Source organism: Cyprinus carpio, chromosome A18 (genome assembly GCF_018340385.1).
Source record: "Cyprinus carpio isolate SPL01 chromosome A18, ASM1834038v1, whole genome shotgun sequence".
NCBI classification, from domain to species: Eukaryota; Metazoa; Chordata; class Actinopteri; order Cypriniformes; family Cyprinidae; genus Cyprinus; species Cyprinus carpio.
This window is the reverse complement of record NC_056589.1, coordinates 15,908,540-16,052,718: the sequence shown is the minus strand read 5'-3', so window position 1 is coordinate 16,052,718 and position 144,179 is coordinate 15,908,540. Positions and strand designations below refer to the sequence as shown.

General features: G+C 36.2%; 1 protein-coding gene across 1 annotated transcript; it reads left to right on the top strand.

Moving 5' to 3' along the window:
• The first annotated feature begins 30,687 nt into the window (after positions 1–30,687).
• LOC109110545 (leucine zipper protein 2-like) lies at positions 30,688–140,891 on the top strand. The gene is made up of 12 exons (XM_042775139.1): positions 30,688–31,120; positions 103,144–103,255; positions 108,359–108,429; positions 113,062–113,143; positions 121,099–121,161; positions 124,272–124,334; positions 125,279–125,341; positions 128,581–128,655; positions 128,889–129,056; positions 134,480–134,584; positions 138,545–138,616; positions 140,117–140,891. Exons 1-12 carry the CDS (start codon positions 31,059–31,061, stop codon positions 140,219–140,221), a joined length of 1,041 nt encoding a protein of 346 aa, XP_042631073.1. The 5' UTR covers positions 30,688–31,058; the 3' UTR covers positions 140,222–140,891.
• Positions 140,892–144,179: the final 3,288 nt, after the last annotated feature.

Genomic DNA, 144,179 nt, shown 5'->3' with positions numbered 1-144,179 from the left:
TGTTACGTTGAATGCATGAGAGTTGGCAGCACTGATGTAAATCAGTATTTACATAGCATAACAGTAGTAAATGTACCTGTCTCACACGTGTCCCGCATTGTCCCTCAAAATCACATCTACTGTCCCGCAACAGATCCATTGCCAGGTGGTCACCCTATGTTCAAGTTCAAAAAGTTGAGCTTTATTGTCATTCCACATGTGTGGACATACAGTGGAGTGGAATGTAATGTCGTGCCTCAGGACCACGGTGCTTAATTAATGAAGTAAAATAATGAAGTAAAACAGTATAAACCTATACACAACTAACCTACTGACAGATTTTAACTATAAATATGCTATATATAAAAGTTTACCTATACATAAGCTAAAAAATAGAGACTATATGAATGCTTCACATAATACTATACCTATACACAACTAACCTACTGACAGATTTTGAATATGAATATACTATATATAAATGTTTACCTATACATAGACTGAAAAATAAAAATATATAGACTATACGAATGCGTCACATAATACTATAAAACATCGTCAAGCAGCAGGCGGGGAAACAGTGCAAGATGATCTGTATACGAATGCGTCAGCATGCGAAAAGTGTCTATACTGTACATTTGTCACAAAGAGAAAAAAACATTTGAGTTCAGGGCTCATGCTCAAGCAGCAGGCTGGGTGGGACGCGGTGTTGGATCTGAATCCGTGTTGGTGGACATTTTTGTTCTTTGACAATGTTGATGAGGTGTCATATTGTTTGAATATTTGGTTGAGGTGGATTTTGGAGACACACACACACACAGACAGACACACACACACACACACACACCCACACACAGACGGAGCATTTTTGTTGTGGCGCCCAGGGGGAGATTTTTTTTTGTTGAGCAAAGGGAGAAATTGGGTTTGGTGAATTGATAAGGTGTTGCGCAGTGTGTGGAGCGGTGAAAAGTGTCTAGTGTGCATAGAGGATAATTTGCACACTCACAAAAAAAATATGTTTCAGACAGTATTTTTCTGTGTTCATAATCATATTATTAAAATACTGTGGTAAGATTTTTTTTGTATCCTGAAACTCTCCCGGGTTTTTGGCTGTTAAGGTCGGGGGTGGAGTTAATTTGACATCAGAATGAATACGGCTCCAGGTGATTTACGAACATTTTTTTCAGGAGGCCACCTCAGTAAAGGGGTAAAAAATTTGTGTGTATATAAACATTTATATAAAAATGTATATTCATATAAGAAAGAAATCTCAAACTCGCTTGTCAGTCCAGCTCAAAATCTGTCAGTAGCTAATGTAAGAATTTGTAATCATTTTGTGATATGTTATGATATTGATAAGTTTTGATAATATTTGTGTGGCTATTTTAACATTTGGGCTTGGTTTTTGGGTTTTAATTGTTGTTAGGTTATGGAGGATGATCAAATTTTGGTTAAGAAACTACCATTAGGCCTAGGTTAAACAAAATAACAAGTGACCATCAAATATTTCCCGATTTTCATGACTAGTCACTACACACAGTTCTGGCATTCCCGATTTTCACTACACATAGTGCACTTAGCCAGCTACAGTGTGGAGTTAATAGCCGAGCTTAAGTGGAAACATGACTGGAAACGTTCCTTACTGTTCTTAGAAATGTTTGGCTCAATGGTGGAAAAGCAGCTATATTTTCTTTCTCTTTGTATTTTATGTCAGCATGGCAAAATATTCCTATTCAAAACACACACACACATACAGTATAGAGAGAGAGAGAGTCATATTTGCTTAGAGTGATGAAAGGTTGCAAAGGAAATGTTGCATGGAAAGCCCTTATATGGAGATGGTTTTGGCGTGTTTTATGCAAATTACTAACCTCCTGCACTGAGGCACTCATTAAGAGTACTCCAAATTCATTAACATTACATTGAGGTTGCATTCATGTGCATATACAAGAGTTGTGAATTAGGTTATATTTTTTATTTTTTTCACAAGAAGTTCTCCTCTGCATATAAATTTGAATAATTCATACAATTAGCCTATAAGTTAATGAGACCCATTGTGGACATAAAAACACTGCGACATACATACAGGTTCGTAATGACATGGAATTTTCTTTCTTTCTTTCTTTTTCTTTCTTTCTTTCTTTCTTTCTTTCTTTCTTTCTTTGTTTTTTTCTTTGTTTTTTTTTTTTTTTTGGTTTTATGTTTATTTAGTAGTATGTTGTACAATGTTATTTATTTTCTTTTATTTACTTACATAAACAAAAATCAGATAACATACTGTAACTATCCGGGCACAATGCCACTCAACAGAAGTACAGCACTACACCAGCCTATTTACACAGATTGCTGAGGGATCCAGGGTTAATAGCAGTGTCAAGTGCAATTTTAATGAAATGTTACATAGCCAGTGATCAATATGTGATTACCCTCAACTTAACAAGGCATAAAATAGACCCCCAAACACTCATGAACCCCTGGATGAAAAATAGTTTAGTGTTTTTAAATTACTCATACATACCAAGTGTTTAAAATCAATAATAGAACTGGAAGTAACAACGAACACAGGAAAACAAAGTATATACCTAACAATATTTTATGAGTCAACAATATATTACAAGTCAAACAGCTGAAGAGTTAGAAAGGTTTCTTTGTTTTGTGAGACACTACATTATTCTTTAGAAAGAAGAATGCATTTCTTTGAGATAAAATCACCCAAAAATGAAAATTGTCATCATTCACTCATCATCATGATGTTCCAAACCTTAAAGGGGTCATCGGATGCTACATGCACTTTTACAAGTTGTTTGAACTGAATGCCTACTACCTAAATGCATCTATGTTCGTGCGAATCATTCGTGGTCCAGCTTCACCAACAGAAGTGAGTATTAGGTTTGTTTAATAAAGCTTTGCAAATTGCCTTTCCTAATAATGTGCTAATTAACAAGTTTCCAGATGAATGCGGCTAAAGTAAACATTCCCTCAGAGAGCAGCTCCGAAGAGAGAGGTGGGGTCAGCAGAGTTCATTTGCATTTAAAGGAAAATGCTACAAAACTGAAAAGAGCTATTTTTGACAGGGTAAAAAAGGTGTTTTTTAAACTACTACTGAGAAATTTAAACCAACCTATGTTGCAGACTTTTCATTAAGACCCTAAAGAATCATATCAACCTGTGGAAAATGGCCATCCGATGACCCCTTTAATGAATTACTTTCTTATGCAGAACATAAAAGAAGATATATCGGAGAATGTTTTAAATGTTTTTGTACATACAATAAGAGTCATGGGGTCCAAAACAAGACTGAACCACAGTGAGTTTTATTTTTTGAAATATATTCTTTTGTGTGTATGTGTGTGTGTGTGTGTTTTCCTGGGTGAGCTATCCTTATATCATTACTCAGGCATTTGACTCTGTTTTCTTCTGTTTAACAGGACTTAATAGGACATTATCATTCTGTATTTCTAGTAGATTTGGGTATTTGTAGAATTAAAAACATGCCTAAAGGTTTTTTTTTTTTTTTTTTTTTTTTTTTTTTGCATCTCTAACAAAGCAAGTAATCCCAAATTGTATTTTTCTGCCAACCAAATGAATAAGAAGGTTTAAAGAAGACAGCTGTGAATATAAGCCATTCAGAGACAAGGTAAAAGGGACACCTGCAGAATCGCTCATGTAAATGTGTAGCAGATCTTATTTTATTTAGCAAATTTAATTAACAAGATGACAATACTGTATTTGATCAGTGTTGTTGGTTTTATATATATATATATATATATATATATAATATATATATATATATATATATATATATATATATATATATATATATATATATATGCATTATGTTGACAATATAACACCAAAGGTAACAAACATAATGCTCAGTGGCTACAGTTTAGTGTTCTAATGTATTTCAATATTAAAAAAACGATTTTGTGTCATTTACATTCTCATATATTATTTATTCATTGCCTAAAGTGCCTCACTTTGAAACTGTCACATGCTGTTAGCTATAGCAAGACCCATGTTTATTTGTAAAAATCAAGGCTTTTATCAAGACGCGCTACAAATGGTTGTGAATTACATCTTATGTGATTAAACTAAGACTGTCAAGGTTGCATCCTGACCTATCCAGCATGCTTTCTCATACCATTATAGATCCACTCTATGTTCAACATATAGAACGAAAATTAGGGTTTGTAAGTGAACTGTTGGTGGTTCATCAGTTTAATAAAAAGCTACTAAATTATGAAATCATTAAAATGTAAAATTAAAATAAAGAAATGTAGTTTGAGTGATGAATGGAGCTCAAGTGTAGTTTAAACAGACCACGGCGTGACAGCCAGCATCAGCTGATGCTTAGCTGATGTGAACTCCACCCACTACAATTAAATAAGATATGAGTGCATCTGGACTCACACTTACCTAAGTCTGTTGCACAGACATGCACAGACCCTCCTTCATCCCCAGCTCCTCCTTATACAGGCATGATCACTTAGCGTCTTATCCACAGGAATCATTTATCAGCTAATCGTTGCTTAATCTTGTCCAGTCTAATTTAAAGACATGTATGACTTCTGCATAGAATTTGATATCTGTTGCAAATAAAAATTCTGGTAATTGAATTAGGTTTCTAACCTCAGTGAGGTTTGCTTGTGGACAGCTCAGAATCTGAACCATTCATAGCAAAGCCTGCTGCCAAAATAATGTTTAGGACCTCTACAATAATCTTAATCAAACAGAGTGGTCCTTTTTCACATTTCCGGGTTTCTCAGCAGCGGAAGTCGTCATAGTGGGGTTAACTTGAAGAGCAGTAAATGGGAGAGTACCACTATATTTTTTTGCATTCCCATTTGCTCAAATAGCAAAAGAAAAACTCCACGATAGTGTTTTCATGACTTTCAATAAAAGGAAAACAATTGAGAGAGACTGATAATGGCAGTCAGAAGAGAGAACGATGTCAAATTTACCATCCCTCCCATAGACGCTGCTTTAGAAACACCCTCGCATTAGCATACTGTTTTTTGTAATTTGATGCAAAGGTGATATAATACAAATAATAGTGTTATAAATGTACATACATGTTTTTAAAAATTACAAATATGAAAAACTTTTGAGGATTTACAGTGCTGATGACCGTTAAATGCATCATCAGAGTCTTGTGAAAAGAGTCCATCGGAAGTTATGGGTCTTTGTATGTTGCCGTGGATACAAGTGATTTCTGAATGGCAGCCCAGCCGTAAATGTCAGTTTTGTGAAGCTCAGTGTTCAGTTTTTGTTGTGATTGTGTCACAGAGGACCTTTTTTAAATCTGTGGTCATTTTTGAGGCTGTGCTTTTGTGGCACTTAGCAACCAGGCTGTGAAGTGACAGTCTGTACTGATGAGCTTTGGATAGCTACTGCTGATGCCTTTCACCACTGCTGTTTCTCCATGTTTGGCTCTCTCACTGGAGGCATTAGGGGATGATTTTCTCTAAAGCTGCTTTGAAACAATATGTATTACAAAAGGCTCTATACAAATAAAATGGATTTGGCTGGAATATGATGTCATTATTCATGAAACTGCTCTATTTATCACAGAAATAACTGGCATTACAAGAACAAGCTTGTTTGTCCTCTTTGGAAGTTGTTTTAGTTGTCTCATGAGGATTGGAAAACTTGCATATCAAAATGCTAATTGTCACTAATTGTTTAAATAGCTGTCACATACTGCTAATTTACAAATGAACCTGAAGTAATTGTGACTCATCTCTGCAGCTGCATTTGTAATTGTGATATAATTATTTCAAAGTGAATCTGTTGTGTTTCTGTTATTCTGTGCACCTTCTGAATGTACTGTATACTATACACAATGTTTTCTCAGTTGCCCACTGAACACTAAATTATCTTATATTAGATAGAAAACTTAGAAAATATACAGTAACTAGCATGTAGGTTTATTTTTGTATTTCTGTGTTGTTTGCTGTTGGATTTGCTTTATATGATCATTATTAACGGTTGTTATTGTAGAAATTACTATAAGCTACATTTGACTGATTCTACCCTCATTTTTAGAAGCTTACAGCAGGTCATCTTTATGTGTTGTCTTGTAGAAATTCTACACTGTTATTATGTTGCTATTATGACACAGTGATTGTACTGTATGAGAAGGCAATACCATACTTTGATACATACTACAGTTCAAAAGTTTGGGATCTGTAATTTTTTTTTAATGCTTTTGAAAGAAGAGTCTTAGGCTCACCAAAGCTGCATTTATTTGATTAAAAATACAGTAAAAACAGTGATCTTGTGAAATATTATTACAATTTAAAGTAACTGTTCCATTTAAACTGTAAAATGTTTTCAGTGTGACATAATCCTTTAGAAATCATTGTAATATGCTAAAGTATAATTTCTTATCAATGTTAAAAACAGTTGTTGCATTAATATTTTTGTGGAAACCGTGATTTTTTTTTTCTTCAAGAGTTCTTGAAGTTCAAAGAACAGCATTTATTTAAAATAATCTAAAAATTATAAATTTGTAACATTTGAAATGTTTTTTTTTTCCTGTCACTTTTAATCAATTAAATGCATCCTTGCTGAATAAAAGTATTCATTAAAAAATAAATAAATAAAAATCTTACTGACACTGCAGTTTTGAACAATAGTGCATATCAAGATTAGAAATGGTATTTTATGGTACTCTTTTATTAGTAAAATTTGTTATCTGAATTTTGTGAATAAGATGAATTTTATAATGAGCCTAATTTGCAAAAGAGTCATGTTTAATCTAAAAAAGTAATGGGAAAAGTAAAAATTCTGTGAGTTATTTAAATTTTATTTATATCATTATGCTTATTATTATTATGAATTTTGTTTCAAAAATTCAGATTTTTACTTAATTTCATTTTAAATAGTTTTTCTTATATATGTTAAATGCTTCACATTTATTCTGAATTCAAAATGTGTTCAACATTTAAAGATTACACACTGAACTTAATAGAATTAATTAATGGAGCTTTAATTGCATTTTAGTGTTCACGGTCCCATGCTATTTCAGTCCATTTAGCACTCAGTTAAACAGGATTGCATGCGGTTAGTGAATAACATTGTATTTGCACTGAAATCTTGCGCAACTGTTTAGTGAATTTGCCTCTGAGATATTATCCAAAATTTGATTGGACATTTAGAAGGAATTGCTTTCCTTCTTTAATATCACATAATTCCTGCAGCACTTCAGCTGCATTTTACTGCCTTTATAACAAAAACTTGTAATGCTTGACTCTTCATTCTGCAACACCAGCTGTCTGGTCTCCCTCTCAGGGACGTTCTTCACTTCCTCCTCTGCATGCCCTCATGCAACACTTAACATTCTGCTGTCTATGCTGTCCCTGCATCCCTGACACTCTTGTGCAGTTTAGAAGAAGAAAGATTTCTGCAAGGTTATAAATTTGCCTAATGATTCATTAGTCATCATTGCAGTCATCACAGTATTTGGGACATCACATGCTTGCTGATAAACGATCAAAGCACATTTGCACCATGGAATAAAAAAAAAAAAAAAAAAATAAAAAAAGAAGAAGAAAGGTAATTTTGCACTTACTCTTTTTATTTTATTATTCTGTGGCAGAAACAGGCTTTTATAATAAAGACACACTGGCATTGTGCTCTGTACTCCAGTCTCAGGGCAGGACCTCTCTCACTTCTTGCTTGCTTTCTTTAGGGACCTTTCTTCTTACCACAACCTTGCTCAGATTGAACCGTTCTTTTCCCACTGATCAAAAGACTGCCATGTTGAAAAATGGTCATTGTAAGAAAAATGCATCTCTATTGGTTGTGCTCAAAGGTTCTATACCTGACTGAAAACTAGTATTGTGCTTCAGAAAATCCAGGGAAGCATCATTTCATAGTTAGAGATTAAAGACTATTGTGGAGCTCATAAACCTTTATGGTTTATTCATACCAATCACAAATATTCATTGCAAATACGATTTTGAATAGCTCTAGGCAGTGGATTTTCACTGTGCAAAAAATGCTAGACATTTTGATAAATAAAGATTGGAGAAATAGTACAACCTGCTAATTGTTTAACTTTAAGTTACCTTACCATATAGGGAAAACAAATTATAAATGATTTAACATTGATGTATTTGTAATTTCACTGTGTTTCTAGAAGTAAAAAAATTACCATATCATTTACAGTTTAAATCTAGATAATACTTTACAGTAAATGGTTATATTTTTACTGAAGTTTGACGATAAATTGGTAAAATGGTTTTTAAGTAAAATTCAGTTCTTTAGTTAATTATAAATTATATTATAAATTGATACATTTTAAAATTATAATTCACAGCAAAACAGTAAAATGATGTTCCCAGAAGTGTGTGATGCATCATATGTGATTATATGATTTAAAAACGTTATTGTTACATTAAATGTTAATGTTAATGTACAAAACCATCTTTTTTTAACTTAAAATTTACTGATGTTCATAATAATACAGATGGTAAAATATAAAGCCTCGTGATGAATAAGAGTCCATTATAAATTGCTACATGTAATGCAATGTTTAACCATACAGTTTGCACAATACATGTCTGGAGAACTTACAGTTAACTTAATTAACATGTTTTTACTGTTATTTATTTATTTATTTTCTTATTTTTTTTTTAGCATTTAAAATTTTTTGTAAAGATTACAAAAAAAATGTACAGTGTAGATTTCAATGTGATTTTATTTGTGTTCACATTGACAGCCCTAAAAACTTTCTTTTTTTTTTCTTCCAGTTTTTACATGGCATTTCTTTATAAGAGTATGTAAATGCTATAGTTTCTCAGATTTTAAATACCAAATCATGTGCCTCCAAACACATACCACTGTATATTTACCGCTGTCACTAGATATATAGTCTTGATCTTGCTTGCTTGTCTTGTGTCATATAGTTCTCTGAGACTGTTTAACTGTTGCCTTCGAGGAGGCGGGTTATAATCATCATCTTGAGAGCCGGGTGGCAGACCAGCTGAAAGGTGTTGTTGTACTGTTCTCCATTTGCTTTTTGTTTAGACCAACAAATATTTGTTTTGCTCTTGGTGTGAATAGACCATTTGGCAGCAATTTGTTTCACTTTTTAGTCTTGCATTTGGTGTGAAAGGGTCTTTATGCATAAATCAGGATATTTTTGCTATTTGAGAGCCTGCACTACTGTGTAATTTGTTTATGCAGACATCTGCCTGCTTGTCACAGCTGATTATAGTCCTCAGCAGTTTGCTTTATTTAGATTCCTATATATATTTCACATTCCGCTGTCACTGGACATTTTATGACATTTCGGTTTCAAAGTGAAAACATATCTCTGGTAAATTAGACCTGTTTTTAAAAGCACCATTGACTCATTTCATCCTCTTTCCAGCTCTGTATCCTAGACCTCATTTTCATTCAACAGTACCAGTCATAAAGAAACATAAACATTCAGTTTTCTTCAACCTTTATTATGTGATAACTTGAGGCAACTGAAAATTGAGTATTTTTCTCTTTGTTTAATACTGGATTTCCATCCACATAAAAAACTATCAATCAAATGTCACTCATGGAAGGATTTCTCTAACAATGAAATGACTGTGTATGAAACGAACCTGTCATTTGACGTTTTAATAGCTTCCTGCTGTCTGTGATTAAATGTCTTTTACCGTGTGCTTTGCTGCTAGGAAACGGGCATTCTCTGTGTTGTTAATATAGTGATAGGCAGTTACAGCCTTCCTCTGCCCATAAAAGGTGTTGGTGATATGGTTAGGGTTGCACGCGGGCTTGTTGCGACCGAAAGGCTTTTATGCACTGGGGTTCGGAACACAAAATTACCGCCCCCCTCTTTCCTGATTTTTCAACTTGCAATTAGCTGTAATTTGTCTGTTCTTTTTCTCCGCGGCTGTATCATGACTGACTGACGGCAACATCCTGATATTTGTCTATTGTCTTACACGAAAGGCCTGCAGCGTGATGAAACAAACATTTCATACTTTGTTCTGACACGGATGACATCTACTTTGTCTGCTTTGTGTGCTGCAGTAGATTTTGATGGAATGGATTATTTTCATTTGTATGGCTGCCTGGTTGTGTTGATGTATCTGTTAGAGCGAAATCTGTCACATACTTCAGTATTAGGCTGCAGCAGATGGATTCAGAAATAGAAAGCCTACAACAAGGCAGCGCTGTCTTGTTTAGCACACAAATAGTAGAGTTTATCGTTCTCAGACAGTGCAGAACTGACTTAAATAATCCCCCTTTGTCTCAATAAACTATCTTGACAGGAATCTCCCCTTGTGAAAAAGAAGAGTGCTTAATTGTATTGAATGTGCACTTATTGTTACTTAAAATCTTAAGCATATTTTTAGCAAAATGTATTGCAGATATTCATTTTAATGAAATAAAATAAATGTTATTAAAATGAGTACACTTTAATGACTGTTTCTTAACACACTTAAAGGGATACTCCACCCCAAAATGAAAATTTTGTCAGTAATCACTTACCCCCATGTCGTTCCAAACCTGTAAAAGCTTAATTCGTCTTCGCAACACAATTTATGATATTTTGGATGAAAACCGGGAGGCCTGTAACTGCCTATAGACTGCCAAGTAAATAACAGTGTCAAGGTCCATAAAAGGTATAAAAGTTGTCATCAGAATACTCCATCTGCCATCAGAATGCCATGCAATCTGGGTTATATGAAGTGACGAGAATCATCCGCGCCACAAGGATACTCTGTTTCTACGTGTATTTAGCTTTGATTTGAAAGAAAACAGCGCATTCTTGTGGCGCGGATGATTCCTGTCGCTTCATATAACCCAGATTGCACGTCTGATGTCACAGGCCTCCCGGTTTTCATCCAAAATATCTTAAATTGTGTTCCGAAGACGAACAAAGCTTTTACGGGTTTGGAACGACATGGGGGTAAGTGATTAATGACAAAACTGTCATTTTGGGGTGGAGTATCCCTTTAAGTGCATTTTGTAATGTTGAATGTGTAATTTAAAATATATTTAAATACATGACATACATGTTTCAATATAAATTATATAGTTTAGTTTACCATTAATTGTTTTAATTTAATTTTTTTTGTTTGTTCACCTTAAAGGGGTCATGACATATTTTCAACACTCATTCTGGCCTTCTGTCTGATATGAACGGGTTTAGGGGAGTGTCGGTTCTTTTGATGTTTTATATACACATTTTTTTCTTTTTTGTGATTTGTAGGTGTGGGAATTTGTGTGTTGGTGTTAATTGGTTCTTGGTTAAATAAATGCTCTTTTTTTGCACCGAGGAGGACATTTAAGCTATAAAACTTGCAGGATGTTTTAAATTGTTCAAAGACCCTTATAGAGGTCTAAGATCAAGAAAAAAATCTAATTCTTGTGTGAAGAAATCATGAACCCTTTAACCATATTTCAAAGATAATAGTGATGAAGTGAGAGTGTATGAAGTCACAGAGAGACCTCCTCCTCAGGGCGCAGATGGCCGTGGCAGTCAGATTCAAGGTCACATTTCTCAGGGCAAATATACAGGTTAATGTATTGCTCTGTGGGGCTTTCTCCATTGGCTTGTTGAGTTTGGGAGAAATGGAAGGTCAGAAGGTTTTAGTGTGAAAATAAGATTATTGAGCTGTTTTGCTTGCTGCATCCCAAGATGCTCTTTTCACTGACATTAAATCCATAATTAATTTGCATTATTTTTTTTATGTGTCATTCATTGTGCACCCTAATATCTTGGTTGTTTTAATTGCACATGAGTTCAGAGACTCCATCTCACAAAGAACATTTGAGGTTTTTTTCTGTCTGCTCTTGTCATGTAGTTGCAGAAAGCTGCAGTCAAGTGAAAAGGGCAAAGGAATAAACTGCGAGCATGACTTTTAATTTAAATTCCAGCTTATTCAAGCATTAGGAGGTGGCCTATTCCTTTTTTCTAGAGCCCTTACTGAGCGACAGACCCACTTACATTTGACAGAGATCCTGGGATACCCTGCCTTCCTGACATCTTCTTCACAGAAGTTTTGTTTGTTTTATTTTGAGAACATTCTTTCATTCGTCAGCTATGGGATGACACGTTACCATTTTCAGAGCTGTTTAATTCTCCCGCAAGGATTAGTGTTCTTTTCATCCGATGTCATTTTGTTGCACGGATCTCCCTAAATGCCAGATAACCTCTTTGATTGGACTGTGTCTGATAATGCCAGATTTAACACAATCAACCCACCATCTTCTATTGCTGTCATAATCACTGTATTTCATGCCCATCTTAAACCTCTTACACCCAGAAGGAGTGGGTGAGCAGAGCATCTGAGCAAGGGGGGCACAGCACTTGTTTTCTGCAGGTAGAATGGATGACTTCTGTCTTCCACCATCTCTGAGGGTTGTGAGGGAAATATGAGTAATTGCGGAGGGAAGAGGCTGACCCGTGTTGGGCACACTTCCTGAAAGAATGAGGTGCTATTGGCTCTGCTTGCAACCCTGCGGCTTATTACAGTTCTTGCAATCTATAGATAGTTAAACCACAAGTGGCTGTGTATTTCAGGGTCAGTGATGCGATGCTCTATTATTTCATTCAAAAATACATTCAAAATACAATGTTTTTCTAAAATTCAGGATGATACAACTGTCAGCTGATATCATGATGAAAAAAAGAACTCATTAAAAGAAATTCCTATTAATGCTTATGCTTTCTTATGCTTATTATTGTATGTCTTTAAATAAATACCATCCATAATTGGACCTGTTTTGAATGAATTTTTAATTCATGATATATATAGAAAACCGGGAGGCCTTCTTTCACCCTGAGCACATGATTTCTTGAAACCAACATGAATACAAAAATGTATTTTTTTAAGAGTTTGGCATATTTTAAGCTATATTTATTATTATTATTATAAATGCAGTTACATATAGGAATCTGAATTAAAATTACATTTTATAATTTTTGTGGACACAAAGTCAAAAATATCATGGTGATACTACTGTCCTGATATCATAAAAAAAGAAAAAGAGAAAAAAATCATTAAAAGAATAAAAATCTTATTAATGTTTTGTTGTAATATTGTGAAATATTATTATGATGTAAAATAATGTTTTTCTATTTTAATATACATTAAAATCTAATTTATTCCTTTGATGCAAAGCTGAATTTTTAGCATCATTACTCCAGACTTCAGGGGCACATGATCCTTCAAAAATCATTCTAATATGCTGATTTATTATCAGTGCTGGAAATTGTTGTGTTGCTTACTTTTTTCAGGATTTTTTGATGAATAAAAAGTTAAAAAGAAGAGCATTTATTTAAAATAGAAATCTTTTCAATATACAATCAATTCAATATACAGTTCAAAAGTTTGGGGTCAGTAAATTTTTCTTCTTTTTTTTTTGAAAGAAATTAAAACTTTTATTCAGCAAGGATGTGTTAAATTGTTAAGAAGTGATAGCAAAGATTTATATTGTTAGAAAAGATTTTGAATGTTCGATTGTCTGATGTTTTGATTAAATGCTTTTCTTTTTTAACTTTTTATTCATCAAAGAATCCTGAAAAAAGTATTGCAGTTTCCAAAAAAATATTTGGCAGCACAACTGTTGCCAACATCGATAATTCTAATAATAAATCAGCATATTAGAATGATTTTTTTAAGGATCATGTGACACTTTGTACTGGAGTAATGGCTGATGGAAATTCCGCATTGCATCAGAAAAATAAATACTATTTTAAATTATATTAAAATAAAAAACATTATTTTATATTGTAATATTTTGCAAGATTACTGTTTTTCTTTCTTTCTGTATCCACCATAAAATAAATGAAGAATTGATGTTTTTAATTTAAATTTTTTTTATTACATTTGTTTTAAGTTTTAATGTTGTTAAAATTTTTTCTGGTTGTTTGTAATGATGTGTTCATACAATGCAAACATTATTGTTCTTAATATGCAATATAAATATTTTGTTAGCTTGTAAGTTAAAGGTAAGTATTTCCATTGCAGTAACGTCGATGAACGTTAATGGAGGAAAAAAAAATACAACTCTTGAATGACAAATTTAAAACTATTTGCTCAGGCCGCCCGAGCTGGAGTCAGGTGGTTGCTGGGGGTTACTTCATCTATCAGTCTACAGTGTGATTCCTGTTTGTCAATGGCACACATAGTGCGTGTTTCTACCTCGGTAAGTTTGGGTTATTGGCTCAGACACACATAGTTATTTAGGTCATTAGTTAAATAAAGGGTACAGCACCCAGGTTCACATTGTTAAGCCACTAGTTAATTTATCTTGGCTTCATTAGCCCAGAAACACATTTAACTCAGGTCACTAGTTTAAGCTATCTGGTCAACCGATCAGGTAGACACAGCAATAGTCTACAAGTGTTAAGTCATTCAGCAAATCCGGCCCAGGCTCACATAGATGGCAAACACATGGTCTCATGGCTCTCTGGAGCAGCAGCAATACATATGTCTTGGCAATAGATCTGCTTGTTCTGGGGGGTTTTATCTTTTATAGTCCTTCTAATGGCACAGATTTTAAGCATATTATTGTATAGCAGCAGCATACATATTTAATTGTTTTGTTTCTTCTTCCAGCTTTGTTGGGGAGTTATTTTATATGCTATTTGTGCAGCAGCAGTATGTGTTAAATACTCACAGCACCGTATCGCCATATGCATTGGCAGTAGCAAGTTCTTGTACTTGCCTGCAGCAGGCAGCAGCAGAGTAAACTACAACTATAGCAATAACCAACAGCAGCAGTAATTCAACAACAGCGTAGCAGACCTGTTCAGCCAAGACCAAATACATTAACATTGTCATATCCATCACCATGCTAAAATGTTCAGAGAGTTGTCATGATTGAAATATATAGTTCAGTCAAGAAACTCTCGATGGTGCTGGCTGACGGGGTGTAAATGTAACTGATGATATTCAGAGAGTTAAACGATTTGGCACAAGCTGATTGGTTCATGCTGCATATGCAGCCAATGATCTTACTGCCTTGCATTTAAATGGCTGGCTAGCATTCACTTGAGATCTCTGCAGCACGCTTTCAGAGTTCTCTGAAACCCTCCACCTTCCCCAGCTCCACCTGTATAGATCTGCTACGGGGTTGATTTATATGCTATTTGTGCAGCAGCAGTCTTAAATACTCACGGCACCGTATTGCCATATGCATTGACAGTAGCTCCTGTACTTGCTTGCAGCAGCAGCAATAATCTACAACTACAGCAATAACCAACAGCAGCAGCAATTCAACAGCAGCGTAGCAGATTTGTTCCATCAAGACCAAATACATTAACATCGTCATATCCATCACCATGCTAAAATGTTCAGAGGGTTGTCATGATTGAACTAGTTACGTTACTTTTTCCTCCATGAAATTTATGAAATCCCAGCATACACACTCCTGATAAATGTTATTAAAGCATCAACATTCACAGAACACTGTTATTTTTAACTAAAGCAAGCGACTGCTGTGTTCATGGTTTGGCATTGCAGAATGCCAGCAAAGAGCACTGCATTTATAATCTCTAAAAGACATCTCAGTTCATAGAAATCTCACAAATCTCTATTATAACACAATAAATATATGCATAATGAATCTTTCAGAATGTCTACAATTCGTGTAGCATAATGAGAGGATTCGTGAGCATGCAAATTTCAGCACTGCATTGCTCAAGGCTGCAAACGTATTATAGCCTAAATAGAGCCTATATGCATACGCTCGCACCTGTTAATCATTTATATTTTATATTAGTTCATGTTGCTTTTGTGCAATAGATGAATAACAATTTATTTGTTTTAGATATTTTATGCTTAGGTATTTCTATTTTGCAGGAGTCCTGTGAATCATTTTATTCTCCCGCATCGCACACACACACACACACACACACACACACACACACACGAGTCTCTGCACTTGCCAATCAAGTCTTGTCCTGCGCTGCACTCTGTTGCGTCCTTTTTACAATCTTTTTACAATCCTTTTTACAATCTCTATAGATTATAAAACATTGCATTCTGTCAGCAATGTAACGTGGCAGTAACGTATAGAGACCTCGGCTTGTTACTATACTCTAATTACTCTTCTGAAAATTAAAACATGTTAAATTACTCCTTTACTAAAAAAAGTAATCAAATTACAGTAACACGTTACTAAGTAATGCGTTACTGCCCAACACTGCTTGTCACTGACCCAATATTATGGTTGTTTTCAATACCCATACTTAATAAGTGATCATATTGTGGAAGGGATATGTGGGAAGCATACAGGCAGTATACTGTAACTCTCAACAAAGGTTGTAGTAACACTATTGCCAGCAGGTGTGGAGGTAGTCATATTCTTTAATGGTCATTTGAATTCCCTCTGCAAGGATCATTGACTCTTTCTTTCCAGTCAATTATTAATTCTCCCGTGGACAAGGATGGATGTAATTTTACTGCCTAATAGCAAGCAATAAAAATATAATTTGAAATTGAGCAGCCAAAGGAGTAATTGGCCTGTGATTGGTGCTTGTTCTTGGTAATTAATATGAAGGGGATCTGGAACAGTTAAATAACATATGTTTATTTATTTCCTGCTTATCTCTTTTGGATTGTTTCTACATATTGGCATTTTTCCCTTCTTAGATTTGTTTTGACAGCCTTCACAGTTCCTCTGTTACAAGCTTTTGTGGCCGCGCAGCTTTCAGCTGTCCTCTTACTCATGTCTTAGTCATGCTGCTTTCCTCTCCCTCGGGGCATGTCCAGTTTTGGATGTGCCATGTGCCAGTTATTTTGGGGGGTTTGACTGAGGTGACCCGTGTTTAATGATCTGTGACACTTGCAGGTCTGAAGATGCAGAAAATGCAGTAAGGGAGCCACTTTACACACCTTTAGAGTTTATGGTAGTTGCTGACATTCGGAAAGGTAACCAGGTGAGAAGAGAATAAGCAGAGATGTGTAGATGATTTAACCTTTCTGCGCTGACTATGGAAGGACCCCAGCTAACATTCTCAGAATTGTGGCAAACATTCTGGCAAGGTTCTCTTAAAGTTAGGAACTTCTGTTGACATGGAAAGTTTGTTCAAAGTTATCAGGTCTTTAATAATGTTCTGCAAACATCATCACAAAAAAGTTACACATGGAATGATTTTTCCTGAACCCCCAGCTAACGGAATGTTTTCAGAACTTTGGCTAATGTTGTGAAAAGGTTCTCTCAAATTTATAAACAAACATTCGTTCAGCAAGTTATCTGATCTTTAATAATTTTCTCAGAATGTAAGTACAAAACATTTACACATGATTCATGGAACAAACTTTTTTTTTTTTCGTAAACATTTAAAAGGACATTTGTCTATCATTTATGTAACTACTTGTTTTAGAATGTTCAAAGATCATTCAAAATTAACGATCCCATAATGTTTGCAAAAATAATAAAATAAAACATTTCCTTACCGTTAATGCATAACCAAGAAAAAACATTTAAAAGTTGTGGAAAAACGTCTAAGGTTACGTATGTAACCCTGGTTCCTCGAAGGAACGAGACGCTGCGTCGATGACAACGCCTCCAGTGTGACGTCTCTGAATAACGTGTGTAATCAGTCCAATGGATGGGTGAGACGTCATAGGCGGGAGACGTCAGAGATCAGGAAGCATAAAAGCACGAGCGGTGAAGCCGGTATCCAGCCTCAAAGGATGAAGCAAGCGCCGGCCAGAGATGCCGGAAGTGTGGCACTGCGATGCAGCGTCTCGTTCCTTTGAGGAACCAGGGTTACATACGTAACCTTAGACGTTCCTCTTCAGGAACTCGAGCTGCGTCGATGATGCTTTGGGGAACGAGAATGCCCACGCCGCCAGACTTACAAATCTCTGCCTAGTGTGGGAAACTGCACAGCTATGGGGAGAGAACAGAAGAGCCTGGAGTGGCTTGCATGTCAAGGCCGTAAAACCTCACAAAGGTCAAGGGCGTGGACCAACCCATAGAGCATAGAGACACCTGCTAGGAAGGCCTTGGAGGCCGCCACACACACCCCTAGTGGAGTGAGCCTTGACCCCCAAGGGGGAGGGGAGGCCAGAGGACTCATAAGCCAAGGCAATGGCATCTACTAACCACCGACTGAGGGTCTGTTTAGTAGCTGGAAGACCTCTCTTAGGGGGACTATAGCAAACAAACAACTGGTCCGCCCTTCTCCACAGGGCAGCTCTGTGGACGTATGTGTCCAGTGCTCGCACTGGACACATACAATTAAGCTTCTGCTGGTCTGGCTCCCTAAAGGGAGGAGGACTGAAGGCCTGGAGTACGACAGGCCGTGGTGTAGAGGAGGGGACCTTGGGAACATACCCCACTCGAGGGTAAAGAAAAGCTTTGGCCAGACCGGGCGCAAAATCAATGTAGGACGGGGCCACGGAAAGGGCCTGTAGGTCCCCAGCTCTCTTGAGAGAAGATATCGCTAGCAAGAAAACAGTCTTTATAGTAAGAAGGCGATCAGAAATCTCCTCAATTGGCTTGAATGGAGAATTACAGAGAGCCTCTAACACCACAGCCAGGTCCCATGTGGGGACACGAGAACGTACTGGAGGCCTCAGCGCACCGTGGAGGAAACGTGTAACCAGGGGGTGTCTGCCCACTGACTGGCCACCGAGAGGGGCGTGGTAGGCCGCAATGGCCGCCACGTAGACCTTCAAGGTGGAGTGGGTCAACCCTACGGAGAATCGGGCCTGCAGGAACTCCAGCACTGTACCAATCGGGCAGTTAACTGGGTCGAGCTGGCGGTCTCCGCACCAAGATGTGAAGAGCTTCCACTTCAAGGCATACAGTTTCCTTGTTGAGGGAGCTCTGGATTGGAGGATGGTCTCAACAACCTCGGTTGAGAGACCAGAAGCTACGAGTTGTGCCCCCTCAGAGGCCATACCCATAACTTCCACAGCTCCGGGCGGGGATGGACTATAGTGCCCTCCGCCTGTGAGAGGAGATCCCTCCTGACGGGAATCTCCCTTGGAGAGCCGTCGAGGAGGGAAATCAGGTCCGAGAACCATACTCGGCCCGGCCAGAATGGGGCTACCAGTAGCAGCCGGACCCCATCCCGGTGCACTCTCTCCAGAACTCCCGGGAGCAGAGCAATCAGGGGAAAGGCGTACAGACGAAGCCTCGGCCACGTCTGTACCATGGCATCCAGCCCCAGTGGAGCTGGATGAGTCAGAGAGAACCAGAGGGGACAGTGCGATTTCTGACGAGTTGCAAACAGGTCCACCTCAGCCTGGCCAAAAACTCTCCAAATCTGCTTCACCACCTCGGTGTGAAGCCGCCATTCCCCGGGCCTCGGCCCCTGCCTCGACAGGATGTCTGCTCCCATATTGAGATGCCTAGGAATGTGAACTGCTCTCAGTGAGAGAAGTTCGTCCTGGGACCACACAAGGATCTGGTACGCTAGTTTGTAAAAATGGCGTGAGCGCAGACCTCCTTGGTGGTTGATGTAAGAGACCACCGCTGTGTTGTCGGTGCGCACCAACACATGGTGACCTCTTAGGTCTGGGAGAAAATGTTGTAGTGCTCGAAGCACGGCCAGCATCTCCAGGCAGTTTATGTGCCATGTCAGATGGCGACCACTCCACTCCCAGCCAGTGAGGGATGCATCCGTCGCTAGCGTCACGCTCCGCGGCGACATGGAGCTCCCAGCACCGGGCCCTGAGACAAGAACCAAGGTTTCCTCCACATGTCCAAGGCACGTAGGCAGCGCCGCGTGACCTTGATCATGCGAAGTGGGTTCCCCCTCGGGGAGAACCCCTTGGTCTTGAGCCACCACTGTAGGGGTCTCATGTACAGCAGGCCAATAGGTATCACGTTGGACGCAGCTGCCATCAGACCCAGCAGTTTTTGAAACTGCTTGACAGTGAGTGACCGGCCTTCTCTCACTCTCGCGACTGCGGTGAGGATCGACTCGATCCGAGCAGGTGACATACGTGCCTGCATCGTGGTCGAATCCCACACCAAGCCCAGATAAGTGGTCCTCTGTAATGGAAAAAGCACACTTTTCTTGGCGTTTAGTCTTAACCCCAGCTCTTTCATATGGGCGAGAACGACATCTCGATGCCGAACCGCCTCCTGCTCTGACTGAGCTAAAATCAACCAATCGTCGATATAGTTTAGTATGCGGATGCCCTGGAGTCGCAACGGAGCCAGAGCTGCATCCACACACTTCGTGAAAGTGCGGGGTGAGAGTGCAAGGCCAAAGGGAAGAACCCGATATTGGTATGCTTTTCCCCCAAAAGCGAACCTCAGGAACTTCCTGTGATTGGGAAGGATGGAGACATGGAAGTATGCGTCTTTTAGATCTATCGTGACAAACCAGTCCTCTGACCTGATCTGAGACACGACCTGTTTGAGAGTGAGCATCCTGAACTTCAACTGCTTGACTGAGCGGTTCAACAGACGCAGATCTAAAATGGGACGCAACCCTCCATCCTTCTTTGGAACTATGAAGTACCGGCTGTAGAACCCGGACCCTCTGTCGTGAGGAGGGACCATCTCGATGGCCTCCTTCCTCAGGAGAGTGAGCACTTCCTGTTCCATAACCAGAGCCTGCTCGGGGCCCACCAGGGTGGGAGTAATCCCGTTGAACCGAGGCGGAGGAGAACCAAACTGGATTCTGTAGCCTCTTTCTACAGGGTGCAGGACCCATTGAGACACATTTGGCAGTAGTTTCCATGCTGCTAAATGATCTACTAAGGGAATCAGTCTCTCAAGACTGACCTCTGGTGTAATCAGAACAGCTAGTTCGGTGCCCTGTAACGGCGGACCGGCAGGAGACGGCCGAACTAGCTGTTCTCGAACTTTCCGCGGGGGTGGCGAGCCTCTCAGCACTGCTACGTTTCCGGGCGGTAACTGAGAGTGGTGCTCGCGGGAGACTGCTGTGCCCTGTAACTCTGGCAGGGTTGGCAGACCAATCTCCTGAGGGCACTGAGGCGAGACGGACACCGTGTAATGCGGTGTGACCCGCTGCACCACAGAGGGGACTGCCCTCATAAGCCCCGGGCCAGTGGCGTCAGGGCTTATTGGCCGAGGACCTCTTAGCCTTAAGTATGGTCCGCAGATCCGGCTTAGACTTAGAAGCCCCCGACCCAGAGCTGGGGGAGCACGTGAGGCGACGCTCTGTTTCTGAGCCTCCCTGTATGAGGAGCTGGTACTCGGTGGAGGCTGCCCCCGCCCGGCAGCCTCCAGATTTAGAGAGCGACGCGGGAGGTACCGCTGGAACGCCGCCGCCTGCTTACGCGCCTCCTGGTACCTGTCGACGACAGAATTAACAGCGTCGCCGAACAGGCCCGAGGAAACAAGCGGGGCGTCCATGAGACAGACCCTGTCCTTGTCTCTCATGTCGGACAGGGTGAGCCACAAATGTCTCTCTGCTGCCACCATTGCTGCCATAGACCACCCAATAGCACGAGCGGTCTCCTTGGTAGCGCGGAGAGACAAATCAGTGGTCCACCTGAACTCTGTGATATCCTCAGATCTCACGTGCTCTTGGACATCTAAATCTTTCAGCAGATCGGCTTGGTACACCTGTAACACCGCCATGGTGTGCAGACACGCACCAGCCTGACCTGCTGCCGAGTACCCCTTGCCCACCAGCGCTGATGTTGTGCGCAGCAGCTTGTAGGGCAGCGCCGGAGCCTTTAATGATGATGCCACGCTGGGAGACAGATAGCTCGCGAGCGTCTGTTCAACCCGGGGCATCGCCTTATAACCAGCACTCATTCATCCCCGCTACTTTGCCGTAGTGATCAGAAATGGGGACGAAGAGGCGGGCCGAGAATGGTTTTTCCCACGATTTACACACCTCGGCGTGTAAATCGGGAAAAAATGGGGACGAAGGCTTCGGCGGGAGGTGGCGGCTTAGTTCGCAGAAAACGTTCATCCAGTTTGCTTTTCTGCGGTTCAGCCTTTTCCTTGGCGGGCCAATCGATGTTTAACTTGGCCACGGCACGAATAACCACCTCCAAAAGCTCCTCATACTGGGGCGATTGAGGGGGCGAATCCTCAGCGACGTTCACCACATCAACCTCCTCGGAGGAAGATAGATGAAGCGCCGAGCCCGCTCCCCGGGGAGAAGTAGCGCCGGAGCAGGCTTCCGATCCCTGAGAGCGGGCGCTGGATCTGGCAGGTGAGGAAGAAGATATGGACTCGCCCGTCTCCATTCCCTCTGCCAAATCCAACTGCGAACCCCACGAGCGAGATCGCCGCTCCGCCTCGTCGGAATTGGGTCTGGCGAATCGAGGTGCGATAGCGAAGACTCCTTCGGAGAAGAGAGCCTTCCGGGAGCGGAGAACATGCAGGGCAAGCCGCTCGCAATGCGGGCAGTCGGCCCCCTCGAGAGCCGACTCTGCATGCTCCGCTCCCAGGCAAACAACGCACAAACTGTGTGTATCCTCGGCTGAGATGTAGCGAGGACAGGGAGGAACACACAGTCTGAAACGCTGCTTGCATTCGCCCGTTTTGTGTTTGGTCTTGGAGGGTGCTTTTGACATACTGCTTTTGGATGACAAACAACACTAAATAAGACTCACAAACGTAAATGCTTTGACAGTACACACACAGAGCGCTTGCTGAAGACAGAAGGCTGGATACCGGCTTCGCCGCTCGTGCTTTTATGCTTCCTGGTCTATGACGTCACCCGCCTATGCCGTCTCGCCCATCCATTGGACTGATTACACACGTGATTCAGAGACGTCACGCTAGAGGCGTTCCCCAAAGCGTCATCGATGCAGCTCGAGTTCCTGAAGAGGTGAATAGATGTTAAAATAAAACATTTCCTTACCGTTAATGCATAACCAAGAAAAAACATTTAAATTAACTTTCCACTTTGTTGAAATATGGTTTGAATTTTCACCATATTTGTGATACATTTGTACTTTTTTGTGAAAAACCCATTATACATGTCACGCAACATGTAGAGGAAAGGCACACAAAGATGAAGGGCATCTTCACAAGAGTTTAATAGAATCCAAAAAGATGATAATCCATGAAGGCAAAGGGAACCCGCAGCAAAACAACATCAACAGCTACTGTACATTTAATACTGGACAACCTAAGGAACAGAACAGGGAGTACTTACACTAACTCAGATAAGTCCATGGTGGTGACAATGCATAGTCATTATTATTTTTTCCCCCTGTATAGCTTCTTGTGTCTTTGTTTTCTGAAATACTATTCATTTCTAGATTTGTTCATTTGGATGTTAGCAGCAAATCCCTCAGTCACAGAAACACTTCTTTCTATATAGTCATCTGCTTCATAAGGCTTAAGGAAATGTGTACAGCTAGATTTAAAAACTTAATCACTACACCTGTATTACAAATTCCTGTTTGTACATTCACTGACATATTATACACATCATCTTCACATGTTTTGGCAGCCAGAAACCTAACACACAAAGATAAAGCATATGTCAATAAGAAAACAATTCATTACACAGTTCATCCAAAATGTTTAATAATAAAACAGACCAAATAATTCTGAATTGCTTTTTATGGTAAACACAGAGAAAGAGAAAGCTCAATATAGTGTGTAAAATGGATTTAGTCATTACCGTATTTGTTTTTCTCCATTTTTCAACACTAAATCAGCAGGCAACTCAAGAGAACATCTTCTATCGTTGAACAGCAGAAAACTGTGTGAATCATGATCCCCTTTGATTTGGCCTATATTCACCATACTTTGTGCTTTACTTTGTACAGTAATAAGATGCTATATAATATGCACTACAACATTATTTGTGCACATTGCTAAAACAATTTTCTTAATCTGCATTTTTGTCTTTTTTTTTTTTTTTAGTAAAAATATATAAATATCCGTAAAACAAGATAGATTTAAGAATTGTGTAATAAAGAGTAATTTTTAGAAAAGGTATCTTAATTTTCTTTTCTCATTGGCATGTTACCCTTGATTTGATCTTAATGGCTGAGGAAGGGTCAATAGTAAGATTTCTGCTAAAACAAAAAATACAATTATTTCAGTATTTATTTGCGACAACCAGTCATATTCTCTTATACAATTTTATTTTCTCAAGTATTTAACCTTCTGAAATATTTAACCTTTTGATGCATGGTGACCACTACAGATGTGTAACTCTCTCAGAATAAATCATTTGGAATTATTTAGGGTGACCAGTCAAAGCAATGCAAATTACGCGTACATATAAGGTGTGTTCGACTTGAAGGGGCACTGCACAGACCGATGAATATATGACATCAAAGTACAGTAAGAGCGATTCGAAAGCATAAGGAGCCTTCTGCTCTCTATAGCTCTCACGGTACTTTTAATGTCATACACTGATCGTTCTGTGCAGTGCAACAAAGCCAAAACCTAGATATTTTAGGCATACAAATCCTGGCCAGGACATGTCTGGGAGAAATGGCACATATGGTCAACCTAAATTATTAATATATATATATATTTTTAGGCATACAAATCCTGGCCAGGACATGTCTGGGAGAAATGGCACATATGGTCAACCTAAATTATTAATATATATATATATACACACACACACACAAATACACACACACAGTATATAAAGCATTAAGGTATTTTATATAAGATATAAAAATAAAAACTAATTCTAGTTATACTACTAATACTAGTTTATTTACTAGTTTATAGTATTTATTAACACTGATCATTTTTATTTTTATTTTTTTATATAGTTAATGGAAAACAAGACAAAAATACAGACTGATTGATTTTTATTATTATAATTTTTTGTAGTGCAAAGCCATCTAAACAATTCGGAGCTTCCTTTTTTCCCTGCTCAGTGTTCACCTGAAAGCACTCTTCATTTCTCTTAAATCTGACAGGAGACATGTTTTCCCTCACCTTGTCTAATGTGACACAGACTGCTGAAGGTGTGACGAAGACAAATAATACCAGATTACTAAAAATACTTGTTGCAGTCCCAAGGGCTTGGCCTCAGTGATCTGTGAACACTCCCTGAGTGCCTATGCAACCCATGATGCTCTAATTAGACGCAAATCAAATAGGTGCGGAATTAGGAGCAGGGAGTAGAACTAAGGGACAATAGACTCTAAACTCCATTAGTGGTGTAATGGAAACCATTCATCATTCTTTTATAACACGACCTCTACCGCCGACACATCTTTCCTCTATTTCCACTGTTCTGATCATAGAACTTGAATCAGTCAGCCTTCCATGGCTAAAAGCAACGGCTATCCCTAAATCTTTTATTCCCTTTGAAGACAAAAATAGTGTGAGAGAGACAGGTAAAAGAGGGATGGATACTATCAACAGACCCTCTATTTTTTCAGTTTCCTAATGAGCTTTGGTTGTTTTTATAATGCACTGGCCCTCATATTAAAGCATTTTGTTTCAAAAAGTTGCCTTTCTTGTGAGTATTTCACAACATTTCAGAAGAAACATTATGAAGTATTAATATAAAAGGGGCAGTTCGCCTTAAAAAGAACACGAAAGGTGAAATTTTGAAAGCTCTTTCTCCATGCAATTACTAAAAACGAGTGCTGAAGCTTTCAAGCTTAAAAATGATGCAAAGGCACCATAAAAGCATTATTTTAAGAGTTATTTGTTCTATTCCAAGTGTTGTGAAGCCATTGGATAGCTTGGAGTATGAAACAAACAAAAACTTATTCACTGAAAATCTTGACATCCGCCCTAACTCTCCTTGGTGTATTCATAAGTTCAGTTTTATAATGTCCAGTTTAATGTCAAATGATTTTTTTTGAGTCAGATCTCTTGACGTTAATTCATAATTGGTTAATGAATTGGTTGATCCAGTTTACAGAAATGATCTGAATAACTGGTTTGCCAAATCAAATTGAAAAATTCAATTTTGGTCCTATCGAGCAGTTAACCACTCACATGAGGAGATTATCAGTTAATACTGATTTCAGTTTCTGTCTATTTCTTACATAATACTTGTGGAATATAGTACATAAGTTATAGACTACTTCTATGACTACTTCTATGATAATTCTATGGAGCTTTAGCCTCCTTTTGCGAATTTTGAAAGCTTCCATTCACATTCATTTTTTGACACTGTTTTTAATGTGATTCTGCTGCCGTTTACACAAAAGAAAGAAGATGACATTGTAATATGACTTCATAACAATGTGAGGGTGACTGAGTAAATTATGACAGAATTTGTGTCACTAGTTATGAAGTGCAATTGTGAAAATAATTGTTCCCTTTCAGTCAGTAACATTCGACATTATGTCAACACTGATGTTAGGGGTCTCACTTGGGAGCTCTCTTTCCACTATCAGAGAAACTACATTATGAGATTTACAGTCTGCAGGAGATTCTTGGCTGCATTCAGATGGTGCATTCAACGCTGTATTCACCCTATTTTGCACAGATAAGTGCCGTGTACCACCCCCGGGCGCTCCAGCCTAAAAGATCAATTTCCTACAGCTTGCATGGTTGAGAGTGTCTTTTTAAGTTATCTCTCCAACTGTGTGCTTCTGGGTGCGGAAGTGTCCATACTTATGATGACGGACACAATCTCACAGGTCTGGGCCACAAGCATGCTGAGATGGCTTTCGTGGATGGTTCACATATCCATAGCTACCTTCAAGCTCTACCCAGTCCGGTACCTCTTTGTGTAAAGATCTCGGGGCCATATTAGTTAGGGACAAGGCAGACCTGAGGATCACTGTCAGAAATGTTCTGCTGGGCCTGAGGATTATGATGTGGTGTTTTTCGCAGCGTAGCGGATGATGCTGCCAGTCCATACCGTGGAAGACCCAGTGTCTCATTTGGGGTTCCTGTGGAGGATGTCAATCGCAACATCAAAGGAGGGGCTATCATCTTCTGATGCTTAAGGCTTCGGTGTCTGCACAGTCGGAGTCTGAAGCAGAGTTGACGGCCATGCTCCTCCGCATCAGGCTGGAGGTGAATTTGCCTCCTTCCCCCGAACGCTTGCGGCTGGATGATTGGTATGTGGGCTCCGAATGTGATTCTCAGCCATGCTCTGCCCCAGTGCCTTTCTTTCCGGAGGTTCATGAAGAGCTCACTAAAACGTGGAAGGCTCCCTACACTGCCTGGTCATGTTTTAGCTCTTCCCTCCTTACTACCCTCGATGGTGGGGCTGCCAGGTGGTATGTTGACGTTCCCCAGGTGGAGTGTGCGTAGCTGCCAACAGGACTGGTTTGCAGTGATAGACCTAAAGGATGCATACTTCCTCCCCTTTGGGCTGTCCCTGTCTCCCTGTGTCTTTAATGACTGGCTCAATGACTGGCTTATATTAACTCACTCACAAGATCTGTTGTGCGAGCACAGGGATATGGTGCTTCAGCATCTCAGTCTCCTGGAGCTTCAGGTTCACTGGGAAAAGAGGGTCAACTGTGCAAATCATCCCTTTTCTCGTTATGGAGAATGACTCGGTCAACATGACAGCACGTCTTACAAACAAGTGTGCTTAGTCAGTGCTGAACTGCCTGAATTCCATTAGGGTGAAAATGGTGGTTCCTCTAAAGCAATTTCAGAGGCTCCTGGGGTGTATGGCATCTGCAGCTGCAGTTACTCTGCTCAGGTTGTTACATATGAGACTGCTTCAGCACTGACTGCACAGCTGAGTCCCGAGATGGGCATGGCACTGCGGCACTCAGGGTCGGAGTTACCCTGGCTTTTCTGTGCTTTTTCAGCCTGTGGTCAGACCTTGCTTTTCTACGGGCAGGTGTGCCCTTGGACCAAGTGTTGAGGCACGTTGTTGTCACAACAGATGCCTCCAGGATGGGCTGGGGCACTGTATGCAATGGGCATGCATCTTCGGGCTCCTGGATGGAAACTTGACTGTAGTGGCATATCAATTACCTTGAGTTGCTGGCAGTACTGCTTGCTCTTCACCTGATTCGTCTATTGTTGCAAGACAAGCATGTGCTCATCCACATGGACAACACTGTGACGGTTGCGTACATCAACCATCATGAGGGGATACACTTTTGTCACATGTTGCACTCTCCTCCTCTGGAGTCAGACACTGCTCAAATCACTGTGTGCTATTTATGTTCCATGGGAGCTCAATCATGCAGCCGATGTGCTCTCATGACAGCTTACCCTTCCTGGAGAATGGAGACTCCATCCCCAGGTAGTCCAGTTGACTTGGAGTCGATTCAGGAAAGCCCAGATGGACCTGTTCGCTTTCCAGGAATGATCCCACTGCCAGCTGCTACTCCCTGAACAAGGCCCCCCTCGGCACTGATGCACTGGCACACAGCTGGCCCCAGGGTCTGCACAAGTATCCCCCAGTTAGCCTCCTTGCACAGATGAGGGAGGACGAGGAGCAGGTCCTGCTGGTTGTGCCATATTGGCCCACCCGGACCTGGTTTTCTGATCTCATGCTCCTCATTACAGCCCCTCCCTGGAGAATCCCCCTGAGGAAGGACCTTCTTTCTCAGGAGCAGGGCACTATTTAGCACCCACATCCCGATCTGTGGAACCTGAATGTCTTCTGGACGGGACACGGCGGACCTCACTGGCCTCTCACGGGCTGTGATAGATACTATAACTAAGGCTAGGGCCCCCTCTACCAGGCAGGCCTATGCTCTGAAGTGGGGTCTGTTCGTTGACTGGTGTTGCTCTCGCTGAGAGAACCCCTAAAGATGCCTGTTCAGCATTGTGCTTTCCTTCCTGCAAGAGAAGTTGGACCAGGGGCTGTCCCCCTCCACTTTAAAAAATGTATACCACTGCTATTGCGACGCATCACGGTGTAGTGGATGGAAGATCCTTGGGAAAGCCAAGGACCTCGTCCTCACTTATCTTGCACAGAGTCTGTGCAAGGAGGCTCACTGGGGAATGCTTGCGCAGATCCCCGGGGCCAGCTGCCGAGGGGGGCCTCGGTCAGGATGATCATCAGGTTCCCGAGAGGCGTGAGGAGATTAAATCCCCCCAGACCACACCTCATTCCCTCTTGGAATCTCTCAGTGGTCCTGGTACATCTGTCCTGACATGATTGTTTGTCAGCACTTGCACCTTAAAGGGATACTCCATCCCAAAATGAAAATTTTGTCATTATTCACTTACCCCCATGTGGTTCCAAACTCGTAAAAGCTTTGTTCGTCTTCGGAACACAATTGAAGATATTTTGGATGAAAACAGGGAGGCTTGAGACTGCCCCATAGACTGCCAAATAAATAACAGTGTCAAGGTCCAGAAAAGTATGAAAAGCATCATCAGAATGGTCCATCTGCCATCAGTGATTCAACCGTAACGTTATGATGCAACAAGAATACTTTTTGTATATGAAGAAAACAAAAATAATGACTCTTCTGTGTCAGCCACGCCACAAGGGTACATTTTTTACTTGTATTTACGCTTTGGTTTGAAAGCAAACAGCGCATCGGCGCTACGCTGATTTGGAGAGACACAGAGGAGAGGAATTGTTGAATAAAGTCGTTATTTTTGTTTTCTTTGCATACAAAAAGTATTTTCATCGATTCATAACGTTACGGTTGAATCACTGATGGCAGATGGACTATTCTGACTATGCTTTTCATACTTTCCTGGACCTTGACACTGTTATTTATTTGGAAGCCTATGGGACAGTCTCCCGATTTTCATCCAAAATATAAAAATTTTCATTTTACAGTGGAGTAACCCTTTAAATTTCATAACACAGTTCTGGTTGTGGTGCTTTCCAAAGGGACCCCTAACGTCAGTGTCGACATAACGTTGAACGTGACTGACTGAAAGCGTGAACTGCGCTGAATGCCAGGATGATTTCCACTTGTCATTGGCCATTTCTTGTAATGCTCAGAGGTGATTGGAGTTCCCAAGTGAGACCCCTAACATCAGTGTTGATCATGTTGGTCAGGAATCTAAAACAAAGCACAGTTTGTTTGTTTTTTTTGGTGAAACCAGCCATAATTATAGATTTTTAGATAAAACATAAGGATTATAAAGTCGCAATGTAATGGAAGCAGTTACAGATATTTTCAGATAGATTGATTTTTGACATACCTGTACATCCAAGTTAAATGCATTATTAAAAAAAAAGTAAGGTGAGACTTAAGTTTCTATCCATCAGTTGTTGATTGGATTGCCGATCTGAAAAGATTGCTGTATAAGTTGTAAGAAAGGGATGGGGTTTTAAGATTGGAGAAGTTAAAAATATAGAAGAAAAAAGGGAAATGTAAGAGTTAAAAAAAAAAGCCTACATGGATAGTGAAACGTTTACAATACGATCCATAACATACATTTAGAAAATATATTGTGTGAATTTTCATTTCAATCAATGGTAGATTTTAACCATTCAATGTTGATGTTCAATGTTGATGTTGTTATTTTCACTACACCTTTGATGTTTTGTTACCTTGTGTCTAGAAACTGAACACTGGTTTTGAGAAAGCGGATGGAGACATTAAATGCGGTGGAACAGCGGAAAGGTAAAAGAAGCGACTGCATGACTATTAAATTTATCATGATCGGTTTACCCTCTTAATCTCACAATATGAGATGGTGAGCAGGGAAATGTCTCATCAATTACTTTGACAGACAACAGAGAATATAATGTCAAACTAATGAACCCTGCCATCAAAGTGTAATCTCCACGACAATTGATTAATTTAGTCTTTGTGGAGTAACCCTGCATGCCACAAGACCAGATAATTGCCCTGCCCTGTCCCAAGGCTTTTGGTAATAACACAGACAGATGGATATCATGTGGGACACACCAGCAGGTATTCATCTTGCCGTGGAATGCAGAAGAGAAAGACAGGGAGCCACTGGCTGTCTTGATGCTGACATCACTTCACCACCTCAAATCATTCTCCAGTCTTCCTCCCCGGATCCCGGATCCCCCCCGCCCCTGCACCCTGGTTTCTGGCCATTAATAAAACCATCCGTCTCCCCATTCCTGCTATTTGAAGCCGAAGAGCCCACACTTTCAGATACACAGACCGCTCGCAGTGTTGCATCTGTCTGCCGTGGCGTGTGTGATTGCGTTAACGCGCGTGTGCACCACTAAAAGAGAGAGAGAACGGGTGAGCGAGCCAGCGAGGAGAGGGAGAGAGAACGGGAGAAGGGATAAGCGAGCGATCGAGAGAAAAAGGGTGAAAGAGACGCTGAGTGCATGAGATCAAGACAAAGCAATGAAATTCATCGGAGCCATTTACCTCCTGTTCCTTCTCCCTGCTTTAAGCTTCAACAGCAGGTAAGAGCAGATTTACATCTCCGGCTTTATCCATCAACCCCATCATTCTGTCTGTTGTGGACACAATAGCTGATTATATAGATCTGTGATGTGGGCTACTGTTAAAGCCTCCATCTATGTCAAAAAAATTCTAAAGAGAGAAGCAGAGTGATTGAGACGGCACCGAGAAAGATGTTAAACAGCTCAACTTTTTCCTGCTTCTGCTCTGGGCTTGGCTAGCCTGCAGAAAAACAGAGACGTTTGCTTTCTGGCACAAAGAGTGAGTGAAATGTGACAGGGGTTTGTGTCTTATGGGAAGGAGCAAGTTTTGTGGCAGTCAGAGCTTTGGGATGCCTGTGCAATTGCAGAATGTGTTTGTGTGTGTGTGTGTGTGTGTGCGTGCGTGTGTGTGTGTGTATTATGCAGCGAGGGGAAGAATCTGAGATGAGGAATAAAGAGAGAAGAACGGCTAAGCCAGAACGAGTCTTGCAGAGTCAGGGAGTTTTCAAGGATTGATCATTAATTTAACTACTGATAAAGCTATACCTCTTCCTCTCTGAACCCAGAGCACAGGAAAGGTCAGTGAGCACTCAGCCACGAGCATTGACTTTATCATCTATGGGGTGTTCTTTATGCTCTTTTTGGGTAAATTAAAAAGCTTGTTAATAGTGAATTTGTTCGGCAAATACTTCTGCCCTTTAGACTTGTCCAGGGAGTGGCCCTAGACCACACATGCTTGTAATACAAACACTGATACAGTTATTTTTAACACTTGTGCTAAACATTGAAAAAATGTAAAAAATATGTGTAATTTTTGTATTCTTTTATTGTTATATTTCTTATAGTTGAAAGGCATCTTACAGTTAACTGGTTTTAATATTTAAAGATTTTTTTCTCAGTGAAAACTGGTGAGATTTGTGTATTCGTTTTAAAAGAGATATGTAGCATATATGATAGTTAATTAATAAGACTTAAAGGGATAGTTCACCCAAAAATGAAAAATTTGTGTTTATCTGCTTACCCCAGGGCATCCAAGATGTAGCTGACTTTGTTTTTCAGTAGATCACAAACTTCAAACCAAGATTTTTAACACAAACCGTTGCAGTCTGTCAGTCTTATAATGGAAGAGGATTGGAATCATGGCTAAAACATACAATAAAACTAAAAAAATTATAATGGAAGAGGATTGTCCAAATTAAACCCTGCAGCTCGTGATGATACATTGATGTATAAAGACAAAACGATCATTCTGTGCAAGAAACTGAACAGTATTTATATATATATATTTTTTTTACCTTTGAGGTGTCTTCTTCTTACTTATAAGTGCATTACTGCCATCTATCTGTCAAGTGCACCATTTTCACTCAATCTACAATCTCAATTAGGAGTGCCTATGGTCCACTTGAGAGATAGGTGGCGGTAATGCACTTATAAGTCTGCGATCTGCCATAAAGCAAGAAGAAGAAGATGCCTCACATGCCTGCTGCTGAGGACGTGCTCAGGAGAGTTCTAACAGTTCAGACATTACGTGAATCAGAGGTAAAATGTACCAATGTATAGTCACGAGCCACAGGGTTTAAATTGGTTTTGTTTGTGTATGTTTTTTTTTTAGTTTTATTGTATGTTTTAGCCGTGATTCCCATCCACTTCCATTATAAGACTGACAGACTGTAACAGTTTGTGTTAAAAATCTTCATTTGTGTTCTACTGAAGAAACAAAGTCACCTACATCTTGGATGCCTTGGGGGTAAGCAGATAAACATCAAATTTTCATTTTTGGGTGAACTGTCCCTTTAACCATTATATTATCAATTCAATGGCATGGCTTGAATAAAGTGTATGTCAATGTGGTCATCTTATAACATGAAGAGAATTTAATCTCAATTGCTTTTTCTTAATGCAAGACATTTATCAAGGCCAGTCTCTGTGAGTCACATCTCCAGATTCTCATTAGACCAGTGTCAAACACACATTTGAACTTCCTTTTCAAATTCTAAGTTGAAATGTTCCATATAAACCCTTAAAAAAAATAAAAAAAAAAAAATTAATTTATGTAGAGAGTATTTTTTTTTTAAAAATATTTTTTAATTATTATTTTTTTTTCTTTTGTGTATACTTGTGTTTACATTGTGTTAATGCATTTGATAGATGCTTTTATCCAAAGCAACTTGAATTGAATTCAATATATACATTTTATCAGTTAATGCTTTCCCTGGGAAACAAATCCATGACCTTGCATTGCTATTTTGAGTGATTCTATAGATCATTTGGTTTTAGTTGTTATTGACAAGAAAAACTTTTTTTATGTTAACTTTTCAAAAAGGTATTATTCTATTTGTCTGTTATTAATAAAGTCATTCAAAAGACATTTTTTTTTTCTGGCCAGACATTTGGCACAAGGTCATATTTTTAACTGAGAAACATTGCAGTGGAGCATAAAAGCAACAACCTACAGTGGCGTAAAAAACAGCACTTGCCCTAATTTCTCTGGGATTTCCCCCCAAACTGAGCATCGCTACGACTCTTGTATGTTTTAGTCATCACAACAGTCATACCTTTTCTTGTCTTCAGTGATACTCATCTACTATTCTATGTTGTTATTTTTGTGTTTCTATAATTTGAACATCATATTCAGTTCTGTTGCGAAACATAATCTAGCATTATATTTAGTTGTATAAGATGTATAAGTAAGTGGCATAAGATGAAAATGAGCCCGCCACTCTTGCCAGTTTTACCTTTCCAAAGATCATGCACTCTGAGAGAAATGGTCTATAAAATAATACTGTATATCAAGAACTGGATGAGTTTTGTAGTGCATAAAACACCATGTTACAGCGGACAGTTGCATAGTGCTCATAATATCAAAAATCATAGAAACTTCTATGAGATAGAATTTTAGTTTTTAAATTTTTAGAGTGTAGCACTACTTTTTGATGTTTCCTTCAATTTTTAAATTACTTCCTTCAGATTCGTGGGTTAAAAACATGGTCATAAAATATTGTGTGGCTCTCATTTAGATATCCAGAATCCCAGCTCAGCAGTAAACCGCTCTCATGCCAAGAGTAAAAACGCTTTCTCACAATCTACACCAACATTTCATCAATTCTGCTTACTGGTCTGAAAAGCTCAACAGACAAGTGTATTGAACTACATATGTATAAATCAGCAAGCTGTACTATTCAGCATTTTATACAGAGATGATTACATTATGCTGCATAAGCATTTGATGTTTGGGGAAACCTACTCCAAACAGAACTGTACTGAACGATTTCATCAGGGCCCATAAGTAGCACAAAAAAAAAATGGCTAGATTATGTGAGATGTGGCTTATTTGAGTAATTTAATTCTTCCACAGCCACATGTTCATGGCATGCCTTTGCGCTTGGTGATTAATAGTTCAGGCTATGGCTGATGAATAAATTGGGAGCTTCCTTTGAAAGGGCAACCATGACCTTGCCACACACACATAAAACATAGTAAATCTTGGACAAAAAAAGAAAATTACCATTCCTGCATGCACTGTATAAATTTTCACCCCTGTAGGTTTGCATAAGCATTGTGATGTGTGCATGTTACGCTCTATACATCATTGCTTTGGTAATGCATCACTGTGTGTTTCAGAATATTTTATGCATTCATACAAGGACATACACTTCTCATGGAATTTCCGTACCTTGTATTTTTTTTTTTTTTTTTGTTAAAGAAGATTTTATATATTCTTAAACAGCTTATTTCATTTCTTATTTCATTTCTTTCATTCTTTAAAATTAAGACTATACGACAGGAAAAAAAATCTATTTCAAATAATTTTTTTATTTTTTTTTTAAACTTTCTAATCATCAAAGAATCATAAAAAAAAGTATCAAGGTTTCTTCAAAAATATTAAGCATCACAGTTTTCAACATTGATAATAATAAGAAATGTTTCTTGAGCACCAAATCAGAATATTAGACTTATTTTTTAAGAATCTTGTGATACTGAAAACAGGAGATGGCTGTTGAAAATTAATCTTTGCCATCACAGTACATTAAAACATATTGCAAATATATTAAGAGTTAGAGTAAATTTAAACTACAATATTTCATAATATTACTGTTTTTACTGTATTTTCAAATAAATGCAGCCTTTGAGAGGATAAGAAACTTTTTGGATAAAAATTGTATTTAATATTAAATACATTAGTTCACCTAAAAATTAACATTTACTCAGACAAGAGTATTGCGATGGTTTTTGTACATTTAACAAAAGTCATTGGGTTCCAAAACCCCACTAACTTCAAAAAACTTTTAAAATATCTTTTTGTGTTTCACACATTTAGATATTTGATGACAGAATTGTGATTTTGTTATGAACAACCCCTTTAACACTTTCAATAGAATGCTTTATTTGAGTGATCAGTTCCAGAAAGTGTTTCTGTAAAATGTTTTCACATCTGCTCACGTTGTTAAGTGTTAAACTAAGTTGTTAAACGTCTCTTTATCACATCCTCTATATTGTGGCTCTGGGTTTTGGTTCCCCGGCTCAAATGGCTTAGTTCACTGTTACAACTGTCAGTGCTTTTCAGTTCCGCTCGCATGCCTGCAGCGTCTCCCTCAGGATTGCAGTCTCTCTCTCTGATGACTCAAACTTTGATGTAGGAAACCGTGGCAGCCTCTTCTGCCAAAACTTTGCCTCCAGTGAAGTGAGTGAAATGTCAAAAAAGAGCATGTGGAAAGGTATAAATGTAAGATGAAAGGTGGGGAACTCCCATTTTAAACCTAGATCAAGAATGGCGGATCGGTCATGCAATTGCTCATGTGCGTTTTTCCCTCCTGCAGAAGCCTACATCTTTTGTTTTTATCAGGCAAAGCCTCGGAGGCAGCAGTGTCATGTCGGAAAATGACTGGGAAGACAAACTCATTGCGGTGTGGATCGATGACACAGTGGCTGGTGGGAGGGGGTCATATGTCTCATAGCCGTGCTCTATGAGCCCGATCATTACCCATAAATCTCATGTTTTAATGGCTTGAACATTCTCGCTGATATCCTTGCGCTCTGGCTACTCGAATGCAAAAAAATATTCCATTCTTGCTTTGTGTGAATAATGACCTTGAATGATGCTTTATGGTTACCATGGCAACCGTGATTGTTCCCTTGATAGGAATCGCTCCAGTCTGTGAGTGTACTAGCAGAATTTGCTGGGAACACACTGATGAGTGCTGGTCATCCACTTTTCTTTCTTTCTTTCTTTTGTGTGTTTTGTTTAGTAGTGCGAATGAGACGCCGTTTTGTGCTTCATTCCTTTGGCAAACTTAGAAAATACAGTTTCTAATTCAGATTAACCCAGTTGTGTGCGATTGAAAGTTTTTCAAAAGACTGTGGTTTGAGGAATGTTTCTTTTGCTCCTTTTTTTTTTTTCCCATCTTGTGTTTTTCTCGGCAGCATCCTGGGGGTTAAACCTCTGAAATCGGAAAATGTTCTCAAAATATCCAGCCTGACACAATCGCTTTAATCTGACAGCCTCTCCCTGTATGTGTCACTGATAGATTCTAAAGAATAAGGAACTGCTGTGGCTATATCTCAAGCTTGGGTTGTGAGTGGAGAGGAGCATGTGCCAGGCTGGAGAATAGAACAGATTTGTTGGCAGATCCAGAGGTGCCCAGGCGTAACCGCACCCAGAGTGCTTGGCATCGTGAGTAGTAAATGGAAAAGGTCCAACATTATTCTGTGCTCACCTCCGCGATGCATGGCTTCCACCTTACAGACCCCTTTCTCTCCTCGGGTTGCATCTTTAATGTGCACTAGGAGATTTCTATTAGAAATTGTGATTACTTTATTCTTTATTTATGATTCGAGATTCCTTTAATTCATATTTAACCCGGCTGAAGGAGCATGATTCATTGTATATTAAAGAAATATTATGAGTTCAATCCAAGTTAAGCTCGATTGACAGTATTTTGTTGCTTAGCATTAAAATGAATTTCAACTCGTCTCTTCTTTTTTATTTTAAGTAAATCTGTGTTACAGCTTACAGTGGAAGTGAATAAGGCCAGTTAAGGCCATTAAAATACTCTGTGTTCCAATTGTATAGCCACAAGACCCAAGTATTCATTTCATTATATAAAGATTACTAAATAAAACCTAAAGCAGCTGTAAAAATTTGCTTTAAGATTTAAATAATACATGATGATTTAACAGAAATAAAAAATTTAAAAATTATACGCTTCACATTTATGGTGTAAATCCTCAAAAAATTGGCAACATTCACTGCTATAAATGCTTCACTATAAACTCTCTATCTTATGAAAAACTTTTCCATCACAGGATTAAATAAATAAATAAATAAGGCAATTGCAACTTTTTTTTTCTCAGAAATGCGAAAAATAAACAGGCAATTACAAGTTTTAAAGTCAGAATTGTGAGTTATAAAGTCCAATTCTGAGGAATTTATATTTCACAATTCTGACATTATATCTATCTGTCCGTCTGTCCGTACACACACACACACACACACACACACACACACACACACACACACACACACACACACACACACACACACACACACACACAAATTCCTTTTTTAAGAAAGGAAACAAGTCAAAATGACTTTTATGGTTAATAGGTATTAACATCATACCAAATGCTGTTGGTTAAGCTTGACTTGAATTTATAATATTCCTTTAATATGCAGAGTAAAAAATGGCATTTAAAAGTGATTATTTTATCTTGACCCACATACTGTAGTATGCATTAATAAAGAATGGATTGTTTTAGCCCTAACTGTTCTGAGGCCAGATCAGCTGTATTCTTCATGCAAGTGTGATATTTGTGGGACTCTGGCTTTAATGGAATATGCCTATCAGAAAAGAAGATTCTCCAGGGATGATCTGAATGCACAGACAGTGTCATGAGTGTGAGGATATACATGTAAATAGGGGTAGATTGGAGGTTAGTGGGGAGAGGCTGTTGTCCTGTGCTCTTGCCTTAACAGAGAGTGAAAATTGAAATTCGAGAGGCATACTGTAATCAGAATGCCATGGCAACCAAGCAGGCTGTGAAATAGTCAGAATAGTCAAGTAAATTATATAGTCAAATAGTAAAGTAAATTAACAATAAACAAAACCTTGCTTTGCCACAGCAAATATAAAACTAGTTAAGGCACCTGGTGATCTACGAGGATGATTACCACCTGGACCGTTTAAGAGAAAAGTCAACATCACAATTGCTTCCTTCCTTTTTGGGCCGTTGGTGTCACGGGTGTTTTCTCCAAGGCGGTACATAAGCTGGTTCACAAATCAAATAAGCCAAACAAGCTAACAAACCACCTATTGGATATCACTATTTTTGGCCCATTTAATCATAATAAACTTAAAATGACTTTTGAAAACATAATGTGATTGTGAGCTCCTTAAATTAAAACAATATCTCCAGGCCTGCGACCTTCATGACACCTGGTGTTTACCGAGAACATGATGACTAATGGCCTGAAAAGAAGATGAAGAGTTAGTATAATCTATTAAAGATACATGTAACATGCTTTTATTGTTGAAGCAATTAAAATTATTTCTGAAACACATGACACTTTGTGATTTGAATGTAAACATACAAACATAGGGTAACACTTTACAATAAGGCCCCATTAGTTAATGCATTAACTAACCATGAGCAATACATTTGTTACAGTATTTAATCATCTTTGTTAACATTAATTAATTAAAATACAGCAGTATTTTATATACGTAATGTATATACATAATGTAACTAGGATTTTAAATTCATGTTCTGTGCTGGCTTCAGTTTTATGGCATTCGTGCTAACTTGAAATTGTGGAAAAAATAGCAGACAAACAGAGCATCTTTACATATGTTTGAATATAATTTTATGCTTTTTTGATATGTAAATAGTATCTGAACTCAAGATGGGGTTTTGCTGTAGCATTTGCTCATTTCCATATTGCATATTATTGTAATGTCAACAATTATGATTATAAACTACATGTGCAAAATGATTTAAATAACTTCAACAGTATATTCAGTGTTTTTTTCTTCTTCTTTCTTTACAGTTGTGGTTGCCATCATTCTTTCTGATAAACTCAGAAGCTCAAGTGAGCTAGTGACATTTTTTATTTATACATCATCTTTATATATTGCACCGTGAAGGTTTGTTGGATTTGAAGTAAGCTTTTGAGTACAAAGAGTCCCGGGTTCAAAATCGTGTGCGATATAAAACAAATTTGTACATAGGAGTAAATGGAACTGTCAAAAATGTAGTTTAAGACAGCTCAAAAACCTCATGAACCCTCTAACTTGCTCTGCAAAAGAATCTGGGAACTGACAACATGCAGAAGCAGTTATTAGAAGAAGTTATTCGATTTGTATTCATTCAAAACTTTAGACAGTTGATCATATAAAGTGATCATGTCTCTTCAGAAGACTTGAGCCGCTTTTCCACTGTCGGGGGATAAACCATTCTCATTGCTTAACCATTCCATTCTGTGCTGATCCGGTCCAAGCCCGTGTTATGAAGGATTAAATATTTGTTTTAATTTTACTATTAACTTGTGATAACCTCACTCAAATAGCTTGCTTGGCCAACTGGAACTGCTCCTTACCATTCTTAGAACCATTTGGCCCGTAAGTAGAAAAGCACCTTTAGATTAAACCACTCCATTCATATGGATTTATTTTAGGATTTAGGATTTTTATTTTTTTAATTATTAAAAAATCTTCATTCTTGTCATGAAGATGAACAAGTTTTAAGAGTTTGGGTTGACATGAGGGAGATTAAAAGGCAGAATTTTTATTTTGGGGTGAACTAGGTATATAATCAACATTAATGTTTATAAAAGTATCTCAGTAATACTGTATACAAGAAAATACAAATGTAATTTTTTCCCGCAATTATGTGCTCTTTAATGTGTAACTATGAGAACTTACAAAGCAGGTTAGTTGTAGAAGTATCTGGGGTAATCATGGAAGTAAAACATGTAGGCCTCAGATGGGTGTACATTGAGAACACTGGACCAAAAAGGGGCAGTCCTCTACAAAATGAGACTTGACGCTGATTGGACTATATATCCAGAGGCAGAACAAACAGTATAGAACAGTGACAGCTAACATAACACTGTGGTTGAATGTGAAAGAAAAAAATCCCTTCCTTTCACACTTTGGTGGTGCATCGCCCTATCGCCCGATTGAAGAAACCACCCCAGCATTCACACACAATTATTTTTTGATAATTTTATCGTTCTTGTATTGACGTAATCAGTCTTTGTCCAGTAGTAAAAAATACAAGCAGTCTCTCTGCTTCGTTTCCCAGCTTCAGCAAATTTGTCGCCAATTAACCTAAACGAAACAACACCAGCATGCACAAATTCAAAGCATTGCTTGTTGCGCATGCTCTAACCTTATCTATTCTGTGATTTTTTTTGCAATTTAACAACATATTAGTGCACTGCTACCTCTCACTAATGTATTAATGTCATTGGTTCCTTTGTGGCTACTTGATTATTTCAAGTAAGCGTCACTCAAAGCAGTAAGTTGTTTTATTTGCCTAGAAATTAACTGTAACTTAATAAAACCTAGTAAGTATAATAACTAAGTAAAGACAACTAATGATATCTAAGTAAGATAAACTATTGGATTTTACAGTGCAGATGTTGTTTGTTTGGATCATGCATCTGCTGGTCCAGACACAATACTCCGTTGACTCAATCAATGCAGCATGACCAGTGTAGTCCACTTGCAGAACAAATGACTCCTATGAACCATTTTTTGTTATTCAATAAAAACAGCACAAATGATGTAGTCCGATTCCCAAACAAATACTTTTTTTTTTTTTTTTTTTTTTTTTTATGAATCAGAAACACACAGCAAACAAATAACTCTGAATTGGTTCATTTCCATCTTTCAACATAAACAAAACTAATCAGTCAGTGTAGTTACACATTATATCTGGAGTCTAAGGGTATTTTTGGGGCCTGGAGAAGTTTTGTCATGCCCTGACATTTGTGCTTTTTTCAGTTTCTTATAAATATCTAAATGGCTAAAGTCTAATCTCACTGTAATCAGCACAAACTAGGCTATAATAATATGTGAGCAGCATGTATGTACATGATTGTGTTTTTGAGAAAAAAAATGTTATGCGTGGTTAGTGAAAAACTAAAAATGTTAAATCACTTGAAAAAGGTAATAATGTGTTTTACAGAAAATTGGTTCCAGGAATTTTTGAGAACTGGAGCTTGTAGCCTAGAATTTTTTTTTTTCTAAATGATGTGAAAATCATCTTGTTTACTCACTTACAGAAAACAATATATTGATTTAAATTTTCTAAGACACTTTTTGTTGGTAAAAGTCATATGCGAGTAGGCGTCAACTATCATGAATTCCACACCTGAGAAGACAAAGACCTGCATAATGAGCTGCATAATGAGCCATTCAGACAGCTGTGTCACTGAGAGGGATGAGTTACAAGAAAGAATGTGAGGGTCAAAATAAATCTATTTAATTTTATGTTTGTAGTTTATTTAGAATATATTTAATTATCCAACAACATAATTTAATATTCACTTGTGAGTGCAGTTAAACAGTTTATTAGGAACAATCAAAGCTGACTTTCAAACTGAATTTTTTGAAAAATTACTCCAGTCACACAATCCTTCAGAAATCCTTTTAACAATCTTATTTTCTACAAAAAAACATTTATTGTTATTATTATCATTATTATTATTATTATTATTATTATTATTAATGTTGAAAAGAGCTGAGAATATTTTTTTTTTTAGGTTTTTTTAGGGGGGATAAATTGAAAGAACAGCAATGATTGTTACATTTGTTACAGTTACCTTTATTGGTACATTTATATTATTTACATCAAGCTTTTGAATGGTATAGTAGTGTATATTGTTATTGGAAACTTCATAATATTTCACTTGATTATACATTTAGTCAGGAAATTATAGTTTGGAAAAAGTCTTTGGAAAAAGTCTAACTAGTAAAATGTTTACACGTTATGTGAAAACTAGTACAAGTATATAAATCAATAAAAAGAGACTTACTAATGTTTATGATCTCTGCTGAATAAAGTGCTTCATTCTTTTTTTTCTGAGGAAATCCAAATCTCAAATCCTCAACCACATCACATCTTTTTTTGGGGTGAATTACGTCTTATTCCTCTCATCGCGAAGCAAACAGTAAAATAATAAAAACTTGAAGAACAGTCTTGCTGCGTTGTCTTCTGTTGTGTGGGCGTATTCAAAAGCCGCGCGCTTCAGTGAAACATTTGAATCTCAAAAGCGCGCTCGGCGCGGGGGGCGTGGTCGCATTAGAAGATAATGAATGGAGACGTGAAAAAACGGACATCGCGTTGTTTTCATATGGATTACTTTATCACAGAATATTTGTTTTCAGCAGCACTTGTTTAGTTTAAAAGTAGACATGTCAGGCTTTCTATAGATATCTCTCTCATGTCTCTGTGTTGAGTATTCACTGAGTTACAGTTCATTTTAATGACGCATTTGTATCTGAAGATCAGCGCAGACAAAGGCTGCAGACAGCACTCATTGTTTGTTATCTTTATTTTATAAGTGCACAAAGTTTTGTTGTTATTATGTCTGTATACAAAAAAAAGTAGACACTTTACAGATTCGATTGATGTATTACACTTATCTGTACGATCAAAACTGAAAGTGTAATTTAAGTTCTTTTCGGGGTTATCAGGAGAAAATACCCCAAAACGCGTATACGCGTTAATCGACTCCAGAGGGTTAAGGGTTTGGGATGACATGAGGGAGATTAAATGGCAGAATTTTTTTTGGGGTGAACTAGGTATATAATCAACATTAATGTTTATAAAAGTATCTCAGTAATACTGTATACAAGAAAATACAAATGTAATTTTCCCGCAATTATGTGCTCTTTAATGTGTAACTATGAGAACTTACAAAGCAGGTTAGTTGTAGAAGTATCTGGGGTAATCATGAAGTAAAACATGTAGGCCTCAGATGGGTGTACATTGAGAACACTGGACCAAAAAGGGGCAGTCCTCTACAAAATGAGACTTGACGCTGATTGGACTATATATCCAGAGGCAGAACAAACAGTATAGAACAGTGACAGCTAACATACACTGTGGTTGAATGTGAAAGAAAAAAATCCCTTCCCTTTCACACTTTGGTGGTGCATCGCCCTATCGCCCGATTGAAGAAAACCACCCCAGCATTCACACACAATTATTTTTTGATAATTTTATCGTTCTTGTATTGACGTAATCAGTCTTTTGTCCAGTAGTAAAAAATACAAGCAGTCTCTCTGCTTCGTTTCCCAGCTTCAGCAAAATTTGTTTCGAAATGAAAACTGTCACAACAACACCAGCATGCACAAATTCAAAAGCGCTGCTTGTTGCGCATGTTTCTAACCTTATCTATTCTGTGATTTTTTTTGCAATTTAATAACATATTAGTGCACTGCTACCTCTCACTAATGTATTAATGTCATTGGTTCCTTTGTGGCTACTTGATTATTTCAAGTAAGCGTCACTCAAAGCAGTAAGTAAGTTGTTTTATTTGCCTAGAAATTAACTGTAACTTAATAAAACCTAGTAAGTATAATAACTAAGTAAAGACAACTAATGATATCTAAGTAAGATAAACTATTGGATTTTACACTGCAGATGTTGTTTGTTTGGATCATGCATCTGCTGGTTCAGACACAATACTACATTGACTCAATCAATGCAGCATGACCAGTGTAGTCCACTTGCAGAACAAATGACTCCTATGAACCATTTTTTGTTATTCAGTAAAAACAGCACAAGTGATGTAGTCCGATTCCCAAAGAAATACTTTTTTTTTTTTTTTTTTTTGTTTTTATGAATCAGAAACACACAGCAAACAAATAACTCTGAATTGGTTCATTTCCATCTTTCAACATAAACAAAACTAATCAGTCAGTGTAGTTACACATTATATGTTTTTTCAGAAACACTTTTCTACTTGTTTAATCGTATGTTCTAAAAATATAAATTAGTGAAATCTTTTCATATGTTGTTTAGTACTGTTGTTTAAAATAAGACGAATAGCATTTATGCAGCCTCTAAAAAGACTGAATTAAGTCTATTTACTGCATGTAATTTTTGTAAGTAACAGTACAGTAAAGTATGTCAGTGGATATATATCGGCTTAGGGAATGGGAGCTTTGGAATGGTGCTGATTTGAGAGAACATAACCACAAGCTCAGCGAACACACATGAATGCATTCAAACACACGCTAACAGCATGAAAACTTGTGTTTCCTCCTTAGATATAATACCCCTGCTGGAGGCTATTTTTCCTCTTTTCAACAGAAATGCTTTCATAAGAAGATGTGGACAAAATTGGCCGAGGCAAATATGGACTTCTCATTTTAGATATCCATCATTGATCAGTATATATACAGGCATGCAAATGAGGTCATTCAGTAGTTTTATTGTATAGATCAGGGGTGTCAAACTCAATTTCTGGAGGGCCGGAGCCCTGCAGAGTTTTGTTCCAACTCTGTTCCAACACACATACTATGTAGTTTTCAAATAATGGATTGGATCAGGAGTGTTTAATTAGGGTTGAATCTAAACTCTGCAGGTCTCCGGCCTTCCAGGAATTGAGTTTGACACCCCTGGTATAGACAGAGCAGCAGTGTTATCATTAATATATTATTATAATTTTTATTAATAATCTGAATTAGTTTTTAATTTAATTTCCCTGTTTTTTTTTTTTTATTATTTTTATTTTTTAATCTGGTTAAAATTGCAGTAAATTTGTTTAGTTGTTTAGTTTTTTATTTTTAATTCATTTAACCTTTTGTTTTTTTTTTTTTTTTTTTTTTTTAAATGTTTTTTTTAATGTTTTTGTTTTATTTATTTATTTATTTATTTATTTTTATGTTTATATAAAGTACGTTAACTTAAACTAAATGAAATTTAGAAATTTTGCCTTGGCAACTACAGATGGTACACAACCAGAATGAGCTTTTACCGCTGCAAGTACCGCCTCATCTACAAAATGCATTTTCGGCTTTTGACTGCTTGGTGCTTTAGCCACAGACTTTGACAAGCTATCATGCTAACTTATCAAAGTGCATTTTCGCAAGTAGCAGTCAACTTTTGCCTTGCCATTGGGCTACGTTTGATGGTTGAAGTCAGTTGCATAATCTAAGAAAAACACTAGTTACATTTTTTTTTCATTTTATTTCATTTTAAATTAACATTCATTTTATTTTAAGTAACAAAACAGTTTTTTTTTATGGTTTTCGTTTAGTTTTAGTTAACAATAATAACCCTGCTTCAGTCAGCTTCTAAATATGATAATGACTTGTGTGCCACTAAAAGAGACATGAATGAATATGCAAAACCTCTTGCCTGACTTAGCAGAATTATAGAAGGAATCATAAAGCCATGTCTTATAAACACTCTAATAGGATTGTAAGGGACATAAGCAGCGAGAACTGTTTCAGAACAGGAGGGAGATCAAGTGTCCGCAAGGGATTTTTCATACAAATAGAGTGGTGATGTATTTCTTACCCAGTAATAGAAGTTTGGAGCCCTATATCAGCTGGACTTCCACTGATGGAGTGGGTGAGGGTGGTTAACGGTTGAGCTGTTTAAATAGAGGGACGGAGAACTCCACACACTGTGCTTTTGCTTAAAATTAATACCCAGAAGTGAGTGGTGTGAATTATTGCACTGTGTGCTCTGCCTATTATGTTACGCAGACATTGAAGCATGTCTGGTTCTTGTCGCCATAGGAGTAAATTGAAATGAAAAAATGTAAAAAAAACAAAAAAAACAAATGTGAATAATGTACAGTTTAAGACAACTGACAAACCTCACAAACCCTCTAACTTGCCCTGAAAAGAATGTGGGAACCGAGAAAATTCAGAAGCAGTTATTCAGAAGCAGTTCCATTTTGGAACTGAAATGTTGTTTGTTTGGATCATGCATCTGCCGGTCCAGACAGAATACTCAGATGACTCAATCAGTGCACCACGAGCAGTGTAGTCCAATTGCAGAACCATTGACTCCTATGAAGAAATGACTGTTTATTTCTTCTTCCCTTTTTTATGAATCAAAAACATACAGTGTGAGCAGTGTAGTCCAATTCCCAAACAAATAGCTCTGAATTGGTTTGTTTTCGTCTGTCAACATAAACAACTAATCAATCAGTGTAGTTACACATTATATGTTTTTTTCAAAAGTACTTTACAAGTTTTTTAATAGTATTTTCTAAAAACATAAATGAGTGAAATCTGTTAATAAGTTGTTTAATATTGTCATTTAATATATGAGGCCAGTTATTGAATAACTTTTTTGTGGCCTCTAAAAATACTGAATTATTAAGTCTATGTACTGTATGCACACCTTTGACAAGAATTGTTTAAATATGATATTTAGCATCATTTAGAAATTAAAGGTCCCAGCGCTGACCCCATACGTCATCCTCCCGGAGCTGCCTCCGTGTACAACAGTGAGCACAAGCTACAATAAAGTGATTATTACATTTTGAATATGGATATTTTCTTACAAAAATGCATTAATTCACTACAGAAGGCCTTTGTTCACCCACCGGAGTCGTGTGAGACACTTTTTTTTTTTTTATGGATGGGCACTTTTTATTTAACTTCTTTTGGACTGATGCATGCAACAACCGCTGAGTGCCATGAAACAGCTTGAAAGATCAAAGACACTTTTTAATATAACTCCGACTGGATTCGTCGGAAAGAAGAAAGTCATATACACCTAAGATGACTTGAGGGTGAGTAATTTATTGGCTAATTTATTTTTTATTTTAATTTTTTTCCAAATACTTGTTCATTAAAATGAACAGGAATCAGAACTGAAACTATTCAGTTCTTTGTTTCTGATCCCTGTTGAGAAACACTTTGCTACTACTACTAGACACCTCCATTTCTAATCAAAGCAGAGTGGATTGAGGTTTATCTGAAAATGGGACACAGCAAAGCTTGGCCTTGGTTCAGTCTGCTGTTTTTTTTTTGTTTTTTTTTTTAAATAATAGAGTTATTAAAGATGGAAGGAATGGTGCGGCAATTCATTCTTAAGTCTCCTTTCTCATCCTCTCAGGGTCATATCTTCTCACGTCCCTCCTTGTCATTTTTTTTCTCTTTTTTTTTTTTTTCTCCAGTAATTTTTGGGTACTGGGATGATTTTGATTTTTAGATGAACTGAAAGTTCATGGACAGATAGAGACAGAGAGACGTTAGCTAGCAGAATAACCTTGGGACAAAATGCATTTAGTTTTTTCCTGTTTTCTCTGGAGTGCGTCTCACTCAGTTGCTACATTTATACCAGTTCTGTTTCTCAGAAGTTTTTTTTTTTTATGGATTTGAGGGAATTGCATTGGCAGATAATAATGGTCACAATATATGTATGAATCATTCTGCCTCTAAAGCTTTAAACTCATGGATTTTTCATGAAATATGCATCATTTATATAACATTAGAATAACATTATTTATTTAACAATAATTGAACCATTAAAACAATATGAATTGATTTTCTAAAAGCCATTTACAATTACTAAATTTTTTTTCATCATCTCAAAAGGTCTGTAACATGAACAGTCCACTAAAATTTATTTGTAGCATAAAGATCATGATTCTAAGTATCAGTAAGTAAATTATGATCTAGAATTATTGTTGCTTACTGATTCTTAAACCATTCTATTTATATATGTAAAAATGTATTTGTGTGTGTGTGTGTGTAATAGATAAATGGCTATTTACTGCATATTCCTGTTTTTCTGAGATTTAGATGTAGAGAAAACTTAAGAAAAATAGGAATTTAAATATCTATTACTATTATACAACATTCACAGATATTACTCTTTTGAAATTGACAAAAAAAAAAATAATTTATAATCTTTTGAAATTGACAAAAACTTTCATCCTGAATAATAATGAATAACATTATACAGGCTCTGTTGAGTTGCATAATTTTTTTGCTGTGCTTATCACAACCATATGCCAATTCGGTCACACAAATTAAGAAATGATTTTGCATTTTAAATAGCTTCTATGGTTGGACACAAAAACAAAATGGCTATTGGATTTATTACATGTGTGGTGTGCAAAATACGGCAATTTTCTGTGGTGACAGTTCAATAGATGGAGCTTAAAATCAGTTTGATTGTCTAAATTGATCAGTTTGTGGTCTAAATTAATTCAATATTTGCAGGGATTTTGGCAATAGTTTTTGATGAATCAAGCAGTGTTGACCCATAGTTATAGGCGAGGAAAAACACATTTTATGAGACAATGGAAACAGCAGAGATTGCACCTAAACACAGGTGAATACCTCAGAACATGCTGAATAGAAAAAATCCTTGACACATAAACTTTTTTTTTTTCCACTGTTGTTGCCTGTTTTGTCCCAGAACTCAAGATGCTGTGAATCCAAAGTTGCTGTTTCTCAGAAAAAAAAAAAACAACAACTTTTAGATAAAGCAGTTTAGCATACCGTATTCCCTGCCTTGTTCTTTTTGATCCTAAGCTTTGATTATAAAGTCCTGATTATAAAGTCACATTTCCCTGTAGGACCCTGTCTTCTTTTTATTTTGAACTTCGTGCATGATGCAGAGGAAAAGGAAAGTAACCTTGACACCCCTTGAGAGAAAAATGGCTACCTGTCAGTCAAACTTGAATCTCCCAGCAGCTTTGCGACCTGAGGTGTGTCAGGACAAGGCCGGAGGGGAAAGTGTGTGTGTGTTTATGTATGTGCATGTATTGCCGTGTAGGGGTCTAGGGTGTATGAGAGTCCAAAAGTGTCCGGTCGTTTGTGAATTTTATTCAGCCATCAATCTTGTCACCAAGGCTGATCAGAGTCCAGGAAGCTTTTTTCTCCAGTATGGAGGGTGACAACACTGCAAGGCAATGCCATGAGCGGTTTGCAAGGATGCCACATGGTTTGACTTGAAAAGGACAAAGTGGACATTCAGAATGACTGACCAACTGATGCTGAAAGGATCCTCTGAATTATTTAAGCTGGAAATTCTTTAGCCCTTTCAAATGACATCCTCTAGCATCCGCAAAGTTGTTTGCATTTCTTTGTTGCACATCAAGCCAAGATGTTTGAAAGCATTAGCTGATTGAGAAGACAAACTGTGAAGTCAAAGATATATGGACTTGAATTTATTAGAGGTTTCCGTTGAGGACGCAGCACACTGATGTTTTTCACAGACTCTCGGGGTAAATTACTCTGAAACAAATGATGTCTGTAAGTAAATAAAAAAAAAAAAAAAAAAAAACACTGTGCTTTTGAATCTAGCCTTCAGTAGAACTAATGCTCGTTAATTCTCCACTTGCATTAGTTCCAGCATTAGGCTGATCAAACGGAGAGCGAAATAATGAGAGATTTTCAAATCTTCATAACCTGAGCTATTTTCCTAAGAAGACAGCAGAAATTTGTTTTCCGGCTCTCTAGCCGTCTCTCAGGAACGATCTCGTAGGGTGTGGTGTAATGGCTTGGCTCTGATGCCTCTATTTATGTTACCAATTTTTAGTGGAGCAGCATGAATAATTTAAGAGGGAAAAGATGGTAGAAGCAACAACAAACTATATCCGGGTGTTTATGTCAAGCAGCCATCGCACCATGAAACCTTCTTATAAATCACTATTGCATCTCTGTCTTTGTTTTGTCTCTCTCACTTAATAGCCTGTAATTGGTCCTCCATGGAACTGAAAAGAAAGAGCAGAGATGCGTAACTCACTAGTGATTACTCAGATTAAAGCATGCAGGAAAGACTTGGTTAGGCATGTACAAAAGAGAACTTCATGAATAAAACATGCTACAAATCTATGGCTCTGATCATGAAAGAAGGATGGCCCAGGGCCGGAGGGAGGCTCTATTTGTGTTGAATGATAGAGGGGCCCACAACCAGATAAGCCAAACCAGCATCTTGCCTTGGGAAGAGAATCACCTGGGTTTTACTAAGAAAAACAGGAAAAGTTTACAGATAACTTAGAGTGGGAACCATACAAAACTTAACAATTCCGGTTCTGATTCTTCTTAGCAATAATTTTTTTTTCTTTAGAAATTATAAGAAATATTTTGAAAAAATAAAAGCAGCATAAACATAGTCCAACATGATCGTTGGAGTCATTTGTTCATGAATCATTTTACATTGGTTTCTTTGTATGTTTCTGATTCACTAAAAACCAGCTTTGAGTCATTCGCTCGGGAATCTGACTTCACTTGTTTTGCTGTATATGTTTGAGTGACTAATCAGAAGCGGCTCAGTAGAGTCATTCATTCAGGAATCGGACATAAATTATTAATTTTATTTTTATTTATTTTTTTGTATGTTTTTGATTCACTAAAAAGAACTGGTCCATTAGAGTCATTTATTAAGGAATCAGACTTCACTGCTTGTGTTGTATATTTTTGATACACTAAAAAAGACTGGTTTATTTGCATCATTCTTACAGGAATCGGACTTCAGATGGTTTTTGTTTTTTTGAAATTTTTTATTTCATTAAAAAGAGACGTCTTATAGGAGTCATTCATTTAGGAATTGGAGTGAATTGTTTTACTGTATGTGCTTGACTCACTAAAAAGAACTAGCTCATTAGAATCATTCATTTAGGAATTGGACTTGACTTGTTTTACTGTAAGTTGTTGATTTTCCAATAAGTACCGGCTTATAAGAGTCTTTCATTTTGGAATCACATTATGCTGTTCGTATTGTAGAATCAGTGGCGATGTTGTGGTGCTGCTGAATAAGGTTTTGAATTTAACTCTGTGAGTTTATTTTGGTTGTTTTTTAGTTTATTGTTGGGTTAAGACTGGGGTGTGTTATTACTTTGTAATTTGATTTTTGTTTTTTTTATGTTTTAGGCTTTTACAATGTATTTGTATTTAATATTAATATGTGTAGTTTATTTGATAAATCATATAATTCATTTAAAAAACATTTTTGATAGTCCTAGTAACAGAGCAAGTGTTTCGAAAAATACAGAATATGGAAAAATACCGAAGCTGTTGAGTAGAATCTGGCACAGAGACCTTTCTCTTTTCATGATGGCTGCAAAGAAATGCGACAGAAAAATTGATTTTGAAGTCATACATTGTATAACAGCCAGTGTAGCACCCTTATGTGGCTATCTTTTGTTCCCGGGCTTATGTTAACCCCCAATGCCTCAACTTTTAAATCAGCCTCTTTTCTCTGTTTTATTTCATTTCCAAAATGTCATATTAGCTCCTTTTGCTCCCTCCCTACATAAATCTGAATCCCTTATCAGGATACCCGATACACCCCGGACGACACAGGGATGGATCCCGTTATTTTTATCTAATCTCCTTCACCAAGCATATTCTGTGTCTGCCTCCATCTCCTCTGACAGGAAAGCTGCTTGCATTAGTGCTGTATCTAGCTGCTGCGGTGCAGTGTTTTGCCCTGACACCTCTCTCTGATAAGCACCCCCCCCCCCCCCCCCCGCCTGTGCATCAGTGAAGAGGGAGTATTTTGCCACCGATGTCTCTCAAGCAAAAACTGATAAAATACCCAGCCAGTAATGCCGCAGTGGTACATTATCTGTTGGGCCAATATTTCATTTCTCTGGTTTTGTTTTTTCTTTCTCAGGGTGGACCCATAAGGTCTATTTCCGCCACACCAGGCTCTGTGCTGACTTCCTTTGTTTATTCTCTGTAAATAAAATGCTGTTTCGAGCGACAAAATTGCATTGAGCAGAGCAGCAAATCTAAGCAGTTGTTTATGGAATTGTATGCGCACACACAGCGTGAGAGCAGTGCTCGGCTGGTGTTAAGTGTTAAGATATGAACTGAAATGTTAAATCAAACGCCTCATTTGGTTCAAAACTTTTCTGAGAAATGATGTTTTTGCGGTTCTGCTCAACAGGAATTTTGCTGTGAAGAGTGGCTCTTTGAAGGCATGTTATTGGCAGTGCCCTGATGTGCCACCAACTCATTTTTGTATTTTGTGTTGAATTTAAACAGTGAATTACTACAGGGCTTGGTAATGGAAAAGCACTCAGGTGTGTCTGGCTTTGGCAATGGCTTTATCATTGGATTTGCCAGTGCCACAGCGCGTGTTTGTGTATTTACATCTCTCTAGCCATGTTTGTGCCAACAATTTTTTTCACAGTGGTTTAAACAGTGGTCCCAAAAAGTATTTGGACACATATACTGCTGGTCAACATTTTTGGGGTCAGTAAGATTGTGTTTGTTGTTGTTGTTTTTATTCAGAAACGATGAATTAAATTGATCAAAAGTTACAATGAAGATATTTATAATGTTATAACAGATTTATATTTCTAACTTTCTGTTCATTAGAATTTTGAAAAGTTTGTATCACGGTTTCCACAAAAACATTAAGCAGAACAACTGTTTAAAAATAATTGTAAGTGTTTCTTGAGCCCAAAATTACCATATCTGAATTATTTCTGAAGCATCATGGGACACAGGAGTAATGACATCTGAAAATTTAGCTTTGCTATTACAGGATAAAAAATATATTTTGTATTTTATTATATTTTAATATGTAATTTAAATTGTAATAATAGTTCACAATATTACTGTATTTTTAATAAAAAAATAAACTTCCTTCAAAAACATAAAAAAAATATGTCCACCCCAAACTTCAATTGTTTTGTAAGTCACAATTAAAATTGTATAACTTTTGTGGCAGTGGATGAAAAAAAACCCAATAAGTAGTGAATCAGTTTTTGTGACTTTATTTATTTACTTATTTTTTCGGCATTTTATTATTATTTTTTATTTCCTTTCAAAAACAAACAGACATAGATACTTAACATCAAACACAACATAAACAAAAATGGGGGATACATATAACAAATATACATCATGGAGGGTAAAAATAACATTTTTCAAATAACATTTTATTATACATTTTATACATGTTTTTATACATTTCTTGTTCCTAGTGATTGAACTCAATGAGTCATAAAATATTTTAAGCTCTTTACAGAAAAACTTCCCAGGGAGAATGAAGTAATGATGCTTTATGTACATGGAACTTCCCAAGAAGAATTATCACCTTCAAAGTGTTATCAGCTACATCTGATCCAGTATAACAATTCAAAAAAGGATCATAGATTCATCTATTTTAATTATTTTATAAAATATATCAAAAACCAGCATAGATACCTGCTTCCAAACGTATTCAGAATATTTACAGTTACAAAATAAATGTGTAAGTGTTTTATTTTCTAAATTACAAAAAAAGAACATTTTGGTGAGACATCTTTTCTAAACTTGTTAATAAATGTATTACAAGGATATTACCTATGCAGCATCTTAAAATGTATTTCCTTTGCCTTATTTGGCAGTAAAAATGTATTAGTTGCCGACCATATTTTCTCAGTGGAAGGTATGAAGAAGAATTGTTTCCACTTTATGAGTGCTTTTGGGTAACAGCTGACATCACGAGCAAGACATTTTCTAATATGTAAGTTATTACACTTAATATCCATGATATTAATACCTCCAATAACAAGATTTGGAATTTGCCGGACAACTGTATAATAACTGAGATGTATTTTCACAGGGTAAAGCAATTTAGGGGAAATGCTTTTCAGGTTGTGTTACTTTATGCTCTCTGAAAAATATAAAAAATACATTTTAATGTAAAAATATAGAAGAGGTGTTTTCAATAGATAATAAGTTCAAGTAAGAGTGTCAAGTTTGTTTATGCCATACAGTATACATTTTATTTTTATTTTTTATGAATGCATTTTGGTTTGATTTTATTGCATAAAGCAAAGACATTCATTGTTAAGTGTTACTGAAGTGTCCAACCACTTTCTGGGGCCAGTTTATGTGGCTGTATGGCTGTTTGTATGGGCTTTTGTGCCATTGTTTGACAGTGTGAGCCCTGGGGGTGGTGGGAACTGTTGGTTTCTGTGGTGAAGGTTGACATGGTGCTGGATGCTGGTCAGCAGGGCTTTTGGTGAAAGGCCATTGTTATGTTGCTAAAGTCCACAACTCCTATTTGCCCGGTCTGTCTGTCTGTCTTTCTGGGAGCTTTCCTGGCTGGGTCAGCGCCTGTGACGATGCTGACAGGATGACAGCAGGGGCGCACAGGGGTGAATGTCAATGTGGGCGAGAACAGTTTCCGCATGATCGGCAGCACATACAAACAAACACACACTCACACTCACACATGTATTAAGGTTTCTCAAAGGAGTGCGACAACATCTGGTGATACAGAGTGAGAAAACACTTACATGCTCGCATTTTAACAGAGAATTCAATTGGAAATTTTAATTAAGAATTCATAAGGCCTTCTCGCAAAATCAATAAGATATTATGTGTTATTGAGTTGTTAGAGTTTGAGACAAATATATTCAGCATTTTAATAGATCTTGAAACAATACAAGACAATATATAAACACCCCTCCTACACCTGAATGGCTGAAGGCAGGTGCGTTGGACTTGAGAAATATTACAAAGACTGTAATAAAAATCCCTAAACACAGATGTAACATCTTCAGTATTTATTGAAACGGCAGGGTTTCAGTTTTGCGACCTTAGTCTGCCATTTAAAAGGTGAGAATGATGAACCAACAACTTCAACATCAAATTAGTGTTTTTAACAATTAGTTGGCTATAATAACAATATTGAAAAGGTGTTATAAAGTGCGACATTCTTTTCCAGAAATAAAATTCCCATTCATTTTCTCTAAAGGGAAAATGATTTATAACAATAACTTAACGACAGACCAATGGTGAGCTACGAGGCTGTTAATCAATGGTGTATGCTTTTGTTAAAGCCATCAGCCAACAATGTTTCAACAGTTTTTTTCTTAATAATTAATCATGTTCAACAGTGGAATTCCTTTACTCTCAGACTTTTAATACATTGTTCTGTTGAACCCATGACCTTGGCATTGCAAGTGCTATGCTTTTCATTTTGTGTGTCAGGAATATTACCGTTTCAGAATATTTTAGAGTACTTGTAAGCTACAGCAATTTGGAACCATGCACATGCGTTAGAAGAGCAAGTTGTCTCATGGATGCAAAGTATGTCTATGACTTGCATACAAATATGTAACCTGAAAACAAAATCAGTATGGGCTCATATGATAGAGTAGATGTGTGAAGATTTGTTTTGAGCTCTGCCATGCTGAGCAGCACTTATTATTATGAAATGACAAGAGGTTGTGTAGCATGGCTCAGTCTGTTGCTGTGGCCTAGTTAGGCTGTCAGAAGATTGCCTGCAGGTGTGAGAAGAGATGCCATGAATCAGGTGTGTGCTTCAACCTAGGCCTAGGGCTGCATGGATCCAGAGCTCCAGACAGATGGCAGCTCTTGTATGAAGACTGGTTTCAGACTGGCTTCCAGGCACATCTCATCTGAAAATCTACAACAAATTTTGATTTTGAGATCAGCAAGTGAAAATTTAATAACAATTTTTATTTCTCAGTAGAAATAGAATCACTGATGACATTGACTTTTTTATTCTTTCAGTCAGTCGCCAAATGGCATGCAGAGGATTGTGGGATATCTGGGGATATGTCTGAGATATCTACCGCCCTATGATTTTCAAACACAAACTGATTCCAGTAATAAAAATGGAATTTACAGTATAACATGAAATGTCAAAGAATCTGCCTTATTTTGGATGATTAATTTAAAGAAGAGCTGTAAACTCAATCAAATTGCTTTGTTTGTTAAAAAATAAAACACACTTTTAACACTTTCATTAAATTTTAAAAGATTGATTAAATTGTTACTGTTTTATGCCTTCATTTGATTACCACCTTTTTGGAATAATTTTTATTAAATCATAAATTCAGAAAAATGAACAAAAGATTTTTTTTTTTTTTAATAGATAGGGCTCTATTATTGTAACATTTTAATTAATCATTAAATTGAATTCAATTGATTAGACATGCCTTTTGATTATTAAAATCTAATGAAACTATTCAAAATGAATCTAGAAATATTACAGTTGGGAGAAAAAAATCATTTTGTAGAGCCCTAAAAATGTCATTTTTGTTAAACTTTTAATATATTGTATTAAAAATGTCAAGTTTCATTATTTCAATTAACTAATTTTTTTTTTTTAAATGAATCCAGAAATATTAAAAAAATTAATTTGGGAGAAAATAAAACAGATTTCAAAGGGCAGGATATCACAGGCAGCAAAGGATCTGTGCTTCCTTCTAAAAACTTGACCAGATAGAGGCATCTCTTCTGACAAGATGTAATGCGAGCATTCGATTCTGTCTTGATGCCTTCCTGTCTCCGTATACGGTCTGATAAGGCAGAATTTTGAAGGATTCGGACATAGTCCCAGAGTGCACACTGCTTCACTGTATGCATCGGTGAGCATAACCAGCACACACACACACACAGATACACATACTGTACTAGAGAGTTTCTTTCTGTCTCTCTCTCTCTCTCTCTCTTAGACAGTGTACTCATGTGTTTCTTTTTTCTGTCTCTCTCTCTCTCTCTCTCTTTTCATTTACAGCACGTTCGCTCATTACATGCCGTCTGTTGCCACATGGATGAATTGATGTGTCACACATACACATACATCCCTGCAGGCTGAACACACACCCATAATGACACTTCCTAGGCTGTGACGTTCACATTGAATTACCATTTGTGCCAGTCAGGATGCAGGACATCCCTCATGAGTTTAAAATCAGTTTTTTTTTCCCTCTCTTTCTAAAACATTTTTACACTGTAAAATATATTCTTAAATCTAGTAAATATTGAAGAAGAATATTTTTGTGTTTACTTACTATTCAAACTGCTTTGTTTGCTCAAAATAAAAGTAATTTTTACACTTTCATTACATTTTAAAAGATTCCTTAAATTGCTACTATTTTAAGCCTTCATTTGATTACCACCTTTTTGGAATAAATATAAAATCATAAATCCTGAAAACACAGATTTTTAAAATAGATTTACTATCGGCCCTATTATTGTAAACACACACAGATACACAAGGCATCCCTCATGAGTTTAAAATCAGTTTTTCTCCCTCTTTCTAAAACATTTTTTACACTGTAAAATACATTCTTAGATCTAGTAAATAATGCAGAAGATTTTTTTTAATGTTTATTTACTATTCAAACTGATTACAGATTTTAGGAACACACATATCTCAAAGAAGCTTCTCTCTCTCTCTCTCTCTCTCTCTCTCTCTATTTTTATATATTTAATGTTTGTAGTTGAAAGAGGAGGAGGAGCAGTATTATGTGTTTTTATTATTATTTTTATTTACTTATTAAAATACACCTATACAGACCTATATATTCATTTCTAATTAGGCTGTCTCATCATATTATTTAAATGATCAGAAATAATAATAATAAAAAAAAATACATTTAAAAGTAAACAAAATGTGTTAGTATTTAAAAATATATCTGTTGTTTCAGATATTATAACTGGTTTAATTATATTGTATATGATAGTTAAAATGATGTAATTATATATTTATATGTGTATATTGTAGTTCAAATCTAGTTTTATTTATTTATTTATTTATTTTTTTTAGATGAAATATGTAATTTTGAACAATTAAGTGCTGTGCATTCTTTTAAGTTGTCATAATTTAAGAGACCATTTTAAACTTAATCTAAATAAGTCATTGTTACAGTGATGGCAAATTTTTAAGTCATGGCCACTTAATGTTCAGCAAAAATGTTTAAATAATTAAGCAGATGAATTCAGCTCAAGAAAAGCCATTTAAAATATTACCCTAATTTTTTAACCCTCATTTCCAGTCTCGTCCTCTTCAGATGCTGAGTGAGACATATAAAAGCATTTTTTTGGCACATTCTGCATACTAATATTATAACATGAACTCTATATAATCTGGCTTTAGTATATATCTTGGCAAAGCCAACTATCTGAAATTTGACTCTGTATGTTTGCTCAATAAATCGCAGTAATGTGAGCCAAATGAAGAATGCTGTGCTTTTCTTCTCAATAAGATGATGTTGGATGCTGGGAGTGAAATGTTAACATCTTGATTAACCATAATGGAAATGCAATTTACATGCAGAACACAAGAAGACCAGCTGTTCTTGTGGATGTCTTGACATTCTAACGGTTCTGAGCTTTGGGAAAAGCTCTTCTGAATTTGAATGCGATAATACAACTCATCTGGCTTATTTTTGTTTGTGGTCTGAAAAGATCGTATTTGAAACCTGTAAGGTATTGTTTTTCTCTTTAACTCTCTATAGTGTAGTATTGCCATGCATGCCAACATATTTTTCATCACTTTTTTGTCATTCAGAATGAATGAATGAATAAATGAATAAATAAATAAAAATGTATGAATAAACACCTACCTACAGTACCTACAACAATTTGCAAATCTTTAAAAAAACAAATGTTTTTTTGTAAGCCTCACGTCATTTTATTTTTCTCTTCAAAACATTTCAAAATAGCTTTGTTCTGTGCCACAATGGAAATACATCATTGTATTTCCTCAGTAGTAATTTGTACAGATAGTGGCATCAATTATGTTATTACAATTATTTATTTATTTGGAAGCGTTTATAGATACATAATTGTATTTATGCATACTGTAGAAACACAATTATAATTTATGAAGAGATCTGCACAGTTGACTCTGACAATGAGAATGACCGAGGATTTTAAGAAAAATATAAAAGGACAAATCATAGAGATTATTGGGGAAATTTTCTGTAAAAAAAAAAAAAAAACACTCTTGGGGATATTAATACACCATAAGTCTGCCATATAGGGTTAATCATTCTTTATTTTTCAGCAGTATTTATTTATATTAATCTTGTGACTAAAAACTGCATTTTCATTGTCGTAAAAAATAACCCTTCTGATATTATAAGGCTCTCAGAAGAATGTTTAACAACATTTCAGAATGTTCAAACATTTAATTGGGATGTTCTAATAATAACCTTACAATTAACACTCTTCTTTTGTTAACTAACACCAGCCCTATCCTGAATCCTCTGCTGTGCTATAACAGAATGCATTACTCTCTAAGGGCTTTGTTAAAATCTAATTAAAAACGTGCAACCTGCAAAACTGGATAAACAAGAAGCAGTGCTCTGTCCAACAGAGACGATCTCAACAGATTACAGACTATGTCCATGTGCACCTAATCAATATTTATTTCGTATTTGTCCTTTCAATATCTGAAAACCTTCAATACCCACCTCAATTCTGAATTTGTTTGTCTTGCGTGATTGTGGGAAATTCCAGGATATCATCTGCATGGAGCCTGACTAAACTTTCATTGGAACACTCATAAAAATGCAATAGGCTAGCAAAACCAAAGCAAATCCTTGGTTGGCTTTATGTGTACATTTGACCATGAAGTACTGAGACGTTCGTGAGACATTCTGTCAAAAAGCATGGATATAAAAAATGTCAAAGATGCAACCCAGGCTCATTCAAAATACGTGCCTCTAAATCACAGACTGTATAAAAACATGGACGTAGTGTCCGTGACGCCACCCGTAGGCTTCCGAAGAGCATTTTTGAAGCTCAAAGTGGGCGGAGGTGGCCGTCGCCATCTTGGCAGCATGTCACCGCACCTCACTCCCGGATAATCAAAAATTTTCAAAAAGGTGGGAGCTGGTTGCTGAAGCCACGCCCACCTAGCTCGACGGCGGTGACAGCAGCCGCAATCCATCTGTCACTCAAGTGGCCACGCCCCTAATTATGCAGAACTTTAAGGCTTAATATAATTTAAACGAATGACTTATGAATAACAAGCCAGAGACCTTGGAGTTATGATTGATGATCAGCTAACTTTCTCAGACCACATTGCTAAAACTGTCCGGTCCTGCAGATTTGCTTTATTCAACATTAAGAAGATCAGGCCCTTTCTTTCGGAACACGCTGCACAACTCCTTGTTCATGCTCTTGTTCTGTCCAGGCTGGACTATTGCAACGCTCTCTTGGCAGGTCTCCCAGGCAGTTCTATCAAACCTTTACAATTAATCCAGAACTCTTGGCAGGTCTCCCAGGCAGTTCTATCAAACCTTTACAACGTCACACCTCTATTTATCAATTTGCACTGGCTACCAGTGGCTGCTTGCATAAAATTCAAGGCATTGATGTTTGCATACAAAGCCACCACTGGCTCTGCACCCCTTTACCTAAATTCATTACTTAAGACTTATGTGCCCTCTAGAAGCTTGCGTTCTGCAAGTGAACATCACTTGATTGTGCCATCCCAAAGAAGCACAAAGTCACTTTTTCAGACTTTTAAATTAAATGTTCCCACCTGGTGGAATGACCTGCCCAACTCTGCATCTGAGTCCTTAGCCATCTTCAAGAATTGGCTTAAAACACATCTCTTCCATCTTTATTTGACCCTCTAACTTTTGCACTCACTATTCTAATTATATTTAAAAAATGTAAATGTAATGAGTTATAAAAAAAATTCACACCCTCACAGTTGTCATGAAGGTCAAAAATAGCTATATAGACCAAAATGATTCTTTGAACCAGGCTGTAAACAGGTTTTTTTTTTTTTTTTTTTTGCTGTAATGTTGGCCATTTTAACATTGGGGTATTTTGTGTTGGATTGCTTTTACAGCCAGCCTATTGCGTTTTGTTGACGGATTATAGCTTTAAGTTGATTCTGTGTTGGCTTCATTAGAGGGAGCGGGAGGTTGCCGCTTGCTCTAAATACATTTCTGCAACAGCGTTATTACGCACCTTACTGCACATTTCGCGACAGTTTTAAAGTAAAATGTCCAGTGAGTGGTGCTAAAACACTGGTTCAAAATTTGACCCTGGCACCTTTTTTTTTAATGCTGATATAGGCACATATTGCTATAACGTTGCTTCAGGTACATATTGCTGCGATTCATAATTCAAATATCCGTGGAGGGTCACTAAAAGTTAATGATCTATCATGTTGGAAATATCCCCTACACCAAACCCAACCCTAAACCTACCCCATAGTGTTAACAAATACAGAACCAGAGGTGGGTAGAGTTACATTTACTTGAGTAAATTTTTTGGGTAACTTATACTTTTGGAGTATATTTAAAGATGGGTACTTTAACTCTTACTTAAGTAAATTTTAGGGGGAAAATCTGTACTTTTACTTCGTCACTGTGGGCGACGCTCCTCTCGTTACTTTATCTTTATGCAATACAAATGCTTCAGTTTATTCCAAACACGCCGTCTACTTTTCTCTTGGCAATGAGCGATGCTCTTTCGCGAATGATTCATTCTTTTGAGTCAATTCTATTCAAAGGCTTGATCAAACCAGTTGGCTAACCAGTGAATTGGTTCGTGAATCAGTTTGAATGATTCGTTCAGTTCCCCGCCGCGCGCGCTGAGCGTCTGAAGCGGCTCTCACTCAGAGTTGTAACAGAAAGTTCAAGAACATCAAGAGCGTTGAAGACATGGCTTTGGATTTGTACTGAATTGAAAGCAAATATGCAAAGGCTATTGTTTGCTTGCTATGAAGATCTTCATTAGATGAACACCGCGTGTGTCTATGGTTTGACAGGTATAACTTAGGCTACATTCGATTACAGTACACGATACCACTATGACATTAGTTTGTTGTACGTGTAACTTATAACAGAGGCATCATGCCCATTCAAATTTTTGAGCCAAGTGGATTTTGAATGCAGCTTCCAAAAGACAAAAAAAATAGCCGATTAATATTTTCTATATTTGATACAATCACACCGACATGAGAACGTTCAGTGAGTCATATCATCAGCTGCTAAATTCAGATCTGCGTTCTCTGGCTGGCGCTGAGCCAGAGACAGACACGTTTTTACAGCACTGCGCATTGTAACCAATCACACAAGATTCTGTTGAGCTTATGAATGCAATGGCCAATCAAAGGTGTTCAGATGAGTCATCAATAAAATGCCGGTGCTTCCTTCGCTCGCTCGCTGACTGAATACCTCTTTCTGGCGAATTCTCACGTCAGAAACAAGTGCAGATGTGTGTACGAATCTGTAAATAAGATATTGATTTCACAGTGTTAACAGTTTCAGTGATTTTAATGGGAGTTTTTGAGAGTGATTGAACTAGACTCTCAGTGAAAATGTTCTTTGATAATGTAAATGTCTTTGCTCTCTTTCTGTACAATGAAAGATTAGTAGCCATTTTTATATCACATTAACTTTCAATGTTATATTCACATTTAATATAAAGATATGAAATATAAAAATATGTTATGGCATGACACCCATATCTGTTACTTAAGTAAACAGATTACATTATTAGGCTACTTTGACCATCGCACATTATCTAACATAATCTATGAAGGTGATAATCGAGATATTTCATGATACAGTTCATGCGTCTGGGAATGTTTCTAATAAAAATGATGATGATAATAATAATAATAATAATAATGCTTAATAATAATTTGCCAATATGCTGTTGTAGCCCCCCCCACACTCGTGCCCCCTCAAAAATAATGAGTGCATTAATATTATGTTTATATGTTATGTAAAATATTATTTTACATTTAATAAGCTGTCACAGAGTATGAAATAAATACCCTCCAAACCCGCGTTAGCTCTGTTCCAGGAGGAATGCCTTCGCCTAGACACAATTAATATTGATATTTCCACAATATTTACGCTTGCATAAATATACATATGTTTACATTTTGCAGAACAGACAGAAGAAGATCCATCAATGTGCATTTGGTTTGTTATGTTCAGATGTTCGGTAACTTAGCAGTCATGTGAGGAGTTTTCACTCTTCTCTGTGTCAGAGGTTATTTATACATATATAATACATACTTTAAAATATAATTTATTTCAGTGATGCAAATCAGAATTTTCATCAGCTGTTACTCCAGTTTTCAGAGTCATGATCCTTCAAAAAATAATTATAATATATTGATTTATTAACAGTGCTGGAAACATTTTAGCTGCTTAATACTCTTTGGAACCTGTGACAGCTTGTTTAGGATTAATACAAAAGCTAAAGAGAACATCACTGATAGTAAATCAACATATTGGATTTCTGAAGGATTGTGTGACACTGAAGACTGGAGTAAAGGCTTAATGCTATATATGATATATATATATATATATATATATATATATTATATATATATATATATATGTGTGTGGTGTGTGTGTGTGTGTATGTATTTATATATATACACACACATACATTACATAAATTGTATCAATATATCCAAATAAAAATAGACTATAGATATTCAGTATATGACCAAAGTAACTAGTAACTAACTACTTGAGTAGTTTTTATCCGATACTTTTTTACTCTTACTCGAGTAACTATTAAGACTAGTACATTTACTTGTACTTGAGTAAATATTTCTATAAGTACTTTTACTTTTACTTTTACTTGAGAACAGTTTTTGGGTACTCTACCCACCTCTGTACAGAACTGATATAAAAATGCATTTTTTTGATGCAACCGCGTCATTTGAACTTCCTTATATGCAGGTTTGAACTGTTTTGTTGAAGCATAGTTTCACGGGATTCATACCAGAGCTCTTCACCACTCAAGTGCAACTCCATACTGCATGAGCTACTGAACAAACCTGCGGTGAAATATGAAAACCCATACATATGAAGCTGGATATGTGATGCTAATGTTCAGAAGTATCAGTTTTGAAATCTTGCAGCATGTTAAAATTGTTTTGAATATATAACATAATATTCCTGAAGTAATTGTGCAAAAATGAGGCTTTATTTATCTAAACTGTGGACCTGTAACTTATACTTTGTATGAAAAGGAATAAAAGGAGTTTTCTATTATTTGTGGTGAGTAAGAAGTATTTTGAACAAATTAGTCATTCTTACCATCACTTTACCAGATTTGCGTAAGAGATCTCTCGGTCTGTCACTCGCTGTAAGGTTTTATAACACTTATTATAAAAATTATTTCATTATTATATGCTGGAATGAATAACCTTGTCACGCATGCTGACTGATAATGGCAGGCCAACACCTGTTCATGTAGTCGAGTTCAGTAATCCATGTCAAAACTGAGTGGTAATGCATGCTGCGATAAAGGCTAAAGGGAGACTAATAAATCTCCAGAATACTAACAAATTCATGTGAAGTGTTCACTGAAATTGTTATCCTGATAATTTGTAATAAAACGTGAGAGAGAGAGAGAGAGAGAGAGAGAAATGCTAAATAAATAAGACTTTTTCATTGGGGCCCAGCATATTTTGCACATACTTTTATTTTAATGCGAACAAATAACTTCAAACATAAAAATAAGAACTAAGAAAAACTGGAACTTAACTGGCTTTTATTTAAATTAAGTAAATAAATGATTTAGTTTAAATAAAATGATTTACTGATTTAAACGGAATATAGAAATAAAAAAAAACAAAAGATACAGCCATTCAATCTTATTTGTATGGCTAATATATTGAAAATTCAAAACAGAGAAGTGCTTCTTGTTGGTCGCATTCAGTTATTACATGAATCATGTAAATAAGAGCCTATTTTCAAATCAAAATTGCAAAATTTTGCAAAAAATGTTGAGTAGTTTGCATCACTGGGTATTACTGGTGGTTGTTTAACATTGCTATCATAAAAAAGTTGCCAAATTTGTTTAACTTTACTTACATCTTACTCTTTCACCGTTAAAAACTGAAGCACAGTGCTGGAAATCATCCATCATTTCTGTGAACAGTAAACCCTGCCTTCTTTGATTTGATTGGCATTGACTGTTGAGGCAGACCAGCCTTTTTTTTTATTTATAAAATTTTAGTTTCCTCCCTCGTGTACAAATACCTCTGACTGATTAGTCCAAGTCTAGTTGAAGGTGAACAACTGGTTGATCCAAAGGAGCCCTGTTTCCTTTGGCCTTGGCAATCTTATCTTAACCTTGGACAATCAGACAAGCGCTCCACCATTTAAACTGTCATTGAAAACAAGGACATTGTTACAGGAAGCTGTGTATTAGATTTAAAAACTTGCAAGCCTTGTGGGGTTTTGACAAAGGAGGCCTTGCATGTAAATGTGGTAAAATACAGTCCTGTGCTTTGGAATAAGTTTCCTGTGTTCTCATATCCATTGTAAATACTGGCATTTGATAAGTTCAGTTCTTCAGCAATGCCTTGAACTTACTCGTGTACTGTAGAGGGTGTTGGCAACTGAAGATATAGAGAAAAAGGAAAGAGAAAGTTTGTGGGAGTTGAGTTGAAGTTACATTTTTGTCTATTAATATTCAACTTGCAGGAATAAAGCACATGAAACGGGCTCAGCACGGATGCTTAAGTGCTGCCTGTCAGTCCTCCAGCTCAGCCCCTCGTGTATGGCTTTTCTCTCTGTATATGGAGATGACAAAAAACACCCACGTTACAAACTGCATCCTCTTGAACATCTGAATGACAAGTGATGAGGAAGCTCAAAAGATCAACATTTAAGACTGAGAGTCAACAGAGTTGTTTAGAAAGTTGTCTCTTTTTGTGTGAACTAAAACTTTTACTTCTCCACTTGGACTGTACTCGTGTTGGTGTTTAACAGCATTTCTGTGAAATGCTTCTTGGATTGGCTTTATTAAATTTCCGACAGTCAGACACGCATAAATAATCAGCTGTGTCACAGGAAGATCTTACAGTTTGTTTTACAAATATAGTCCTTTACAAGTGAATGTAAGTTAAAAGGTTTCATTTTTGTTGTTGGCTTCTGCCAAAAAGTTTGGTTTTATGCCATAATTTTAATATCTCATTATTGCACTTGAGTGGAGTCAAGGGATGGAAAAAGCAGCAATTAAAATGAGGGGAAAGTAGAAAAAAATGATGCTTTGAAAATGAAATGAGACTCTTGGAAATGAAAAAAAAAAAAGATGTGCAAATAATAGCTATTCTACAGCCAGTGTTATCCTGATACTTTCTCCAGTATTGATAAAAAGACAATGAATGTCGTTTTCATCTACTCGCTGACTTCACGAAATGAGTTTCTTTTGAATGAGATTTTCCTGATTAAAATTGAAAGATACTTCTGTCAAACAAAAGATAGCAAAATTACATTTGGACGTTTATTGTAATTTGATCACTTAAGAGACCTTGTGCTGATAAACTTCAATACTGTATGAATCTTAGGCTGGAACTCATAAGTGGTGGAAGATAAATCGATTCTCGATGTTTTATGGTCTTGATTTATTCAGTCCTGATAGGGTTTCATACAGGTACCTGGAGGCTTTAAATGCAGTAATCTATATGATTTCATTAAGTTTAATGGAAGTAATAAAGTTTCTGAGATTAGCGGAAGGTGTTTGTATTGAGAGGCTTTGATTTCCCGAGTCACTCTGGGCTTTGTGTAATGCAAATATGGTCCATGATGGTCCTTACAGACCACAGTTTAAAGCAGACAGCGCAGAGTCTGCTAACATAACAGTGTAAATCCTATTAACCTAATGGATAGGACCAATAATGCAGCATAACCTCCACCGCAACCTGATTAGCACAGATGTTGTATTTGCAGGGATTTGCCAAACTGGCTGTCTATGGTTGGCCCCTGCTAGGTAAAGCCTATAAGCTTCTTTATTTCCACCCCAGAATTGTGCGGCTCTATCGTTTAGTATAGCAGGTGCTTTAAAGGTGAATGGAAATTACGAGCTTCTAAGTAGCAATTTACAAACACATTGCAACCCTGGAGGACACAGACCATGATCAACACAAATGGTCTTTCTGGGTCCAAAGTAGATTTATGGAGGACTGTGTGTGTCTTCATGGATGAACTGTGGCTTCTCTGTGTTCTAATTGGTCTATAACTTATAATGTTAATGTAAGAACACAAGGAAAGCAATGACTATGTAGCATCAATACATCAGGAGAATAATCCCCAGCTACAAACTAGGCTAAAGAACAGACATGCCACAGGCTACTGTCCCTGGAGTTACAAAATTTCAAGCATCATCTCCAATCCTTCTTAGCCATCTTTCTGCGTTCCCCAGATGCTCTTAGTACACTGAGCTAACACTTGCTTATGTGATTGAACCCGTGTTGTCAGCACTGCACTGAATTTATAATATAAAGCAACATAATGAAAAGTTTTATGTGATCGAAGTGGGACTGTTGTACTGTCTGTTTATCTCTATTCAGCCTCTTGCACTCTCCACAAGTATGGTACAAAATAGGGCCTAAAACTTTTTTTTTTAAAGTAGAAAAGTAAACGAACACACACACACACACACACACACACACACACACACACACACACACACACACACACACACACACACACACACAAAAAGAAATAAAAAAAAAAGAAGAAAAAAAATTAAATGCATAACCAGTGGTTGATGGTCAACTTGAGGAGTTTGAACTAAATTGCATATGAGCCAATGCAGTTTCTATATTTTTTTTTAATAATATGAATATAATTTTTCACAACTCTTTTCTAAAATATGAAGTGTTTTTTTGTTGTTGTTGTTGTTTAAAACAACACAGCAAACAAAACAAATAAAAAAATTGTGTAGTGTTTTGTTTTTGCTGTTGGTTTTGTGTTTTATTGTGTTTGTTGTGTTGTTTTTTGTGTTTGTAAAAAAAACAAAATAAAACAAATTGTGTTTGTTGTTTTTTTGTTTACAAATTTTCAAAATACCTAAATGTATATAATTATACAAACAAGCAAAAATGATAGATAGATAGATAGATAGATAGATAGATAGATAGATAGACAGACAGACAGACAGACAGACAGACATATTGCATATTTAATGTGATATTACAATTTCAGATTGTTCAGAAGCAGTGCCTATAGTACAGATCCACTGATTCAGTTACAAAGATACAGTTCAATATAACCATGCAGACATGTCTTGAGGACAGTATAACAATATGTCCAGCTTCATTCAACCATGACCTATCATTCTTGACCAGACTCTGCAGCAGAATTCCACTGAGATGTGTTCTGTATGACCGAACGTTTTCTTCTGTCTGTGAATCACTTTACTGTGGACTGCATAGGAGATCTATAAAAATAGAGAAAGAAATACAGCTAAAACTCCATGCTGATATCTATCTCTTTGCCTCAAGATCTGGCTAGTGAGCAAACTGGCGGACATATGTGTTCCTTGGCAGGGGTTCGGAAAGGTTGGCGCACGCCGGTTTCCGCTCCAGTAGGGGACTGTACTCAGGTGTTCCCTTCAGAAAGAAGGACGCTACAGGAGAAGTCATGCAATTGTCAGCCCATGGGAGCATAATCAGGAAGTACTGTGAGCTGCAATCAGCACTGATGTGTGCTGTCCACAGGAGTTCCTGCTTTCCCTGCCACTTGCAGCTTGAACATATGCCTCTTTTTTGAGCCGCAGTGTTTTTGCATTATGTCTATGAAATATTTCTGTTTTATTTCTTTAACAACTTAACTTGCAAAACTATGGTGATAAGGATGATGTGTACTTTTAAAGTAGAAGTTCATTTTTGAAAAAGAATAAGAAATTAATACTTTTATTCAGCAAGGATGCATTAAGCTGATCAAAAGTGACAGTAAAAACATCTACAGTATAACTGAACAATTATATTTTGGTGACACTTTAGAATAGGGAACACATATTCACTATTAACTAAGAGTTTTCCCCTCCAATAAACTCCTAATTTGCTGATTATTAATAGTTAGTACATGGTTGTTAAGCTTAGGTATGGGGTATGATTAAGGGATCTAAAATATGGTCATGCAGAATAAGGCATTAATATGTGATTTATACTGTAAGTACTAATAAACAGCCAATATGTTGGTAACACACATGATAATAAGCAGCTACAGTAGTTAATAGTGAGAACTGGTCCTCAAAATAAAGTGTTACCTATATTTTAAATCAATTTCTATTCATCAAAGAATCCTGAAAAAAAGGGAAATCACAGCACAACATTTTTCAGTATTGATAAGAAATGTTTCATGATCAACAAATCAGCACATGAGAATGATTTCTAAATGATCATGTGACACTGAAAACTGGAGTAATGGCTGCTAAAAATTCAGTTTTGCCATCAAAGAAATAAATGACATTTTAAAATAAATTAAAATAGAAAACAGTTAAAATAATAATTCACAATATTACTGTATTTTTCAATAAATCAATCAGTGCACCCTCGGTGAGCATAATGGCAATGGCCAATTTTTGGATGGTAGTCTACAGCATTCTTTACTTACCCTAATGTTGTTCTAAACTCTTCTTTCGAAGAGAAGGAGAAATATGAATCAATATTTTTTCAGGGGTTCTGTCAAGCTCAAAAATAACCAATTATAGTCATTTACTTTGTCTGCACAATCTTCTGAAGCCATACAATAATTTCTGAAAATCTTCAGCAGATTGGACATCATGGCATTTGATCATGAGATATGCGAGACGTTTGATGTTATAAACATTCAGCCTGCACCATAAACCCCATCTTTGAGAGCTGTTCTCAAGATACAGTCATTATATGGCTTCAGAAGACATATTGACTATTTCTGGGTGCTATAAGAAAAGAGCCACTTCAAAATTTTGCTTTTATGTTCAGTGGAAGAAAAAAAACAACAACCTTGGGTTAGAGTTTAAATCTAATGAACCTGAAACTAAATAAATGACAGAATGAGAATGACAGGTTTTTTTTAAATGACTAAAAGGATTCTTTGCCTTACAGGTATCAGATTTAATTTCAGCCCCTTTCCCTCAGTAATATCTTTCACAGTTGTACCACACTGAATTTAGTAGAATTTTGAATTTGAATTTTTCTATTTTTCTTGAGTTTAGTTGAATTTTGATTTTTTATTTTTTTTTTCTGTTGGTGCTGTTCTAATGAGAGTGATGTATTTGTTGTTCAGCAGTTTTTGACAAGGATCTCTGAATGAGCAGGTAACCGCCTGTCAATTCCCTCCCCTTCTGGGAAGTCTGAACACCTACTGAGCCAATCGGAGACATTCCCTTCCATTTATTTAGCAAGAGTTTTCCGGCCTCATATTTAATGTGACAGTGAGCTCCCACAGGCTTATTGATTAGATCGACCCTTAAGGTACTCAGAGTACATATTTATATTTCAGGGAGCTGCTGTCTCCATCAGTTTTGTCAAGAAAGTCTGGCAGATGCGGAAGCCCATTCCTTTGGGTGATCTTTTGACAGTCATATCTTACATATGACGTCCCATCAAGTTACAGTCTAAAATGACTGTATAAGCCATGTCTGAAATGTAAGTTTTCAAGACAATGCCCATTTTGTCCTTACAGTATGAATGAAAAATTTAACACACTCTCATGGTAATTCATATTTAGACCTTTAAAGGAATTTCAAGTTTTCACTATTCGACTTTTTGCTTCAATTGGTGGTGAATTAAAATGTGTGTCTTAGTGTGAGTAGGTGTAGAGCTGAACCTTCAGGCTTACTTTTTATTGTATTTTTTCACGAGATTAAAATCGTACAGATTGACATGAATTCGGCATCACCTCCAATTTGCCAAAATATAAAATAGTTACCTTTTTCATGAGATTGTATTGTCAGAATCTGATTGTTTGTTTTTTTAATACCTGTTCTGGACCCGGTTCAGTCTTAATGAGCTTAACCTCACCTGCTCAGATCTCCCAGCATGTTATGTATGCTTTCATCCTAAAACCTGCCGATCTTTGTTACCTCATGGGAAGCTTGTCGACCTGCCAGTGGAAACTTGGCATAAAGTGTCTCTGCTGATGGTTTGTGTGTTTTTTTTTTTGTAACTGTTCATGATTGATTTTATGGATTTGGAATGGAATGATTTATATAGATGTATTTATGCATCTGACAGGAGGCTCTCTAATCCCAAAATGATTGTCTTCCTTTGTTTTTTGTACAATCCATTAGCTTCCCTCAGTTTGAAAATTGGATTTAACATGCCATAGCCTTCAGCAAGGTCTTGGTGTTATCTCCTTATAAGAAAACCAATCTTGGCTGCCCTGTTCCAAACATTATCAGACTTTGTTGCATAATGAGAAACCAAACAGGTGTTACAACCTGTACAAAAACCCTGTGTTGTCTCAAAAAATGAACGATTCTCTGTTGTTTCCACTCTAATGTGATTTAAAAGACATTTTACTTGCAGAAACGATGATATTCTTTAAGTTTAAGTAAGAAAGGCAAATCAAATGACTAAAAGGATTCTTTGCCTTACAGGTATCAGATTTAATTTCAGCCGCTTTCCCTCAATAATATCTTTCACAGTTGTACCACATTGAATTTAGTCACGCTTTCTAATGATGGGGTTACATAAGAGCATACGGCTTTAGATCTTACTAATGTGTTGGTTGTTGCATTTGGGTCAGACTTGGAGGTCATGACTCATCTTGGATATTTAGCCACAGTAAGAAAAGACCCGCCTACACTATTCGAGGCGCTGCGGGATGCTGTTCTGCACTCTCGCTTATGCCAGAACTACAGATCTGATAACTGCACGCTGACCCAGAAACGTGCAGGGTCAGAAACACAACTGCAGCTGTGTGTCAAGTCTCTGAGGGCCATGGGTCCAGAACAATAGGAATTATTCGAGCCATTACAGTGTCCGCAAATACGACCTCTGAGTTTAGAATAATCAGCGGTGATATTACCTACATGCCTGTGTTGATAACATCCACCACCTCATCAATGATGACACAGGCTTTGTCCTCAAAACAAACGGATAGGAGCCAGAGTTCAACGGTAGTGGCAGAGAGAAAGGCGCACGCAGGTCGATGACTAAATTTACATGGCCACATTGCCATGGGAACTCCTCCGCCTCTTCACTGACCTAGATAGGCATATCTGGTCAGATACTAACCCATAGATCAAGGCTGCAACATGACATGATCCATATAAATGTAAAAATATGCAAATGTTTAGGAATATATTAGTCATTCTTTTTCTGGATTTACATTTGAGCTCATTGATGTCAATATGCATTGCATACTGGCTTCTTTACAACAAGCAACACCACACAAATCATCACTCACTGTACTGTACTGCATTGCTGTAGGATTATCACAACAGAAGGTATAGGGCTTTGCATTCCTTACTTCCACATCCACAGCTTTGCAACATTAGTCACAGTTAGCTGCGGGAACAGCTGTTGCCTCCGAGCCTTTAGGTCCCTTCGACAGAACTAAATAAAACCCACTCATATAGAGTCCATCTTTAAGACTCTTCTTAGTCGTGATGGTCCTCCAGGCTCCGTCTCAAACCCATAAATGTCAGTCTGAAGAGGTGAGCTTGAGCCTGGAGGCAGGGACTGACACAGTTCTGGCATCTGATTGGCTGCGGTGGAGCATGGTGAGTGAGGCCTGTTAAATGACCTATTACTGACAGCGTTCGGAAGCACAATCCGAGGCCGAGCCTGAGTGCTGTCATAATTATGATTCTGGAGAGCCTCTGGTGAAGTGAGAGAAATGATGATATCAATAGACTAAGGCTTGTCTAAATGAAGAGGATGAGGATGCACTGCAGGTGAATTCTAGACAAGCTGGGTCGATGGTGGAGAGGACGTTTTTGCAATTGCATTAGTCTACAGCTCTCTAGGTTTTGTATGTTTAATTCATCATTTTTTTCTAGTGGTCTGTTGCAGTCCTATTAGGGCTGTGAAGCCTGTACTTGTTTTGGAAAATTTGTTTTAGTTTTGAAGCTAAACATAAAGGAAACTGATATTTCTAGATTAAAAAACAGCTTTTGACTGTTGGGAAATGAAAATAATCGAATGTACACAGTTAATATTACAAATTAAGAATTAACTGTCACTATACGAGCCTGTGGAAGCCCTTTTCTGTCACTTAAGAAAAAAAAAAAATAATCATGCTTTGGTAAATCATAATTATGAGATAAGAAGTCATAGTTTCAACATAAAAAGACAAATTTGACATACTAAGTTATGATAATAAGTTAAAAATTAATAATTAAGGCATAGAATATAAGATAATATAAGAAAAATTTGAAATGACAGTATGTGACATTTTAAGTCATGATTTAGAATTTTTATTTGATAATTATGACTAAGTATCTCACAATTTAGATTTTTGATGTCATAGTTGTTTTTAATCTCATAACAAATTTGAAACACTAAATTATAATTATGAGATTAAAAAAACAATTATTAGATAAAAAATCTGTCATAGATACTAAGTCATAGTTATTAGATGTCAAATTTATTTATTTAAGTGTTTTGCTGCTCAATTAATTAGTATTTTAGAACTAATTGGTTAAGTGAATGATTCAGTGACAGACAGTCAAAGACAGTTACTATACTAGTTTAGTTAATTAATGACTTCGTAAAGATTTAGTAATGTGTTATAGGAATGGATGAAATTAATGCTGCGATCACTCACTCATGAAGGTCACTTGTCGCCACCTACAGGTGTAACATTGTGACTTGAAGAGTAAGTCACTAAAAAAATCCCCACCACAAATAAATCGACAGCCTATCTGAACACGCAAAACATTTCAAAGAGCTGGCTAAATTGGGGTCATTTGGATTAACTGGCTGGGTCAATTTTCAGTGTTTTCATTATAAGTGCTGTCTAAAGAGAAACAACCTTTCCAATGGTCCAGCAGTGGTCTGAATCTATTTTTTTCACCCAGCCCAAAAACATAATCAAAAAGAACAAAAAGCAGCACAGCTGCGCTATCATGGAAATCAGCAGGGATGCAATCCAAAAAATAATAAATGCCACTGATTTCACTGATGACTTATGGTGGCTGTGTGAGCTTCTGCCTCAGTGCATTGATGAGAGGAGATCTAAAGGAGTCAGAGCATGTGCTGCTCTCCTCTAAATCGCAATGGGCTGATGAGCTGAATAAGAATAGAAAACAACAGCATGATTTGTTGAGGACCTAACATAGCATTATTTGCAATTAACATTGATTCAGAGTGAAAATACCTTAGTGGAATTCTTTTTTTTATGCCCTTTATTTTGCCTTCTATTTTTCTTTTCTTATTCCAAGTTAGTCCTTTTGCAGCTGGTCCTAACTTGACTGCTGTTTAGATATCGACTTCCTGTTTGCCATGGAGTCACCAATCTTGTGTTCTGCTGTGAACTGCCCAGCTTATATCACATTACACGCTGACAGCGGAGATGTTAAGGCCAAACTCTGGCTGCTTGCAGGTGCGAGCCAGATAATATAAGGTAAAACGAGGTCTGTCACCTCAATCCTTCAGAACACTGTAAAGATCTGTCAAAACAAGCCTGAATCCTGCAAATGGTGTCAGGTTAAGTTCAAATTCAGTGATATTGTGCTTCTGTAGACTCCTGCTATCATTTGATTGTGTAGTTGGGTTTATTAACTCATTTTCATAAAACACTGTTTAAATAAAGAGGTGTTTGGGGGCACTTGCATAATAGATTGAACCACTATATTGTTAGCTGTCAGGTAAGCCATACTCTTTGCATTTTAAAGAGACTTTTATACACTATATTGAGTGCATTTTGTGGTTTAATACTTCCTTGGAGGGCAATGCTGCAGGAACATGCAACAAATTAAACAAATTAACTTGGTAAATGAGTTAATTCCTATTTCTTAAAAATCAGTGGCAGGTTTAACTAATATGCAAGCTATTATTAAAGGAGCTGTATGTAGGATTGACACCAAGTGGTTGAACTAGTTATTGCAGTCCATATTTAAAATATTGGAGAGGGTTTTTTTTCACCAAGCCCGTCCTCCTCAGACTTGAATCACATGCAGGTTGCCAGATTGAGGGCACCAACAGGAACGAGCGCACTTGATGATGAATGAAATTAAATACGCTGTGTTTTCCGCTAACTGGCAACCCGGGGTGCCGAAATACAATTGGGTAAACTGGCAGTGGCGGGTTTCACAAACCAAAACAGAGATCGACATTCTGGCCTGGAGCGCACATTTTCAAAGGAGAATAACTGTAGCATTGTTTTTCAGATAAACAAGTATGTTAACTTAGCATGTTTCTTAAATATCTGCAAACATATTATGGCATTTTTACCTCTTTAATCACTAACATTCATTCCACTGGAATCACAAACAGCATATTTAAAAATGACAATGTACAATCAACCATCTTTCCCTTATGCTCAAATGATAATAAATTGTGTCCTGTTCCATGCAGTTTTTCTAACCCATTAAATATCTCACGAGGATGAGATTTAGTGTTAATTGGATTTTTCATCACCTTTATGCAATTAAAAAAGAGAGAAAGTATCTTGCTAAATCAAGATAGACAATTCACCCTATTAAAACAGGCCACCCCAGAGGCCTATCATAATAAATATCTCACAAGCAGATTTTTGCCAATAGAATTCATGATTAGTTACTACATAATTGATTTTGTCTTCCCTCTCAGTGGCATTAATTGTGTGTTTGTAAATCAGGCTAAATTACCTTTTCCACAACTCTTTTATTTGTTATGCGCTATTTTGGTCCTACTCTCTATTTCTTCATTAAAAATAATCTGATGTGTTTCCAAAAGTTCAATGTATCCTTTGTCAAGAGGGATATGTATTCACTGGCAATGTTCGAATAAAATACACTAACAAACCACTATTTTTATTGACGCAGTATATGGTATGTACAGTATAATTAGATGTGAATGTGTAGATGACCTACAGCACTTGGCAAAATGAGCAGTATACACACACATTTACTGCATACCCAGTACTATTTCCCACAATGCAATGTATTCGACATGACCTTTAGTTTTGTTAGTGATTTTTTTTTTTAACTCACTAGATCCAATTGCTAAAACCTAATACAAACCCGATTCCAAAAAAGTTGGGACACTGTACAAATTGTAAATAAAAACAGAATGCAATGATGTGGAAGTCGGAATACAACATAGATGACATATCAAATGTTTAAACTGAGAAAATGTATCATTTTAAGGGAAAAATAAGTTGATTTTAAATTTCATGGCATCAACACATCTCAAAATAGTTGGGACAAGGCCATATTTACCACTGTGTGGCATCCCCTCTTCTTTTTATAACAGTCTGGGGACTGAGGAGACAAGTTGCTCAAGTTTAGGAATAGGAATGTTGTCCCATTCTTGTCTAATACAGGCTTCTAGTTGCTCAACTGTCTCAGGTCTTCTTTGTCGCATCTTCCTCTTTATGATGCGCCACATGTTTTCTATGGGTGAAAGATCTGGACTGCAGGCTGGCCATTTTAGTACCCGGATCCTTCTTCTACGCAGCCATACTGTTGTAATTGATGCAGTATGTGGTCTGGCATTGTCATGTTGGAAAATGCAAGGTCTTCCCTGAAAGAGATGACGTCTGGATGGGAGCATATGTTGTTCTAGAACTTGGATATACCTTTCAGCATGATGATGGGGCCAGATGTGTAAGCTGCCCGATGTGTATGCACTCATGCAACCCCACACCATCAGAGATGCAGGCTTCTGAACTGAGCGCTGATAACAACTTGGGTTGTCCTTGTCCTCTTTAGTCAGGATGACATGGCTTGCCAGTTTTCCAAAAAGAACTTCAAATTTTGATTCGTCTGACCACAGAACAGTTTTCCACTTTGCCACAGTCCATTTTAAATGAGCCTTGGCCCAGAGAAAACGTCTGCGCTTCTGGATCATGTTTAGATATGGCTTCTTTTTTGATCTATAGAGTTTTAGCCGGCAACGGCGAATGGCACGGTGGACTGTGTTCACCGACAATGTTTTCTGGAAGTATTCCTGAGCCCATGGTGTGATTTCCATTACAGTAGCATTCCTGTATGTGATGCAGTGCCGTCTAAGGGCCCGAAGATCACGGGCATCCAGTATGGTTTTCCGGCACAGAGATTGTTCCAGATTCTCTGAATCTTTGGATAATATTATGCACTGTAGATGATGATAACTTCAAACTCTTTGCAATTTTTCTCTGAGAAACTCCTTTCTGATATTGCTCCACTATTTTTCGCTGCAGCATTGGGGGAATTGGTGATCCTCTGCCTATCTTGACTTCTGAGAGACACTGGCACTCTGAGAGTCTCTTTTTATACCCAATCATGTTGCCAATTGACCTAATAAGTTGCAAATTGGTCCTCCAAACAACCTTGTTTGTTTCCCAGATTATAATGTAATTAAATATGCAGTGTGACTTTTTTAAACAAATGTATTGTGTAATAATGCCTACTGCTTTACTTACTATATTTTAGTAGACTATGCAGTATATAATATGGCTTCTACTGCCCAGTGTTTAGTAAGTAAGCTCGTATAGTAACCGCAGAGCTCTTTGAAAGCGAAACCAACGGCAGAAATAAATGAAACGGTCATTACTGGAGAGCTTTTATCCCATCAGCCACTTTTCATTTGCTTTAGATTTGCGTCCCACTTGCCCTATATTCTTTACTGTATCTCTTATCTAATTTCTTTCTCATTCTAATGTATTTATCCGGGCCTTTCGGGCCGCTCCTGTTGAGTATACTCTACCTTATTTGGTTCACATCTTTCAGTGTTCTTCCAGGATTGTGTCTCTCTAATTGGGACGCAGAGTTAATTATTCTCTTGCCCACTGTTGGCAGGGAAACTGCAGCCTGTCTGGATATGGTACAGCACCTGGCACTTAGTCTTGAGAACTCATCAAAGGGGATAATCAAGAAAGGGTGTTAACTTCTCAGGCCATTTTCTATGAGAAAGGAATAAGCAATAGATTATGTATAGAGCGGCATCAATGACCTAATCTTTTTAATGACTATTATACCATTAATTATGCATGCCTCTTTTTCTATGGATAAGTGACTTCAGCCACTAAGTTGAAAGTGAATGTTAACTAGATAAAATTATGATGAAAATGAAGCATAACAAGATTTTGAGACTCCAACCAAACAACCATAGAACAGATTATTATTATTTTTTTTCTTTATCACAATGCTGCTGGACATTTTTATCAAATAAATGAAATTCTGTAACATCAAGCTTTTGTAAACATTATGAGTCACTTAACCTTAGAAAGTTTCACAGCAGCTGGACTGGGTCAGTGAAGACCACAGAGGATTTCTGTGTGTGATTTTTACACCATGACTAAATACTGAACAAATGTGTTTGTTTAGAGCCCAATTATTGAGCAAACTCCTTGTAATCACGATGGGTTTGAGTGTATGTGTGCATCCATCGCTGCAGAGCTCCTGTGAAGTTCTTTGACTATGTAGTCTGCGCGGGGATGAAGATGATGAGCCATAGCTATCATGTAGGCATCATAGAGTGATGTTTTCTTCTGTAGTATAACTATGCCATGTTGTTGTCACTCTGTTTTAGTTCAAGGTAAAATGTGTGCCTAGTTTGTTATATTCATGTTGGTGCAATTTTGGATGTGATGGTCCTGTTTTTTTTAGCCTTTGTAGCAGTTCACTTAATATGCTAATATTTAAGTAATATCACGAACAAGAGTGCTGTAATCACTTTTGGAAAAACAACACAATTATGAGTCTGATGTTGCTTTTATACAATAGTTGAATAAATAAGACTTAAAGACACAATATTTACAGTGAATATGAAATGAAATTAATTCCAAACAGCACTAATGCAGAATTAAAAGCAGGGTAGGTGATTTGGTTCCTGGTTGAAAGTCTCGTCACACCCCGACAGCAATCACCGAGTTAAGTGGTTGAAATGTATTTATACATATTTATATAATCTGTGGTAGGCGTAGGACCATGAAATGTTCATCCAATCATATCCCTTGGGTCCGAGGGCTATGATAGGCTTTTCTACCTGCCTGTCAGCGTATGTATTTGCATAGTTCCGCGCACCCTGTTTGTGCAGACATGATACGTCATCAGCACGTTCCATTATGCTACTGCAGACCGCATGGGAATGGAAGGCGTTATTATTGTGATATTATGCGCTTTGAACTGTAATGTTTCCACACCTGTGAATAAGACATGAGGTAATGTTACAGCGTTGCATTCAACCCTCCACCAATGCCGTCTCTTATCATGTCACTGGTTAGCCTCTGGTCTGCCTGTGTGCATTCATGTGTTTTGGAAGAGGTGTGGCTTTGGAGAGTGATTTGAAAAGAGGGTGGGATCTTATGCTTTCAAAGCTAGCTTGCTATTGCTAGCCTCTCCGAAATCGCCTACTGGGGGTTATTCCAGAAAACAGGGTTAACTTACCGTCACATAAACCCTGGACTCTGGGTTGATGAACCCAGATTTTTATTACTCAGGGTTATAGATTCTGAAAATGCATTAGAAAAAAATAGGTTCAGACAACCCAGAGTATTTTCATTGTGAAAAACACAGACATTTTCGACAGAGCACTGAATCCAGGAGTCACCATGGAAGCTCAAATGTTTTGAAGACACTTACTTCTTTCTTCTTTTGTTTAATGGATTTTACATTCTCAGTGGATATTGCAACCTTCTGGGTGGTTGTGCAATCATTTTTAATGTTATCTCTTAATGTTTTAATCTTTTTTTTTTTTTTAGCATTATTTGCTAATGCTAAATATATACGTTTTATATACAGTATAAGGTGATTTGATACTGATTGAATCAGGGTTTTTGAAAGGTCCAGTTGAGTAAATTAATCAAACTATATCACAAAATGACATTCACTGGTTTGAAAGATTCCATGATTCACTCTTAAGGACAGTCATTTGCGTTGTTCCTAAATGAAATATTTAGTGACTTACTTTTAAGCAAGGCAAGGCAAGGCAAGGCAAGTTTATTTATATAGCACATTTCGTACACAATGGTAATTCAAAGTGCTTTACATAAAAGAAGGTAAAATAATCATGAAGAAAAATAATAAAAAAAATAAAACAAGCAATTTTAAAAACATAAAACAAGCAATTTTAAAACATTGGAAATTATTTAAAAATTGACTTATTTAAAATGAATTTAAAACAGTTAAAAATAGAAAATGATTTTACATAGAACGGTGAACGGTATTTCTAACTGACTCGGTCCTAATGATCTGAGTGGTCTGTTAGGTTTATATTCAGTGAACATATCTGCAATATATTTTGGTCCTAGGTCATTGAGTGATTTTTAAACGAGTAATAGTCTTTTAAAATCAATCCTAAATGTAACTGGAAGCCAGTGTAAGGACCTGAGGACTGGCCTGATATGCTCAGATTTTCTGGTTCTAGTCAGAATACTGGCAGCAGCGTTCTGGATGAGCTACAGCTGTCTAATGGTCTTTTTGGGAAGGCCGGTGAGGAGACCATTACAGTAGTCCACCCTGCTGGTGATAAAGGCATGAACAAGTTTCTCTAAGTCTTGACTGGAAACAAAACATCTAATTCTTGCAATGTTTCTTAGATGATAGTATGCTGATTTAGTTACTGCTTTGACATGACTACTGAAACTAAGGTCTGTCTCCAGAATAACAGCCAAGATTCCTGACTTGATTTTTAGTTGTTTGTCCCCTTGAGTCAAGGTATGCATTCACCTTGAAAACTTCATCTCTTTCCAAATGCAATAACTTCAGTTTTTTTCCTTGTTTAACTGAAGAAAGTTCTGCCACATCCAACTATTAATTTCATCAATACATTAGCAGAGGGAGTCAATGGGGCTGTAGTCATTTGGCGATAAGGCTAGGTAAATCTGGGTATCATCAGCATAGCTGTGATAGGCAATTTGGTTCTTTCTCATTATCTGACTTAGTGGGAGCATATACAGGCTAAACAAGAGCGGTGCCAGAATTGAGCCTTGTGGGAAGCAAGTTCATTTTTGTTTCTGAAAGAATCAGTGTTTTGAATGAATCAGTAGAATGAAATATTCCTTCACTCACCTTTAAAGGGGTAATATGATTTCAAGTTTTCCTTTCTCTTTGGAGTGTTACAAGCTGTTCGTGAATACATAGGATCCCTAAAGTTGCAAAGACTAAAGTCTCAAACCCAAAGAGATATTCTTTATAAAAGTTAAGACTTGTCCACGCCCTCCTAAAACAGCTCGTTTAAACACGCCCCCACATTTATGTCACAATGTGGGAAGATTTGCATAACGCCGCCTAAATGTTCACGTAAAGAAAGAAGGCATGTTGTTGCTGTTGCTGCCGCCGCCATGTTGAGAAGAGGCTGTGTGTTTCCTTGAGAAAGTGAAAAAAACTTTGCTTGGCCTTCCAAAAGAGGACACAACTAGAAATCAGTGGTTAAGTTGTATTAACAACACTGTTCCAGAACAGTTCAACCCAAATATTTAGATGTGTGCAGCACATTTTATGGAGGACTGTTTCCTGATCCTGGGATAGTAGACTACAATTCTCTGTTGTCGTAAGTGGCCGCTTATCAAGCATGACAGACACAAGTTTTATTTAAATTCTGAATATATCATAGTATGCAGCATGCAAAGAGTGCTCTCTTTAAATTTATTAAAAACTGTCACTCATTCATCACGATCTAACAAAGTAAAAAAAAAAACAAAAAAAAATAACAATGAACGTTACTACATTTGTTTGCCAAATCTATTTTGTTATGCTATTTTTATGAAGAAAACAGAGATTATGGGCAGCTTTTCCATCTAAAAGCAAGCAGAAGCAACAGCAGGCAGTTGTATGAGTAAGACTATAATACACGCTAAACTAATACACGCTAAACTCTGTCTGAGGGGTGGGTTTGGGGTGGGTGGGGGGTATGTTGCACAGGGATGACCGTTGGGGGGGGGTGGGGGGCAGGTACCAAATACACAAAATAATGTTCTTTTTAGCAACATCATATGACCCCTTTAAGAACATTAAGAAAATTTAAGAACATTTGTTTCATTACTTAATCATTCAATGTTTTTGAACAAATCAGTTGAATGAAAGATTTAGTCAATCACTTATAAGAACATTCATTGACTGTGTCCAAAATTGCATGCTTGCTGAGTAGGTACTTCTTTTGGAAGCAATTACCTTGTAACTATTAAAAAAGTTAATTCTACAGTATATAGTATGAATGTTTGTAGTATAAATGTAATCTGGAGGTACTACATTCATCATGTTGTCGTTGTCATGTTTCACCACCATTCACAAATCCTCTCTCGAGGCATCATGAGATAGTAAAGTGTCCATTGGATGCACACTTTAAATTTTGCCAAAAATAGTAGTAGTCCATCAGGGTACTTTTTGCCTACTTTTTTATGAATACTGTGAATTCGGACATACTACTTTATTTATATGAATGATCCCATGACTCACTCACAAAGACCTAAAGTGATTTGTTGCCACCTACTGGCAGGACATTGTAACAGCATTTCTGAACTAGTGTACTGATGGTGTCAGACGATTCTGAAACTAGCGAACCTGGTCAGACCTGGAGATTAGCAAACTAGTCTGGTGTAAGCTGTTTTATGCAGCTTGGTTTAGTTACATCTGGGCACAAAAAAAAACAAACAAAAAAAAACTACAATACTCACCAGACTTATGTACCACTGATGAATTTCTGTAAAAAAATTAATACAAAAAAATACAAAATGTATAAGATTTGATTGAGCACAGGTGTTAATAATTACCAATATCATCTCAAGATAATATCCACCCTTCAGGGGGGCATACAATCACAGTCTATTGTCAATGGAAAAAAGTGTCTCACGTGAAAGAAGAATGGAGTAATGTATAATATATCATACTTTTTGTAGTGACAGTGGATATGATTATCATGCAGTCTGATCATTACCTATGCTGCTGGAGGATGACAAATGCAAACTCTTTGGAACAAAGAGGATGTCTATCAAACAAAGCATAGTTTTGGCAAGATGAATTCTGTGCAGAACAAGTTCCTCTCTCCAGGAAATCATTAATATAAAGGATGACACTAGAATCCTGAGGGACTCCTCATAGTCCTTATCTTTAATAACTTGTCAAGGACCAACTCATATGAATGTTTGAATATATTGGCGGATTACCTGTGAAAGGTATCTCACACATAATTCATATTGATAACAGATAGTATTACCAATGTAGATAATATTGCTTTTCCCTTTATTAAAAAATACAATCTTATCTGTTTTAAAATCCCCCCCACCCCCAAATAAAATAAACAATAAACAAACACACAAACAACAACTATATATATCCATTAAACGTTGAGAATTCTGGTGATAACAAGAAATGAGTCACTCTGATAATGGGAGCCAGTTTAAACGTTCTCCAGATTCTCAGTTGGAATGAGATCATTCTGAGTTTAATGTGCATTTCTCTTTAGAGAGCCAGTGCTTTCTGTATGCAGTGAGTGACTGCTGGAGTTTGGGAACACTCAGGATATACACAAAGGGCCTGTGTGTTTAAAATGGTTACCTTTAGCTCACAGAAGGAAAAATAGAACTTTAACAAGGTTTAGGCCAGTGTTCTTTTTTTTTTTTTTTTTTTTTTGCACATATAGGGTTTTTTCATATAGGTTTTTAGGGTTTATGATATTTGAAGGCCCCCTGTTGTAGTATCTGGTAAAACTCAAAGAGTTGGATCATGCCACTTGGGTGCATAAACTTCCCCTCACTGACAAATCAATTTATAACATCAAAAGAAGGGGCCCTGAACAGAACTTGCTGAAGGTCCTGAGAAGTCACTATAGGAATGGTTCCCATTAGATCGATATCAGTGTTTTACTTTCCTGCTGATGTTGGCGGGGAGAGCAGTGACTCAGCTGTTTGTTTAATTTATTTATTTAAAAAAAAAAAAAAAAAAAAAAAAAAAGAAGAGGAGTGGCTATATTTATTTAAATAGTAGTTTTAATTATTTAATTGTAGATGTTTTAAGAACTGAATTTTCTTAAGGGTTCGTCCTCTTTATGACCAATGGATTTACATAGCAAGGTAAAGATTGACATAACTAAAGAAAAAAATTATATCCTTAAATAAATATCCATGGCATTATACATTTTCTGAATGCATCCATTCATCAAAATTGAATTCACAAAAAATCATGTAATTTTATGTCTTGATTTTTAGCTTTTTTAGTTTATTAGGTTTTGTCTAATTTGAAGTCGCTATTCAGTCACCTTGGAAGTGACCGAGCCCCCAAAGTAGGTCTGGACTGCTGCTGGTTCTTTTCTTTAACTATGCCCAGGTTTCTAGAACATTCTTTTTGGGCCCACCTTGTGAGCACATCCGACAAGAGTGTTGAAACTGTGTTGAAACTGCATTCAGAAAGAATAGGACATCAGTGTGAAGAAAATATCCACAGATCGATAGTGACATAGCTTCCCCCGAGGCTATTCATGCTCAATACAACAGAGCAACATATGTACGAAGAGCCTGACATTTACATCAGAGACACAGCAAACAGGACTGGCGCCCAGAGGACCAAGGTGGGCTGACACTCTTCGGCGTACAAAAACAGCCTGTGCGATACAACCAAAAGCAATGGGTGAATTTCTGCAAGAGATCTCCGAGCACAAACACTCCCATTATTGATGTGGCTATCAGATATTAGAGAACGAATGGGTAGATGACTAAATAAACTTTTGAAGTAAGAGAAAATGAGAATTTTAATTGCCAAATTGAGTTTATATTTAGTTTTGTCGTTTTGTTTTTTAGTTTAGTCTTTGTAAAAGGCATCCAATTTTTTTTTTGTTTGTTTGTTTTTGAAGCTTTTCAAATGCTTTGCTTACAAATTTATAGGCTTTACAAGTTTAATTGGACTTATGAGAGGATATAAAACCAGCAAGATATACAGTATGCACCTGCAAAAGTAAAGCTGCAAAAATAACCATCCAAACCACCTTTTTAAAATGTTTTGAGACTAAATATTCTAGTTTTATCAGAAACATTTGACTCTATCTAGTTTGCTTGGCAGGTTATAGAAAAGTCATTCTGCTCCTCCATGACCTACATGACAGCTAAGGACTTATTGATGGATTTAAAGAACCAGAGGAAGTTGCATTGTGAGGAAAGCTCAGACGATGTGGTGTTCATGGAACATTAGTTACACGCTTCACATAGCCATATTCCACAGAGGCCTAACTTTAGAGCACAATTTAAATGAGATGTTGGCAGAGTGCAAATTAAAGTAAACTCATTTGGATGATATAATGTGTCAAATTGTGGACACTGGCGAAAACACATCAGTGCAGTCAACCGAACTGGCACACTTAAGCCCTAGAAAATTGTTTTAAGTCAGACCTTGAACAAATTCTGTGATTTATACAGAGCAAACAAGTTGTTTGTGAGAAAGCTAAAAACCTGGACTCGATATCTGTCTTCCTAGAACACAATTTCAGAATTTAGGCAGTATAGTTATATACTTGCTGCAAAGCAATTTCTTGGACAAAACAACAAGAGTAAACTGAAAATAACTGCAATTTTTTTTTTTTTTTTTTTTTTTTTTTCTTAATGTGTGCAATTTTTTTTGTGTCTGTGTGAGGTAATGTGAGTTTTTTTTTTAGGTAATGAGATTTTTTTTTTATAAACATTTTTTTGTTTGGAGGAAGATTTTTTTTTAATATATCATTATTTTTATTGTTCCTAGCAAATCATCTAAGATAACAGAAGGAATCTTCAAGTCCAAATCAACGTTTAGTAAAATACCCACCTAACAGTACTATAAGTTGAAATCATGCTTCTGTGATATGTTTCTGTTTTTGTATGTTTGGTCTAAACCCTTTTTTGAACCATTTTTTGCTTTTTCTTTTTTGAATGGCATAAGCTATATCATCTGTTTAATTTATTCAATATATCAAATGAAGAATATTGAACATAATCATTAAACACATGGACATCTTGAGAACATTATGTATTTTTGAAGGTAGAGATGACTACTAGACAGCTTCTGTTACAGCTTTGGTTAAATGAGATTTACCAGTTATACAGTATCAGCAGTTAGTTTGATGCTCCCCAGAGGAAAAAAAAATGTTGCTCAGTGGTTGCTCTTCCTAAGCTCAGGAGACTTAGATGAGATTCTCATATATCACTCATTTTAGTATCAACAGCATTTCAGATGTTTCTCCTAAAATTCCTTAGGAGAAATAAAATTAGACACAAATGAGAAATATTTGAGAAAAAAAAAGAGTCAAGACTGAGAGAAACATGGGAGATCTCTTTATTGTCTTGCTGTAATCTCTTTCAAGACCCCATTATAAAAATGTTTTACTCCTCAGAGGTTGCTCTTTCTTTTATTCTTGAGCAGGAAAGTACCTTAAGCTGGGATATGAACTCATGCTATCTGAGGTGCAATTGTGCCTTCACGTCAATGTGCTGCCCACAAGGCTATGACTCTGACAGGTTACTATATACTAAGGGCTGATTCTCTTATGTGTCTCATTGAGATAATCAGCTTTGTCTTAAGATGTCTTCAGTTTTATATTAGGAGAAACGTTAAACTTTTACCAATATTGTAAATACTAAAACAATCATTAAATAGTATTAAACATTTCAGAATATCAAGGGTTACTCGTTTAAATGTATCTTCAATGCCCAGCATTGTATATACAACACCTTTTACAAGACTTATATAAGTGTATAATGTTTAGTATAAGATCAATACTTTCTTTTTAACAAATGTAACACTAGCGTACAGTTATATAAGTGTATAATGTTTAGTATAAGATCAATACTTTCTTTTTAGTTTATGTGGGGTTATAGTATGTAATAATGGCATTTCATTGCAAATGTGGCAAACTATTCAGTGCGTTATGGTTTGCGGTCTGGTGATTGGTTTCTATTCAATGTGTTTGCGCAGCGTTGGCAATGTTGCCAGTCGCAGACATATCTGTTGATTTCTTGAATACAACAGACAGTAAGAGTCTTTTAATTTAGAATCCAATCACCGCTCACATCACCAGAGTTTTGTTCAGGTGTTATGTTCAGCATGAATCATGCCATTACAACAAATTGAAGGCACAATGTAAATAAGAGATTCATTGTGCAGCATTGAGAAGTTCAGAGATTATAGCGTAACTTTGTGAGGTCGCGATGAACTAAGATGAGTGATTATATGGGAGCGCTCTTTGTGACATAGCAATGGATGGCTTATTCTACGTATATATTTATAGAGAGAGATCACCCTCATTAATTTAAGAAGCACCCTCAGTGATTTGATTGTGGAGCTGGTCCTACCAGTGTTTTTTTTAGCATTAAAAACTCTTGTACAGCCCATTTTTTGCATGCATGTAAATATAGGTAATTATTTCCTCTGTTAAATCATTGTGCAGTAAAGCACTGTCTACACAAAACAACAAATATGACAATGCATGAATTGTGCTTGATTGAAATGGTGTTGACATTTTGGCTAACTAGAGAGAAGAAAAAATAAAATAAAAAAGAGATCTCTTTAACATTCTAAATGTTTCTGCAAGACATAAATGAGGTTACTTTAACATCAAATTGAGACTTCCCAGAGGAAAGAAAAATCAAAAGTGAGATCTCTTTAACATCTCAAATATTTCTTCTAGACAGAAATGAGGTTATTTTAAGATCGAACAGAGTCTCTAGCTAAGGAAAAATCTGAGCACAGTGTATGATGTTATTGAGATCTCTTCTTAACTTTTCAGGATACAAATGTGAGAGATCCAGAGTCTCTAGCTAAGGAGAATAATCCGGGCACAGTGTGTGATGATGATGTTGTGTGTTCTGTTTGATGATGAGGTCTCTTCTAGTGATTTTGTTAGAGTTTTTGTTTGTGGAGATGTTTTTTTTTGTCATGAGGAGTCAAGTTTGAGTATCAGTTCGATCTTAAATGCTGTAAGTGAACCCAACAGAACACAGTTCATTCTTTTCCTGGCTGTTTGTAGTCACATAATTGACTTATATAATTGTGCTGAGAGGAAAATTAGCTGCCTACCTCTTGGGGAAACTGGGACTGACATTCCTATTCCATTGGGTTTAAACGGTGGCTTTCAGTGAAGTGTACCCTGTCAAGTAATTCAAGCATGTAGAGCCTGTGGATCTTGCAAATGTTCCCCCCACTGTTAAAGATTACAACAGGGATTCCACTCATTATTTTCCTATCAAACTCCAAACCGGAAAAAAAAATTGCTGGGGTTCAGGCACTGGCCACAGAAGTCCATCACGATGGCAAGGTTAATAGCAAATCACTTTGGCGTGGCGTGGATGATGGGCCATCTGAGATGGAAGAGCACTAAAGGGGACAGCCATTACTGATGGGGACAAACACAACTTACAAGTGAGGTGATAAAAGTTCAGCTGGGCCCTCATGCAAAACTTACTAGAGTAGACAGACTGATGGTCAGTTTGACCAGTATTTCCTAGATATTGGGCTTTAATTTGACTTTTTTAAAGATGATTATATCATTAATATTACTGCTTTTTATAAGACAGTGCATCAGCATGAAAGAGATACACAAGAGGTATATGTTAAACACACCATGCTAATTCATCTCAGGTCATCCTGTCATCACAGAAACATCCACAGAGGGCCAATAATTAATCAGTATTAACTCAAAGTGTCAGTCTTTACTTCTGAAAACAGGTCAGAAGAAATCATATCGGACTAAACATAAACCCGGGAATATTCATTGGAATTCATTAGCATCTATGGGAGAAATTTAAGCAGGAATTTAAACAGGCATACCCTCAGTTTGTTAATGCAAGAGCATGAAGCGAGAAAATCCTCCATATTCATGCATGAACAAATCATCACATTTTAAAAACATCTTAGAAAAGCTGCTAATGCGACAGTTTTAAAATATCGCCTCAATTACTTTTGAGTGCGCTGAGCAAGTCTTCTGAATTATAATGAAACAGACATGCAATGCTGGAATGATAAGATGCCTCGCAGCCAATGAGAGTGTCTAGTTTGTTTCTAATCATTTAGGCCATTACTTTACAAATTAGATTAATTGGACAATATTCCAATAATATATATATAGTTAAAGATTTTAAGTTTTTTTCTTCTGCACAACCAAAATTCAGCCGTGTTGGAGTGCATTTAAAGGAGCATATATGTGATTCTCTTCCCTTAACTTTAGTAAAATATAGATGCACCATGTGTGCCACAGGATCTCAGGTCCATTATTAGCTTAGAAATATTGCATAAGGTATTATTTATTAAAACCCCAAGACTTCAAGTGCAACTTTTGCAATATGTCTCGTCTCCAGAAAGAAATAGTCCAACAAAAGTGGGCTACCTGTCTTGTGGAGGGACGTAAACAAAACAGCCAGGAAGGGGTGATTCAATGTCACCGGAGATTTCTGCGCCTGACGTCTGTCCTCTGAGCAGAGCTGCAGACAGAGTCAGCTTAAAATAGATGTTACAAAACATGAAGTGCATCGTCAATGTGGGTTTAGTCACCAGGATGTGGCCCTCATGCCGTGCTGTGTTTTACATAATGAGCTTAGCTCAGGGCTGATGGGGGGGTGGGGGGTCTGAATGCATAGCTGTCCTGATGCCCTGATAAGATGTCATTCAGTGTCCTGAGAAGTTGCAGTCTTTAGGAGATGTTTATTCATTCTGCAGGGCCTGTGCACAGGAGGGGGGAGCCATGACAGGTGTGACCTTAAATGTATTTTGTGTGTAGATCCTAATGGGATGTGATGCAGTGTTTGCTCTGCAAAGCAAAATGCTAGACCAGTTCACAATACATTTCGCTCCATGGTTTGCTGGTTGTTTTTTAGGAATCAACCAACTGTATGCTCTGTCCTATGTAGTCCTGTTCAGTTTTGCTATGTAATATTGTAAATTCATTGTTATGATTTGAATGTACAGTTTCTGCATGAGCACAATGTGCATCAGAGCTCATGCGCTGACCATAAGGCCATAGCTTTACCATGTCCTAATGGTTTGCTCTATATAATCTTACTATAGGGGGACAAGGCCTAGTTGTCACACAGAGAGGTTGTCACAAGGGCTTTGTCTCAGTATGTCCAAAGTACAATTACAATCTGTTTAAATTTAGCTAAATGCAGGTTATTTTGTGACAACTTGCCCTATACAGTGTGACAACATGCCCTGCTATTAAATAAACTGAATCTGTCCTAGTGATGAAAATGCCAACAGTTATTTTGTAGCCAAGACTTTAAGCTATATGCCTATAGAGGAATTTACTTTCATAAAAAAGCTTTACCTCAAGGAATATTGCCAGTATAAACTGGCAAAAAAATAAAAAAATAAAATAATTTCTGGTTATTGGAATAAAGCTTAAAATAAAATATAAATATTAGATGAAAACTGATTTTATGTTTCAGTTAACATTTAACGTTTTTATTTTAATTAAGTTAATTATAATAAATAATTAAATAAATAAAAAGTCAAAAGCACATAGAAAAATTACTACACTTAACTAAAATGAAAACTGAAAACAAAATAAAAGCTACTAACATAACACTATTTCGATAATATTCCTTGGTATCTTACAAAGAAAACTTTTCTCTGTACTGTTCTGACATTTGCATTATAGAGTGAATTGTTTTAGTTTATTTTAGTTATTTTGTGTGTGAGAGTGTAGTTAATGTTTTCAGCTCTTTGTTTAGTCAGTGTCATTTGCATATTCACATTTCCATGTTTACTGTCATTTGCATATTCACATCATTCTTAATTTGCAGTCTTCTAAACGACATCTTAAATCTTAATCTTAATTACTGGTGATTTGTTATATTGTGGACTGAAGCTTGTTTCTAAAGCTTCGGGCATTTGTATGTCACAGCAGGGGTTGATTTTTATTAACCTAACAGTTTTTTGATGTTTTAAAACAATGATAATCTAAACAGTGAGTGCAATATACATAAACCACTTCAATATTTATTATGTGAACATTATTTCATTTTGACCCTAATAAAGTAAACTTAGTTACCAAAGAGCCAAAAATGCCAGTGCTGAGTTTACTTGAGGTATATGTTTGTGCGCATTGAGTCTAAACTACGATTTTCACCCAGTGAGATACAAGAAACACTGGAGATGTTGCTTGACCTTCACACTGTCATCGTTTGTCAGTGTGCTCCAAAGTGAAGAACCCAACTGAATCTAATGCAGAGAGACAAATGCATCACTCCGGCACCTAAGTTAGCATGACTTTAAACCAGTCCCTGTCCAATATAATAAGAGAAGCTAGTTTTAACTCACCACCAAAGTAGCCTCCTTACTTCTGGAGCTGTTTAAAGCTAGCGGCCTCTATAGCTGAAGGGCTAGGCTTTGTCTTAAAGCCAAGTCCTTAACCCCTCATGCTGAGCTGCTGAGTTTGGTGGATTTTTGTTGCATCTGAAGCATTAGAACCACAAGCAAATCTAATTACACTGCACTTTCACGCAATAATGAAAGTTCTGTCATTATTTACACAGCCTCATGTTGTTCCAAACCGCTTTGGCTTTCTGTCATTTGTGAAGCACAAAATGTGAATTTCTGAAGAATATCACTTTTTTAAATAGAATGAAGAATAACTCTGGCTTAACAAAACAGCACCATATAGTTATCATAAAATTGGTCCATATGACCATAATCTAAGTCTTTTAAAGTCATATGAAGATTTTGTGATAAACAGTGAGCTATAACCATTGTGACTGGATCATTGAATCAAATCAGTTCAGTCTGATTCATTAATTAATGAGTCATGATGTTCATATTTATACATGTACATGCAGATTTTTTTAAATTAGATTAAAAAGGAGTAGCCAAGGGGGAAATAAAATAAAATAAAATAAACAAATAAACAAATAAATAAATATTGTGATACAGGTTTGAAACATTTCTTTCTTTCTTTCTTTCTTTCTTTCTTTCTTTCTTTCTTTCTTTCTTTCTTTCTTTCTTTCTTTCTTTCTTTCTTTCTTTCTTTCTTTCTTTCTTTCTTTCAGCTGTATATTTACTGCTTGCTTGTAGAAATGCTCTGTGGGATTTTCTCCTACTGGTTTTAAGGAGGTTGTGAAATGTCTAATTATTGTCCTTGAGCACAAAATCTCTGTTCATAATAAACAAATTCTTCGAAAGTAAGTGCCCTCAAAGAAAATAACAAAAGCTCTCCACCCTGAAAATAATAACGCTTTTATCTCTTCCACACTTGAAATGCAGGATTAAAACAGGCCACAGGCTCAGCTTAAAAGAGAATATCTGATTACATCAAAACACATGGTCATTTTTTTATGCAAGCAGTCCTTGTGAATATGCTGAGCATGTGATTTTGTGAAAGCTCAAACTGTATCGATTGCTGCTTGTAAATGTGAAGCACCACTGTGTTCACACACTGAAACTGAGCAGTGAATGAATGGGATTTTCTGCTAGGTTTTGATTTGTTTCAGTCAGACATGTGAACAGGTTACTTTACACACAAACACACATATACACACACACACACACACTTGGTGTGTATCAGTATGTCAGTCTGAGTGTGAATTAACCCAAAAGGTTGGTATGTTGTCAAACCTGCTGTCAGGTGACAGTGAATGCTTATCGGTGGCACCCAGGTATTGCCTGTTTAATACAAAGACCATTTTTGAATTCGAGTGGACAGATAATTGAGGCTACATTCAGACAGGCTCATTGACTGGGCTAAGTAGAGCTTCTTTTAAAACGTCTCTCAAAAGTTTCAGAGTTCAGAAGTGATCAAAATTACTTTTGAGATAAATTTGGCCCAGTTGTGGCCAATTCTATTAGGATCTGGAAAAGGGTGGAACGTCTGATGGGAGAACCTTTCAAATATTGTAACACCAGACCCTTATGGCACAACTTTAATTTTTTATGTGGACATCGGCCATTTGTCCAGCCCTCTTGGTCTACATTGGGCATAAACACTTGCGGTGACCAAGGACTCTGCTCACTTCAAGAATTAAAAACTAAGTGTTGTTTACCAGCATCATCAAATTTTGTCTTTTTTCAGTTACGTTCTGCTCTCAAGGCCTACGGAGTTCCCTGGGCATCCCCCATTTCCTCTCATCCTATGTGGGATTGGATCGCACCATCCTCTGGTCGGCCATCTGTTTCTCTAATATATAGTAAACTTAATGATCACACTGCAAAGCCTCTTTCTTTTTAAACATTTTGATTTATCAGTCGACTGGGAGAGGGTGTGGTCTAATCTAATCTTAACTTCTAAAAACTTGCAATCTACCTATAACTGGCATATCTGTAACACTGTATCATCAGGTAGTTTATGTTTTGTTTTGGGAATGTCCAGTTGTTGTCAACCTATGGACTCTGATCTGACTTCTGTTTGATCCTTTTTACTACAAATTGATTACACGTCTAATCCAGGTTTATGTCTTCTCAATGACGATTCCAACTACTGTATAAGTTCATTTAAGAAGAGAATGATGTTTGCTGGTTTTACAGCTGCAAAGAAGACAATAATACAAAACTGGTTTACTCTGAACATGTGTGCAAAAACATTTTGGATTCATAGCCTCCTTGGGATAGTGGCCTGTGAATGTACAATGGCACAAATTAACGGAGCTAAACCTGGGACTATTGATGCATGGAAATGTTTTTCTTCTGACATTTTGGAATATGTAATGGAATGACAATGTAATGAATTTTTTTTCCGTCTCTTTCAAATTGTAAATTATTGATAATGTGTCTGTTGCTCCCCCTTCCCTGTTTGTTTGTTGGTTTGGATTGATGTTGTTTTGTTAATATAAAAAAATTAAAAACTGATCACAAAAAATAAAATAAATAAATAAATAAATAAATTACTTTTGAGTTTGATCCGTTTCTGAACAAATCATGTATCGAAAGCAGTGGTCCTTTGAGACCCTTTTCCAAAGAGTCTTTTAATAGGGCTCACCCCATCACCATCAGGGCAGCACACTCACATATACCAAATGCCAAAAGTACTACAGAAGAGTATTGCCTATCTGCCACACTTCAAAAAGTCAAGCCTTTACCTGTGGTTGACACCCAATTTGACCACACAGCTTTTTTTCTTAGACACCAGTGGGTAACCTGAAGAGATATTCTCATTTCTACATGTGAAAGAACCCTGACACCTGCTTTGTGTGGCTCTAAGTGGTCACTGATTGTTCCCTTGACATCTTGTCCCTACAACTTTAATGGGATGTCTAGCACATTCAAGATTAGTGAAACCATTACCCCTTCCTCCAACATTCCCCCGGGCCTGACACTAGCTTTAGTGGCGATGTCTCCACAAATATCAGCCTTTAAAAGTCTGCGGATCACTTAGAGTCACTCCTGTCAATGGCAGGACTGTCAGGTATTTCAGCTGGAACGCTGGGACATGATTGTAGAGGATCAGGGAGAGAGAGAACATAAAACATTAGGTCACAGTCGTTCTTGTAAATATTATTACAATTTAAAACAACCAGTTTCTATTTCAATATATTTTAAAATATTAAACATCTTATTGTGATTACAAAGCTGTATTTTCAGCATCTGTATTCCAGTCTTCAGTGTCACATGATCCTTCAGATATCATTCTAATATCTTGATTTGGTGCTTAAGAAACATTAGTATTATCAAAGTTTAAAACATGGTTAATATATTTATGGCAAACATGATACTTTTTTCAGGATTCTTTGATTAGACCGTAAAAAAAAAAAAAAAAAAAAAAAAGGTATTTTTTTGAAATAGAAATATTTTGTAACATTATAAATGTCACGTTTTTACAATTTAATGCATCCTTAACTTGTTATTTTTCTTTCCATTTGGTTTCTGCTTTTCATCAAATGTCATTCTGGCTTTGAGACAAATTATTCCGATCAAGCAAATTTCACATTACTACAATGATTTAGTCAAGTTAAGTTATAAGTAATAACTATTTTTCTACATCATTAATTTTCAGTGATGAAGTATTGCTGACTGATTACTTTTTTCAGCCTCTCTGTATAAGAGTATAAGAGTTTAAAAACTTTTGCTTACAAAAATGTGTACAGCATTTCTCTCTCTATCGCTGTCTCTCTCTCTCTCCCTCTCGCATTTACATAAATATGTAGAGACACAGATGCAGATGGATCAGTTGAGGTTGAGCAAGGACTGTTAAACAGTGACATCATTGGTCGGGATCAACACTTGGAATCATTTCATTTAGCAGACATTGGCAAACGCAGCAGTTGGCAGCTTATAGCATGAAGGAGTGCAGCCTCCATGCAGCCAGAGCTCTACTAAGACAGATGAGGGGTCAGGATTGCGGGGAGACCTTTGGCGGCCTGTATACCAGAGGAGACGACTGCCATTTGACTGGAATGGGAATTGTGAGGTTTCTCGATCCTCTTGGCATGCATACATTGCGAAGGTGGCAAGACAATTCATAATGCAAGTGACAAGGTTTAATAATTTCTCCTCACAAAGGAGCCAGGTGCAAGCCCGCGGCAATACGCGAACACTTTGAGCCGGCTATACTGAGGATAAATAGTCAGTACTGGCACTTCCATAAGCACATATGTGCTAAGCAGGGATGTTCAATTCCCTGTTTGCGCCCTGAATTAAAGCCTTGTGAGAAAACATTGCACCTGAGTCTAATTCCCTACGGGCAGTGAAGATTGGCATGTTTATTTAGTTTGGCTCCTTCTCCCTGCTATGTAACAATAAACAAACAAAATATTACAAAATCCCTTTCCCACAAGCTCAAATAATTGCTCATATTATCTTATACGTAATCAAGATATATTATAGCCAACCAGTAAGGCCTTAGATCTTATTCTGTCATTTACCATAATTTCTAATCATCTGCTCAAGAGGTTTGATTAAAGAAATGACACATAATGCCATTCTCAGATTTGACCCCAGTGCTTCGTATATAGTGCTTACCTAGTAATGAGGCACCACGCGACATGAGGAGACACAAAACACTTCATTATGAACTGTGGTGAATCATTTTTACTGCTCGTGTTCATGTGGGCTTGCAGTCTGAGAACACCTTATCATTTTCATTTAATCCAAATTGATGTAAAAGGATTGAATGCTACTTGAAAACTGTGCATCTCTGAAATACAATTACGGACCCAACGGAATAATAATATTCTAGTCTGGGTAACATCAGCACTTAGGGTTATGAACTGATTTTAATATCGTTCTTACTGGTCCCCAATGTGATAGGAGAGAGAGAGAGAAAAAAAGAATCATTTGGGTTTTGTTTTGTAGCTGAATATCTTGTCCTAGTGCTTTAGTTTCCCCTCAATTTTGTTTCAAACTTTTGAAACAGAAATCTTTTGTAACATAATAAATGTCTACTAACATTTTTGATAGATTTAATGCATCCTTTCTAAAAAAAAAAAAAAAACTGACCCCAAACTTCTGAATGGTACTATATCTAATCTCTCTCTAAAATGAATGGGCATCAGAATCTTCTTTTGTTGACCTCTTATTACTTTCTCTACCAGTTTTCTACAATAAAGCCCCTTGACATTTCAGGTGCGGATTCAGTTATGTACATGTTCTTTGTCACCTGATAGTTAAATGTTTTTTCCTCTTCTTTGATAACACAAAAATAAATAAATTAAAAAAATTCTAATTTCCTAGAACGATCATTGAACCAGGGCAGTGCTCCTAAACGCTTCACTGGAGAAAGTGTGTGTATACGTGTGTCCCGGGCTTTTGAAAATTGCCTTTGGAGCACAGAGGCCCTGAACCATCCCACAGCGCCACTTTACCCTTCCTCACACTAAACCCAAAAGGTCATTCTTTTGTCTTTGCAGACTCTGTCAGATTGCTGTCTTTTCTCATATGTGAGAATGCTGAGACGCTGTGAGGCAGTCAATACAGGTATCTGTGGGTAATGGAAAGAGATTGATTTTTAATGTTTCACTGCCCTTTGGAATGAAACTAACACTCTTCTCACCATATTGGTAATCCATGCAACATAATTAAAATGTGTACCCAGTGAAATAACCAGGGATAGTTACTTTTGCCTAGCAAGATCACAATTTTAGTCAGTTTAGTTTGGTGATTATAGCTCAAGTTTTAGAAAATATGAGATATTATATATAGATATAGATGAGAGCAATCATACATGAAGTTGATTTAAATTAAATCCAAATGCAGATTTACGAAGAAGTCAAATATCACAAGTTGTGATTTGTGTACCTCCTGTGACTTTTTCCTCCATAATGTTAGTGGAGCAATCTGTCATTTCAGGTCAGTATGGCATATTGAGCTGTGATTTGTAGGATGAAATTGCAGCATTGCATGCTGAACTGCTCTTGGCTCAGTATGGGGCTGGACAATTTCCAAGCATCACTCATTCTTTTTTTCTTTTTGCTGATTGATCACTGCTACAAAAGAAGTTGTGAACCTAGTATTCCGGGGCCTTTTTTCTTCCTTTCCCTTCCAATAAAATGGCTTGTTTCAAAGGATCAGATTATTTAAAGCTTTTATTTACACCCACGTAGGATTTAAAGCTAATTGTGATCCTGATAAGAAGATTATAATCTGTTAATACACGCAAAACACAAAAATTCTGCATGGGTGAACAGGTCTGTGATAAAACTAAATATTGTTACTAAGCAAGATTACAGCTATCATAAAGCTACTCTGACTGAAGCTAATGTTTTACATAATTAATGTGTATTTTGAATTTCTTTACACTAGTCTTATAATTAAGCTTGTTCACACCAAGAACAACTATAACAATAAATATAACTATAAAGTTTTAATAAATGATCTAATTCTGTAAGTCCAAACCACAGCTACATCGATAACAACACAGAGGAATTATATTATTCGAATCACTTTCCTAATGATATTCCCAACGGATGAACGATAAAAACAGCTATTCAGCAAAAAAAAAAAAAAAAAAAAAAAAAAACTTAAAAAAGCATTAAACTGCAGCACACACTTATAATAAGCAGAATGCTATCATGTGCTGTTGTGGTCACTAATATAGTTATTATTAAAGAAATCTTTATAGTTATTGTTCTTGGTGCGATTGGTCATCAACCGACATATTTACAGTACATCAATATGTTGACAAGTGACTGTCTTGAATAATTTGATTCAGTTAAACTGATTTGTTTAAAAACAGTGATTTAAACAAGTCAGTGAGTCATTGAATCATTTACTCAACCAATTTGTTCATCATGAAGGAAAGAACAAGTGATTAGATCTGACTGAAATCACATACATGAAGTGTTCATCAAATGCACACTTCAGAATCTTCATTTAAGGTTGTTGTTGGATTTAGCATTTATTTTTTTTTTTTTTTTTGGAATTTGACCTTACTGTTTTAGCCTACTACTGTAAAGAAGTAGGCATATTTGGTTGCGGGAACCTTTGAATTGTTCACTCAGTTGACTTGGTTGAGCAAAAAAAAAAAAAAAGGCAATGTTGTGTAAGTTATCTAATGTTAACTTCTTGTCTGTTGAACTGTTGTCTATGTTCAGAGCTACAGCACTTATGTGACGTTGTTTAATTGTATACTAACTGACAATTTAAATGACTGTTGTTGTGTACAACAATGAAAGGCTTTATTTTGACTTTGATTCTGTCTGTAGGTTTAATGACATATTTTTGTTTCAATTACATCCTTTCCAAACTAGTTGAAGCGCACTATGCTTTCAGGATCTCTTGCATCTACATGTATATGTCCACCTTAATCCTGTGAAGCAAACAAAAATAACAGTATTAGACAATGTAAAATATAGTCATAGAGTGCTTGTCAAGAGCATAGTTTATTGCATTAGGACACACCAGCTTACTGTCTCACTGCATGTCTTCCATCCAATATTTAGCAATGTGCAGAGAGGTACAAAATGTGTTCCAGGTATTAAATTGGCTTAAAAAAATCCTCCAGATCCTGTGACAACACTACTAGTCTGGCTGTAATACTGAGACACTAGACACCTCAAGCTGGGCATTATTAAAAATATTAACATCTCACCAGACAAGAGAGCAGCTGGAGAGAATCATATCAGATGTCTAGAGTTGGAAACAGAGTCAAAACATATCTATGGCAAACAACCCCTGTACCTTCCAGGAATACCTCAATTAATTTGTTATTTTTAACAGAATTTAATAGGACATGGAGGCTATGGCTGGTCCGTGTCTAGTCACATCTGCATTCCTGGATGAAATGCTCAATAATGCATTATGGATTATATTTCAATTTCAAGATTACGCCTGGGACAAATTATTAATGAGATATCAGGCAATTAAGAGTCAGCTCTGGAGCTCAAACTCAAGCCAATTTCAGCAAAGCAAAGCAGAGAGATAGTGATCTGAATACAGAAGCAGAAACAAAAGGTACTCGCAAAAAAAGTGCACTGGCCTCAGGTTGTTTCCAGATGTTAGCATGCTCATTTTGTAGTAGAATTATAGATGAGCATTTCATTGCAACTACACATAGAATGAAAAACAACATGAAAGCATGAAATGGAAATGTCACGCCCCCTTTAGTCTCGTAGAAAAAGATTATGTGTCCGCAGAATTGTGTAAAAAAAACCTGCCCTAATTTTAGCTTTATCCACACAAATGATTTTGTGCAACCATGTATTTCAAAGTTTTCTGAAATGTTACTTCTCTTTCAGTGCAGTCTAAACCTACACATCAGACTCATTTCATGTGTTTCTACTCAAATATAGTTCTTGTGATTCGCATGTTAGTTGGTTTTGTTGGGTTAAGCATTGCATCCAGGTCATAAACTGTATTGTGTTTGTGCAAAGCATGGAAAAAGGCACTTCAGCCCTGTTTACGTTTATTTCCTCGCTGTTGCATTGAATTCATTGTGTATGCATTTGTATGAGCTGTCGCTTATTTATTTGCATTCTGCTACTGTGGAAAGGTTTTATGCAAATGAATAGGAGTGTGGAATTTAGATGGTCAGTTGCATTGCAATTTTCATTTCCATCATTCTTGTACTTTTACAGTTTTAGTCTGTGGTCACAGTGACTGTATCATAGGCTTCATATTACCCAACTGCCAATTCCCTGCTGTCACATTTCTCTGTCTCAAAAATTGACAGTGCATACAAAAAAGACAGTGGTGTCCCTGCACACAGCACTGCAGCTCATTTAAAAGGAGTAATGCTTCTTTCCCCAGCAATTTATCTTTTAGTGCTTTCCTGTTTATCTCTCTTTTCTCCTCCTTTTTGTTCTCATTCATATTTAATGCAAAACTGACATAACCAAGAATCTCAAAGCATGCATCTATCTATCTATCTATCTATCTATCTATCTATCTATCTATCTATCTATCTATCTATCTATCTATCTATCTATCTATCTATCTATCTATCTATCTATCTATCTATCTCTGCAATTTCTTGATTATGTCATTCTGAAAGCACATAAAATTGCACTGTAAAGCCATTAGCTTTACAGGAAACGTTAAGTCCGGCAGTGACTAATGGAAGATGAGGAGTGATGGGTCCTGTCTTGTTGGCTAAAGCCCAGTCACACTCCATCTGATCTTTACCTCGGCGGTGCAGGCCTATACATCCATACTGAGCTGTAGCAGCAGCTCATGGGCTGGACTTGTGAAACTCTGCACTTTCCACTTTAATGACCAGGGCTCAGCACTTCTTCATTATGGAGGAAGATCAGTTTCATATAATTCAAATTCAAGCACAGAGACGTACTGGGTGGGTAGGGAGGTTCTGCCTAATGAGGCTGCATGTGTGTGTGGTTGTTTCTCTGCCTGTCGTGTGCTGTTATTCAAAGCTCCCTTCATCCTAAACAATCAGTTTTTCAGACAGCATCACCATTCAAGTGTGCAGATTGTTTCTGGCAGATCCTTACAGCTAACCACCTTTTCTTCAAGAAGGATTGTGGTTTATCGTCAGCCTTCACATGGTGTGGCTCTAATCAGAATTATGTGATCGCTGGCATCAAGGAGCCGCGGAGTGCAGCATGCGATTATAAGCCTGTTTGTCTAAGAGGCTGATTCTCATTAGAACACTTTCTGTGGTCTCTCTCGTATGAGAGCCTGCCAAAACAGCTGTGTCAAAAGAGGTCACAGCATAATTATCAACCCGTGACAGTAATGACCAATTTATTCCTCATATGTGGAGAACAGACTCTGTGGTTATCTGTATCTGTAGCTGTTTGTATCTTGAGCCAAATGAGGTTGATGATATCTGAAGGAAGCCATCCGGTAGCATTCCTGGTGATTTAATGGCAGCTGCTCGGCTGACGCAGGCAGTTACTTGATTTTAAAAACTGTCTCTGAACTTTAATGTTGTTGGTGTGTTTTGCCTCGTAAGTTTTCACTGGCAGTTATTTGTGGAAATCTTCCTTGCGTGGGTTGAGGTCATCTGGCTCCAGCGCAGAACAAGTCATTCACCACTGATACCACTTTGTATTTAGAGATTCTACATCTTGAAAGTGATCCAAATAAGAGTTTTCACTGGAGAATGTCATCTGAACAAGTAAGTAACCACTGCCACTTTTGTTCTGATCAAATAAGGAAAAACCCTTACAATAAATTCTGCTATTACTGCTGATTAAATCTAACAATTGGTTAGCACATATCACCTCAAACCGTGCCAAGTATTATTATTGTTATAGTTTGTATATCCGCCATTTATTCCAGCTGCTTTGAGAAAAGGCTATAAACGATCTGTCACCTGCAGCATCCTCACGTGAGATATAGCATACTAGCCAGGACAACTTCTTTATGTTTACAGATGTGATGTAATGACGCAGCACCTTGCTTGAATTTCCCAAGAAAACCTACCCTTACCACTCAAATTAGAAAACTTTATTACAAGCTTACCGTTGTGTATCGAGCTAAAGTAAGGCGATAGTTTTGAACACTGGCTAGTTACGTACTTGCTCAAAAATTTATTTTTCATCATTTTTAAACAAAAAAGTTCAGGACTGCAGCTTTAAATGTCATGTGTTATGCTGCAGTGAATCGGCTGTACTGAAAAAGTATTTCAAAGTTTTGACTGTTACTTTTAAGCAGATAATTATGTTCATGTTGTGGCTGAAAACTGAAAAATAAGCAATACTGAAAGTCTATATGATTTTGTCTAAATAAATGAAAATGAATTTTTTTTTTTTTTTAAATGCTGCAAGTCCATTTAACTTTGTGAAAAATAAGTGCACTTAATTGTAATGAATGTGCACTTGTAGTGTACTTCAAATCTTAAAAATATATTAAAAAAAAAATTATATAGTATTAATAAAATAAAATGCTATCATGACCGTTTCTTAACAAACAGAAGTACAGTTTTAAAAAGTGCACTTTGTGCACTTGTTGTTTTTTAAATAACATTTTGTCATGCTTTAAAGAAGTACAATTATTTTCAAGAGTTGGCTAACATACTGCAAATTTTAAATAATAGTATTTTCATCTGTAGTGTGTTATTCGATATTACATTTAAAGTTTTAAAACTGGGTCACATTAACCAGCAGTACCCTGACCCCTTGTTTGAGCCAGACATTATTATTGACCTTTCGTAGGTCTGCTCTAGATGAGCACACCTGCACTGAATAATAATCAAATCTAGAATTGAGAGTATTTCTTTTTTCTCTCTGTCTCTATCTCTATCTACCTCTTCCAGCCCACACCCTTGATCAGTTTCACAGACATCACACTGTGGGAGTTTTATAGGCATGATGCTTTCCAGCATGATTTATTTATTTCGCAGGTTTTGCTTTCTCATCAGGAGATTCGTATGACTGTGCTTTAGTTACCCTGACATAAAGCTTAAAGGTTTGCCTCTGAGCAGCACAGATGCATTGGCAAAGAGCCCTTTGTTGAAAGCATTTGACTGTACTCCACATAACATATTTATGATTTGTATTTGGGACGATGACAAAAGAAAACCATGATTATATTTATTTATTTATCATTTGTTGTCTATGTACAGCTATGTCTGTCTTTTTCAACCTGGCAAAGTGTCGATATTCTGACAGTGAAGTACAGTATAAATATGTATATGTGTGTATTTATGGAGGTGAGGCTTGATATTATCACACATTATCTACAATGAAATAATAGTTTGAGTTACAGGTTTGACTGGTTAGCATGACCCCGATTGGCCCTCTTGGAAAATATTGTATCGTATTAAATTTAATTTAGTTCAGTTGCATTTTATTACTATTCATTTTTTTTTTTTAAGAAATTAATACTTTTATTCAGCAAGGAAGCATTCATATGTTACAAAGGATTACTATGGATATGAATGCTGTTCTTTTGAACTTTATATTCATCGAATAATTCTGAAAATGTATCACGATTTCCACAAACATATTCCACAAACATATTAAGCCTGATGTGACTTTGAGTACAGGACAGGTCAATGGTTCTTTTTCAGGATTTTGATGAGGAACTATTGGATGTTTTTCTTGAGTTCATCATCCACTCACAATAGCTTCAAATCCTTCAGGCTGCTGCAACCTGCCATGCAGAATGAATTTGCCAGGCATGCCATAGATTTAAAGAAGTCATCTTCCTATTTCTTTTCTCTTCCTGTAGCTATGAAGGGCTGGAAAAGAAGCTGAAGGAGGTTTTCACAGAGAGGACAGGAATTTTACGACAACTCTCCAAAACATCAAAGGAGCTGGACAGTATAAAGGGAAGCCTGCAGGTAAGACCCTTGCTTTCCTCCACTGGGCTGGCCATGTGATGGTTGGAAAATTAAAGTGATTTATGATTCTTTGAATGTTTAAATAATCCATAGTGCATATTTGTTACATAATTTAATGCTTGCACTTTGTGGGTACTTCAAGGTTTTACACTAGCTGTAATGCTATTGATGGTGTTTCTGTTACTCAGATCTTAGTCTGTTCTTAACATTTGCTTTGTTTGTTTTTTTATGTTGTGTTGACATGTCATTTTTAAAAGTATACTTCAAAGAAATATTGAATTATGGCAGATGTTTGTTTTGTATCTTTGCAAACACCTAAAACAAAAAGAGCATCAAATTTAATTGAATTAATCTTTAAATCCAATAAAACTGGATCTTGTTTCTAATAAGTAAAATGTAACACTTTACAATAAGATACATTTTTTAACATTAATTAATGCACTAGGTATCAGGTTTTTTTTCTGCATCTATTACTCCAAATCAGTGTTAATGTGTAAATATATTATTGTTCATTATTATTTCATGTTTGTTTCAAAATATAAGTGCAGTTATACATACATATATATATGTATGTATGTAGTGTGTACTAAACAGAATGACAGTAAAACAAATGTATGCTGGAATTCACAAAACCTTAACATAACTACAATAATGTTAAAGCAAGGTATTTATTTATTCAGTTAGCAATCGTTTTATCTATATTCGAGGAAAAAATTGTTAGTCTAATGTTTGTATGACTTTGTATGATTTGTAGTTTTCTGTCTCAAAAATATTGATCTCAGCCTAAATTTTGAAGGGATAGTTCATCTAAAAATAAAAATTCTGTCCTCATTAAATCAACTTTATGTCATTGCAAACATGTACAGTATGACTTACTTCCTTCTGTGAAACATAAAAGAAGATATTTCTTGTGTCTCAATATTTGTATCCATACACTGGAAGTTTGGTAACTGTTTGGTTACCAACATTCTTCAAAATATCCAATCCTTTATGTTCCGCAGAAGAAAGAAAGTCACATATAATCGTAAATGATTACAGAGTTTTTATTTTAATGTGAACTATCCCTTTAAGCATGAACCTCACTGCTGTATTCAATTGCTCTTAAATATTCACAGCCTACAAATAAGGCCTGTTTCATGTACTTTGCAATGTTTGTTACTCCACTACAGTAGATGGGTAAACTCGCATGCTGAACTAACAGTTGCAAATTAAAGCACCCTATTACATGCTATTGCGTGAGCAAACTCCTTATGAGTACAATTATCTGTTGGATTTTGTACTGTGAACGTAAGAAACCACTAAACCAATGAACAAAACACACAGTAATATTTAAAATGCAATAACATACAACCAATATGTAGCCAAGCAACTACAAAAAACAAAACTGCATTAGTAAACCTGGCAAGCGGACCTGTAAGGTGTCTCTAGCACATATGGCAACAGATTAGCCACAAAGAGAATGTATTATTCCAGGCATCTGAGCCAGTCAATCAAATACTTGATTGCCTTGTCCAATGGCAGTCAACCAAGCACTGGTGACTGAGAAAAACCATACGCTCCAAATGCATTCAATCTAATTCATAAAACGATTTATTGTTTTGCTGAAGTGCTTGGAGCGTTAATGGATAAGGACAATAACGGCATAAATAAAACTGACAGAAACACTTTTTTCTTTTTTTCTTTTTTTTTCAGAAATATATCTACCACTGAAATGTGTCATTATGATTTTGATGCAGTTTTGTTTCTGGATGATCTTTCCATTGCAATTCAGTGGGTCACTCAGTGAATTCTCTCCTACATGATTCCTGCATGAAAATGCATAGTAATGGCCAAATAAGTTTAATGGTTCTGTTAGGACGCTATGTGCCAGCTCTAGTTGGATTTGCAAGAGCAGCAGAACCTCAGGGGCCCGACTGCTGGACCACAGCCGGAGACAACCTGGCCCTGTGCCGAGCTGCTAGATCCCTTGAGTTCATGTCTGAGATCTCCAGTGGATTTGTTGTAAAAGCATGATCAACTATGACCTTTTTAGCATGATCAATTATGTATATGTGACCGATTAACCTTTTTGTAGTGCAGATTTACTGTCCATACTGTTTATTTTTATAATAAGATCTCCCCAGAGTGCTGCTCATCATCATTACATTTCGCCTGATGGAGCCTGTAGTCTTTTTTTTATAATAAGAGGGGTTAGTGGGTTAGTGCCGGCACATTCTTGCCAGCTTGGCCTGAAAAGACACTGCAATGCCAATCTCAATACAACTCAACAGCTGCACAGATGGTCTTCCCCTGACAAAGCTTTGCTGCTGTTATTCACTGGAAACACAGAGAAATCTAAGCGGGAAAGCGACAAAGAAACAGTAATGGCCAATACGTGTCACATCAGAAAGTGTCCTGAAGTCAAGTCAAGCGCTGTTGTTTTGAGTGCTGCTTGCCACTTTACAATAGGGTTTTTCACACTGCAATAGTTAAGCCTGGGCCATTCTAAACCCCAGGTAAAGGGAATCCTAGGCCATCTTGTTTCATGTTTCACACTTTTCTTAATTTACACCGAGTTAGCAATTAATCTTGGGTATTCACAATCTGATGTTTCACACTGTACACTCCTAAATGCTGAGTTTACTTTTGTGTTTGCATAATTTGTGATGTCATTGTCATTGATTAGAAGAACGCAACATCCAACCTGCTTACATGAAGGCTCTATCACTGAGCTTCCATAACAGGCTATATTGCTGACTGTATTAGGCCTATCATCTATATTTTCAGACTTTTCTCAGTATAAAGGTAATATCATTTCTTCACTGCAGTTCACATATTTTCCGTCACTGTTTAATGGTTTCCCCCTTTAATGCTGAAACAATGTTTATACAATGGGCTGTGTTTCAGTGGCTGTCCAAAAGAATGTGAATATGAGATACACGACTGCTCGTCTGTTGCTAAGCATCTAGCTGTAACATTCTAACACAGCATCATTTCACACTGTACATGTTTAGCACCATAATGCGGTGGTAATAGTGTTAATTTTGTCAGCTATTTTTAATTTAGTCTTAGTGTTAAGGTCATTGCACACTGAGTCCGAAAATTTTGTCTGAAATTTTCGCACGTTAAAAAATAAATACAACCTCACGTTATGTCAATCATGTTTACACACTGCCTCCAAAATATTCTTCAGTCATAAAAAAATTGGATCGGGTTTGAGTTTTTCGCATCAGTAGCAAGCATTTTGAGAGGTGTTTTTTGACAGTTCAAGAGCTACCGTACAAAGCGAACACCAAAATCCAGAATGGCGATTGTCAAGTTCATCCACTTCGTCTAGCAGCACAAAGTCCTGTATAGCTCCTTGCACACTGAGTTCACAGAAATTGGTGGTCTTCTTTTTTAATATGTGGCTCTAGTATAGCAAGCAAAAGCATCAAACTGAGCCACTGACATCCTGATGTAAACTTTGAATCGCCCGGGATTGGATCTAGTATAGCTAGCAAGGGGGAACTCTCTGTCCTATCCATATCTCAGGATTGGATGGACCCAATATTTCCTTTCTTTTTCTTATTTAAGATTAAGAAGCAAGAGGGCAACAAAATCATCCTCACTGCTTGAAAATTCCATTTAGTGCAGTTTTGTGATTTTTTTCGCAACAAATTAATTAAGACTCAAGTGTGCAAGGTTTCTGTGCGTGACAAATTTTTAGGATTTCGAATACAAAAAAATGCATATGAAAATTTCGGACGCAGGGTGCAGAGACATTAAGTCCTGTGTAAAATTTAACTTTTAGTTTTTATCATATTTAGTCAACTTGTCCTGTTTTAGTTTTAGCCAAGTTTTCGTCAACTAAATTTCTGAGCATTTCAGTCTAGTTTCAGTGAGTGGAAACTTACACATTTTCGTCATATTTTCATTTTATAGTATAATAGTAAAATTATTATTTTTCTCAATTTTAATTGCAATGATTGTTGTCATTTGGGAAATTTATTTTTACATTTCACCAGAAGTTGCTCTTTCACCAATAAGCACAAATCAGTAAAAAAACTGATATATAAAAATATATAAAAACTGATATATTTCTCCAACTGCACTTATATTTTGAAACAAACATGAAATAATAATGAACAATAATATATTTACACATTAACACTGATTTGGATTAATAAATGCAGAAAAAAACCTGATACCTAGTGCATTAATTAATGTTAAACATTGTATCTTATTTTAAAGTGTTACATTTTGCTTATTAGAAACAATATCCAGTTTTACTGGATTTAAAGATTAATTCAATTAAATTTGATGCTCTTTTTGTTTTAGGTGTTTGCAAAGATACTAAACAAACATCTGCCATAATTCAATATTTCTTTGAAGTATAAAAAAACTTAGTCATAGATTTCGTTAGTGAAATTAACACTAGGAGGTAACTCCGCAAAAGCATTGGTAACCCTGCAATATTACTTAGTAGAATGTCTAAAGGAGAGTATTGAAATAAATTGTAACCCAGCGGGTTGTGACAAGCCCTAATCTTTATATACATTCAGTGATATTTTTTAATATATCTAATAAATGATTATATACCCAGAGTACATATAATATGTTACAACCCAACAGAGCCCATGACTTCCCATTGACTGTGATAAAAAATGTACATATTTTAATGTTTAAATATTAAAATTAAATATTTTAAACATCAGAATTATTTTATGTACAATTCTAGAAATTATCTGAATGAGAAAGGTTTAATATCTTTTTCTTTCAAGGTTTTGCATTCCATTATTCATGACTTATGCTTTCTGAAGAAAATGGAAATGAGGCTATAATGAGAATTAGTCAGATTTCCTCTCACTGATCTTGCTAATGTTTCTCTAAGGAGGGAAACAGATGATTTGGAACTGCCCCACCAAAGCACCATTCTCAAGACTTTACTGCTCTTTTCAAGCTTACTGTAAAAATCAGCATTGTACTGTAGATATTGGTCATACTCGTATTTTTACAGATGAACAGATCCAAGAGTATAAGTTTCATCTGCCATGTCGAATCCAAAAATAAACAGCTCAAACACTCACACGCAAATATATAATATTATAAAGCATAAATCACAACCATTCTGTTTCCCTACAGTCTTTTAAGAATGATGATGCTGTGCCCAAGAAAGATGTTCAGAGGATCCTGGAGCTCAGTCACAAGCAAAGGTAAAGCACTTTTTTTTCTCCACTGGACAATTTTTTGCTTTCTCTCTCTGCAGGTCCTCCCGAAGCATCTCCAACTGTGTCATTAACTCAGCCATTGATCTGAGCCATAAAACGTATGACATACTAATAAAGCTGCAATTCATAGAAAGATTGAGATTTAGAAGTATCACCAGCAAACTGAAGCAGCCATATTTAGACACTTTTTATTATTATTATTATTATTATTATTTCAGAAAAAGGACTAAACCAGACAGGGAGTATAAAGGCACAGGGTAAATAAGGGAACTGAACAGCAACAGTAACCAAGGAGGCTAACTAGGAAATCAGGCAGGCACATCTAATAGAATATAAATATTGAAAATAGCATTTTATTACCATGTACACTACCATTCAAAATTAAAGTAATAAAGGGGCAATATTTGCCTTGAGTTCCATTTTTAACTTACAGGCAATCTTATAACTATGCTTTTAAATTTCCTCTTTCCTTCCTTTTTTTCTATTGTTTTTCCTTTTTTTACCAGTTACTTCAATCAATCGCAATATTATAGACTGTTACCAATCTAATTTTTTTCAAAATCAACAAAAGCCACCTTTACACTGGAAAGGTGTAGCAGTAGCTGCATCTGACATGGCATTTAGATTTACTCACACAGACTATATAATGCTGCTCATGTACACATATTTACACAAAAGTTGCATAATGTAAATAGCCTATAAATAATAATAGTAATAATAATAATAATAAAAGGTGAAGCTGCAATATCATGAATAGAAATCATTATTGCTGATTATTGCTCTTGATATTGTAATAATGATCATTAATGTCGATTAGGCCTAATAGAAAGGGGAAAAGCATGAACCATTTATGAATTACTTTTTAGAGATTAGACAATCAAGAATTCTCATTGGTTATTATTTTAGTAGCATGAAAAACAAAAGGGTTATTCAAACTGGGAATAGATTGGGCTATATAAAGAAAGCGAGCAAAGAACACTGACTCGTCCATGTCTTCGGTCTGATGTGAGTAACGCACTTTCACAAAAACTCCTGTTAGAATCACTGAAGCTGTCTACATTGGACAATCAATCTCTTTTCTGCAGTTTTTTGTTTATGCTGATGAGAGAATTCACAAGTGCAGATTCAGAATTCAGTCAATAAGAGTACGCTCTGAACAACTCCGGAGTTCTCCGCAGTGACGTATCAAAATGCCTATGATTGGATATTGCATTCAAAAGCTCAACAGAAACGTGTGTGATTGGTTATAATGTTCAACGTTGCAAAAAAGAAATTTGATGCAATGTAATAAACAGTACTGCTTAATAGTCGTGGAAACTGTGGTACTTGTTTTTCATCACTTTTTGATGAATTGAAAGTTCAAAAGAACAGTATTTATTTGAAATATAAATCACCAGTCATGTCACCAGTCAATTGTCATCAGTTTAATGCATCTTTGCTGAGATAATAATAATAATAACAATTTGTTTAAAATTTTTTACTAACCCTAAACTTTCAAATGGTGGTGTAAATGTGCAGTCTTTATAAACAATTATTATCAAATAATTATGTTAATTTAGTAACATAAATATATCTTAGTATAGGATATCTTTAGAGTTTTATAATTCATAATTTTCTTATTGAAAAATGTAAATTCATTCTCAGCCAGCAGGTGGTGCTTTTCGCCAGGAAGCCATTTCCCCCATAACCGCAGTAAACAAAGCAGCGCAGCACTTGACTTTGAAAATTGCAGAGTTTTACATGTATATTAAATTTTTTTCACTGGAGCACCACCTAAGTCTTCTCCTGCCATTTCTACCAGTGATCATTGTTTCCTTCCCGTGATACTACCTGCGCACAAATCAATAGCATCACTGGGCTGTAGGTTGCCAAGTTGAGGGGAGAAATGGGCTGAAATTTGTATGCGTCGATCGTGTGAGAAAGATGCATTTCATACAAGATCTGGCAACTGTACAACCTTGAAATTTGTTGTTGTGATTATTCATATAATGAGGTTTGGTCCATACAAATTACAGGAGTTTTACCGCAAGCATATGTAGCGAATGTAGCAAACATATAAAAAAAATTTTTTTTTTTTATATAGAAAGATTAAAAATACGGGAGAAATATGGGAAAATATTTAAACGGGATGAATGCGGGATAGAAAGGTAAAATACGGGAGAATCTCGGGAAAAACAGGAGGGTTGACAGGTATCCCGTTAAGGTTAACAGAGTGGATCCATCAAGGTTCAGCCATGTTGGCTGTGGAGAGTTAGTGACAGAATTCAATTTCCCCCAGTGTCAGGTGTGCGTAATGGCTTCTATTTTTAACCCCAATCAACAGCAGACAGATATTGAAATTCAGGGCAGATGTGCTGAAGTTTCTGACCTTCACTCTTTTGATTAAAATGACAATAGGAGCACCTGGTAGAAAAAGAAATGGGCAGTCAATCCCATGGACATTTGTGATTACACAAGTCAGAAGAATGACAATGGATGCTGTTTTTCATCTGGAAGTCGGAACACTGTGATGTTTCTCTGAGACTTAGTGCAGCATATATAAAGTGAGGTCCAAAAATCTGAGACTGGGATTCAAAATCTTATATAAACTTGCAGTCGTACCTATACTGTACATACAAATAACTGCACTGTCCAGCTGAAATGAACAGTAAAATGACAATTATTAATTTTTTTCACACAAATTGTAAATACAGGGGCAGGTTTTAAACAAATAAAGACTTATTTTACAGCATGATACTTGTTATGACCTCAAAACACTTTTACCATAGTGCATGATTTGTAAATTAAGACATTTAGACATTTGCATGACAGGACCAGCTCAATATGTATGGCTTTTTGGCTGTAGTAAACTTGCTCGGTAGCTCACCTGGAAGAGCAAAGAATTTGCGATGTGGAGAACTTGTGTACGAGTCCTTTGAAACACAAGTCACGGCTCTCAATGTTTGGGTAAAACCAAACAAACTTTTAGTGTCACTCACTGGACATTTCACTTTGATGTGTGCTGTGAAACATGCAAGAACCAAATAATATCATTTTGTAGAAATTGTGCCATGGGTCTGGGTTGAATATTTTGATTTCAGATTCTTCACTGTTTCTAGTAAAAGGGGTTAAATAAAGAAATTTTTTGGAATTCTGTTAATTTAGATTCTGTTTTTCATTAAAATTGTTGTCATGATCATAATAAGAAAATACAAATATAAAAATGTATTAGATTAAATGCTAAAAAAAAGCACTGGTAGTCTTAGACATCTGGGTCCAACTTTATATCAGAATATTTATTTTATAATTCACATGAGTCATTTAACAAGCAATAATAAATATGGTTATTATGTCCCATTAAACTAAAAATAAACTTTAAAATGAGGCTGCAAGCAGCAAATAATAGAATCCAGCTGGCATAAAAAAAGACATCATAAAGTAGATGAAAGAGAAAAAGCCTTGAACCAAATGGTGCACTTTATGCAGGCTTGCAGTTATCTGACCTTCACATGTCTGTGAAATTTGTTTAGGGTGACCTTTTTGTCATTTAATGATTCAAATGGTCCTTATGAGTACAGCCCTTGTGGCTGCGTTTTCCCCCTCAATGGCCTTTTGTGAAGATGGAGTTACACTGACAATCTTACATTTGGATTTCTAGATCCATCAACGGCAATCTGTTTAAACTTTGTAAACATACGAAAGCCATTTCCAAAGATGACGTCAAAATTTTATTAATTGGATGAGCAGTTCTCAAGGAGTATTTAGCCTCTGGTTTTGCCTGAAATGTCAAATATTGAAAAAATATGTCTTAATTGTGGAACTTGGTGGTCCTTGAGGCAGATTTGTTTCCTATAAGGAGTGACTCTCATGTGAAATATTAAGTCTTAAGCTCAAACAGTGAAGTGGGGCTGATGTTATGAATATTGCAAATTTATCCACTAGTTGCTAGGCAACAATACATCCCAACCATCCTAAAATTACAGAGAATACAATTAGCGACAGACCCTGCATGCATGCATGCAGAGTTTGGTGAGTTTTCACCATAGGGACAAAAAGTTAGTTAATAACAAGCTTGCCCCCTCATCCTTTCTTATTTATCTCCAGTTATTAGTATAATTAGTCTGTTTCTTTCAAGAATGTTTGAATGACCAAATACAGTTTTTGCCTGTTTCTTTTCCTGCTGAGCATTTAGTCAGCAACAACTCCAAGTGTCTAAACAGTTGTAATGGAATAAAACATAGATATGTAGTGAATTTTAGTTTTGAACAGCACAGTGAAGCTGGTTAGATTTTAGTCTTCAGTCTTTACTCATTCTAAAGAACAAAATAGCGAGTATGCATTGTATGGGCAAACCCTGCATAATATGATAGGGTGTATTAATTAACTTATTTGTCATTGGCCTTTATTTATAGAAATTTTTTAGTGAATTGTAATCCGTTTTGGTTTATGAATTTTTGTGGTGCTCATGTTCAGAAATGGTATTAAATGTGCTTTAGAATGTGCGTGTAAGACATGTAAGATGAAAGTAAGCCCCTGGAGTGGCCATTGTGATCACTATTCCCCTGTGCACTCTTATTCACTGTTTTCCATTGGTCTCTCTCTCTTCCTCTCTTCCTCTCTTCTCTCTCTCATTCACAGGGATGAGATGAAGTCACTCCAGTCAGCTCTGCAGAAACAACTGGATGATGCAGCTGAACGTGCAGAGAAACAGCAGGCCACTGTGAGACCCTTTACACTGATGTGTTAAACTGTATAAATACTGTCCACTCAAACTACTACCCACATAAACTTGGCCTTTAGGGACTGTCTCAAAATACTATTGATAATGGCATACAGCATTTTGCCACTCACTTGTTTACTCACAAAATCATTGGTTTTATTTGTCCATGGGTGCTTCTTCAGTCACACTCTCAAAAGTAAAGGTTCAACAGGGGGTTTTCACAGTGGTGCCACAGAACAAAAAATTTATTTTGCCCAAATTACCTTTTGAGCTTTTGTGCAAACTTAGGAGTTTTTTTTTGATATAAAGAATCTTTTTCCACCACAAAGAATATTTTGTGTAATGGAAAGCATCCATGAATGTTACATTTTTTCCTGCAACCATCAATGCCATTAAAGAACAATTATTTTTTATAGTGTATGGGGCACTTTTGACTGCTTGAAATCTTCAAAGAAAAGGAAGCTTCTAAACCATATTTTAAAACATTAAAATTTGTATATAAAATTTGTTAAAATATTTTTTTAAAGTGTGATTTTCTTAAAACTTGTATAAGTACTAAGTGTAAAGGTGCCACAGAATAAAAAATTTAGCTTCCCCAAAGAACTAGAGAGTCGGACTCCCAATCGAAGGGTTGTGAGTTCGAGTCTCGGGCCGGCAGGAATTGTGGGTGGGGGGAGTGCATGTACAGTTCTCTCTCCACCTTCAATACCGTGACTTAGGTGCCCTTGAGCAAGGCATCGAACCCCCAACTGTTCCCCGGGCGCCGCAGCATAAAATGGCTGCCCACTGCTCTGGGTGTGTGTTCACAGTGTGTGTGTGTTCACTGCTCTGTGTGTGTGCACTTCGGATGGGTTAAATGCAGAGCACAAATTCTGAGTATGGGTCACCATACTTGGCTGAATGTCACGTCACTTTCACTTTTTTCACTTTCATTATAAAGAGGAAACTAAAAGGTCTGGGTTGTTGACAAGACCAATATATACTGGCACCCTTACACCCTTAAAATGGGGGAAAAAGAGCCTAATTAGAAACAAAACAAAAACAGTTTTGCCCTTTAAAACTAGAATGACTAATGAGAAAACTAAAATAATAAATTAAAAAAAGATTTTTCTTTGAAATCATACCATACAGTAGGTCAGTATGTTTTATTTTTTTTATTTTATTTTTTTATTGCTGCATTAAAGGGGTCATATGACGTTGCTAAAAAGAACATTGTTTTGTGTATTTGGTGTAATGCAATGTGTTTATGTGGTTTAAGGTTCAAAAAACATTATTTTCCACATAATGTAATTATTGTTTCTCCTCTATGCCCCGCCTTTCTGAAACACGTCCATTCTTCAGAGGTCTTCGTTCTGAAAAGCAAGGTGTACGCTGATTAGCCAGCTATCCAGTGCATTGTGATTGGCCGAATGCCTCAACCGTGTGATGGAAATGTTATGCCTCTAAACACTGTGATGCCGTGTGTGCCTGATGGGTAAGATAAAATGTCAGGACACCGGCGCGATGAGACAAAACCAATAAAACCCATTACAAACGAGGCATTTGTTGCATCCAGTGGGGACATAATTTCTGATTATAATGACTTATACTGTCTTTTTACACGTTGCGTTGCGTATCGCGCTGCATAAACATAAAACCATATCTGCATTTGTGTTTGGAGAAACGACAAACAACAAGCTCTAACAGTTACTCTACACTGATCAAAACTCGCGTTTGAATCATCAGTAATAAATCCTTTAAAGTTACATATGTAAACGTACTTACAGACTGTGTGTCAGAAGTGCCAAACTGTCCTTGCAAGGTTAGAATTGTGCCACTTTATTGAAACAGACACCGGCATTGTAGGCTACTCTCACAGGAAAACAATCCTTGTCCTCCGCAAAATGAGCAGCACACGTCTGAATATTTGGGTTGGACTGTTCTGGAACAGTGTTGTAAATACAACTTAACCACTGATTTCTAGTTGTGTCCTCTTTTGGAAGGCCAAACAAAATAGCTTTGCTTTCACAACGAAACACAGCATCTCCACAACATGGTGCTGGTGGCAACAGTGAGAATCAAAGTTATTAAAGAAGGCATTTATTAGTTAAAGAAGGCATTCTTTCTTCACATGAACATTTGGGCGGCATTATGCAAATCTTCCCACATCGTAACGTAGACATGTGGGGGTGTGTTAGAATGAGCCATTTTAGGTAGGCATGGTTAAATCTTAACTTTTATAAAGAATATCTCTTTGGATCTGAGACTTTAGTCTTTGCAACTTTGGAGATCTTCTTTATGCACCAAGAGCTTGTAACACAGCACCCTCTTTGTGCACCCCTGTCTAATGTAATTACCAGGGAAACATTGGAATCTTCATTAAAGTCAGTGCGATGACATGGAGCGGCTAGAGGGGGGCTCTTCTATTTTAGGCATATACCTTTAGGTCTGGAAGTGTTATGTTACAGTAATTATGGAAAACTGTAGGAAGCACCTTGCTAACTCTGGAGGAGATACACACTTATCTGCATGCAACTTTTCTTGTTTCATCTCTGTGTGGCTGCGTGCAGTACTGTTGGGAATAGAGGCACAGGGGCTTGTGTTCGGAATGAGAATGAATCACTGAGAATTACCATTTCACCAGCTCTGGCCATTCTTTCCATTCTACGAACAGTTTACCACCAATTGACACCAATTACAGATAGCAAAGTCGATTCACAACCCCAGATATATTCACAAGCTGCAAGAATGTGTCCGGTCTGTCCGGGGAATGTTAACATTTTACACTGCTGTTGAAACGGCCCAGTGATCTGTGACCTTTTGTTTGCCTGTAAGTGTCTTTTTATGACAACCTTTATATTATCTAGCTATTATGTTGAGCCGTTAGGATTTTCCTGAGACCTAAATGTTCTGGTAAGATGAACAAAGTCCATAACAGCTTTTTAAATCTGCATATTCGAAACTCATGCTCTAGAGAGAGTTTTATCTTCTTAAAGGAAAAGTTCTTCTTAAAAATGAAAAATCTTTCATAATTTATTCTTTCATGTTTCATGTTCATGAAGCTTCATGTCATTGACTTTCTTCTGCAAAACACGAAAAAAAAAGATCATTTGAAAAATCTCTTAGTGTTTTTTGGTCCAAACAATGATTGGTCCAGTGCTGTTTTTGGACCCCCCTGACTTCCATTATGTGGACAAAAACATTGAAACGTTCTTCGTTTTTATATTTTATATTTTTTATTTTTTGTTTAATTTATAATTAATTTAAAAATTAATTAGTAATTTCTTGGGTTACTCACATAACCCATGTTCTCTGAATAGGGAACGAGATGCTGCGTAGCTGTGACACAATGGAGATGCCCCTTGGGTGTGCCAGTTGTCTGAAGCACAAATGGAATCACACCAATTAATTTGCTGATGGGGCGAGCACCACCTCAACATCACTACATCACCCACTATTGGCAACCATGCCATCTGCTCCTCAGATTTCCTTCCGAAGAAGTACCTGTCTGCAGCACAAGGAGCTTGGCAGCGAACGTAACATCTCATTCCCTATTCAGAGAACATTGGTTATGCAAGTAACCCGAGACGTTCTCTTTCATATGTTTATTCAATGCTGCGTAGCACCCGCCAAGCTAAGCACTGCCATATCTGGCCCAATCAAAATTAGACCAGGCTAACCTCAATCGGCTGGCTCAAACAGAGAGAATCTGGGAACCAGGAGCTGCATCTAAATCCAAGCTATAAAAATGTGAGGAGAGGACCATCCTGCCGCCACCCAGATATCCTCCAGGAGAACTCCTCTGAAAAGAGCTTGAGAGGATGCAAAACTCCTAGTAGAATGAGCTCGAATACTTAGTGAAGAGAGACCTCGCACCTCATACGCAAGCGAGATAGCATCGCTTACCCAATGAGAAATCCTATGTTTTGATGCAGCGAGCCCTCGGCGGCCAGCACCAAAACACACCAACAATTGGGAGGAGTTGCGCCATTGGCTAGAGTGGTCAAGATAGAGCTTCGAACAGGGCAGAGCAGGTGAAGCATCTTGTCCTCAACAGAAGCAAAAGGAGGAGGACAGAAGGAGTGAAGCATGACCAACTTAGAGCGAAATTACGTGGACAAGACCTTGGGGACATAACAGGGTCTGGGCGGTAGGAATACCTTAACAAGGCCCAGAGCAAACTACATGCATGACAAATCCCCTACGCATTTGATAGAAGCCAACGCCAACAGGAGCGTCACCTTAAGGGTCAGAATTTGTTCAGGAGGTGGCTCCAAAGAGAACATAAAATAAGATATTTTTGTCAATACAGTGGAAGTCAATGGTAACTAAAACTGTTTGGTTACCAACATTCTTCAAAATACTTTCATTTGTATTCCACAGAAGAAAGAAATTTTGGGGTGAATTGTCACTTAAGATTCATTTAGAAACTGTAAGGGTCCACCCGCTGGCCCAAAAAGCAGAATCCAGTGGCCTGGTCAAAGGTTTAATGCATATTTGGTCTTTTACTTGTGCTTCTGAATTTATCAGGATTTAGTTTGAATTTTAGTCTAGCTCCATGTTTAATTTGACTCCAGTTTCATGTGATCATTAAATTTAGGCAATGTTTCTAGTTAAAAACTGATCACAAATAACGTTTGTTTATTAATTTAGATATTTGATTATTCCAGACTCACTATACTTTCAATTATCCGTTCACTGGGGACCTAATGTCTCTTTTAAGTCTCACGCTAGCTTCACGTGGATCTTACGATCACAAACTCACCAGTCTGATGTTAGTCAGAGGATGTAGGTAGACTAATACATGTTTCGCCTGCCGCCTACTGCTTGCTTATGACAAAAGTGTAGTTTATTTAGTCTTCTCCCATACAACTTGCTAACAGCAGCGATAGACAGAAATCAGAAGGTCTCCGATGACGTGCCTACTTCTATCATTCTCGAGCCTTCAGTTTGACCTATCCTGGTCATAGATTTGCGGTAACTAAAGCCTCCTCAGAGTTTACTAGTCATAATGATTTCAGGAGAGTTTAGGATGAATCAAATATAACAATTTATTATTAGTCTGGTAAAACTGTATCATGTCAATTACATAATTAAACAATTAGAAGCCAATTTAGAAAGGATAGTGTAATTGTGAATCACATGGTAGTTGTGTTGCAACTTTGCTCCTGCACATAGACACTGTAGCCATATGGGGAACAGCCAAGTGATCCACGCAGGAGGCACACAAATTTAACATAGTCACACATGTAACAGTTATCCTAATTTAAGACACATGGTCTAAAATGGCAAAGCACTCAGGTGTTTTAGAGAATAAACTTAACTAGCCAATGTGTACATGTAGTAGCACAAACAACTATACAGTGTGCTCTATGGGCACAATGTGTTTAACACAATTAAATTTTTGAATAAATAATAGTATACCTAACTTTTATACATAAATATAGTATACATAGGAAGATACATAGTAAGGAGCATATGAAATACACTCCACACTACAGGCTTTCTGGCTACAGAATCGGCCCGTAGTGTTTTGTCACTTCCCTTAAATACTCAGACCAGACAACAAAGAAATCTTCAAATCAGCTGTAAAAACATACAAGTCCATTTGGTTCTTTAGGTTCCAGTGGTCACATCAGGGTCACACCTGGCTGGAGATAAACATTCTCACAGACCCCTAAAGGGGGACATACCCCCTTCTCAGCAGAACACAATTCTACAAAAGTTCTTAATCTTTCTTATAATACATGTGACTACTGTGAAATTGAGACCAATTTACCAATCGCACAGAGAACTTTAAAATGATACTAAACATGAAATGGAAAAAACAACATATTCACAAGATATAACATGGCATATGGATATTCTTGCTTTTGGGGGAGAAGAGTGAGAGTCAGAGGCAGGGAGGGGAGAGGAGAGGGAGGAAGGGGGTCGTAAATGAGCAAGGAGATAGGCGTTGGTTACTCTCCTTGGAGTTCTCTTTTCCAGATCAGTTTTTTTTTTTTTGTTTTATTGCATGGCAGCATGGTATCTGTTTTCTGTAAGTTCACGAGTTTTGGCTTCGGAAGTTAATTCCATAAGGAAATAATTTCACTCCTTTCAAAACTCAAATGAAATGAATCATGAACCTGAATCTAATATAAAGCCTTTGATTTATTTGACAAATCAAAACATTTTTAGTCAAGACATTCCCTAACTTTATCCTCAGATTGCATATAGTTCGCAAACAAAGCTGTGTGAAAACGGGAAATGAGGAACAAGATATTGTTCTATTGATCAAAAAAAAAAAAAATTGAAAGTGACATGACATGTGGCCAAGTATGGCGACCCATACTTGGAATTCGTGCTCTGCGTTTAGCTCATCCAAAGTGCACACACACAGCAGTGAACACACACACGGAGCAGTGGGCAGCCATTTATGCTGCGGCGCCCGGGGAGCAGTTGGGGGTTCGGTGCCTTGCTCAAGGGCACCTCAGTCGTGGTATTGAGGGTGGAGAAAGGGCTGTACATTCACTCCCCCCACCTACAATTCCTGCCAGCCCAAGACTCGAACTTGCAACCTTTGGATAACAAGTCCGACTCTCTAACCGTTAGACCACGACTTCTCCTAAAAGCCAAGATTGCAAAAAATATCTATGCATTGACTGCAGTATATCAATATGTGTGCGTTTGTGAACTGAATTAAATTAAAGTGCTAATCGGAATGAATACACCCGCAGGTACGCTGCTGCTGTATTGTCTGGAACCGCGTACAGCTGCTCGACCTCAGTATTTAGATGTGTTGTTATTTTTCCACAGTGTCTGCCATGGCTGAAGGCAGGAGAGAGAGAATGAGAGTTGAGGTAGTTTGGCATTCAGGGCTGAGCTGGGTGAATAAGGAATAAGGAGCAATAGTGGAACGTTCTATTTGATTGGAGTTGTGGTTCACCCTCAGGGCTGTAAACACTTCTGATTCTTTTTTTAGTTTTTTAGTTTTTTTTTTTTTTACCATGCTCTGGATTGTTTTGGGAAACCTTCGCCTTAACGTTTGTACTCCATATATGTGTTGAAATATTTTTAAATGGTTCTCTTTTCATTTGAATTCAGTTCACCAGGGGTAAACATGATTGAGGTTTTCATGAATTTACATTGCAGTTATACACAGCAAATGTACAGTGAGATCTGATCTAACCTTGTTATTCAATTTCATTCTTTCTTTATTATTTCAATCTGTAAATCCCCAAATCAAGCCTGCAAACAAACAATACATTTAAATAAATAAAATGAATATACAACTCAGAATAATCTAATAAATTAAATCACAAAGATAACTGTGCATTTTTTATTATTTATTTTTGTAACTACTGTACATTTCTGTGCAAAAGTTTGGGGTCAGTATTTATTTAAGTATATAATATTTTTATTCAGCAAGGATACATAAAATTGAGTCTTTCATTCTTTTGAACTTGTCAAATCAAAGAATCCTAAAAAAAGTTTCCAAACAATATTAAATGGCATAACTGTTTTCAGCATCTGAAGGATGCTGTGACCATCAAGACGGGTAGAATATATATATATATATATATAAGATAGAGAGAGAGAGAGAGATATATAGAGATATAGAGATAGAGAGAGAGCGAGAGAGAGAGAGACAGACAGACAGAGAGAGAGACAGATAGAGATAGATATTTAGAGAGAGAGATAGATAGATAGATAGATAGATAGATAGATAGATAGATAGATAGATAGATAGATAGATAGATAGATAGATAGATAGATAGATAGATAGAAAACAAAATATTTCCTTACTGTTTGTAGACTTCAAAAACGTTACAATTTTGCCAACCCCAAATTTTTGAATGGTAGTGTATATTTAACTGCAAACATAATTGTTACTTAAATCAGCTCATCATGAACAATTTATGATGCTTTTTCTGTACAAAATGCTGCTGGGGCTTTAATATGCAATATTTCCCTCCCCTCTTCCTTCCATGCAGATAAAGTTCTTAAAGATGGAGATGGAAAAGAAGACCAAAATCATCAAAGACCTTCAGCAAGAGGTACTGTACTTTTTTTTTTTTTTTTTTTTTTTTTTTTTGGAAGTATTATTAATGTATTAATTCTGGATATTAATAATTCCTCAGAACATCAAAGAAATATACTTTCTTAATTTTTAATAGTAGCATTTACAGGATATGTGAGATTAAATATGAAATAAAATAAAACAATGTTAAATGCTTTCATTCATCAAAGAAGAGAAAATCACCATCCACAGCAGTTTCTTTTTGCCTACGGCTGGTCGTAAATTAATGTAAAAAAAATATATATAAAAATGGCATGATATTTTTTCTCAGTAGAGATTTATGTTCTAACTACTGTGATGTGCAGTGTTATGCAAGGTAACATCTACAGTGGAATTACTTTTAATTGAACATAAAATGGAAACTGTCCCTTAGTTCAGCTGAAGTCGTAGATGATGACAGCATAATAACTATTTAATTTGTCAGGTATATCACTTACCGTGACTGAGTGAATTTTGCTTATATCTCAATTTAGCTTCATAGTTTCACTAAATAGGCAATGAAAAGGAAATGCTGGGCTTAAAATGATAGTTCACCTAAAAATTTAAATTTGGTCATCATTTACTCACCCTCGATCTAAACCTAAACGACTACTCTGGACGCCACTGGCTTTCATTGTAAGGACTAAAAACAGCTTTTTTCAAAATACCTTCAATTATGTTCCACAGAATAAAAAATATCATACAGGTTTGGAACAACATGAGGCTGAATAAATGATAGAAGTCTGATTTTAGGTGATCCGTCCCTTTTTAAGGCTATACTTTTCAAATCTGATTTTTTTCATGGCTTTTGTTTAAAGTGTATTGACTGCACTGTGGGTGGATCCTTGTGTCAGTGCAGTCTTTAGCAGGGCAGCCACGTGTCACTTTTAATGACAGCTGCCATTTTTCTTACAGACTTGGGTACTCATTCTTCTTCAGAGAGGGGTAGAAATGCACGTGTGTGGATTTGACACTCTTCCAATTCCACCTCATTGAATCGTATTGCAATGCTATTCTGCTTCATTACCTCAAACACTCTTTCACTTGCTCTCACAATGTCCCTTCCTTCCTTTCTCTGTTCTTATTCTTTCTCTTTCTCACACAGTCACTTTAATGTAACACCTCTGTGGTCCACCAGCTATTAAATATTCCCAAGTCAAGTTGTTGGTGAGGGCCACTGAGACTCGTTACACAGCAGGTGTTGTAATTACAGTAAAAGTAGAAAAGAGCATGTTGAACTTTCAGCGTTAATTTAATGACGAAGGCAACGAACATATGGTATGAAAAGCAAGTGTTCTGCTGAGATAATGACTTTGCCATTTTTAGTTGTTTTGAAATTTTCTGTCAAACGTCACTTGGTGGAAGTAAGTGAAAATCCTCAACGTTTTTGCTCCCCACATGAATGAATTCTGTAATTTAGTTCAATTCAGTGAAAACTGCATTTAGTTAGACAAATCCAATGAACTATTTGGAGTTCACTAAGTTCAACCAGAACCCCTTTTATTTGTGGTAGTGTGTCATTTGCTCCCATTATCTCTTTTTTTTCTGACAAAATTTTTTTAATTTTTTGAGGGGGACAAGTGCAATGTTAGCTAATTTTATATTTTATGACGAAATATTTATATATTTCATTAACTAGTTTCTTTAATTAGTATCGTGTTTTCTCTATTTTTTTACTATTATTTCTTTGTGAATTGCATTTTTATATCATGTTTTTGAATAAAGTGAAAAAAAAAAAACCCTTCATATTGTAAAATACTGTATTATTTCAATTTAAATATATTTTAATTTGTGTTTTTTTCTTTTGTTTTTTAATGTGATTTTTAAGGATGTATTTTTTTAGTTTAGCTTTTTCTTTAGTTTATCATTTTAATATGCTGATTCGGTGATCAAGAGACATTTCTTATTATTATCAATGTTAAAAACAGGTCATGTGCTTAATATTTTTTGGAAACTGATGTTTTTATCCCTTTTCAGAAATAGAAAGTTAAAATTAATTTATTTAAAATAGAAATCTTTTAGAACAATGCAATGGTCACTTTTGATCAATTTAATATGTCCTTTGCAGAAAGAAAGAAAGAAAGCAATCAGTCAATCGATCGATAAATTGAATGAAAAAGCTTACTGAACTGAAACTTTTGAATGAACGAGAGGGCCCAGTTACTAATGCAATTTTTTGATGGTGATGTATGACATGTGTAGAAACTTGCTTGTGTTAATTTTGTCTCTCAAGAAACTTATAACCAGAACTCTCAGACCCTAATTATCCATTTGTGTTAATAACTAAAAAGCTTTTGTTAACATGATCACTCTGTAGGCACAATCTGGTTATGTTTATGCTGAATACAAAAATACTGTTGCATCATTGTTGTCTTAACATTTGAATGTTTACTGCATATTCAGTTATTATGCACTAAAATAATTACAGGTAATTGTACTTCTATTGTAACTAACACTGACTGCATGATTGTTGCTGGGTTTTCACTGCAAAACAACACCAAAAAACAAAAACAAGTAGCATCGCAATTTTAGAGAAAGGAATATGGTATTTAAGTTTTTTTTTTTTTTTTGGGAATTATTTTTAATAAGTACTTCGAAATCCTGGTGGGTCTGAAACTGGGTGACATTGCCACTAAAAGTATGTACATTTGCATCTGAGAGCAACACAGAGACAAAGGAAGTGAGAAATTGAGGCAGAGAGAGAGAGATAATGAGAGAAAAAACAAAAATCAAAAGGACGTGAACAGAGAAAAAAGAAAAAAGAGGAGGTGGAGAAAAGCACTAGATTAAACTCAGCACCACCATCATCTCTGTATTGATTCTTAATCTACCATCATCTATTTCCATAAAGACATCCACTGCAGGTTATTACAGAAACGAGGCATATACTCCTGGGTCACCTTGAGCTTCAATAAGCTTGTGAGGGAACTGTCAAAATGAGCTCAATGGAAACAGTTGAAGCATTGCTTTTGCCTGCAGGGAGAGGGGTACCATTAAATTGAGTGTATTTACCTAGATAAAACAAGACGTCGGGGCTTGTTTCATGCTTGATGTTACAAAGCCGTCGGTACAGTATAACTCTGTTTATTGCCTTTTCCTGTCTTGCAGAATAAAAGCCTGAAGAACAAACTTCTGTCCGGGAGCAAGCTCTGTGATATACATGCAGAGGAGGTATGTTATGCGGACTGTTGTGCACTCAAACACCGTTGAAAATACTGCAGCATTTCTATTAAAACCAAAAATAATATTGCTCCTCGCAGAAGCGTTATGCATTCACACATATTCACATGCCACCTTCAGATTTTTGAGCTTGATTTTGAATGCAAGTTCTGTAAATATATGATTATATTAGTTTAGGATTTATTTACAAAATGATGTTTAATGATTATTGACAGGAGGTTGTCTCTCACACTTTGATGAAGAAATTGCTAGTAAATTTTACAATTAATTTTGAAGAAACAGCAAGTAACATATTGAATTAAATAAACTTTTGAAGTAAAAAAACAGTATATATTTAAACACACATTTTCTAGGTTGGCTAGATTCAAGTGCAACCGACATAATATTATAAACTCAATATTCTACTCATTCCAATTTAGAAAGTTGGGAAGGTAGACAAATAAATGCAAGTGTATTTGCAACGTGACTTTGCTTCTCTAAGGGGGAGAGAGTAATGAAGTCTCATTAGTTTTGTGGAGGTGCTGTACACTTCAGTTACTAAGAGATTACTGAAGACACTGAGGCTATAGAGTAAAGGAGTGTATGTGTATGTGAGTGTGTGTGTCTGTAAATGTTTACAACTGTGGCAGCAATCCACAGGCAGCAAGCCAAGACAATACCATACCATGGAGTGAGTGTTACTGTGCAAGTGTGTATGCCTGGGTGTTGATGTGTTAATGTGTTTGCGTCATCGAGTGGTCCCTGCAGTCCACTGAAGGGAAGAGTTTTATATTTTCTTGTTCAGTGAAGGTCTCTCCTTTGAATTGGAGCTTTGCCCAGCAAACGTTCACAAAGGAACACTTCGGCACGGCCACAAAAAGCCTGCTACACAATCTAAAACCAATTTTACTATTTGAATAAGCTAACACATATTCTCTCTTATCTTCATTTTGCAGTCCAAAAAAATCCAAGCCCAACTGAAAGAACTGAGGTACGGCAAAAAGGATTTAATTTTTAAGGTAAGAACCAAACAAAGAGGATGTGTCATTACTGTACCCTTCCATGGTGCGCAGGGGCCTTAGCGCCTCCTTGAAAAGATGATTTCATCTGAACGGTTTAACCACAATTCTGAAGCACAAAAAAGGGCCTGTTAGGCTTACTATTGTGTGTTGTCTTGTTACTGTAACCATATACAAGATAGTTCTAATTCAGTTTACTATGTCAGTCAGTCAGGACACACCAGATGCTTTAGTTTAATTGTGCTGAGAATTTAATATTGTGTAATACCATGACATATTATTACCTTTTAAAATAACTCTTTTCTATTTGAATATATTTTAAAATACAATTTATTCCTGCAATGGCAAAGCTGAATTATCAGCAGCCATTACTCCAGTCTTCAGTGTCACATGATCTTTTATAATGTGCTGATTTGGTGCTTAAAAAACATTTCTTATTATCAGTGTTGAAAAAAGTGCTGCTTAATATTTTGGTGGAAACCAGGATATTTTTTCTGGATTCTTAGATGAATAGAAAGTTCAAAATGACAGCATTTTTCATCTTTTGTCAGTCCTTGCTGAATTATAAAAAAAATAATAAAAAAAAAGACTTTGAAACAGTATTGTATACATTTTAACCAGAAGAGAAAGAATATCATAATCAACTGCTAGAAGTTAGTTTTAAAACTTTTAGGAGTATGTAAGCCTTTAGAGCTTCCACAAATTGTCTAAAAGCCACAAACCTCTCATGCAAAATGTTTTTTTTAAACTATTTTTAACCACACGGACTACTGAGATGTTTTTGAAAACGCAAACAAAGCAATGTGAATGTCACCGTCATAAAAATCATGCATAATAATCTTCGTTTTGGGCCAAAATAATACAAATTAGGAATAATATGTGCATTCTAATTGAATGGTTTGACCTTTTCATGTGAGATGAGAGTGAAGATTCATGTAAAAACAGTGACCTTTCCTGCCATGCAGGTTGACCTTTCCTCCCTTATTTGCAGAGTTAGATGGGAAAATGTCAGCTGATATTTCCAGCACATTGCCCTTTGGTACCATCATATAAACACTGGGTTTTCACACAAAGTGCATCACTTTAAAACTATTGTTTCTTAATCAGGAAGAAAGGCTAACACATGTTTACAAGAAATAATATGAATTATTATTTTTGTTAGTTGAGGCACCTGCTCTATGAGGCAAACTTTTTCAAAGAGCAGAATCCAATCTGGGCTTACCTTCCTCTAAAGTGTTTTCATCTGGGCTGTACATCTATTTCTGCCTCCGCTGTTTGAAATCGATGTAGGAAGATTATCTTTCCTCCTTTTACATCCATGATTAAAGAAGTTCTTTTCTGAGTTTATATCTAGAGTTGCCTTTTTAGCATGAACAGGTTTGAAGAGGCATTGTTCGGTAATGGGAAGCAAAGGAAGAATATTCCGAGGCTTTGGCTAGCATGGCAAAAAGCTAGAGAAGGACAATGAGCAAGATTGCTTTGCCAAACTATTTTCCCCAGATATAGCCAGAATTAAATGGATTTTTTTTCTTATTCCAAGTGCTGCCATTTATCACAGTCATGTCTTATTGTATTGGAGTTAAGTCCCTGAATTATGCACGTTTATGCCAAATTATTTATAGAATGTTACATATTGCGCAGCACTGCTGTTTCTTCAAAACTTATTGATATAAAGCATTAGCATTTGCTTTGTACAGTAGATGTCCTTTATCACCTGATCTAGAATCAGTTCTCTTCGGTTCCTGAGACAATAGGCATTTCTTGTTTAAGATTCAGCTTTTGTGATCCATCGCTATGGTGGCTCTTATCTTTTGTGCTTGAAAGAAGTCTGTGAAAATAAGTACAAATAGATTCAAGATTAAATTGTGACCACAATGACATAATAGCTTGTTATATGAAACAATCTGAATGATTGCAATGTTCTTTCTTTTAATTATACTTTGAATTCAGTTTTTTTTTTTTTTTTGGCAGCTGCTTAACTAGCAATTAGGATGTTCCACAATTTACTGTGATTATGGCAATATTATAGTGATTGAAAACAAACCACATTACAAATTATCCCACAATGCTTTTTGCCAGCCAGTATATAACAATGAACATTCATTTGGAGTCACAAACACATTTATAATGTAACACAAAATGAAATATTAAAGATTTATTTGGTTTATCCAGCCAGCCATATAAACCTTATTTTAACTTCTAAACTACATGTGTTTTGTTGTGTATTAACTTTGTGCGTATCTACATGCTTAACCACTGAGTAACTGAGAAAAACACTAAGAGCTATTTTTCTTTAGACTGATGTGTCTTACATTGACTTTGTTTCTTGCTCAAAACTAAAGGCTTTAGTAGTTTCTAAAGGTTTCACCTCGTTCTAAAAAGCCTTTCACAAACTAATGGCTTTTTAGTACAAACTAAATGACTCTTCATTTTTTTATGACTCTATTTGTTTATGATTTCAGGAACATTCAAACTTGTGAAAATGCACAATCATGGCCTGTTCATGTTAGATTTTAGATGTGTACTCATATTTAAGAATCTGTGTAAACATTTAATTTCATTGTGTAAAATATGAATTTCTCTCATATCCAAGCGTGCTACTTTTCAATATCCCAGATAACGTGTGCTAATCATCCCAGATGGGCAATCTGCATCACCTGTTTACTTCTCAATGAGTCTGTTGTTGACTGCACAAACAGCATCATAGACATATAGCAATATTTATAAACTAAACTAATGACATACTGAGGGCAAGTCATTATATAGTTCTGCCTGAATGAAGAGCATCACACTCAATTATATAAGCTTTCACAGTAGAGTTCCTGCTACCCAAAATATATTATATATAAATAAATCTGTAAAGATCTAAAGATACGTTGGTTAGTTTACTCATTATCCACGATGTCTGTGAACACATTGAAATGCAGGATTCAAATATCATTTAAACCTTGAAATAAACAGCCAATTTAAGATTTTTAAAACAGAGAAACATTAGGTCCAAAAAATAAATAAATAAATAAAATAAATAAATAAATATAATATATATATATATATATATATATATATATATATATATATATATATATATATATATATTAAAATTAACATTAAAAAATGCTAAACATAAGCATCTCTAGACTTCTGGAATATAATATAATATAATTTAAATATAAATACATAAATACATAAGGCTTATGTCAGTTTGGTAAGATAAGAGGATTAATGCCTCTTCTTTGCAGGGTCAGCAACTGATGGACTTGGAGAATAAACTCAAAGTAGCCAAAGATGAACTGGAGAAGGCAGCGCTGGATAAGGTAAGTCAGGAGCCAATCAGTTTCATCATTCCAGTTCCGCTTTACTGTTTTTCTCTTTTTGCTATCTTTTAAAATGCATACTTTGAGAATGAAATCTATTATCTTATTAGGCCAGGGATTTTGCAATTTTGACAGACAGTGTGAAGCAAATGAACAGATAAAAGCTTTGAGGACAAAAGGATAAGATGACAATGTAATAAACATTCACCTATTACTCTCTTTATTTGTTGCAGGAGTCACAATTGAAAGCCCTGAAGGACACTGTGCATATCTGCTTCTCGTCTGTCCTTCACAGCCAGACAGGAAGTTTACACAGATTTCCAGCCACACCCACCAACCTGTTGAGGTACTCTGCCCTGGCCAACAATTCAAGAGTCACCTTTCAGCAGCCGCATGCAAAGGTACTGGCACCCTGAGGAAAAGCCATTCTCAGAATTTAATGAAAAACCACAGAAATAGATTTTAAATGGCCATCATACATAGTATGACCAAGATAGGCTTTTTATTTTGTTTTATTCATGAAGTCTTTCCTTCAAATATTAAAAGGATAGTTCAAAAAGTTATTCAATTACTTTTTCTTTTTTCTTTTTTTGTCTGTAGAACACAAAATTAGAATAGGCACTGCAGTTGACAACTTTGTACAATGGCACAAAAGTACTATGAATGTATGGATACAACTTGCTATATTCAGAATCTTCTGAATCCATATAATAGCTTAATGTGATAAAAAGACCAATGTGAAAGGTGGTATTCACTAAAAAGAATAGCGCATATTTATTCCAAGCGATTCGTGTATTTTCTACTATTGATAAATTATTGGTGTTTAGATTGTAATGTGTTGTTGTAGGAGTGCATATATCTCCATCTTTTTGATTGAGCAGCTGTAAATAGTAAAACAAACACTTCAAAATAAAAGTCCAGTGGTATTTCGGGATTGTTTATATTTAAAAGTGCTCTATTATGTATACCTTTTTGGTCACACTTTCATTCAGGAACAAATTCTCACTATTATCTAACTATTAACTATGACTTTTGCCTCAATAAACTCATAATTACTGCTTATTAATAGTTAGTAGGGTAGTTGTTAAGTTTAGGTATTAGGCAAGGTTAAGGGATCTAGAATATGGTAATGCAGAATGAAACATTAATATGTGCTTTATAAATACCAATAAACAGCCAATATGCATTCTAATAAGCAACAAGTTAATTGTGTGAATTGGTATATAAACTAAAGTGTTACCACATTTTTTCTGGTTATTATTGTAAGCGGTAGTCCTACTTGGCGTAAATGTTAACTCCTGTAGTTTCACTGTGGGCCACTTAGTCACTAGAAGGAAAGACTAAGAACATTATTTAACCAATTATTTTCATTTTATGGCTACACTTTATTTAGATTTTTGTGCGTTTTAGACATTCTATAAACTATCATTTGCATGTCATTAATTTGCAACTACATGGCAACTAATGATGAAAGTCTTAGTAGACGTTAGGGTTATTAATTTGACATGTACTTGCAAAGTTACTTAAAATCAGTAGAATATGTGTTTGGAGACAATCAAAATGAAGTGTTAGGAGATATTAAGCAAAGAGTCTACTAATACTGGCTGGTAGTTTACATGTAGTTTCAAAGTTGCTTTTAGACTCAAAATAAAGTATTATTTTACTAGCATCAGCACAATAATCACCTTTGTTTCTTTCTTTTGTCTATAACAAGCATTTTCACAATAGGGAATTTTAATTTCATGCTGAATTTTGATTTCTGTTTATCAAACATTTCTGTTGGAGTAATCAAACGACTTTGGAACACTTACAGTATAGTGCATGGAGTTACATGGACATTTCGTGATTAACTATTCCTTCAACATTTGTATTGTCATCTCATATGCATCAGGCTATTGTACAGTGAAGAAAAGTAGTTTGTTACTTTGAGACAACACTGTAATCTAAGGGTTGAATGCCATAATCCACAAAAGGCATACTGTCACCCAACTTGTTAAGAAAGGAATCTCTCAGTGCATACAGTACTGCTGAGACCACAAACCATTAACAGTGCATGATTTATTTAGAAGGCAGTGTAGGAGAATCTGCCTCTATTTTCTCCCCCTACATGACGCAGAAGCAGTCAGACTTAAGTGTGGCTGAGAATCTTAATGTTTATATGCACTACCCAGAGGACAGAGCAGTGCTTTTTGATTATGCTCCAATACTCGTGTCCGTAAACAAGAAGTCTCCACAGAAGACACCCCCCCTCCAAATGAACTGATTTTTTTAGAAAAAAAAAGTTAGAAAAAAACTTAAGACACTGAACCTTGGATCATATGTCGCATTTATGTTGATTTGAGAATCTTTTTCTAAAATATCTCACCTTGAGCCTTTCAGCAAGATTAAAAATGTTATTGTGAAACTTCTGTCCAAGGTTGTCTCTCAAGTACAAATAATTCTCTACCACTCAAATTTAAGTGGATGAGCAAAAGACTTTTGGTCCTCGATACAGTGTCCCATTCAACATTTAATTACATTCTCTATTCATCAACTGTTGGTAACGTAATGAGCCTTAATCCTTTCCAAACAGCCATGCAAAACCTATACTGTCAGCCAGCGCACACTAGTCCCTGCTGCTGAAAGATTCATCAGCGTGAGGTTTTAACAAACAACAAGTTTGAAATGATAGTCGCTTCATATTTAACAGCCGTTGATAGATGCCATGTGCTGTAGCTTGTTAAATTGCATGTAACATTTATGTGTTTGTGTTATTTGCCTGTTAGCAAATACTCTGTTAAGTAGATTATTTAGTGATTCATTTTTTTGCTGAAGCTCAGGAGATCATTATGCAAGTTTCAACGCAAATTTATAAACGTTATCAATTATATAGCTCCACAAAAAGAAATAAACGACAAGCTTAGTCATCTGAAGTGTTAAAAATATTGTGCATTCTTTTTAAAACTTATTTATATTATACATTTATTACTATGCTTTAATAGACATCAAAAGCCTATTTTTAGTTATAAAGTACATTTAAGTTTTATTTGTCATGGTGTATGTTTTTTTTTTTAAGCCTATTTTTAGTAATAAAGTACATTTACGTTTTATTCGTCATGGTGTAAGGGTTTTTTTTTTGCGTCAGAAATGCAACTATTTGTTAGTTCATGTTAGCACAGGTCAATTAAATAATAGCGGCAATTGCTTGTTTTTAATAATGTATTAATAAATGTTGAAAATAACATTAACTAAGGTTAATAAATAGTTTTCAAGTACTTTTCATTGTTAGTTCATGTTAAATAATGTTAAATGGCACCTTATTGTAAAGCGTTATGATCTCTTTCCTTAAAAAATGAAATCTGTCCTGAATCAGCTTAGTCGTGCAGCTTTAGTTACTATATTGATGAACACTGGTAAAACCTGATCTTCCTTCATGAGACAAAAATAGTTTGCTCAAACTAAACTATAACATAATTGGGAAGCCACTTAGACTGCCTCTTGAGACAGACCTCGGATTGCTCTTGATTTGTTATTGTTGCTATATTTAAGTGTATGTGTGTCGTAATAAATGTTATCTGGAAGGTCAAGTGTATATCTGGAAAACCTTTTAATATATATATATATATATATATATATATATATATATATATATATATATATATATATATATATATATTAGCAATTTCATTCTGTGTCTATAGTGGTGCAGAAATTACATACATCATCTTTAAATCATGTACTTGTAGTCATGCTACAAGTATACAGCATTATAGTCACCAGGACTAGTAAATGCATGAAAATGGCAAAATAGGTCAAAAGTTACAAGTTTTGATCTCTCCGTTTCAACTCAACAACAGAACACTGATCATGATGACGCTGGAAATCACAGAAATGGATCGTTAGCTCTGTTGATTCACCATGTACAGTTAAACAGAGTTAATTAACAGACAACTTGAACAAACCAAGAAGCGAAAAATTTATACCACTGCTTTCCCTGCAGGTATCTCTACCAAACATCTGCTAATTAGCTCATCTTAAACCAAGGAGGCCAAGCCAATTAATTAAAGCAGGTGTTTTGAACAAATAACTCAGACACGAAACCCTAATTTTAATAACTCTTTACAACACTCACCCCACGGCATCCTGTCTTAACGTTGTTGGTCTTCTCATGAGAGTTGTTTGAATTGAAATATAGCACACCATTTCTGATGTAAAGACAAGACTTCTGTGGGCTTGATACAAGATTCATGGATATATCCTGAAGTGAAATGTGCAAACTTTACAGCACAGAAGGGCTTTTTAACTTCTACTTGAAATTTAACAACTATCTCAAAGCCCTCATAACCATGATTCTTACCAGCCCAAAACAAAGTTTTTCTGCTGTGTATCTTTGCATAAGATAATAAAAGTGACTTTTTGTAAGTATATACTGTACACATTTTCCTTTCATGGTTTGGACATCTTAGTACATAACTGAGCACTCAAGTCAAAACCAGATCAAAAGTGGCTTACCAAAAACTAAGTCTCTGTGGATATCATGCTGATTTGCAATGGGGAAGCAATAAGTGTGTCATATTCTATTTCATTCACTCTGAGGAGCAGAGAGTCTCTAAGCTGATTATATCATTACTCCTCCAGAGAGACGCTTCAGAGACTGTATAAAGTTTGTTACAGTAGTATTTATCTCATCTGTCTTTGCTCAGTAAATGAGTGCTAGGATGTGTGAAGAGCTTTGCTAGAAACCTCGTCCCCAACTGTGCTATTTTTCTTAAATTTACACTAAGACCGATTTACCCAGAGTCGCCATTTCAGCACATATAATCTGAGACGCATTTACCTGCTGGCCCTGTGTCTCTGATACATTACTGCTTATCTTATGTAAGGTAAATATTGCAAATATATATTATTTGATATATTGATGTGATTAGTTTTTCCACAGTTATACTATTATTGTTATTATTACAGACAAAACATACACATAAAAGTGCCATTCCATTAAAAAACAACAACTTTCTAGATTTAAACTATCCTTCAAAATATCGCTGTTGGTAAGATTATTTAAATGTTTTTAAAAGAAATCCACAAGGCTATTTTTATTTTAATACTGTAAAAATAGAGTATAAAAACAGTACTATTTTGTTGTATTATTCCAATTTATTTATTCACATGATGGCAAAGCTGAATTTTCAGTAAAAATAATTACTCCAGTGTCATATGCAAAGCTGAGAAATCATTCTAAATGCTTTGGTCAAGTATATATAATATATATTATATATATATATATATATATATATATATATATATATATATATATATATATATATATATATATATAAAATCAATGTTGAAAACCGTTTTTGTGGGGATCGATTTCAGGAATCTTTTATGAATAGAAAGTTCGAATGTACAGCATTTATTTGAAATATAATTATTTTGTAACAATCAGTGGTATATATACTATATACATATTGATATTATAAGCATGCAGTAATAATAATAGTACATACATGATTTAAACAGAACCAGTTTTTTATTATGTTGTTAAGCCGAACAGTTCCCATTAACTGTAAGTCTCTTTAGATAAAAGCATTTGCTAAATGGAAAACAATAACAGAAGTTTTGTGCTCTGACTTTAAAGCCACTCATGTAGAGTAGATCACAATAGAAAGAGCGTTGACAACTGACTTCAAATTAACCTAAGTAGAAAATTGTCTGTGCTTTATAATAAACCATCTGGAGAATTTAACCCCAGCACTCTCTTGTTTTCCCTCTTTTTCTTTCTCTCTCTGTTCCTTTGTGTCTTTCATAACATAACGTTCTGTTTCTTTATATTCTCTTCCATAAGGACATCCCGAAAGTTCCCCGGATCACAACAACAAGTAAGCTGCCTGTGAGCAGTGCAGTAATGAGGAGAGAGAGCACAGGACCGAAAGACTGCCAGATGGTGAAGGTAAATCTTTAGTGCCCTTATACTCTAATGGCCACTTCCTAACCCTTTGGACTAAATGGGGCGACTTATGTTCATTGCATCTCAGTGTATCCCTTAGCCATTTAAGATCATTTACAACTTTGCATTAAATTTCGTTCAAGAATAAGCATTGAGTCCTCACTCAGCAGTTTTCTTGTGATCAATGCTATATTGAACCGCTGCTGTTGGACCCATGAGAAAATATTGCTGCTCCATTTAGTTAAGGGTGAAGTGTGTAATTTCTGTCCCTTTATGACACCAAATGGAACTAATAATAATGATTGTTTTCAAACAGATTCCTTAAGCACTCCTCTTTTTTTTTATTGGTCAGCAAATCAGATAGACCCGCCTCAAAATAAGACCACTGGTGAGACAGTGTTTTGTCGGGCTGTTCAGGATGCTCAAACAAACAATATTTTGAGAAAAACAAAAACTTTAACCATTTCTGTTTATTAAACTAGGACAAGACGCTCATATCTAAAGCCCAAAGTAAACACTGCAAAACAATTTGATGTAGAAACAATTTTCACTCAAAAATTGCTAGTAAATTTCATAAATTGTTACGAAGAAAGGGCAAGTACATTGAATTTGAATTGAAATTGAAATGTCTTGTTAGATGAAATGTGAAATTGTTTTATTTTTAAATTCTGTAATAATATGTTTTATTTTTTTATTATTTTTTTATTGTTTTATTATTGTTATGATTTTTTTATTGTATTAGTGTTTTCTTGTAAAAGTACTGCAATGATCTGCTTTATTTATAACTTCAATAATAATTCTAATAATTGTACAATTATTGTTATTATATTATTGTAAAAAAAAAAAAGCTTAAACAGTGTTTTGTTGTAAATGTACTGCAATAATCTGTACATTTGCATTTAAGCATTTATCAGATGATTTTATCCAAAGCGACCTACAAAAGAAGAACAAAGCAAATTTGTGAAAGCATTGTATACGCACAGCCAGATTTTCCTACTCTGATCTCACTCCACTGGCTTCCAGTTGTGGCCAGAATCAAATTTAAGGTTTTGATGCTGGCGTTCAGGACTATGACTGGAACAGCCATTCCCTTCCTCAGTTCACTACTACAAATGTTGCTACAAACGCTCCCTCTGCCAGCTTAGGTCACAGAATGAGAAAAAAAAAAAAAAAAAAAAATTCTTTGTTTTTCTATTCTTCTCTAGCTTACTTCCTTACTTCCTTACTTCTAGTTGTCTAATAAACTGGCATTGTGTGTTACAGTTTATTACATAGCTAGATTAGTAAGTAAGCTAGAGAAGAGTAGAAAAGCAGAGATTGTTTTTTTTTCTTTTCTTTTTTTTTTCTCATTCAGTGACCTAAGCTGTATCACTGCAGCTGCAGTTAGTAACTTAGGACTGTGCATGCACACTGGCTGGTCTAGCCTGAATAGTCTTATTTTAATACTATTTGAGCAAAAGAAACAGCATTTATGAGTCAGTTATTGTCAGATTTCATTGGTGATTTCAAATATGATATTGAATCATAAGCTTGGCAAACAGTTTTGGAGATTTTGAAGCGAGTGCGATTACATGCATCTGATACAGCATTCATTATTCAGCTCAAACTCATATTCACAATAAAACATTAGTTTGAATGTCCGTTGAGGAAAGCGATAACTATTTGCTCTGGAACAAATAATAGATTAATGAGACCAAAGACAGCCCTGTAAGATTTACCTAAAACAAATTAGGGGGGGAGATTAGGAGGGAAAGCTGCTCTCAGCAGGTTCATGAGCGCTGAATGGGCGCTGACACCCTGGAGCTCATATTTTCGAAAATGTTGAAGCAAATTTTTAAATAATCATAATCTTTATCAACAAACCACATATTTGAAGTCTAAGCACATTCTTGCTTAAAAATCTCTACATTCCGTGACACAAAAGCAGTATTATTTAAATTATAGTGGAATATAGAGTTGACACATGATGTGGGATCCTCTAGTCTGGAAGGTTTGAGACAGTACTGGGAAGATGAAATGGAAACAATGCATTACATATGTCAGCAGAACAGAGAGGAGTACTGTAGGCTCGATGAGATACATCACACTGGTTGCTGACATGCACTTATCAACTATAATGGCAGGATTTGAGTGTCTGTGTGTCTGTGTGTGTGTGTGTGTGTGTGTGTGTTATTGTAGGTACAGTAAATGGCTGTGTGTTAGCTGAATGTGTGTGTGTGTGTGTGTGTGTGAGAGAGAGAGAGAGAGAGAGAGGGGGGGGGGGGGATTGCCACGTGAGGAAGTGTGTGGAGACAGGAAACAATGACAGACAGAAAGAGGGAGAGAAACACAGGATCCCAGGGAGAAGGTGTCATTCTTTGTAGATGACGTGCCATGAAGATTGTCTAATGAAAAGGTTCCCAAAGCAGCTCTCACCCTGCTGATGGTACTGATAAAAGCAGTGTGTGACGGAGTGTGAGATGAGACTGTGAGTGAGATAAAACACATTGGGGTGGTTTTCTAATCATAGTGTCTTATCATTTATGAAATAATCATAGATTAGTGTGTGTTCAAACACTTACTGTCTCTACAAAGAGTCACATGATCAGTGTCACAAATTTCCCAGTTTGATTAGTGAACTAGAAATAGTTCAGAATCTTTTATTTTTTCTATTTTTTTTTTTTTTTTATTTCTCAATTTTTAATTTTTTAAATTTGAATTTTGATTGTTTATGGGTTATGGTTTATACACTACAGTTCAAAAGTTTGTAAATTAATATTTTTATTAAGCAAAGATGTATTAAATTAATCAACAGTGACAGTAAAGACATTTCTAATGTTACTGAAGTTTATTTATTTATTTATTTATTTATTTGTATTATTATTATTATTAATAATAATTGTAAGTCATTATTAAGCACTAAGTCATTTTATTTGAATGATACACACACACACACACACACACATATTATTATTATTATTAATAATAATTGTAAGTCATTATTAAGCACTAAGTCATTATATATATATTCATAAACATCAAAACCCCCTAAAAACTCACTTCAAACTTTTGAACAGTATTTAATATATTAACATGATATTTTATACAGTAATTAATTCATAAAATATTTACATTTAAATTGTGCATCCAGACTGTTTCGTTATGGAGTATATAACAACAAATTGAAGTGGCTGTCAGATGGTGAAGTACCGAATCACATCCATCAAAAAGGCATGTCAACTGTTTTTGGCTCTTTAGTATTACTCACACATCAGCTTGTCCAGAGGCACATACAGTTTACAGACATTGATAATTGCTATTCATTTATCTTTGCTGGTTTCAGTACATTCCTACGACCAATTCTTTGTCCATTTTTTGAGGAAAGTGAAGAACGTATATGGCGAGAGTTTTAGATGGTTACTTTTTACTGCCTGTATAAAGTAGTTATTTTAGCAGGCACAGTCCTATAACACTTCCATTAACTTAACCTCACTGTTTTTTTATCCTGTCAGAATAATAATAATAATAATAATAATAATAATAATAATAATAATAATAATATGAGTGTATTTTTCAGTTAAACATTGTCTCTAGGTGTCTTGCAGTCTTCTGTTAAATGTGTTGCTCCAAAAACATTTTTCTAGCTTGTTTTAGAGCTCATAGAGACAAGCATATAAAAGATTTCCTTAAAATACGCCATCCCTTGAGCAACATGATTAATCTGTTTTCTATGCAACATTGTATAATCTCATATCTCAGGGCTTTTGTGGAAAATGTAAACAATTATAGTCTATACAGTATCACTGCTCCATTGTGGCCAGTCCACATATGTATTTTTTATTTATTAATTTAAAAAAGACTTATATTTAAAATACTTTCCCCTTCACTCTCTGCGTGATTGTTAGATGATCTCGGGTTTTGTTTGCTTCTTGAATTTGCTTTTTAAATGAACATGTTTCTCTCTCTCTTTCTTTGCACCTCCAGGTGGGAGCAGACTGTTCCCACAATCAGACCGAGAGTTCATCTGAAATGAAAAAGACATTTGTACACAGTCAAGTGAGTTTTCTGATGTGCCCATAAAGTTCACCAAAAATGAAAAATCTGTTATCATTTACTCCCCCTCATGTCTTTCTAAACCCTTACGACTTTCTTTCATCTGTGAAACGCAAATGATATTAAAGAATGTTTCAACAGTTTTTGCCCATACTAAAGCAAAGCAACACTGGACTTTCATTGTATGGACAAAGATATAAGATCTTCTTTTGTGTTCTTCAGAAGAACAAGACATATATTTAGGTGAACTATGCCTTTAATAATCATTTAATAATAATCATTTTTGGGTAAACTATCCCTTTAACAATGCGTGAATTCATTATACAAACTCAAAATGCTTTTCTTTCTTTCTTTCTTTCTTTCTTTCTTTCTTTCTTTCTTTCTTTCTTTCTTTCTTTCTTTCTTTCTTTAATGCATTTCAATTTATTACTGTGCATAAATTTTGTCATTACAAATGACATCGTTTGGGGTAAGAATGTTTTTGACAGAAATTAATATTACATTATTTAAAAATTTTATTAAACAAGTACACATTAAATTGGTCAGAAGCGACAATAAAGACATTTACATTATCAAATAATTGCAGCTGTAATAAAGAGACTTAAAAAAAACATTTAAAAAATTATTTTGAACAAGTGCATATTATGGGAACAATAATTTAAGTGAAAAGTTAATCAAAACATCACAACATTAATTGGTAACCTACAAATGTTTAGAATCTGCAATATTTCATATTCATTTTACTGTACATCACAATGCTTCTTTGTTTAAAATCTAACTAAAGTTTATTTTCAGATTTAAATTAAATTTAAAACCCCCAGATTTGCAATGTTGTCTATGACTTTTTGACCCCACTATGTATTTACAAAATATGCAGTAACACTTAACAATAAGGTTCCATTAGTTAATATTAGTTAGTGTATTAACTAACATGAACGAACCATGAACATTTATTACAGTAATCTTCGTCAATGTTAGTTAATGAAAATACGTTCATTGTTAGTTCATGTTAATTCACAGTGCATTAACTAATGTTATCAAGCACAACTTTTGACTTTAATAATGCAATAATGAATGTTGAAATTAACATTAACTTACATTAATAAATGCTGTAGAAGTATTGTTCATTCTTAGGTCATGTTAACTAAAGTAGTTATCTAATGTTAACTAATGAACCTTATTGTAAAGTGTTACCAAATTCGCTTTATACATTCATATGTCTCTGAACTTCCATGTTTCCCATGTAATAAGTGAGCTGTCAAGACGCAGTAAGCATAGACCTGCACACACTCTCTCACAGATGACTATTTGCTCTAGTGCTAACAAGTGTCAGCCTTGAGCACTGCAGCAAGCGGTGACAGGTTTTGTCAAATTATAGGTCAGTCTGACAGCGACAGGGGGAAATGGAGAGGAAGGTGTAAATGTCTAATCACCTGCTCTGTTTGTGCAAGACTTCACTATGGTATGCATGTGTTCTCTTCTCTTGTCATTTCTGTTCTATAGTCGAAGACCCCAGATCATATTGGACAAGGCCAAGCAAGGACAGCAGAGGAAAGTGTGAAAACAGATGGGGAACTAAAAAAGACACAAATGGACAAACACAACTAAAGGGACAGTGGAAGCCTTGGCAGATTTTCTGCATGGTAAAAATGATGTCAGATCTGTTTAAGCCCCTCTTCATTCACTGAGCTTATAAGCACACACACACACACACACACACAACTGTAAGCAAACATAAACAACGACAGACACAAACACAAAATACTCAGTCTAACACTGCTAATGTAGAAAAAGAAATTCCCAACATTAAATTTTGAACTTTCTTAATAAAAACCAACTGCATAGTATGGCATGCATTATAGAGTTTTAGATATTGATTTTACAAGGTTACGATGGTATGATGGTTGTTTTTTAATAATTGTTACTTTTTTTTGTTTACTATTTTGATTTTTTTTTTTTCGCCCAAAGTGAGGACACAATGTTCTTTGATTTGTGTGGTTTGTAATTAAAAACTATTTCTGGCACCTCAGACCAGAATTTCAATGTTAAAGGTCACATTGGGGGTCATTTGAGTTCTGTAAATTTAAACATGAGGTCAAATTCAAACTTTTGTCTGAGCAGCTTCTGAAAATATTGAGCCATGGACTGAATACAAAATAGGGCTGCACGGTTTGAGAAAAAAACAAAACAAAAACAAAACAAATTGTAATGCTAAAAATTGCTGATAGAAATTGCAAAACAAATTACTAAAAAATAAAAATATTAAAATAGTGAGAAATATTACTATAGTTAAAATTCACTATATTATAATAATAATAATAATAATAATAAAACAAATTACTAAAAAATAAAATTTTTTTAATTGTGATTGTTTTTTTTAAATAATAATATTTGAGTTTTATTATTATAATAATTTTTTTTTTTTTTAATGTTAAACCATCAAGCTTTTATGTTGGCGTCTCATGTAAAAGTGTGTAAAAACACAATGCCACTTCACTCTTAAACATGTAGTGCATATATTTATTTAAATAATTTGCAGCATTTGCTATTTGATAATCATACTAAGCCGTGTTCTGCTTTCGGTTTTGTTCCAATTAATCGTGCAGCCCTATCAGAAACAAAATCAATCCCACCTCTGCTAAAATGACGAAAAGAACTGTTTAACGCAGCTAAAATGTGAAGGTACGGTTTGTCTCGTGTTGTAGCAAAGATTCATTTACTCCTTCTACTCCATATTACGAGGCTCAAGTTGGCTGGCCAACTATCACTGTTGAATATTTCAGAGCTTTTGGTGCCAGAATTAAAGAGAAAAACTCGACTCACAGTGAGTCGTCTCCCTAAGAATGATGTGCCATGCACCGAGTACTTAATCTACTGCTACATCTGTCTGTTTCTCTACCTTCTTGTGTCCTTTACAATAAACCGTGATTTTCGCTAAATGTGTGAAGAATAAATGGTTATTTGTGGAGTAAGATAACAGACTCATCACTGTCCATGCATTTCCTGTGTCCTGACTCTGCTGCTCCATATAATTAACACCTCTGGTGATTCAAGAAAGGCCCTGTTATAGCGTGAAAGTGCAAGGTCAATAACCTAGTTCCCACGGGATCAAGCAAAAGTCCTCGTTGGTGCATCCTGTACGTGAGCAGCACATCATAATAACTTAAAAGCTCTGGTTCTTAGCCTTTTCATAGACCTTTGATTTTTCTTTCTCCATCCTTCATTCTTTCTCTGCCCACCACTTTTCCCAGCTGAACTTTATATTCTTTTTATGTAAACTCTGAACAGAAAAATGCAAAAATTCCAAGAATAGACTATTAATTATGGGGAACTGAGTCTTGATAAAAAGTGATAAAAACGTGACAGCAGCAGCTTTGTCTTAGAAATTAAAGCTGACATTATTGTTCTTTAAAGCTTATGATAATTATTCAGTGCTTTTGTCTTTCTATTATGTAATTTTCATTACATTTATGTCAGTGTAAAAAGTACAGGCACAATCTTAATGAGGCAACAGCTTCTTTTTCTCGAGTCGGAGGTGGCAAAAACACTGCAAATGATGATTTCTTTGCCAATTATCATTAAAACTTCAGAGGGAAAGCATGCCAAGTGTATCCCAGATAGAGATGCTCCTCATGAATGTTTGAGCTGGAGAAGATGCGGTCTGAAGTGTCCTGACGGACTGCGTGCTCACTCTCAGATCACTACACGGGAAAATGAGACAGATAGTGACAAATCTGTGCGAAGAGCCAATTTACCTGTAGCTACACTGTGGCTTCCAAAAATATGATGTTGTCTTCCCTTGAAAAACCTGCCTCTACTAGATCTTATAAATAAAAATGAGCCATGATCAAAACCTGATTCATATCAGCCTCTCTGAAAAGCCTTGCGGAGAGGCAGAGCATGTCTGATTACATTTGCTGTGAATAGAGACTGACTTGTTACAAACTTTTCAAAGTCAAGTGCTTCATTCAGCAAAGGGAATGAGACGTTAATTTTGGATTTGCATATTACCTCCAGTCTTTGAATCCAAAGCGCGCAACAGTCTTTGGTGATTAAAAGCATTGTTCACCACTCACTGCGAAAATACTGTGAAGGCTTGGCGATGCTAAATGCTGTATTATTTTGATGTGTTTAAGAGTTCAACATGTGCCATTCGCCTCTAATCTTGGAAAATCCAACCATTTTGTTGCCTTCAGCCTCCATTAATGCTTATATGTGGTTTGGATGATTTCGAGAAAAGCATTCTGATAGGCTAATTAAAGCTCAGAAAGCCAATTTTCCCCTCTTCATACCATCTATCCCACTCAAGTCAGGGAAAAGGTGGAGGAAATAGAGCCTATCAGCAACTTCAAAGTGAATTTAAATAGCTCCATCAATACTTCCATTCAAACTCACTCTGAAAGTACTCACGTACAGACACCTATCTCTGTTTGGTTTTTTTCTTTTTGTGTTGTGTTGTGTTGAGGTAGTGCTTTTTTTTAAGCAACAACAGCCATCAGGAGAAAAGGGAGCTGAAGAATCCGTGCCAGCTGTGAGATATGGTGCCAGTGGATTCATGAAGATTCCTGGTTGCCAAAGGCAGAATTACAGACACACATACACACACTGAGAGAGACAAACACATTTGGACACTATGTAGACGGTGTATCTTAAGATAGAAACAACAGCCAACAGAAACAGGCCAGCTTTTAAATCTCATCTGACATTTTGTTGTAGGTAAGTACCTATATTATTCATTTTGTTTTGGGTGAAGATTAATTAATGAATCTGGATGGAGATTTTTTAACATTACGGCAGTGAGTAGCATCTTTTATTTTGTACCTGGACAGTGATAGATGATTCATTAGGTTTATTTTGAGGCGAGTTACTCCTCAAGAATGGAGGAAGTTTTCATGGCAACAGTATCTTCGCCAGCTGGTTAAGTGACACCAACGCTAAGCCAAACTTTAACATGAGATTTGCGTATCTATAAAAAGGTGGCCACGAGCCAGCTATAAAGTCATTGCGAGGACAGTTTTTACAGCTGTGGGGCTTAGCAGTAAAGTTTCTCACTGCCTCCCACACAGTGCATAAAAACACAATTATTCACCTATTATCTTTCACCTCGTCAAATTTCACTCTAGGACTTATATACTAGTTATTTTTTGTTTAGCTAACATGGAATTTTAGTTACCTATGGTAACCTATAATAGAATGTTTGCTAAGACATTATCTCTGGACTTGCCTGGTAAATACAGCTTATTTGTAATTAACTAGATAATGGGAAAAACTTACAGCAGTTCAGATGTTAGTTGTACTTTGTTTTACAAGATCTTTAACCACAGCACTTAACTGTTGACATCGCTGTGCATAACCCTTGCTAATCACCTCTTAAATATAGCTGAACTATGTCTGATTATTACACAAGTATGACTATGAAGAGTGCCATAAAATGTTGTAGGAACTGATTTTGCTCCTTAAATGGAGTGAGTGTCGTTACTAGCAGAAGGCCACAATCTGAAATATGCTCTCAAATCAAGATTCAAGAACTTTATTGTCATATGTACTACAGTACAATAAAATTCTT

What these genes read in the sequence shown, in the direction of transcription:
- LOC109110545 (XM_042775139.1), top strand. Translation starts at nt 31,059, where the DNA reads ATGAAATTCATCGGAGCCATTTACCTCCTGTTCCTTCTCCCTGCTTTA. An exon ending in CAGAGAAACAGCAGGCCACT is followed by an intron (nt 113,144 to 121,098) that starts GTGAGACCCTTT and finishes CCTTCCATGCAG; the next exon opens with ATAAAGTTCTTAAAGATGGA. An exon ending in AGACATTTGTACACAGTCAA is followed by an intron (nt 138,617 to 140,116) that starts GTGAGTTTTCTG and finishes TCTGTTCTATAG; the next exon opens with TCGAAGACCCCAGATCATAT.